Source organism: Tachyglossus aculeatus, chromosome 8 (assembly GCF_015852505.1).
Source record: "Tachyglossus aculeatus isolate mTacAcu1 chromosome 8, mTacAcu1.pri, whole genome shotgun sequence".
NCBI lineage: Eukaryota > Metazoa > Chordata > Mammalia > Monotremata > Tachyglossidae > Tachyglossus > Tachyglossus aculeatus.
Genome location: NC_052073.1, coordinates 5,521,791 through 5,665,969, shown reverse-complemented (window position 1 = coordinate 5,665,969; position 144,179 = coordinate 5,521,791). Strand labels below are relative to the sequence as shown.

At 45.7% G+C, this 144,179-nt stretch overlaps 2 protein-coding genes across 3 annotated transcripts; both read right to left on the bottom strand.

Moving 5' to 3' along the window:
* Window positions 1-57,991: 57,991 nt before the first annotated feature.
* On the bottom strand, window positions 57,992-77,623 carry RSL24D1 (ribosomal L24 domain containing 1). The gene is made up of 6 exons (XM_038750282.1): window positions 77,480-77,623; window positions 70,263-70,376; window positions 61,729-61,801; window positions 60,217-60,280; window positions 59,789-59,874; window positions 57,992-58,443 (listed from the first exon to the last, which is right to left on the bottom strand). Exons 1-6 carry the CDS (start codon window positions 77,558-77,560, stop codon window positions 58,376-58,378), a joined length of 486 nt encoding a protein of 161 aa, XP_038606210.1. The 5' UTR covers window positions 77,561-77,623; the 3' UTR covers window positions 57,992-58,375.
* Window positions 77,624-84,387: 6,764 nt separating this feature from the next.
* Window positions 84,388-135,104, bottom strand: RAB27A (RAB27A, member RAS oncogene family). Of its 2 annotated transcripts, XM_038750290.1 has the most exons (8): window positions 135,003-135,104; window positions 111,223-111,602; window positions 105,278-105,451; window positions 100,670-100,755; window positions 90,362-90,465; window positions 88,614-88,737; window positions 85,435-85,527; window positions 84,388-84,776 (listed from the first exon to the last, which is right to left on the bottom strand). In XM_038750290.1, the coding sequence occupies exons 3-8, from the start codon at window positions 105,428-105,430 to the stop codon at window positions 84,719-84,721; spliced, it is 618 nt and encodes a 205-aa protein (XP_038606218.1). In that variant the 5' UTR covers window positions 105,431-105,451; window positions 111,223-111,602; window positions 135,003-135,104; the 3' UTR covers window positions 84,388-84,718. The 2 variants fall into 2 exon arrangements, with proteins under 2 accessions (XP_038606218.1, XP_038606217.1); XM_038750289.1 differs by having other exon boundaries at window positions 84,388-85,527.
* Between the last annotated feature and the right edge of the window lie 9,075 nt (window positions 135,105-144,179).

The following is a 144,179-nucleotide window of genomic DNA, read 5'->3' as shown; positions in this document are numbered from 1 at the left end:
AAATATGTATAGAATAAATATGGACAAGTAAAATAGAGTAATAAATATGTACAAGTAAAATAGAGTAATAAATAACACACACGCACGTATATACATATATACATACATACATATACATATACATACATATATACATATATATATACAGATATATATTCATTCATTCAATCATTTATTGAGCGCTCCCTGTGTGCAGAGCACTGTACTAAATGAACAAAGTGGAGGCTAAATCTCTTAAACTTCCTTCTGCTCCAGATGTTTTGCAGACAGTATAAGCGCTGCGACAATTCAGCTGATGCTCACCAGCACAGAACTGAGCCAGCCGACCGACCGCTCCGATTCTCCCCAGTGGAGGCCACCTAACAAAGCGTCGCTGGTTATTTTCTGTGTGACTCCGTTGAAGGAAATCATAACTGGAAGGGGGAAAAAAAAAGCCACAATTCGCTAGGCTAAAGAAAATGCAACTAGTTGCAAATAGCAATAATGATGACGATCAATAAATACGATTGGATGAAGGAACGGATGACCAGATGATGCAGGGCCAGATGCCGTCGTGGCTGGAGGGGCCGAGCAAGGTGACCACGGATTGGGACTCTGCCATCTGCCAGATCCAAAGTGGATCAGGCTGGGAAGGCCCTAGATTCGCATGGTGCCAGAGGGTTGGTGGTAAAGTGAGAGTGATTCATTTGTTCAATCGTATTTATTCAGTCATATTTATTGAGCACCTACTGCGTTCAGAACACTATACTAAGCTCTTGGGAGAGTACAGCACAACAATTCATTCATTCATTCAATCATATTTATACACTTGGACATACAGCACAACAATTCATTCATTCAATCGTATTTATTTATACGCTTGGACGTACAGCACAACAATTCATTCATTCATTCAATCGTATTTATTTATACGCTTGGACTAGAAGGGACTATTAGGGACTGAAAATCGGAGTAATACTGCTATTTATTGAGCACCTACTGGGTGTAATACACTGTATGAAGCACTTGGGAGAGCGCTTCTAGACTGTGAGCCCACTGTTGGGTAGGGACTGTCTCTATATGTTGCCCAATTTGTACTTCCCAAGCGCTTAGTACAGTGCTCTGCACATAGTAAGCGCTCAATAAATACGATTGATGATGATGATGATGATGTGTTGCCGACTTGTACTTTCCAAGCGCTTAGTCCAGTGCTCTGCACACAGTAAGCACTCAATAAATACGATTGATTGATTGCAGAGCACTGTACTAAACGCCTGGAAAGTCCAATTCGGCAACAGATAGAGACAATCGCTACCCAGCAACGGGCTCACAGGCTAGAAGCGGGAGACAGGCAACAAAACAAACATAACACATCCTAAACACACTTTCACACCAACACAGGGGGAAAGCCAATTCCCCCGTATCAAACAAGCTGTTGATTTCCGCCCACCTTCAGGACAAATGTCTAAATCAATCAATTGTATTTATTGAATTTTAGAGAAGCAGCGTGGCTCACTGGGAAAGAGCACGGGCTTTGGAGTCAGAGGTCATGGGTTCAAATCCCGGCTCCGCCAGTTAGCTGTGTGACTTTGGGCAAGTCACTTAACTTCTCTGGGCCTCAGTTCCCTCATCTGTAAAATGGGGATGAAGACTGTGAGCCCCCCCGTGGGACAACCTGATCATCTTGTAACCTCTCCAGCGCTTAGAACAGTGCTCTGCACATAGTAAGCGCTTAATAAATGCCATTATTATTATTATTGAGCACTTACTGTGTGCAGAGCACTGTACTAAGCGCTTAAATCTTCATTCCCCCTCCACCCACATCCATACACAGACTCTTTCTGCAGGCATCACCTCAAATCTCAACTATTTGGCGTTCCCAAAGTGTCCTCCATTCAGTGCACGCAAAACACAAGGGGGACACGTTGATGCAAGCACTTCACAAACACTCTGCAAGTTCACACTCTTACACAAAGATGAGGGTGCGCCCAATCCCACATTCACACAATGTTTTCGGGACTTTAAAACAGAACAGAGATGCTTTCTGGTCATCATCAAGAGCTTCTTCATTAGGGGGCATTAAGAATCAGGTTCCAGCACACACTGATCTCTCATGGAATAATTGTTATGGCATTTGTTAAGCGCTTACTATGTGCAAAGCGCTGTTCTAGGGTTTTGCGCCTGTAACAATAAACAGACACATCCCTTGTCAGCTGTGTGACTTTGGGCAAGTCATTTCACTTCTCTGTGCCTCAGTTACCTCATCTGTATATATGTTTGTACCTATTTGTTACTCTATGTATTTATTTATTTTACTTGTACATATCTATTCTATTTATTTTATTTTGTTAGTATGTTTGGTTTTGTTCTCTGTCTCCCCCTTGTAGACTGTGAGCCCACTGTTGGGTAGGGACTGTCTCTCTATGTTGCCAACTTGGACTTCCCAAGCGCTTAGTACAGTGCTTTGCACACAGTAAGCACTCAATAAATACGATTGATGATGATGATGATCATCTGTAAAATGGGGATGAAGACTGTGAGCCCCACATGGGACAACCTGATTGCCTTGTATCTCCCCCAGCATTTAGAACAGTGCTTGGCACATAGTAAGCGCTTAACAAATACCATAATCATCATTCCCTGACCATGAGTTTACAGCCAAGTGATGGGGAGACAGACATTAATATAAATAAATCCCCCTCCTCCCCATCCCCATCGCCCCCCGCCTTCCCTCCTTCCCCTCCCCACAGCACCTGTATATATGTATATATTTTTGTACATATTTATTACTCTATTTATTTACTTTATTTGTACATATTTATTCTATTTATTTTATTTTGTTAATATGTTTTGTTCTGTTGGCTACCTCCCCTTTCTAGACTGTGAGCCCGCTGTTGGGTAGCGGGCTCTATATGTTCCCAACTTGTACTTCCCAAGCCCTTAGTACAGTGCTCTGCACATTTAAGCTGTCAATAAATATGATTGAATGAATGAACGAATTTATTACCTATTGTATTTGTACATATTTATTCTATTTATTTTATTTGGTTAATATGTTTTGTTCTGTTGTCTATCTTGCCCTTCTAGACTGTGAGCCCGCTGTTGGGTAGGGACCATCTCTATACGTTGCCAACTTGTACTTCCCAAGGCCTTAGTACAGTGCTCTGCACATTTAAGTGCTCAATGAATACGATTGAATGAATGAATGAATTTATGACAGTATTTATTTATTTATTTTATTTGTACATATTTATTCTATTTATTTTATTTTGTTAATATGTTTTGTTCTGTTGTCTGTCTCCCCCTTCTAGACTGTGAGCCCGCTTTTGGGTAGGGACCGTCTCTACATGTTGCCAACTTGGACTTCCCAAGCGCTTAGTACAGTACTCTGCACACAGTAAGTGCTCATTAAATATGATTGAATGAATGAATATAATAATAACAACAATAATGGTATTTGTTAAGTGCTTACTATGTGCCAAGCACTGTTCTAAGCACTGGGGTAGATACAAGGTAATGAGGTTGTCCCACGTGGGGCTCACAGTCTTCAACCCCATTTTACAGATGAGGGAACTGAGGCCCAGAGAAGTGAAGTGACTTGCCCAAAGTCATACAGCCGACAGGTGGCGGAGCCAGAATTAGAACCCATGACCTCTGACTCCCAAGCACTGAGTCATTCATTCATTCATTCAATCGTATTTATTGAGCACTTCCTGTGTGCAGAGCACTGGACTAAGCGCTTGGGAAGTCCAAGTTGGCAACATATAGAGACGGTCCCTACCCAACAGCGGGCTCACAGTTTAGAAGGGGGAGACAGAGGACAAAACAAAACATATTAACAAAATAAAATAAGTAGAATAAATATGTACAAATAAAATAGAGTAATAAATATGTACAAACATATATACATATATACAGGTGCTGTGGGGAAGGAAGGGAAGGAGGTAAGGTGGGGGGGATGGAGAGGGGGAGGAGGGGGAGAGCAGTATATCTGCTTCCCAGATGGATATACATAAGTACTGTGGGGCTGGGAAGAGGGAAGAACAAAGGAAACAAGTCAGGGTGACATGGAAAGAGTGGGAAAAGAGGAGAGGGGGGCTTAGTCAGGGAAGGCCTCTTGGAGGAGATGGGCCTTCAACAAAGCTTTGAAAGAGGGGGAGAGGAATTGTCTGACAGATTTGAGGAGGGAGGGCATTCAGAGAAGCAGCGTGGCTCAGTGGAAAGAGCCTGAGCTTGGGAGTCAGAGGTCATGGGTTCTAATCCCAGCTCTGCCACTTGTCAGCTGGGTGACTTTGGACAAGTCACTTCAATCAATCAATCAATCAATCAATCGTACTTATTGAGCGCTTACTGTGTGCAGAGCACTGGACTAAGCGCTTGGGAAGTACAAGTTGGCAACATATAGAGACAGTCCCTACCCATCAGTGGGCTCACAGTCTAAAAGGGGGAGACAGAGAACAAAACCAAACGTATGAACAAAATAAAATAAATAGAATAGATATGTACAAGTAAAATAAATAAATAGAGTAACAAATATGTACAAACATATATACATATATACAGGTGCTGTGGGGAAGGGAAGGAGGTAAGATGGGGGGATGGAGAGGGGGACGAGGGGGAGAGGAAGGAAGGGGCTCAGTCTGGGAAGGCCTCCTGGAGGAGGTGAGTTCTCAGTAGGGCCTTGACTTCACTTCTTGACTTCACTTCTCTGGGCCTCAGTCTCCTCATCTGGAAAATGGGGATGAAGACTGTGAGCCCCCTGTGGGACAACCTCATCACCTTGTATCCCCCCTTGCACTTAGAACAGTGCCTTGCACATAGTAAGTGCTTAATAAATGCCATTATTATTATTATTATTATTATTCAGGCCAGAGGCAGGACGTGGGCGAGGGGTCAGCGGCGAGATAGATGAGATCGAAGCATAGTGAGAAGGTTAGCATTACAGGAGCCAAGTGTGCAAGTGATGCCCGGGACACCATGTCATTAGTCCAATTATTCTCTCTCTTCCCTAAAGTGACTCTGACAACAGTTCGAGTTGGCTATTTTGCCGTCCAGACAACAGTTTCCTCCCTGGGACTGAATCCGCTGCTTCCCCTTGTAGGAAGTTTTTCTGTATTTTGTTTAGGCAGAAGTATTCCAACAGACACAGTTAACAAAGGCAACAGTTAACAGTGAGTTTGCTTAAAATGTCAAGGTCATATTTCGGACAGTTTCTGCTAGTCAGTCAATTCAGTCGTATTTATTGAGCACTTACTGTGTGCAGAGCACTGTACTAAGCGCTTGGGAAGTACAAGTTGGCAACATATAGAGACGGTCCCTACCCAACAGTGGGCTCACAGTCTAGAAGTCAATTGTATTTATTGAGCGCTTACTATGTGCAGAGCACCGTACTAAGCGCTCGGGAGAGTTCCTCTCCCCCTCCTCCCTCTCTCCATCCCCCCTGCCTTACCTACTTCCCTTCCCCACAGCACCTGGATATATGTATAGATGTTTGTACATATTTATTACTCTATTTATTTTACTTGTACATATCTATTCTATTTATTTTATTTTGTTAGTATGTTTGGTTTTGTTCTCTGTCTCCCCCTTTTAGACTGTGAGCCCACTGTTGGGTAGGGACTGTCTCTATATGTTGCCAATTTGTACTTCCCAAGCGCTTAGTCCAGTGCTCTGCACACAGTAAGCGCTCAATAAATACGATTGATTGATTGATTGATTGATTTTGTTAATATGTTTGGTTTTGTGGTCAATTAATCAATCAATTGATTGATTAATAATGATGGTATTTGTTAAGCACTTACTATGTGCCAAGCACTGTTCTAAGTGCTGGGGTAGATGCAAGGTAATTAGGTTGTCCCACGTGGGGTTCACAGTCTTAATCCCCATTTTACAGATGAGGGAACTGAGGCACAGAGGAGTGAAGTGACTTGTCCAAAGTCACACAGTTGACAAGTGGAAGAGCCGGGGAAGCAGCGTGGCTCAGTGGAAAGAGCCCGGGCTTTGGAGTCAGAGGTCAGGGGTTCAAATCCTGGCTCTGCTACTTGTCATCTGTGTGACTTTGGGCAAGTCACTTAACTTCTCTGTGCCTCAGTTCCCTCATCTGTAAAATGGGGATGAAGACTGTGAGCCCCCGTGGGACAAACTGATCACCTTGTAACCTCCCCAGCGCTTAGAACACTGCTTTGCACATAGTAAGCACTTAATAAATGCCATCATTATTATTATTATTATTATTATTATTATTATTATTATAACCCACCACCTCTGACTCCCTAGCCTGTGCTCTTTCCGCTAAGCCACGCTGCTTCTCACGCTGAAAGCACAGTATAACAATATAACCAACACATTTCCTGCCCACAGAGAGCTTACAGACTGCAATTTCCCCCTCCATTTTATCTCCATCACGCCAGAACAAGTCTTATCTGCAGTTGATGATGATGATGGCATTTGTTAAGTGCTTACTATGCAGTGTGGCTCAGTGGAAGGAGCACGGCCTTGGGAGTCAGAGGTCATGGGTTCAAATCCCGGCTCCTCCGCTTGTCAGCTGTGTGACTTTAGGCAAGTCACTTCACTTCTCTGGGCCTCAGTTACCTCATCTGTAAAATGGGGTTTAAGATTGTAAGCCCCACATGGGACAACCCGATCACCTTACATCCTCCCCAGCGCTTAGAACAGTGATTTGCACATAGTAAGCGCTTAACAAATACCAAAATTATTATTATTATTACTATGTGCAAGCACTGTTCTAAGCGCTGAGCTCTGTTCTAAGCGCTCCTGATCTAGGTTTTAAATGCATTTAAAAGCCTGTCCTGAGAACCTCAGCAGAAAGCACAGTACGGTTACTAATAATAATAATTATGGAAAAATACCTGTTCTCCCTCCCATTTAGACTATGAGCCCCATGTGGAACAGGCACTGTGTCGGACCTGATTAATTTATCTACCCCAGTGCTTAGGACAATGTATGATATACAGTAAGTGCTTAACAAATACCATTATTATTGGTGCTTAGAACAGTGCTTGGCGCATGCCAACTTGTCCTTCCCAAGCACTTAGTACAGTGCTCTGCACACAGTAAGCGCTCAATAAATACGATTGAAGGAATGAATGAATAATCAGCGCTTAACAAATACCATAATTATGATGAATACAGTGTGGCTTAGTGCATAGAGCACTGGGAGTCGGGCGGTTATGGGTTCTAATTCTGGCCCCGCCGCATGTCTGCTGTGTGACCTCGCACAAGTCACTTCACTTCTCTGGGCCTCAGTTGCCTCGTCTGTAAAATGGGGATTAAGACTGTGAGCCCTATGTGGGACAGGGACTGTGTCCAACCTAATTACCTGTTATCTACCCCAGCTTTTAGAACAGTGCTTGGCACATAATACGCGCTTAACAAGTACCATGATTATTGTTATTTACCATATTTAATTAATTTATTAAATGCTTCCTATATGCCAAAAAACTGTATAGATGCAGACGATCTATACATCTCCTTTCTAGACTGTGCAAGCCCGTTGTTGGGTAGGGACCATCTCTATATGTTACCGATTTGTACTTCCCAAGCGCTCAATCATCATCATCATCATCAATCGTATTTATTGAGCGCTTACTGTGTGCAGAGCACTGTACTAAGCGCTTGGGAAGTACAAGTTGGCAACATATAGAGACAGCCCCTACCCAACAGTGGGCTCACGGTCGAAAAGGGGGAGACAGAGAACAAAACCAAACATACTAACAAAATAAAATAAATACGATTGAAAATCCCTCAATAAATACGATTGAATAAATGATCGATCCATCAATCAATGGTATTTATTGAGGGATTACTGTATGCACAGCACTGTACTAAGCGCTTGGGAGGAGTATAATATAATAGAATTGGTAGACATATTCCCTGCTTACAGCAAGCTTACAGTCTAAAGGGATGATCGGCTCTGACACTGTCTCTGGGGTACAGGGGGCTCGACAGCCTGAGAGGAAGGGAAAGCACGCATCTTATTCCCATTTTACAGATGAGGCAACCGAGGCTCTGATCAGTTAGGTGACTCGTTCAAAGTTACACAGCAAAATTCAGCGAAAGAGCTGGGATTAGACACATTCTTCTGACGCCCCAGGCCCATCCATAATTCAATGGCAATTATTGAGCGCTTACTAAGTGCATAGCACTGTACTGAGCATTTGGGAAATCTCAAATCAATAGAACTGGTAGATGTGATTTCAGTCCAGAAGGAGTTTATAGTCTACACATGGGACAACCTGATCACCTTGTATCCTCTCCAGCGCTTAGAACAGTGCTTTGCACATAGTAGGCGCTTAACAAATGCCTCATTATTACAAGACAGTCCCATGTTCTTTTCTACTAAGTCCTCGAGAGAGTACAACAGCACGAAATCATATGTTCGCTTTCCTCAAATTGTTTACAAACTCTTAATAACGATGGCATTTGTTAAGCGCTTACTATGTGCCAGGCACTGTCCTAAGCGCTGGGGTAGATACAAGCTATTCAGGTTGGACACGGTCCATGTCCTACGTGGGGCTCACAGTCTCAATCCCCATGTTACAAATGAGGTAACTGAGGCACAGAGAAGTTCAGTGAGTTGCCCAAAGTCACACAGCAGGCGAGTGGAGGAGCCAGGATTAGAACCCCTGACCTTCCGACTCCCAAGCCCGTGCTAGCCTGGGCAGACAGACAGACACGATTTACAAATAACGGGAGCGGGAGGGGAGACAAGGCCATTAGCAGAAGTCATTCAAATAGAACAAGATGAAATGGCTGAATAAAATCATGAAACCCACCATAATTATACAAATAAAAATATACATATGCACCTAAGTGCCGAGGAAAGGATTAAAATATCTAAGTGATAAAGAGTGGTTGCCAGCAGAGGGGTAATTTCAATATCCTGATGATGCTTTAGAGAAATCAATGGCATTAAATATCTATCTCTCATCTCCCCCTTCTTCAGCTCTTTCTCTCTGAACTACCTTTCACTAACAAGTTCCAATTATCCAACCTGCCCTCTCCATCTCGGAGGAGAAATAAAATGCTTTAGGGAACAAAATCCACTGTATCATGAGGCTGGGAGTTTAATGAGGAAAAAATTACGCCAAAGCAAATTTTCCCAAGTTTAAGTCTCTAAGAAACCACACAGTCATCAGTGTTTCCATGCACAGTGATCAGAAGCAACTTGGAGAGAATAATTTATATTTTCAGTGCTAACTGTGGGCTAGGCACTGTACTGAACGCTGCGTAGATAAAAAGTTAATCGTGCCGCGTCCCACAGTCTTAATCCCCATGTTACAGATGAGGTCGCTGAGGTACAGAGAGGTGAAGTGACTTATCCAAGGTCACACAGCAGACAAGGGGCAGAGCAATCAATCAACCAATCGTATTTATTGAGCGCTTACTGTGTGCAGAGCACTGTATTAAGCGCTTGGGAAGTACAAGTTGGCAACATATAGAGACGGTCCCTACCCAACACTGGGCTCACAGTCTAAAAGCAGGGATTAGATTCCAATCCTGTGCTCTTTCCACCAGGCCACACTTCTTCATTCATTCTACCGTATTTATTGAGCACTTACTGTGTGCAGAGCACTGTACTAAGCGCTTTGGAAGTACAAGTTGGCAACATATAGAGACGGTCCCTACCCAACACTGGGCTCACAGTCTAAAAGCAGGGATTAGATTCCAAGCCTGTGCTCTTTCCAGCAGGCCACACTTCTTCATTCATTCTACCGTATTTATTGAGCACTTACTGTGTGCAGAGCACTGTACTAAGCGCCTGGAAAGTACAATTCAGCAACAGATAGAGACAATCCCTACCCAACAACAGGCTCACAGTCTTCTGTTTCTTCATTCCATTCCCAAGGTTCAAGTTTAAAAATCACTTCTCTAGACCCAGGTGGAAACCACAGGATGACAAGGTCAAGATAAATGTGGCTTTTTTTTTAATGGTATTCGTTAAGCGCTTACTATGTACCAGGCACTGTACTAGGCATTGGGGTAGATTCAACGTCCAATGGGGGGAGACCCACAGGTATCCCAAGAGTTACAGAAACACAGGAAGCGAGAGTAGAAAGGAGTGAAATATTGACCTTGATCGCCTCTCTAATCGCAGACTTATTAAGCAGCGTGGCTCAGTGGAAAGAGCCCGGGCTTTGGAGTCAGAGGTCATGGGTTCGAATCCCGGCTCCGTCACATGTCTGCTGTGTGAACGTGGGCAAGTCACTTAACTTCTCTGAGCCTCAGTTCCCTCATCTGTCAAATGGGGATGAAGACTGTGAGCCCGACGTGGGGCAAACTGCTCACCTTGTATTCCCCCCACCAGCGCTTAGAACAGTGCTTTGCACATAGGAAGAGCTTAGCAAATGCCATTATTATTATTATTATTATTATTATTATTATTATTATTCCTTTGTCTTTCTGATCCTGAGTCTCGTTTACCGATTTCCTGATCCATCAGCTGAGCAGAATGCCTGCAGAAGCTCTCTGGAAATTCAAGTTTCTTTTGCCCACTAATAATAATAATAATAATAATAATGTTATTCATTGAGCTTACAATATGCCAGGCACGGTACTAAGCACTGGGATGGATACAAGCAAATCAGGTCGGACACAGTCCCTGTCCCAGATTCATTCAATCATATTTATTGAGCACTTACCGTGTGCAGAGCACTGTACTAAGCGCTTGCACTGTACTGCACTGTACAAATGGAGCTCAGGGTCTCATTTCCCATTTTCCAGACGAGGTAACTGAGGCCCCGAGAAGCGAAGCGACTTGTCCAAGGTCACACAGCAGACAAGTGGCAGAGCCGGGATTAGAACCCATGACATTAGAACCCATCCCAAGCGCTTAGTACAGTGTTCTGCACAAAGTAAATGCTCAATAAATACAATTGATTGATTGATTGATTGATTGTCCTCAGGCCCATGATCTATCCACTAATCCATGCTGCTTCTTACTTGTTTCCAAGCTTCTCAAATAAATGCATTCCCAGATCACAGTGGGGTAACAGGTAAGAGTAACAGGGGTATTTTTTGAGTGTCTATACTAGGTGCATGCACTGTACTAAGCTCCCGGGAAGGAAAAGCTATAGGCCTTTCGGCCTCAAGGCCTAAAGGGTGGAAGTAAGAAGGGTGAAAAGAGAGGGGGGCTGGTGAGACGGTTCTTTCCCCTCTTTGACCATGATTTTGCCCCACTAGTCCTTGAATAATAATAATAATAATAATCATGGCATTTGTTAAGCGCTTACTACGTGCAAAGCACTGTTCTAAGCGCTGGGGGGGATACAATGTGATCAAGTTGCCCACGTAAGGCTCACAGTCTTAATCCCCATTTTTACAGATGGGGTAACTGAAGCTCAGAGAAGTTAAGTGACTTGCCCAAGGTCACACAGCAGACTTGTGGTGGAGCCGGGGATTCGAACCCACGACCTCTGACTCCAAAGCCCGGGCTTTTTCCACTGAGCCACGCTGCTTCTTCTGGAAGGGGCCTCCAACTTGGCTCTGGATCAATCCACCCATCGACGGTATTTACTGAGCGCTTACCGTGTTCAAACCACCGTACTAAACACTTGGGAGAGTGCAATACAACCGAGCTGGTGTGGTCTAGTGGGTGGAACAGAAAGCTGGGAGTCCGAAGGACCTGGGTTCTAATCCCAGCTCCGCCACATGTCGGCTGCGTGACCTTGGGAAAGTCTCTTGTGTGTTCCTTGGTCACCTCATCTGGAAAACAGGGATTTGTGGGATGTGGATTGTGTCTAATCCAATCATCCTGTCTCTACCCCAATGCTTAGAACAGTGCCTGGCACATAAGTGCTTAACAAATACCATTAAAAAAGGATCTTACGGTCTAGGGGGGAGATGGATATTAATATAAATAAATAATGGATATCATCATCATCAATCGTATTTATTGAGCGCTTACTGTGTGCAGAGCACTGTACTGAGCGCTTGGGAAGTACAAGTTGGCAACATATAGAGACGGTCCCTACCCAACAGTGGGCTCACAGTCTAAAAGTGACTTGGATGTGGAGATAAATGCTGAGGGTTGAAGGGTGGGGAGAATGAGGCCCCAGAGGAAGCTGTTATCTCTGTGGTGATGGGAGCAGATTCCTCTTCCTCATTAACTGGAAGACCATGGTTTGGTTTGTTAACGTCTAGCGAGAGGAAATTGGCAATTTTTTAACTGGAAACTCGATCTCGTTAGCCGATCCCCGCCGCATGCTGGTGGACCCACGGCCTGCCCGAGGACAGGCTCTGTCGCTGACTGACCGGTTGTCAGAAAGGATTTACGGGATTTACGGGAAGCAGCGCGGCTCAGTGGAAAGAGCCCGGGCTTGGGGGTCAGAGGTCATGGGTTCTAATCCCACCTCCGCCACTTGGCTGTGTGACTTTGGGCCAGTCACTTCACTTCTCTGTGCTTCAGTTACCTCATCTGTAAAATGGGGATTAAGATTGGGAGCCCCACGTGGGACAACCTGATCACCTTGTTTCCCCCCCAGTGCTTAGAACAGTGCTTTGCACATAGTAAGCACTTAACAAATACCATCATTATAATTATTATTATTTCCAGGTCACTGGTTCCTTTGTTGTCCTCCATAAAAATTCCATCCCACATATGAAGTTTTCGGGGCACGGCAGGGCTCCTTTCCTCCACTTCCTGTAAAGACCTGTTTATTTGCTTTGATGTGTATATAGCTATTGAATGCGATTGAATGAATAAATAGCTGTAATTCTATTTCCTTATATTGATGTTAATATGTTGTGAATATGTTCTGTTTTGTTCTCTGTCTCCCCCTTCTAGACTGTGAGCCCGCTGTTGGGTAGGGACCGTCTCTATACATTGCCAACTTGGACTTCCCAAGCGCTTAGTCCAGTGCTCCGCACACAGTAAGCACTCAATAAATATGATTGAATGAATGAATGAATGATGCCTGTTTACTTGTTCTGTTGTCTGCCTTCCCCCTTCTAGACTGTAAACCTGGTGTGGGCAGGGATTGTCTCTATTGCTGAATTGTACTTTCCAAGAGCTTAGTGCAATACTCTGCACACAGTAAGAGCTCAATAAACTCGATTGAAGGGATGAATGAATGACCCAGGAGGAAAGTGAAGCACTTGTTAAGCACTTACTATGTGCCAGGCACTGTACTAAGCACTAAGGTAGGTACAGGATCATCAGGGGGGTTAGACACAGTCCCTGTCAATCAATCAATCAATCGTATTTATTGAGCTCTTACTGTGTGCAGAGCACTGTACTAAGCGCTTGGGAAGTACAAGTTGGCAACATTTAGAGATGGTCCCTACCAATCAATCGTATTTATTGAGCGCTTACTGTGTGCAGAGCACTGTACTAAGCGCTTGGGCAGCACAAGTTGGCAACATATAGAGACAGTCCCTACCCAACAGTGGGCTCACAGTCTAGAAGTCACTTCACTTCTCTGTGCCTCTGTTACCTCATCTGTAAAATGGGGATTAAAAGCTGTGAGCCCCCCTTGGAACAACCTGATCACCTTGTAACCTCCCCGGCGCTTAGAACAGTGCTTTGCACATAGTAAGCGCTTAACAAATATCAAGATGATGATTATTATTAGGTGCAATTTTGTCCAACGAAGCCGCCAACTATTAAAGACCAGAGGCAGACATCTTGGATATGGCCCAGCCCAGATGGAGGGGGGGTCCCTTCTCTTAGATTTGGGGAGGGGGTGGAAGGGTAAATAAGGATGAGGGTCAAGGTGACTAGAAATCATCATCATCATCAATCGTATTTATTGAGCGCTTACTGTGTGCAGAGCACTGTACTAAGCGCTTGGGAAGTACAAATTGGCAACATATACAGTCCCTACCCAACAGTGGGCTCACAGTCTAAAAATCTGTGCCAGAGAGGAGCATGGAAGAAATAGAGGCAGAGGAAATAATATTAATAATAGTATCCCCACAGAGCAGTTAAACGACTTGTTCAACGTCAGAAAATCCCAACGAGGAGCATTATATACAGTTAAATACAGCAGCAAACTGCTTTCCCCTGCATAAACATATCCCAGCCCATATTTTCATACACCCAAGAGCCTAAGAGGCCCAGAACTCTATCAATTCCATTTTCCAATTAACCTTCCCCAGCCCTGTCCGTCTGCCGACGTGATCCGAGTTTCCCCTCGTCTCCGGAAACCGAATTACAACTGTCAGTGGCTTCTTCGGACACGATCGCTCATCTAATGGCCGCGGGGGTCCTCCTGACTTGGGACGGCTAATTCCCGCGGCGGGCTCTTGACGGATTCATTTGCCAGGCGGCTCCGTCCATTTAGTCAAATGCCGCCGACGCTACATAATCGCTGAGGAAGACGGAGCTATTTCTGAGTCTGGCACATCTCAAAGTCCGCTGTGTCCCGGCATTAAATCAGGGTGTTTACGTCCAACACTCGCTGTCCTTTCTCTTCCTCACTTTCTGCTCCGAAGAAGACATCTTTGCGGGGCTCTGTGGAGTCAGCTAAGGGAGGAGACATGTTGCATGCACAGGTGAATAATGCACTTTTGCTTTCCCAAAGTGCTTTCATATTCACGACCAGTCATCAATTAATAATAATAATAATAATTATGGCATTTATTAAGTGCTTACTATGTGCCAGGCGCTGTACTGCGCGCTGGAGTGGAAGCAAGCCGATCAGGTCGGACACCGTCCCTGTCCCACGTGGGGCTCACAGTCCTAATTCCCATTTTGCGGGTGACATCACTGAGGCCCAGAGAAGCGAAGTGACTTACCCTAGGTCACACCGCAGCGTGGCTTAGCGGAAGGAGCCCGGGCTTGGGAGGCGGAGGTTGTGGGTTCGAATCCCGACTCCACCGCTTGTGTGCTGTGTGACTTTGGGCTAGTCACTTCACTTCTCTGTGCCTCAATTACCTCATCGGTAAAATGGGGATTAAGTCTGTGAGCCCCACATGGGACAACCCGATTACCTTGTATCTACCCCAGCACTTAGAACAGTGCTTCGCACATAGTAAGTGCTTAACAAATGCCATCATCATCAATCCTCATTTTACAAATGAGGTAACTGAGGCACAGAGAAGTCTGGTGACCTGCCCAAGGTCACACAGCAGACAAGTGGCGGAGTCTGGATTAGAACCTATGACTTTCTGGCTCCCAGGCTCTAGCTGCCCCATAATAGAATTGGTGCAGAGAGGTGGTGGTTGTGGGGAGGGGACACTAAAACGAAAGGGGGAAGGCCTCCTGGAGGAGGTGGACTTCAGGAGGGCTTGGGATTCCAGGAGGAGCGGCAGTCCGGTGGATTTGAAGAGGCGGGGAGTTCCAGACAGGAGGAAGGGTGTCATTCATTCATTCATTCATTCAATCGAATTTATTGAGCGCCTACTGTGTGCAGAGCACTGGACTAAGCACTTGGGAAGTACAAGTTGGCAACGCAAAGAGACGGTCCCTACCCAACAGCGGGCTCACAGTCTAGAAGGGGGAGACAGAGAACAAAACAAAACATATTAACAACATATTAACATCAATATAAGTAAATCAAATTACAGTGTCATGAAGGGTTGGAAGCAGGAGAGGGGAGAATGAGGCATGGATTAGCTGGGAGATAGCCAGGGGCCCAAGTAAATTAGCCCTGTTATTGGGATGAAATTGGAAGTCCGAGCCCTAAAGCTTGGCAGTGATGGTGCAAAATGGTGCAGCAACAACAGAGGGAGGAGACTCTGACAGACTGAAGGAAGGAGAAAACATCCCTGAGCCATTTATCTCCCGGAAGAAACGAGGGCCTTTAGTAGGCTGTTTGCCCGTCAGCCTCCTACGACCTAGGCCCCATCAATCAATCAATCATATTTATTGAGCGCTTACTGTGCGCAGAGCACTGGACTAAGCGCTTGGGAAGTACAAGTTGGCATACCCATATTTCTGGAGTGTGGCAAAAATAACAAAGATGGACCGACAGGTCGCGAAAGGCATTGACCGGTAATTATCAATGCATACCATATTGGCCGTGTCTGCACAGGCTTTGTGTTTACTACCATAACTGCCTAAATTGCTATTTTTGTGCCCCAGTAGAAAGGAGTCGTTAAAAGGGCCAAATCTCGCCAGTTGGGGATTACGCAACTCGAAATCCTTTCCCTGTGATTTGTATGTTACTTCAGCTATTTTCGAGCCGCACGAGGAAAATATATATATATTTTTAAAGTAGGCATCCCTGTGGTTCCGCCAATTCCAGATGAATTGTTCTGAGCTGTGAACTACTTCAGAGATGGCATGGTAGTTGCGGTGGGAAGATCAGCATCCAACCAGCCTCACAGAACTGCGTGATACATGCCAGCGACGCACTTGTGGGCAGGAAAAATGTCTATTTATCTCTGTTGTACTCTCCCAAGCTCTCAGTACAGTGCTTTGCACACAGTAAGCGCTCAGTAAAGTATGATTGATTGAATGAATGAATGAATCCCTTGCTCGAGTGCTTCAGAATCCTTCAGCTTCGCCCCTGATCTTTTAGACTGTGAGCCCACTGTTGGGTAGGGACTGTCTCTATATGTTGCCAACTTGGACTTCCCAAGCGCTTAGTACAGTGCTCTGCACACCGTAAGCGCTCAATAAATACGATTGATGATGATGATATAGAGACGGTCCCTACCAACAGTGGGCTCACAGTCTAGAAGGGGGAGCTGGACGGCCTTGTCTTCCCCTGGCACGTGCCAATCTGTGGACGGATGGTTGGAAATTCTTTCACTTTCCCCAAGATCGATCGGTTGATCGATCGTCTCTGAAATGAAGGTCTCGGAGAATGAATCAGACAAGGGAGTGGGACCAAGGCCAAAGATGAAATCTGTGTGCCCTTGGCATGGGATTGAATTTCCCTTCCTCCCTCCCTCTCTCTCTCCCTCTCTGCCAGCGGAGTTTCTGGCCCGAAGGGTCGATGTATTGGATTTTCCGACACCTTCTGCTTTATTACGAAAGCGTATTTATCGGCCTCCTTCCCAGCTGGGTCTCCGGAGCATGGGTCCCCCGACATCACTCCAGAGGGGAAGGTGCTCCTCTGTTTCTCTCTCCAGGGTCCAGGAGAAATGGGAGAGAAGGGTGCAAACTATTGTTTGGGTGCCTCCCAGATACAGGACATTGAGTGCCTATTGAGCACTTTCTGTGTACAGACCACCGTAGGACAATACAACAATAAAAAGACAAATTCCCTGCCCATAACAGGCTTGGAGTCTAGAGAGGATGAGACACCATGGGAGTTGGAGGAATAGGGAAGCAGCGTGGCTCAGTGGAAAGAGCAAGGGTTTGGGAGCCAGAGGGCGTGGGTTCAAATCCCGCCTCTGCCGCTTGTCAGCTGTGTGACTTTGGGCAAGTCACTTAACTTCTCTGTGCCTCACTTCTAGACCGTGAGCCCGTTGTTGGGTAGGGACCATCTCTATATGTTGCCAACTTGTAATTCCCAAGCGCTTAGTACAGTGCTCTGCACACAGAAAGCGCTCAATAAATACAATTGAATGAATATTGAGGAACATCCTCTCTCCTTAAATTCGACGAACAATGATTCTCCCCTGGGCTTGGGAGTCAGAGGTCATGGGTTCTAATCCCGGCCCTGCCACTTGTCAGCTGTGTGACTTTGGGCAAGTCACTTCACTTCTCTGTTCCTCAGTCCCCTCATCTGCAGTGTGGCTCAGTGGAAAGAGCCCGGGCTTGGGAGTCAGAGGTCATGGGTTCGAATCCCAGCTCCACCAATTGTCAGCTGTGTGACTTTGGGCTAGTCACTTAACTTCTCTGGGCCTCAGTTACCTCATCTGTAAAATAGGGATTAAGATTGTGAGGTCCACGAGGGACAACATGATCACCTTATAGCCTCTCCAGCGCTTAGTACAGTGCTTTGCACATAGTAAGCGCTTGACAAATACTATCATTATTATTATTATCTGTAAAATGGGGATGAAGACTGTGAGCCCCATGTGGGACAACCTGATCACCTTGTATCCCCACCACCACCCCCGGCCCGCACTTAGAACAGTGCTTCGCACATAGAGAAGCAGCGTGGCTCAGAGGAAAGAGCACGGGCTTTGGAGTCAGAGGTCAGGGGTTCGAATCCTGGCTCCACCACAAGTGTGCTGTGTGACCTTGGGCAAGTCACTTAACTTCTCTAAACCTCAGTTCCCTCATCTGTAAAAATGGGGATTAAGACTGTGAGCCCCACATGGGACAACTTGATCACATTGTATCCCTCCCCAGCGCTTAGAACAGTGCTTTGCACATAGTAAGCGCTTAACAAATGCCATTATTATTATTATTATTATTATTATTATTATTGTTATTATTATTATTATAGTAAGCGCTTAACAAATGCCATCATTATTATTCCCTAAATCCTCCTTTCCTCCTCTCCCAATCCCTTCTGCGCCCTTTATTCATCTCCCCTCCCAGCCCCACAGCTGAGCAATTACTGTGTGCAGAGCACTGTGTTACACCTTTGGGAGAGTACGGTATATATCAGACACATTTTCTGCCCACCGTGAGCTTACAATCTATCATCATCATCATCATTCGTATTTATTGAGCGCTTACTGTGTGCAGAGCACTGTACTTAGCGCTTGGGAAGTACAAGTTGGCAACATATAGAGACAGTCCCTACCCAACAGTGGGCTCACGGTCTAAAAGGGGGAGACAGACATTAATATAAATAAATTATGGATATGGACATAAGTAATAATGATGATGGCATTTGTTAAGCGCTTACTATGTGTACTGAGGGGCTGGGGACTGGATGAATAAAGGGAGCAAATCAGGGTGACGGAGAAGGGAGCGAGAGAAGAGGAAAGGAGGGCTTAGTTGGGGAAGGCCTCTTGGAGAAGGTGGGCCTTCAATCAATCAATCAATCAATCAATCGTATTTATTGAGCGCTTACTATGTGCAGAGCACTGTACTAAGCGCTTGGGAAGTACAAATTGGCAACACATAGAGACAGTCCCTACCCAACAGTGGGCTCACAGTCTAAAAGGGGGAGACAGAGAACAGAACCAAACATACCAACAAAATAAAATAAATAGGATAGAACTGTACAAGTAAAATAAATAAATAAATAAATAAATAGAGTAATAAATATGTACAACCATATATACATATATACAGGTGCTGTGGGGAAGGGAAGGAGGTAAGATGGGGGGATGGAGAGGGGGACGAGGGGGAGAGGAGGGAAGGGGTTCAGTCTGGGAAGGCCTCCTGGAGGAGGTGAGCTCTCAGCAGGGCCTTGAAGGGAGGAAGAGAGCGAGCTTGGCGGGTGGGCAGAGGGATTGGGGGCATTCCAGGCCCGGGGGGGGACGTGGGCTGGGGGTCGACGGCGGGACAGGCGAGAGCGAGGTACAGTGAGGAGATTAGCGGCAGAGGAGCGGAGGTTGCAGGCTGGGCAGGAGAAGGAGAGAAGGGAGGTGAGGTAGGAGGGGGCCAGGGGATGGACAGCCTTGAAGCCCAGGGTGAGGAGTTTCTGCCTGATGCGCAGATTGATCGGTAGCCACTGGAGATTTTTGAGGAAAGCCTTCAGTAAGGCTTTGAAGAGGGGGAGAGTAATTGTCGGCCGTATTCATTCAATCGTATTTATTGAGCACTTACTGTGTGCAGAGCACTGTACTAAGCATTTGGGAAGTCCAAGTTGGCAACATATAGAGACGGTCCCTACCCAACAACAGGCTCACAGTCTAAGAGGGGGACAAAACAAAACATGTGGACAGTATATGAAGAGGGAGGGCTTTCCAGGCCAGAGTTAGGATGTAGACAAGAGGCTGGCGGCGAGATAGATGAGATGGAGGTGTGTTTCAAGGCTACTTTAATGATCGGATTCTCCTCTGGGGAACCTGGTCCCCATCTGAAGAGATAATAATAATTGATCTATCTCGGGAGCGGAGGGTTGTCCTCTGCATTGCAGCCCTGCTGCGCTGAACTGTCCGTCCCCAGAAAGCTTGGGCTTAGAGGAGCAGCAGAGCATAGTAGATAGAGCATGAGCCTGGGAATCAGAAGAAGCAGCGTGGCTCAGTGGAAAGAGCGCGGGTTTGGGAGACGGAGGTCATGGGTTCTAATCCCGGCTCCGCCACTCATCAGCTGTGTGACTTTGGGCAAGTCACTTCTCTGAGCCTCAGTTACCTCATCCGGAAAATGGGGATTAAGACCGTGAGCCCCATGAGGGACAACCTGAGCACCTTGTATCTCCCCCAGTGCTTGGCACATAGTAACTGCTTAACAAATACCAAAATTATTATTAAATGTTCTAATCCCGGCTCTGCCCCTTATCTGCTGTGTGACCTTCGGCAAGTCTCTTCGCTTCTCTGGGCCTCAGTTACCTCATCTACAAAATGGGGATCGAGATGTGAGCCCCGCGTGGGACAGGGTCTGTGCCCAACCCGATTTGCCGGTGTCCAAATTAGTAGAGTGCCTGGCACATAGTAAGCGCTTAACAAATACCACAATTACCATTTTTATCGCGGGAGACACAGCGCAGTGCTCTGGCTCTGGCAGAGACGCCAAGTCGTTTGGGGGAACTGTGAACTAGTCGCTCCTCTTGACACCGACACTCACGGCTGGGGATGGACCATCCGTCATTCATTCATTCCTTCAGCCGGATTTATTGAGCATTTACTGTGTGCAGAGCACTGTACTAAGCGCTTGGGGAGTACACATTTCTTGCCCTCAATGAACTTACAGTCTAGCTTATGGGCTACAGTCCAACACCCCCTAACTGTCCCCTCCACCTACCTAACTTTCCTTCTAGTTAGAAAATGCCAGTCAATGATCAGAGCTCTCGAATCAGGGAGAGAATCAGCAACAGCGAACAAATGCACTCTCCTCAATCCACCCATCGTATTTATTATTGCTCCTCCTTTCTATCATCACTCCTTCAAGAGTATTTAAGAGTTTATTTATTTATTTACTATTTTACTTGTACATATCTATTCTATTTATTTTATTTTGTTAGTACGTTTGGTTTTGTTCTCTGTCTCCCCCTTTTAGACTGTGAGCCCACTGTTGGGTCGGGACTGTCTCTAGATGTTGCCAACTTGTGCTTCCCAAGCGCTTAGTACAGTGCTCTGCACACAGTAAGCGCTCAATAAACACGATTGATTGATTGATTGAAACACTTCTGGTATGTCCTAGCTCTGCCCCCTTGCACAGTGGCAATCAATTCAATCCATCAGTGGCATTTATTGAGCGCTTACTGGGTACAGAGTACTGTACTAAGCGCCCGGGAGAGTACAGCAAAGAGTTGGCAGACACATTCCAGTCAGTCAATGGTATTTATTGAGTGCTTTCTGTGTACAGAGCACTGTATTAAGCACTTGAAAGAGTACAATATAACATAATTGGTAGACTCATTCTCTGCCCACAGTGAACAGCTATTTATTGATTGATTTATATTTATTCTCTGCCCACAATGAGCATCTATTTATTAATTGATTTATATTAATGTCTATCTCCCCCTCTATCATCAATCGTATTTATTGAGCGCTTACTGTGTGCAGAGCACTGTACTAAGCGCTTGGGAAGTACAAGTTGGCAACATATAGAGACAGTCCCTACCCAACAGTGGGCTCACAGTCTAAAAGACTGTAGACTGTAAGCTCGTTGTTGGCAGGGAATGTGTCTGTTTATTGTCTTATTGCACTCTTCCAAGCGCTTAGTACAGTACTCTGCACCCAGTGAGCACCCAATAGATATGATTGAAGACTGTGAGCCCACTGTTGGGTAGGGACCGTCTCTGTATGTTGCCAACTTGTACTTCCCAAGCGCTTAGTACAGTGCTCTGCACACAGTAAGCGCTCAATAAATATGACTGACTGACTGAATGAATGAATGAATGAATGAGGGGGATACAGACATCAGTATAAATAAGTAGCAAAGAGCTTTCAGTCTAGAGGAGAAGGCTTCCCCATTTCTACCTCCAATCAATCGATAGTATTTTGACCGAGCATTTTCACTGACTCCAGAGTCTGGAAGAAGCAGAAATATGGGGATTGGGGGCTACAGCTCTTTTCCTTTCCTAGACACATCCATATCCGGTGCTATTTGGGGCAACACATAGTGCTGAAAGTTCGTATTTTAGGTCCGTGACCCAGTTTCTGCTTTCCTCTGCACCTCTGGTGGAAATAAAATGTAGTTTTAAAAGCGCTGCTGACCCTGACTTCTAAATTGGAACTTAGGTAAGAGCGTTGGATCCACAGAGCGATTTAATGATCTGCCAAAAGAGACATGATTTCCTAAGAATAAGACCTTTCTTAGACATGACTAATCCTCCTCCAGGAGGCCTTCCCATACTGAGCCCCCTTTTTCCTCTTCTCCTCCCCATCCCCCCGCCCTACCTCCTTCCCCTCCCCACAGCAACTGCATATATGTTTGTACAGATTTATTACTCTATTTCTTTGACTTGTACATATTTACTATTCCATTTATTTTCTTAATGATGTGCATCTAGCTTTATTTCTATTTATTCTGATGACACCTGTCCACATGTTTTGTTTTGTTGTCTGTCTCCCCCTTCTAGACTGTGAGGCCACTGTTGGGTAGGGACCGTCTCTATATGTTGCCAACTTGTACTTCCCAAGCGCTTAGTACAGTGCTCTGCACACAGTAAGCACTCAAAAAATACGATTAAATGAATGAATGAATAATCCAACCACCCCCTTCCAACCACACCCTCCCTTTAGCTCTGATTTTAAAGCGGGCCTTGGGTGGGAATGTCTGCTCTTTTATAAGAACCTAGTGATCATCACCATTATAACCATTTTTTCATTTTAACCTGATTCTAAAAACCCCATTTCCCCCTTTGGTCCTAAGACCCCTAGTTGTCCCTCCAAATGGAGATGGATTTCAGACGCCCATTTCAGGATGTGTTTCCATCAATCATGGATTGAATCTATTCCTATTCTGCGCAGAGCACCGTCTAAAGTGCTCGGAAAAGCTCAAGAAAGAAGACAGGATTCCTGCCTTCAAAGAGCCTGCAGTCAAATCAATCAATCAATCAATCAATCGTATTTATTGAGCACTTACTGTGTGCAGAGCACTGTACTAAGCGCTTGGGAAGTACAAGTCGGCAACATATAGAGACAGTCAAACAGGGGAGATAGATGGAAAATAATGTATAGCTAGGAGTGGGAAAGGCATGAGACTGTTGTGTGGTGTTGGACGGGCCCCTTAACCTCTCTGTGCCTTGGTTTCCTTATCTGTAAAATGGAGATAATAATTACGGTATCTGTTAAGCACTCACTATGTGGCAGGCACTGTACTAAGCACTGGGGTGGGTACAAAGAAACCGGGTTCATTCATTCAATCGTATTTATTGAGCACTTACTGTGTGCAGAGCTTGGGAAGTACAAGTTGGCAACATATAGAGACGGTCCAGTCCATCCCACATGGGGGGTTAAAGTCTCTATCCCCATTTTACAGATGAGGTAACTGAGGCCCAGAGAAGTGGCTGTAACCCTTCCCCTTCCTATGTCCACCCAGAGAGGGCTACCATGAAGGAGGAGGGGAAACAGGAATGAGGTGATCTCGGGAAGAGTGGATGACGAGGCGATGAGGATGAAGTTCCAGGAGGTGGAAAGCTCAAAACCCGATGAAAAAACAGCTTTTCCGCCTGAAAAATTCCGGAAAAATCATGAGGTCAAAATGCAGCTAGTCTTGTCTCATCATCTGTGATTTCAGAGTCTGCGGAGACTTAAATCCCACCCTAAATGTCACTATTAAGTGGCGAGTCACTCACTAATGATGGATCCTGCCTACCCAGGGACCAGGCAGAGAGACATTACTCTTCCCCAGTGAGGGAATTTCTAACTAGACGAACATTTCCTTAAGACACCAGGGTCTGTTCACTTTGGGTTTGGTGGGGTTTTTTTCCTTTCCATCAATCACACTGTTTTTTTCTTTGTTGCTGTCAAACTGGAAAAAACAAAACCCCAAATTTCCAAGTAATGCAGCAGTGGCAATAACAAGGTTTCGTGTAAAGGACAGAAGCAGCATGAATTAATGGAAAGAGCACAGGGCAGAAAATCAAGAGACCTACTGCATAATCATAATAACAATGGTATAATAATAATGGTATTTAAGTGCATAATCATAATAATTGTATATCATAATGGTATAATAATAATGGTATTTGTTAAGTGCTTACTATGTGTCAAGCACTGTTCTAAGCGCTGGAGTAGATACAAGATAATCAGGTTGATATAGTCCCTCTCCCACATGGGGCTTGCAGTCATAGTCTCTGTGCCTCAGTTACCTCATCCGTAAAATGGGAATTAAGACTGTGAGCCCCCTGTGGGACAACCTGATCACCTTGTAACCTCCCCAGCGCTTAGAACAGTGCTTTGCACATACTAAGCGCTTAATAAATGCCATTATAAAAAAAAATATTCCCCATTTTACAGATGAGAGAACTGAGACACAGAAATAATCATAATAATGATGGTATTTGTTAAGCGCTTACCGTGTGCCAAGCACTGTTCTAAGCACACAGGTAGATACAAGATAGGTTGTCCCACGTGGGGCTCACAGTCTTAATCCCCATTTTACTGATGAGGTAACTGAGGCACAGAGAAGTGAAGTGACTTGCCCAAAGTCACACAGCTGACAATTGGCGGAGCCGGGATTAGAACGCAGGTCCTTCCGATTCCCAGTCCCAGGCTCTGTTCATTAGGCCAAACTGCTTCTCAGCTACTGGATGAGATGGGGCAAGTCACAGCCTCGTCCTATGCCTCAGTTTCCTCGGCTGTAAAATGGAGATAAGTGATCAGGGGACCACTGCCAACAGCACCGAAGCAGCGTGGCTCAGTGGAAAGAGCCCGGGCTTTGGAGTCAGATGTCATGGGTTCAGATCCTGGCTCCGCCACTTGTCAGCTGTGTGACTTTGGGCAAGTCACTTCACTTCTCTGGGCCTCTGTTCCCTCATCTGTAAAATGGGGATTAAGACCGTGAGCCCGGCGTGGGACGTGGACTGTGTCCAACCTGTTTAGCTTGTATCTATCCCAGCGCTTAATACAGTGCCTGGCACATAGTAAGTGCCTGATAAAAGTACCGTCCAGTATAAAACCAGTCAAAGGATCATCCTTCTGGGCCAGAGCTCAGAGTGACTGACAATTTAGATTCGAACTCGGGCTTCTGACAGGCTCCGAACAAAAGGCGGATAGGTTCAAACCAAACGAGCCTGAGTTCGTCGTGGGCAGGGAATGTGCCTGTTTATTGTGGACTTTACTCTCCTAGGCGCCTAGTACAGTGCTCTGCACACAGTAAACACTCAATAAATACGATTGAATGAGTGAATGAATGAAGAAGGGAACAGAATGAAATGGGAAGAGAGATCTGGGCGCCTTCCCACCAAGAAGTGATATACGTCTGGATTCATTAAGTGTGGCTCAGTGGAAAGAGCACAGGCTTTGGAGTCAGAGGTCATGGGTTCAAATCCCAGATCCACCAATTGTCAGCTGTGTGACTTTGGGCAAGTCACTTCACTTCTCTGTGCCTCGGTTACCTCATCTGTAAAATGGGGATTAAGACTGTGAGTCCCCCTGATCACCTTGTAACCTCCCCAGCACTTAGAACAGTGCTTTGCACAGAGTAAGCGCTTAATAATTGCCATTATTATCGTTATTATTCATTCATTCATTTAGTCGTATGGATTGATGGAAGGAGCTCGATGGAAGGAGCTGGGATGGAACTTAAGGGGGATTTAGGGCTGCAAGGCGAGCAAGTAAAATTCAAGATTAGACCAGGCAAGGGGCGAACTTGGATGAGAGCCACTGAGCTAATTGGTCCTTGCAGTCTGAACATGGAAAGTTTAAATTGCCACTTCTTGTAGTTTGTAAAGTAATGAGTAAAGCAGAATGTGTGCCCCGAAATTAGAGGGCAGTGTAGGAAATGAAGAAAATGGCTTTCTAAAAATGAAAACGCGGAGTTTACGGAGTTGGTATTCTGCTTCTGCTTCAGGTAAAGGCCCTTAAGCAGGAAGTAGAGAACCAAACCAGGTCCTTCTCCCCTTCCTTATTCCTATTAATGTCTGTCTCTCCCTCTTGACTGTAAACTGGTTGAGGACAGGGAATATGTCCATTATATTGTTCTACTGTACTTTCCCCAATGCTTAGTACAGTGCTGTGCACACGGGAAGTTCTCAGTAAATACAGCTGACAGACTGATTGACTGACTTCCTAACTCTGCTCACCTCCACCATGAAGCCTTCCCAAACTATCCCCAAGGGAGTCCGATCCAAAAAACATGACAGTAAGTCCTCCTGCTTTGCATTCTTCCCCTGGCTCCAAACCCAGGGCTCTTAAGGCCATATAATAATAATAATAATAATAATAATAATAATAATAATAATAATAATAATGATAATAAATACTGTTGGTGCTTGTTAAGCGCTTACTCTGTGCCAAGCACTGTTCTAAGCGCTGGGGTAATCAATCAATCAATCGTATTTATTGAGAGCTTACTGTGTGCAGAGCACTGTACTAAGTGCTTGGGAAGTACAAGTTGGCAACATATAGAGAGAGTCCCTACCCAACAGTGGGCTGGTCATCAGGTTGTCCCACGCAGGGCTCACAGTCTTAATCCCCATTGTACAGATGAGGTAACTGAGGCCCAGAGAAGCAGAGTGGTTCAGTGGAAAGAGCCCAGGCTTTGGAGTCAGAGGTCATGGATTCAAATCCCAGCTCCGCCAATTGTCAGCTGTGTGACTTTGGGCAAGTCACTTCACTTCTCTGTGCTTCAGTGACCTCATCTGTAAAATGGGGATGAAGACTGTGAGCCCCCCGTGGGGCAACCTGATCACGTTGTATCCCCCTCCAGCGCTTAGAACAGTGCTTTGCACATAGTAAGCGCTTAATAAATGCCATTATTATTATTATTATTATTAAGTGACTTGCCCAAAGTCACACAGCTGAACAAGCGACAGAGCCAGGATTAGAACCCACGACCTTTGACTCCAAGATCCGTGCTCTTTCTATAAGCCACGCTGCTTCTCTACTATTGTTGACTATAAGGAGTCTACCCGCTTTATTGTATTGTACTTTCCCAAGCACTTAGTACAGTGCTCACCACACAGTAAGTGCTCATTGAGTGAAGCACTGCCCAGTGGAAAGAGAGGGGAGATCTGCTGAGTGGTTTGGGGCAAGTCAGCTAACCTCTCTGAGCCTCCGTTTCCTCATCTGTACAATGGGTGATCAGGTATCTGCTCACCTTCCGCCTTATTTTCTGAGCTCCGGCGCGGGACGGGGACTGCGTCCAATCCGATTATCCCGATCCACCCCAGTGCTCGGTAGCGTCTTTGGCACAGAATAAATGCTAAATATTGACATAATCATCATCAATCGTATTTATTGAGCGCTTACTGTGTGCAGAGCACTGTACTAAGTGCTTAATGAACTAACTTGAATCAGCAAGAGCTGGTAGCAAGTCGGTTTCTGTCATTAACGCTTCGGAGCATACGTGTCCAGTCTCCCCAGTTAATAATTGCGGTATTTGTTAAGTACTTACTATGTGCCAAGCTCTGTGCTAAGCGTTAGGGTAGATACAAGATAATCAGGCTCCACATGGGGCTCACAGTCTTAGTAGGAGGGAGAACAGATAGTGAATCCCCACTGTGCAGATGAGGGAACCGAGGCACAGAGAAGTCACACAGCTGACAATTGGAGGAGCTGGGATTTGAACCCATGACCTCTGACTCCAAAGCCTGTGCCCTTTCCACCGAGCCACGCGCTTGACTTCTCTTTGCCTCAATTGTAAAATGGGGATTAACTATCCGCTTGCCCTCCTATTTAGACTGTGAGCCTCGTGCGGGAAAAACCTTATTTATCTGTAACTACCCCAGGCCTTAGAACAGTGTTTGGCACCTAGTAACGCCTACCGTTAAAAAAGAGGTCTCCATTTTAGTGATACTAGGGGTGATCATGATCCTTGAGACTCCTGCTTAAAAGCCGCACTGCGATGGGAAGGAACCTCTATTTTCCTCCCCCCGTTCAATTTATCTGAAATCAAGCCTGCGTTCCCTCGGCTTGGCGTGACTTTCGTCTTCCTTTCCCTCCTTCCCCCGAGATGATGGGTTTCGGCCCCTGACAGGTGGCATGAGATTTATTTGTTTTGGTTCCCCTAACACAGAAGATTTCTCCGGGTCATTAGGCTCTGCTTCGGCTAAAAGCAATCGAGGAGGGACGCACGGCCCATTTAACCCGGGAGATGTGGGTTGTCGGGATGTGGGAAGTTCTCGGTTGTTCACGATAAAAAAAAGACAGGGAAGCCGGGTCACGGAGAGAATCAATCAATCAATCAATCAGTCGTATTTATTGAGCGCTTACTGTGTGCAGAGCACTGGACTAAGCGCTTGGGATGTACAAGCTGGCAACATATAGAGACAGTCCCTACCCAACAGTGGGCTCACAGTCTAGAAGGGGGAGACAGAGAACAAAACCAAACATACTAACAAAATAAAATGAATGGAATAGATAGGTACAAGTAAAATAAATAAATAGAGTAATAAATATGTACAAACATATATACAGGAGAGAAGAGGGAGTCATCCATGTCTGTGGTTGGGGAGGAGCAGGGCCTGCTTAAAGCCAAAACTTCCTCCGTTATCGTCTTATCATCTGCGGGAATTGGCTCTGGAATGTCCTCTTCTTTTCCCACCTCTCGCCAGACTCGATTAATAATAGCTGTGCTATTTGTTAAGTGCTTATTATGTTCCAGGCACTCTACTAAGCGCCGGGATGGATATCGGCGGAAAGAGCCCGGGCTTTGGAGTCAGAGGTCATCGGTTCAAATCCGGGCTCCGCCACTTGTCAGCTGCGTGACTTTGGGCAAGTCACTTCACTTCTCTGGGCCTCAGTTCCCTCATCTGGAAAATGGGGATTGACTGTGAGTCCCCCTGATCACCTTGTAACCTCCCCAGCGCTTAGAACAGTGCTTTGCACATAGTAAGCGCTTAATAAATGCCATCATTATTATTATTATTATTATATAAACAAATCAGGTTGGACACAGTCCCTGCCCCACGTGGGGCTCACAATCTCAATCCCCATTTTATTGATGAGGGAACTGAGGCACAGAGAAGTTACTTGCCCACAGTCTCACAGCAGATAAGGGGCAGAGCTGGGACTAGAACCCATGACCTTCTGCCTCAATAATAATAATAGTAATAATAATGATGGCATTTATTAAGCACTCATTATGTGTAAAGCACTGTTCTAAACGCTGGGGAGGTTACAAGGTGATTCATTCATTCATTCAATCGTATTTATTGAGCGCTTACTGTGTGCAGAGCGCTGTACTAAGCGCTTGGGAAGTCCAAGTTGGCAACATATAGAGATGGTCCCTACACAACAGTGGGCTCACAGTCTAGAATGAAGTAGATACGAGAAAATCAGATCAGGAAGATCAGATCAGGCACAGATCTTAGACGCTCACCATCCAAGAGTTAAGGCGAACAAGTATCGTATGCCCATTTTACAGAGGAGAACACTGAGGCACAGACATATTAAATGCCCAAGGTCACTCAGTAAGCTGGAACTGTTATATGTATGAACCATTTAATTATTTATGTAGTTATTTATTTATGTATATTAATGTCTGTCTCCCCCTCTGGACTGTGAGCTCGCTGTGGGCAGAGAATGTGTCTGTTTATTGTTCATTCATTCATTCAATAGTATTTATTGAGCGCTTACTGGGTGCAGAGCACTGTACTAAGCGCTTGATGTTTTGTACTCTCCCAGGGACTTAGTACAGTGCTTTGCACGTAGTAAGCGCTCAATAAATGCGATTGAAAGAATGAATGAACCTCTCTTCTGAGGTTTTATTTTAATTTATCTATTTTAACGTCTGTCTCCCCCTCTAGACTGTAAGTTCCACGTGGGCAGTGACCATGTCTACCAATTCAGTGGTATTGTATCCTCCCAAGTGCTCGTGGCTTAGAGGAAAGAGCACGGGTTTGGGAGTCAGAGGTTATGGGTTCTAATCCCGACTCCGCCACTAGTCAGCTGTAGGAATTTGGGCAAGTCACTTAACTTCCCTGGGCCTCAGTGACCTCATCTGCAAAATGGGGATCAAGACTGTGAGCCCCAAGTGGGACAACCTGATCACCTTGTATCTATCCCTGTATCAGCATGGCTCAGTGGAAAGAGCCCGGGCTTTGGAGTCAGAGGTCATGGGTTCGAATTCTGGCTCCGCCGCATGTCTGCTGTGTGATCTTGGGCAAGTCACTTAACTTCTCTGAGCCTCAGTTACCTCATCTGTAAAATGGGGATTATGACTGTGAGCCCCACGTGGGACAACATGATCACCTCATATCCCCCCCCAGCACTTAGAACAGTGCTTTGCACATAGTAAGCGCTTAACAAATGCTATTATTATTATTATTATTGTTATTATTATTATTGTTATTATTATTATCCCAGTGCTTAGAACAGTGCCTGGTACATAGTAAGCATTTAACAAATACCAACATTATTATTATTATTATTACAATGCTCCGCACACAGTAAGTGCTCAATAAATCCCACTGGTTGACTCCTTGATTGAGTGAATTTTAAGTTCCCAACTTTCCCAAACTGGAATTTCCTATAATTTTTATTGGAGGGGAGGGAGGAAAGGTAAACATTTAAAAGTGAAAACCTCAGGTTGTGAATGTAGAAGGACTTGCATCTGATATAGAAACCCGAGAATCTCCATTAGTGACGGACTCCAACCCCAAGGATCGCGGAGCTGAAAATTTCCATTTTCATAAATAACCCGTACCACCACTGTGTCTCTTTGTAAGTGAATCTGTGCCAGGAAAATGCATTTTTCTATTGTAATTTGAAGAAATTCTCCAACTCTGTAAACATTTTTCTCCAGCACTTCTAAGCACTCCTGCTTTTTTTAATCTAAAATAACCCAGTGCCATCTACAGGTTTCAGTCTCAAAATACTCATCGGCTGCTTGAGTGGGTTTTTATGTTTTGTTTGGCTTTGTTTTGCTTTTATGGGGTATCTGTTAAGCGTTTCTATGTACCAGGCACTGTACTAACCGCTGGGGTAATAATAATAATAATAATAATAATGGTATTTGTTAAGCGCTTACTATGTGCAAAGCACTGTTCTAAGCGCTGGGGAGGTTACAAGGTGATCAGGTTGTCCCACGGGGAGGCTCACAGTCTTCATCCCCATTTTACAGATGAGGGAACTGAGGCCCAGAGAAGTGAAGTGACTTCATCATCATCATCATCAATCGTATTTATTGAGCACTTACTATGTGCAGAGCACTGTACTAAGCGCTTGGGAAGTACAAATTGGCAACATACAGAGACAGTCCCTACCCAACAGTGGGCTCACAGTCTAAAAGGGGGAGACAGAGAACAAAACCAAACATACTAACAAAATAAAATAAATAGAATAGCTATGTACAAGTAAAATAAATAAATAGAGTAATAAATATGTACAAACATATATACATGTGCTGTGGGGAAGGGAAGGAGGTAAGATGGGGGGGATGGAGAGGGGGACTTGCCCAAAGTCACACAGCTGACAATTGGCAGAGCCGGGATTCGAACCCCTGACCTCTGACTCCAAAGCCCAGGCTCTTTCCACGGAGCCACGCTGCTTCTCAAATAGATACAAGTTAATGGTTGGACACAGTCCACGTCCCACATGGGGCTCCCACTTTTTATCTCCATCTTACAGACGAGGTAACGGAGACACAGAATAGTGAAGTGGTTTGTCCAAGGTCACACAGCGGGGGAGCCGGGATTAGAACCCAGGTCCTTCTGACGCCCAGGCTCTATCCACGGGGCCGAGCAGCTTTTCAATTATTCCTGCGGATTATTTCAGTGGGACCACCTTCCCTGTGTCTCATTCAATCAATCGGTCAAGCTTAGTACAGTGCTCTGCACACAGTGCGTGCTCAAGAAATACGACTGAATGAATCAGTGGCATTTATTGAGTGCTTAGTAAGTGCAGAGTACTGTACTAAGCACTGGGGAGAGTTGGTAGACTTAATCCCTGCCCACTAAGTGATTAAAACCTGAAGGGATCTGTAACCAATCTCACCATCATCATCATCATTCCTGAGAAAGCAAGTAGGAGGGAGAACAGGGCTTGAAATCCCATTTTGCAGATGAGGGAATTGTGGCACGGAGAAGTTCAGCGACTGGCCCAAGGTCACACAGCAGACAAATGGCACAGCCGGGATGAGAAGCAGCGTGGCTCAGTGGGAAGAGCAACGGGCTTTGGAGTCAGAGGTCATGGGTTCAAATCCCAGCTCCGCCACTTGTTCGCTGCGTGACTTTGGGCCAGTCACTTCACTTCTCTGGGCCTCAGTTACCTCATCTGTAAAACGGGGATTAAGGCTGTGAGCCCCCTGTGGGACAGCCTGATCACCTTGTAACCTCCCCTAGCGCTTAGAACAGTGCCTTGCACATAGTAAGCGCTTAATAAATGCCATTATTATTATTATTATTATTATTATTATTATTATTATTATTATTATTATTATTATAACCCAGGTCCTCTGACACCTAGGCCCATGTTCTACCTCTAGGCTAGGCAACTTCCCATTTCCTCTCCCCCTCGTCCCCCTCTCCATCCCCCCCATCTTACCTCCTTCCCTTCCCCACAGCACCTGTATATATGTATACATGTTTGTACATAATTATTACTCTATTTATTTATTTATTTATTTATTTTACTGTACATATCTATTCTATTTATTTTATTTTGTTAGTATGTTTGGTTTTGTTCTCTGTCTCCCCCTTTTAGACTGTGAGCCCACTGTTGGGTAGGGACTGTCTCTATACGCTGCCAACTTGTACTTCCCAAGTGCTTAGTACAGTGCTCTGCACACAGTAAGCGCTCAATAAATACGATTGATTGATTGTAACCTCCCCAGCGATAAGAACAGTGCTTTGCACATAGTAAGCGCTTAATAAATGCCATTATTATTATTATAGTAAGTGCTTAATAAATGCCATTATTTATTATTATTATTATTATTATAACCCAGGTCCTCTGACTCCTACGCCCATGTTCTACCTCTAGGCCAGGCAACTTCCCATTTCCTCTCCCCCTCGTCCCCCTCTCCATCCCCCCCATCTTACCTCCTTCCCTTCCCCACAGCACCTGTACATGTGGATATATGTTTGTACATATTTATTACTCTATTTATTTATTTATTGTACTTGTACATATCTATTTTATTTATTTTATTTTGTTATTATGTTCGGTTTTGTTCTCTGTCTCCCCCTTTTAGACTGTGAGCCCACTGTTGGGTAGGGACTGTCTCCATACGCTGCCAACTTGTACTTCCCAAGCGCTTAGTACAGTGCTCTGCACACAGTAAGCCCTCAATAAATACGATTGATTGTAACCTCCCCAGCGCTTAGAACAGTGCTTTGCACATAGTAAGCGCTTAATAAATGCCATTATTATTATTATAGTAAGCGCTTAATAACTGCCGTTATTATTATTATTATTAGTAGTAGTAGTAGTAGTAGTAGAACCCAGGTCCTCTGACTCTTAGGCCCATGTTCTACAGCTAGGCCAAGCAACTTCCCATTTCCTCTCCCCCTCGTCCCCCTCTCCATCCCCCCCATCTTACCTCCTTCCCTTCCCCACAGCACCTGTATATATGGATATATGTTTGTACAGATTTATTACTCTATTTAGTTATTTATTTTACTGTACATATCTATTCTATTTTATTTTGTGAGTATGTTTGGTTTTGTTCTCCGTCTCCCCCTTTTAGACTGTGAGCCCACTGTTGGGTAGGGACCGTCTCTAGATGTTGCCAACTTGTACTTCCCAAGCGCTTAGCACGGTGCTCTGCACACAGTAAGCGCTCAATAAATACGATTGATTGATTGATTCATTCATTCCCAGCGAAATCCAAAGAGAGCAACCCTGTGTCCGTAATGGTTACCACTGTCTCTCCAGTAGAATTTGATTCGAGTTTCCTTCACCAGCTTTGCCATCAACCCGAAGCTCGTCCTCTAGACTGCAAACTTGTCGCGGGCAGGGAATGTTATCTGTTTATTACTGTATTGTGCTCTCCCAAACACTCAGTACAGTGCTCTGCACACATTAAGTGCTCAATAAATACCACTGATTGATTGATACCTGTATATATGCATATATGTTTGTACATATTTGTTACTCTATTTTACTTGTACATATCTATTCTATTTATTTTATTTTGTTAGTATGTTTGGTTTTGTTCTCTGTCTCCCCCTTTTAGACTTTGAGCCCACTGTTGGGTAGGGACTGTCTCTAGATGTTGCCAACTTGTACTTCCCAAGCGCTTAGTACAGTGCTCTGCACACAGTAAGCGCTCAATAAATACGATTGATGATGATGATACAGGACGGCTGGGGTCTTTTCAGCCACAATCACGCTCCTAGGTGAATTTCCCCATCAGAAGCATCTCCTTTGAGTCTGAAGGACAATTATTTATAGATTGTCCTTGCCACCCACGCTGCAGGGATCCGGGCTGCCAAAAAAACCAACAACAGACTCCTGCCAGGCGTTTTCCTCCTCTGGCTTCGGAGACGGGGATAATATTTCCCTCTCCTGACATGAGGCGAAGGAGGGAAAATTTACACGGACTTGCTTGGGGCCCTCCAAGTCCTAGGCGAGGCCGCGGTGCGATGGTTGCTATTGAGATATTAGACGCTGAGGCGCTTTGAGTTCTTAGGAGAGAGAGCGCTTTGTCATTCCAAAGGATTATTATTAATTATTATTATTAATTATTATTATTATTAATTATTATTAATTAATTATTATTAGAGAAGCATAATGGCTCAGTGGGAAGAGCCCGGGCTTTGGAGTTAGAGGTCATGGTTCAAATCCCGGCTCCGCCAACTGTCAGCTGTATGACTTTGGGCAAGTCACTTCACTTCTCTGGGCCTCAGTTACCTCATCTGGAAAATGGGGGTGAAGACTGTGAGCCCCCTGTGGGACAACCTGATCACCTTGTTACCTCCCCAGCGCTTAGAACAGTGCTTTGCACACAGTAAGTGCTTAATAAATGCCATCATCGTTATTAATGAGAAGCAGTGTGGCACAGTGGAAAGAGCCCGGGCTTTGGAGTCAGAGGTCATGGGTTCAAATCCCAGCTCCGCCAATTGTCAGCTGTGTGACTTTGGGTAAGTCACTTCACTTCTTGGTACCTCAGCTACCTCATCTGTAAAATGGGGATGAAGACTGTGAGCCCCCCGTGGGACAACCTGATCACCTTGTAACCTCTCCAGCGTTTAGAACAATGCTTTGCACATAGTAAGCGCTTAATAAATGCCCTAAAAAATCAAATTCCGCCGTGGTCACTAGAGCGCTCATGACACATTTATAAATGGATTAGGAGCTATTAGCACGAGCTTCTGTGGAGAAAAATCTTCTGTGGAGAACAATCTCCTGCGGAGAACAATCAGTCCTCCCAGTTTCTGGAAGTGGACATCAATCAATCAATCATATTTATTGAGAGCTTACTGTGTGCAGAGCGCTGTACTAAGTGCTTGGGAAGTACAAGTCGGCAACAAGATGGACATGAGGCAGATGCCCTGGGCGTGGGGTCCGGGATGGTTCTCTGGTCAGTGCCGGCGCAGGGTGACTTCAAATTCATTCATTCATTCATTCAATTGTATTTATGGAGCGCTTACTGTGTGCAGAGCACTGGACTAAGCGCTTGGGAAGTACAAGTTGGCAACATATAGAGACGGCCCCTACCCACCAGCGGGCTCACAGTCTAGAAGGGGGAGACTGATAACAAAACATATTAACCAAATAAAATCATCATCATCAATTGTATTTATTGAGCGCTTACTATGTGCAGAGCACTGTACTAAGCGCTTGGGAAGTACAAGTTTGCAACATCTAGAGACAGTCCCTACCCAACAGTGGGCTCACAGTCTAAAAGGGGGAGACAGAGAACAAACCCAAACATACTAACAAAATAAAATACTAACAATGTATACTAACATCAATACTAATAGATGTCTCCTCTGCTCATTTGCCTTGTCTTCTCTTTTCTACCGTGTCATTTCAGCATGGCTCAGTGGAAAGAGCCCGGGATTTGGAGTCAGAGGTTATGGGTTCAACTCCCGGCTCCGCCAACTGTCAGCTGTGTGACTTTGGGCAAGTCACCTAACTTCTCTGTGCCTCATAAACAGAATATGTACAAGTAAAACAAATAGAGTAATAAATATGTACAAACATATATACAGGATTGTATATCCATATATACAATCTCATTTATTGAGCGCTTACTGTGTGCAGAGCACTGGACTCACCCCCTCAGTCCCCCACCCCCTTTCATTCATTCATTCATTCATTCAATCGCATTTATTGAGCGCTTACTGTGTGCAGAGCACTGGACTCACCCCCTCAGTCCCCCACCCCCCTTTCATTCATTCATTCATTCATTCATTCAATCGCATTTATTGAGCGCTTACCGTGTGCAGAGCACTGTACTAAGCGCTTGGGAAGTCCAAGTTGGCAACAGATAGAGACGGTCCCTACTCAACAGCGGGCTCACAGTCTAGAAGGGGGAGGCAGACAACAAAGCCAAACATATAAACCAAATAAAAGAAACAGAATATGTACAAGTAAAACAAATCAACAGAGTAATAAATATGTACAAACATATATACAGGATTGTATAGCCATATATACAATCGCATTTATTGAGCGCTTACTGTGTGCAGAGCACTGGACTCACCCCCTCAGTTTCCCACCCCCTTTCATTCATTCATTCATTCAATCGTATTTATTGAGCGCTTACTGTGTGCAGAGCACTGGACTAAGCTTCAGATGGAAGTTAGAGAAGCAGCGTGGCTCGGTGGAAAGAGCCCGGGCTTTGGAGTCAGAGGTCATGGGTTCAAATCCCGGCTCGGCCAATGGCCAGCTGCGTGACTTTGGGCAAGTCACTTCACTTATCTGGGCCTCAGTTCCCTCATCTGTCAAATGGGGATGAAGACTGTGAGCCCCCCAGGTGGGACAACCTGATCACCTTGTAAGCTCCCCAGCGCTTCGAACAGTGCTTTGCACATAGTACGCGCTAAATCAATGCCATTATTATTATTATTATGGAGTTCTAGCAGGGGTTGGGGAATGTGTGTGAGCACCTTCTGTTTCCCCCCACCCTCCAAGAGGCCCTCCCTTACGAAGCCTTTCTTTCCTCTACCCTCTCTCTCCCTTCTGCATCACCCTTTTCATTCATTCAATCGTATTTATTGAGCGCTTACTGTGTGCAGAGCACTGTACTAAGCGCTTGGGAAGTCCAAGTTGGCAACATCTAGAGACAGTCCCTGCCCAACAGCGGGCTCACAGTCTAGAAGGGGGAGACAGAGAACAAAACAAAACATATTAACAAAATAAAATAAATAGAATAAATATGTACAAATAAAATAAATAGAGTAATAAATATGTATAAACATATATACATATATACAGGTGCTGTGGGGAGCCCCACGGTGTTTATGGATAAATCTGTAATTTATTCATTTCTATTAATGTCCAATTCCCCCTGTAGACTGTAAGCTCATTGTAGGCAGGGAATTTGTCTAATAATAATAATGATGGCATTTGTTAAGCGCTTATTATGCGCAGAGCACTGTTCTAAGCGCTGGGGAGGTTACAAGGTGATCAAGTGGTCCCACAGGGGGCTTACAGTCTTAATCCCCACTTTCCAGATGAGGTAACTGAGGCCCAGAGAAGTGAAGTGACTTGCCCAAAGTCACCCAGCTGACAATTGGCGGAGCCGGGATTTGAACCCATGACCTCTGACTCCCAAGCCCCTGATCTTTCCACTGAGCCACGCTGCTTCTGTGGCAACGCTAGCAACCCTTTTCAATCAATCAATCAATCGTATTTATTGAGCGCCTACTGTGTGCAGAGCACTGTACTAAGCGCTTGGGAAGTCATCATCATCATCAATCGTATTTATTGAGCGCTTACTGTGTGCAGAGCACTGCACTAAGCGCTTGGGAAGTACAAGATGGCAACATATAGAGACAGTCCCTACTCACCTTTTGTAGTGTATGTTCCCAATTAATCAAAGGTATTTATTGAGCGATTACTACGGGCGGAGGAATCAGGACGTGGAGCAGGACAGGGTTGAAAATCTTGATTATTTCCCGGAATCAGGGCCGGTTTTTTATTGTAAGCAGCTTTTGAAGGCGGGGATTAAGTCTACCAATGCTATTGCCGTCTCGGAAGTGCTCAGTATAGTGCTCTGCGCAGAGGAAGCACTCGATAAATACGATTAGTTGGTTGAGAGGTGGATAAATGAGTCCTCTAGACTGTAAGCTCCTTGTGGGCAGGGAATATGTCTACCAACTCTGCCATATTGTAATAATAATGACGGTATTTGTTAGGTGCTCACTATGTGCCAAGCACTGTTCTCCAAGAGCCTATAGTAAGCGCATAACAAATACCATCATTATTATTATTATTATTATAGTAAAGTGCTCTGCACACAGTAAGTGCTCAATCAATCGATCAATCGTATTTATTGAGCGCTTACTGTAAATCAAATTGATTAATAGTAGGGCTGAGAGAAGCAGCGTGGCATAGTAGAAAGAACCCGGGCTTGGGAGTCAGAGGTCGTGGGTTCTAATCCCGACTCCGCCACTTGTCAGCTGTGTGACTTTGGGCAAGTCACTTTGCTTCTCTGGGCCTCAGTTTCCTCATCTGTAAAATGGGGATTAAGACTGTGAGCCCCACGTGGGACATCCTGATTACCTTGTATCCCCCCCCCCACCTCAGTAGTTAGAACAGTGCTTGGCACATAGTAAGCACTTAACAAATACCATAATTATTATTATTAGTGGTGTTATTATTCTCTGTGCCTCAGTTACCTCATCTGTAAAATGGGGATTAAGACTGTGAGCCCCACGTGGGACAACCTGATTACCTTGTATCCCCCCACCCAGTACTTAGAACAGTGCTTGGCACATAGTAAGTGCTTAACAAATACCATAATTATTATTATTAGTGGTGTTATTATTCTCTGTGCCTCAGTTACCTCATCTGTAAAATGGGGATTAAGACTGTGAGCCCCACGTGGGACAACCTGATTACCTCGTATCCCCCCACCCAGTACTTAGAACAGTGCTTGGCACATAGTAAGTGCTTAACAAATAACATAATTATTATTATTAGTGGTATTATTATTCTCTGTGCCTCAGTGACCTCATCTGTAAAATGGGGATCAAGACTGTGAGCCCCACGTGGGACAACTTGATTACCTTGTATCCCCCCCCCCCCAGTACTTAGAACAGTGCTTGGCACATAGTAAGCACTTAACAAATAGCGCTTAACAAATACCATAATTATTATTATTAGTGGTGTTATTATTCTCTGTGCCTCAGTTACCTCATCTGTAAAATGGAGATTAAGACTGTGAGCCCCACGTGGGACAACCTGATTACCTTGTATCCCCCCCCCCCCCACCCCAGTACTTAGAACAGTGCTTGGCACATAGTAAGGGCTTAACAAATACCATAATTATTATTATTAGTGGTATTATTATTCTCTGTGCCTCAGTTCCCTCATCTGTAAAATGGGGATTAAGACTGTGGGACAACCTGATTACCTTGTATCCCCCACTCCCCCAGTACGTAGAACAGTGCTTGGCACATAGTAAGTGCTTAACAAATACCATAATTATTATTATTAGTGGTATTATTATTCTCTGTGCCTCAGTGACCTCATCTGTAAAATGGGGATTAAGACTATGAGCCCCACGTAGGACAACCTGATTACCTTGTATCCCCCCCCAAGTACGTAGAACAGTGTTTGGCACATAGTAAACGCTTAACAAATACAGTAATTATTATTATTAGTGGTAATATTATTCTCTGTGCCTCAGTTCCCTCATCTGTAAAATGGGGATTAAGACTGTGAGCCCTCCGTGGGACAACCTGATTACCTTGTATCCCCCCCAGTACGTAGAACAGTGCTTGGCACATAGTAAGTGCTTAACAAATACCGTAATTATTATTATTAGTGGTAATATTATTCTCTGTGCCTCAGTTCCCTCATCTGTAAAATGGGGATTAAGACTGTGAGCCCCCCCGTGGGACAACCTGATTACCTTGTATCCCCCCCCCCCAGTACGTAGAACAGTGCTTGGCACATAGTAAGCGCTTAACAAATACCGTAATTATTATTATTAGTGGTATTATTATTCCCTGTGCCTCAGAACCCGGGCTTGGGAGGCAGAGGTCGTGGGTTCTAATCCCGACTCCGCCACTTGTCAGCTGTGTGACTTTGGGCAAGTCACTTAGCTTCTCTGGGCCTCAGTTTCCTCATCTGTAAAACGGGGATGAAGACTGTGAGCCCCAAGTGGGACAACCTGATCACCTTGTATCTCTCCCAGCGCTTAGAACAGTGCTTGGCACATAGTAAGCACTTAACAAATACCATCCTTATTATTATTACTATTATTGTTATTATTATTATCATCTAGAACCCAGGATCTCCTATCATGCTCCAAAACGCCAATGACACGAGCTCTAACATTACAGCCGGAGAGAGAAGGCACAAATTTTCCTATTATAGATCAACTCCTTCCTCCCCCTCACCGAGTTGGGACTGAGAAAACGGAATTTTCCTCCGGCTAAAAGAACGAAACACTTCCATGAAGCCATAAAATTAATTGGAATCTGATTCATTTGCTTCGTTCTCCGCTTACTGATTTTTTTTTAAGAAAATACGAGCATTTAAAATACTCAGAGTTATACGGTTTCGCGGCAATAAGACTCTATTTCCCCCCGAGAGTTCAATTGATTCAAACCATCCTAATTATCTCAGGGTAATTGAAGCTGCTGTTAAGTGCTCGATATTTATTTTTCAAAGCCGAGAGCTGGGCTGGCTGGTTGCCTAGCTGGCGCTCAATCAGTCAGTCAGTGGTATTTATTGAGCGCTTACTGCGGGCAGAGCAACTGTACTGAACGCTTGGGAAAGAACACACTAGAACAGAGTAAAATACCAGATGGCAGAGGGCTCAAGAGCAGCTGAGGGCGCGGAAACGACTCCATCCTAATAATAATAATAATAATAATGGTGTTTATTAAGCGCTTACTATGTGCCCAGCACTGTTCTAAGTGCTGGGGAGGTTACAAGGTGATCAGGTTGGGCCACCTGAGGCTCATTCATTCATTCAATCGTATTTATTGAGCGCTTACTGCGGGCAGAGCAACTGTACTGAACGCTTGGGAAAGTACACACTAGAACAGAGTTAGTAAAATACCAGCTGGCAGAGGGCTCAAGAGCAGCTGAGGGCGTGGAAACGACTCAATCCTAATAATAATAATGGTGTTTATTAAGCGCTTACTATGTGCCAAGCACTGTTCTAAGCGCTGAGGAGGTTACAAGGTTATCAGGTTGGGCCACATGAGGCTCATTCATTCATTCAATCGTATTTATTGAGCGCTTACTGTGGGCAGAGCAACTGTACTGAACGCTTGGGAAAGTACACGCTAGAACAGAGTTAGTAAAATACCAGCTGGCAGAGGGCTCCAGAGCAGCTGAGGGCGCGGAAACGACTCAATCCTAATAATAATAATGATGATGGTGTTTATTAAGCGCTTACTATGTGCCAAGCACTGTTCTAAGCGCTGGGAGGTTACAAGGTGACCAGGTTGGGCCACATGGTGCTCATTCATTCATTCAATCAATCGCATTTATTGAGCGCTTACTGCGGGCAGAGCAACTGTACTGAACACTTGGGAAAGTACACACTAGAACAGAGTAAGTAAAATACCAGCTGGCAGAGGGCTCAAGAGCAGCTGAGGGCGCGGAAATGACTCAATCCTAATAATAATAATAATAATGATGGTGTTTGTTAAGTGCTTACTATGTGCCAAGCACTGTTCTAAGCGCTGAGGAGGTTACAAGGTGATCAGGTTGTCCCACATGGGGCTCATTCACTCATTCAATCGTATTTATTGAGCGCTTACTGCGGGCAGAGCAACTGTACTGAACGCTTGGGAAAGTACACACTAGAACAGAGTTAGTAAAATACCAGCTGGCAGAGGGCTCAAGAGCAGCTGAGGGCGCGGAAATGACTCAGTCCTAATAATAATAATAATAATGATGGTGTTTGTTAAGCGCTTACTATGTGCCAAGCACTGTTCTAAGCACTGGGGAGGTTACAAGGTGATCAGGTTGGGCCACATGAGGCTCATTCAATCGCTCAATTGTATTTATTGAGCGCTTACTGCGGGCAGAGCCACTGTACTGAACGCTTGGGAAAGTACACACTAGAACAGAGTTAGTAAAATACCAACTGGCAGAGGGCTCAAGAGCAGCTGAAGGTGCAGAAACAACTCAATCCTAATAATAATAATAATAATACTGGTGTTTATTAAGCGCTTACTATGTGCCAAGCACTGTTCTAAGCGCTGGGGAGGTTACAAGGTGATCCGGTTGGGCCACATGAGGCTCATTCATTCATTCAATCGTATCTATTGAGCACTTACTGCGGGCAGAGCAACTGTACTGAACGCTTGGGAAAGTACACACTAGAACAGAGTTAGTAAAATACCAGCTGGCAGAGGGCTCAAGAGCAGCTGAGGGCGCGGAAACAACTCAATCCTAATAATAATAATAATGATGATGGTGTTTATTAAGCGCTTACTATGTGCCAAGCACTGTTCTAAGCGCTGGGGAGGTTACAGGGTGATCAGGTTGGGCCACATGGGGCTCATTCATTCATTCAATCGTATTTATTGAGCGCTTACTGCGGGCAGAGCAACTGTACTGAACGCTTGGGAAAGTACACTAGAACAGACTTAGTAAAATACCAACTGGCAGAGGGCTCAAGAGCAGCTGAGGGCACGGAAAGGACTCAATCCTAGTAATAATAATAATAATAATGGTGTTTATTAAGCGCTTACTATGTGCCAAGCACTGTTCTAAGCGCTAGGGAGGTTACAAGGTGATCAGGTTGGGCCACATGAGGCTCATTCATTCATTCAATCGTATTTATTGAGCGCTTACGGCGGGCAGAGCAACTGTACTGAACGCTTGGGAAAGTACACACTAGAACAGAGTTAGTAAAATACCAGCTGGCAGAGGGCTCAAGAGCAGCTGAGGGCGCGGAAACGACTCAATCCTAATAATAATAATAATAATAATGGTGTTTATTAAGCACTTACTATGTGCCAAGCACTGTTCTAAGCGCTGAGGAGGTTACAAGGTTATCAGGTTGGGCCACATGAGGCTCATTCATTCATTCAATCGTATTTATTGAGCGCTTACTGTGGGCAGAGCAACTGTACTGAACGCTTGGGAAAGTACACGCTAGAACAGAGTTAGTAAAATACCAGCTGGCAGAGGGCTCAAGAGCAGCTGAGGGCGCAGAAACAACTCAATCCTAATAATAATAATAATGATGATGGTGTTTATTAAGCGCTTACTATGTGCCAAGCACTGTTCTAAGCGCTGGGGAGGTTACAAGGTGATCAGGTTGGGCCACATGGGGCTCATTCATTCATTCAATCGTATTTATTGAGCGCTTACTTACTGAACGCTTGGGAAAGTACACACTAGAACAGAGTTAGTAAAATACCAGCTGGCAGAGGGCTCAAGAGCTGCTGAGGGCGCGGAAACGACTCAATCCTAATAATAATAATAATAATAATGGTGCTTATTAAGCGCTTACTATGTGCCAAGCACTGTTCTAAGCGCTGGGAAGGTTACAAGGTTATCAGGTTGGGCCACATGGGGCTCATTCATTCATTCAATCGTATTTATTGAGCGCTTACTGCGGGCAGAGCAACTGTACTGAACGCTTGGGAAAGTACACTAGAACAGACTTAGTAAAATACCAACTGGCAGAGGGCTCAAGAGCAGCTGAGGGCGCGGAAACGACTCAATCCTAATAATAATAATAATAATAATGATGGTGTTTTTAAGCACTTACTATGTGCCAAGCACTGTTCTAAGCGCTGTGGAGGTTACAAGGTGATCAGGTTGGGCCGCATGGGGCTCATTCATTCATTCAATCGTATTTATTGAGCGCTTACTTACTGAACGCTTGGGAAAGTACACACTAGAACAGAGTTAGTAAAATACCAGCTGGCAGACGGCTCAAGAGCAGCTGAGGGCACGGAAACAACTCCATCCTAATAATAATAATAATGGTGTTTATTAAGCGCTTACTATGTGCCAAGCACGGTTCTAAGCGCTGGGGAGGTTACAAGATGATCAGGTTGGGCCACATGGGGCTCATTTCATTCATTCAATCATATTTATTGAGCGCTTACTGCGGGCAGAGCAACTGTACTGAACGCTTGGGAAAGTACACACTAGAACAGAGTTAGTAAAATACCAGCTGGCAGAGGGCTCCAGAGCAGCTGAGGGCGCGGAAACGACTCAATCCTAATAATAATAATAATAATAATAATGGTGTTTATTAAGCACTTACTATGTGCCAAGCACTGTTCTAAGCGCTGAGGAGGTTACAAGGTTATCAGGTTGGGCCACATGAGGCTCATTCATTCATTCAATCGTATCTATTGAGCGCTTACTGCGGGCAGAGCAACTGTACTGAACGCTCGGGAAAGTACACACTAGAACAGAGTTAGTAAAATACCAGCTGGCAGAGGGCTCAAGAGCAGCTGAGGGCACGGAAACGACTCAATCCTAATAATAATAATAATAATAATGATGTTTATTAAGCGCTTACTATGTGCCAAGCACTGTTCTAAGCGCTGGGGAGGTTACAAGGTGATCAGGTTGGGCCACATGGGGCTCATTCATTCATTCAATCGTATTTATTGAGCGCTTACTGCGGGCAGAGCAACTGTACTGAACGCTTGGGAAAGTACACACTAGAACAGAGTTAGTAAAATACCAGCTGGCAGAGGGCTCAAGAGCAGCTGAGGGCGCGGAAACGACTCAATCCTAATAATAATAATGATGATGGTGTTTATTAAGCGCTTACTATGTGCCAAGCACTGTTCTAAGCGCTGGGAGGTTACAAGGTGACCAGGTTGGGCCACATGGGGCTCATTCATTCATTCAATCAATCGCATTTATTGAGCGCTTACTGCGGGCAGAGCAACTGTACTGAACACTTGGGAAAGTACACACTAGAACAGAGTAAGTAAAATACCAGCTGGCAGAGGGCTCAAGAGCAGCTGAGGGCGCGGAAATGACTCAATCCTAATAATAATAATAATAATGATGGTGTTTGTTAAGTGCTTACTATGTGCCAAGCACTGTTCTAAGCGCTGAGAAGGTTACAAGGTGATCAGGTTGTCCCACATGGGGCTCATTCACTCATTCAATCGTATTTATTGAGCGCTTACTGCGGGCAGAGCAACTGTACTGAACGCTTGGGAAAGTACACACTAGAACAGAGTTAGTAAAATACCAGCTGGCAGAGGGCTCAAGAGCAGCTGAGGGTGAGGAAATGACTCAGTCCTAATAATAATAATAATAATGATGGTGTTTGTTAAGCGCTTACTATGTGCCAAGCACTGTTCTAAGCACTGGGGAGGTTACAAGGTGATCAGGTTGGGCCACATGAGGCTCATTCAATCGCTCAATTGTATTTATTGAGCGCTTACTGCGGGCAGAGCCACTGTACTGAACGCTTGGGAAAGTACACACTAGAACAGAGTTAGTAAAATACCAACTGGCAGAGGGCTCAAGAGCAGCTGAAGGTGCAGAAACAACTCAATCCTAATAATAATAATAATAATACTGGTGTTTATTAAGTGCTTACTATGTGCCAAGCACTGTTCTAAGCGCTGGGGAGGTTACAAGGTGATCCGGTTGGGCCACATGAGGCTCATTCATTCATTCAATCGTATCTATTGAGCACTTACTGCGGGCAGAGCAACTGTACTGAACGCTTGGGAAAGTACACACTAGAACAGAGTTAGTAAAATACCAGCTGGCAGAGGGCTCAAGAGCAGCTGAGGGCGCGGAAACAACTCAATCCTAATAATAATAATAATGATGATGGTGTTTATTAAGCGCTTACTATGTGCCCAGCACTGTTCTAAGCGCAAGGGAGGTTACAAGGTGATCAGGTTGGGCCACATGAGGCTCATTCATTCATTCAATCGTATTTATTGAGCACTTACTGCGGGCAGAGCAACTGTACTGAACGCTTGGGAAAGTACACACTAGAACAGAGTTAGTAAAATACCAGCTGGCAGAGGGCTCAAGAGCAGCTGAGGGCGCGGAAACGATTCAATCCTAATAATAATAATAATAATAATGGTGTTTATTAAGCGCTTACTATGTGCCAAGCACTTTTCTTAAGCAATGGGGAGGTTACAAGGTGATACGGTTGGGCCACATGAGGCTCATTCATTCATTCAATCATATCTATTGAGCGCTTACAGCGGGCAGAGCAACTATACTGAACGCTTGGGAAAGTACACTAGAACACAGTTAGTAAAATACCAGCTGGCAGAGGGCTCAAGAGCAGCAGAGGGCGCGGAAACGACTCAATCCTAATAATAATAATAATAATAATGGTGTTTATTAAGTGCTTACTATGTGCCAAGCACTGTTCTAAGCGCTGGTAGGTTACAAGTTGATCAGGTTGGGCCACCTGAGGCTCATTCATTCATTCAATCGTATTTATTGAGCGCTTATGGCGGGCAGAGCAACTGTACTGAACGCTTGGGAAAGTACACACTAGAACAGAGTTAGTAAAATACCAGCTGGCAGAGGGCTCAAGAGCAGCTGAGGGCGTGGAAACGACTCAATCCTAATAATAATAATAATGATAATAATAATAATAATAATAATAATAATAGTGTTTATTAAGCGCTTACTATGTGCCAAGCACGGTTCTAAGCGCAGGGGCGGTTACAAGGTGATCAGGTTGGGCCACATGAGGCTCATTCATTCATTCAATCGTATTTATTGAGCGCTTACTGCGGGCAGAGCAACTGTACTGAACGCTTGGGAAAGTACACACTAGAACAGAGTTAGTAAAATACCAGCTGGCAGAGGGCTCAAGAGCAGCTGAGGGCGCGGAAACAAGTCAATCCTAATAATAATAATAATGATGATGGTGTTTATTAAGCGCTTACTATGTGCCAAGCACTGTTCTAAGCGCTGGGGAGGTTACAAGGTGATCCGGTTGGGCCACATGGGGCTCATTCATTCATTCAATCGTATTTATTGAGCGCTTACTGCGGGCAGAGCAACTGTACTGAACGCTTGGGAAAGTACACACTAGAACAGAGTTAGTAAAATACCAGCTGGCAGAGGGCTCAAGAGCAGCTGAGGGCGCGGAAACGACTCAATCCTAATAATAATAATAATAATAATGGTGTTTATTAAGCGCTTACTATGTGCCAAGCACTGTTCTAAGCGCTGGGGAGGTTACAAGGTGATCAGGTTGGGCCACATGAGGCTCATTCATTCATTCAATCATATTTATTGAGCTCTTACTGCGGGCAGAGCAACTATACTGAACGCTTGGGAAAGTACACTAGAACAGAGTTAGTAAAATACCAGCTGGCAGAGGGCTCCAGAGCAGCTGAGGGTGCAGAAACGACTCAATCCTAATAATAATAATAATAGTGTTTTTAAGCGCTTACTATGTGCCACGCACTGTTCTAAGCGCTGGGGAGGTTACAAGGTTATCAGGTTGGGCCACATGGGGCTCATTCATTCATTCAATCGTATTTATTGAGCGCTTACTGCGGGCAGAGCAACTGTACTGAACGCTTGGGAAAGTACACTAGAACAGAGTAAAATACCAGCTGGCAGAGGGCTCAAGAGCAGCTGAGGGTGCGGAAATGACTCAATCCTAATAATAATAATAATAATAATGGTGTTTATTAAGCGCTTACTATGTGCCAAGCACTGTTCCAAGCGCGGCTCAGTGGAAAGAGCCCGGGCTTTGGAGTCGGAGGTCATGGGTTCGAATGCCGACTCCGCCACATGTCTGCTGTGTGATCTTGGGCAAGTCATTTAACTTCTCTGGGCCTCAGTGACCTCATCTGTAAAATGGGGATTAAGACTGTGAGCCCCACGTGGGACAACCTGATCAGCCTGTATCCTCCCCAGCGCTTAGAACAGTGCTTTGCACATAGTAAGTGCTTAACAAACGCCAATTATTATTATTATTATTCACCATTTTACAGATGAGCGAACTGAGGCCCAGAGAAGCGAAGTGACTTGCCCAAAGTCACCCAGCTGACAATTGGCGGAGCCGGGATTTGAACCCACGACCTCTGACTCCCAAGCCCGGGCTCTTTCCACTGAGCCACGCTGCTTCTCTATTACGGCATTTATTAAGCGCTTACTGTGTGCAAAGCACTGCCAATTTGTACTTCCCAAGCGCTTAGTCCAGTGCTCTGCACACAGTAAGCGCTCAATAAATACGATTGATGATGATGAGGAGGATGATGTTCTAAGCGCCAGGGAGGTTGGGACAACCTGTTGCCAACTTAAATTCCCAAACGCTTAGTACAGTGCTCTGCACGCACTCAATAAATACGACTGAATGAATGAATGCTCCAAGGAAGGTTTCCAACAGGATCAGGGTAGGATGGGACGTCGCCAACAGGGGGAAAAGAAAATTCAATTCCCACAGAGCCAGGGAGATTGGAATTCCGGGGCCTACGGGCAGTTGGGCCTGGAAGTTTTGCGATTCCCATCATCTCCCCCATCTGTGCTCCTGGATCGGAAGAGGCTCATCTAGCTCCCTCGTAATTATGCAAAACCGAGCGCCGCCTGGTTTATAATAATAATGGCATTTATTAAGCGCTTACTATGTGCAAAGCACTGTTCTAAGCGCTGGTTCTGCTTGGGTCCGGTCCCATTTGAACGGTGATTAAATGGGAAAGAGTTTCGCGTCGCGCGAGGGCTGAGGGCGTAATCGTAGACTGGCGCTTTCCAGCTGAATTAAACTCCGCTAACAAACGGGTTGTATTTTGCTCATTCCAGTGAAAGCGGTCTGTGTAACGAGGTGGAGTTATTATTATTATTCAATTGCATTTATTATTATCAATAATAATATTGTTAATAATAATTGATATTATTTAGTATTAATAATAATTGATATTGTTAATTATTATTACTCAATTGTATTCATTATTAATAATGATAATATCGTTAATAATAATTGATAGAATTTAGTACTAATAATAATTGATATTGTTAATTATTAGCACTCAATTGTATTCATTATTAATAATAATATTGTTAATAATAATAATTGATATTATTTAGTATCGCTAATAATTGATATTATTATTGCTCAATTGTATTTATCATTAAGAATAATATTGTTGATAATAATTGATATTATTTACCATTGATAATAATTGATATTATTAATCATTAAAACTATCACCAATTATTATTAATTAATTAATTGTTAATTAATTATTATTAATCATTGCTCAATTGTATTTATTATTAATGATATTGTTAATGATGATAATTGATATTATTTAGCATTGATAATAATTGATATTATTATTATTACTCAATTGCATTTACTATTAATAACATTGCTGATAATTGATATTATTTAGTATTGATAATAATCGATATTATTGATTATCATTAATATTATTAATTAATTAATTGTTAATTAATTATTATTAATTATTGCTCAATTGTATTTATTATTAATGATATTGTTAATGATGATGATTGATATTATTTAGTGTTGATTATAATTGATATTAATTATTATTACTCAATTGTATTGATTATTAATAATAATAATGCCATTTATTATTGCCGTTATTATTATCCCCCTCATCCCCCTCCCCATCCCCCCGTCTTACCTCCTTCCCTTCCCCACAGCACCTGGATATATGTATGCACGTATTTATTACTCTATTTACTTCTACATATCTATTCTATTTATTTTATTTTGTTAGTATGTTTGGTTTTGTTCTCTGTCTCCCCCTTCTAGACTGTGAGCCCACTGTTGGGTAGGGACCGTCTCTAGATGTTGCCAACTTGTACTTCCCAAGCGCTTAGTACAGTGCTCTGCACACAGTAAGTGCTCAATAAATATGATTGATTGATTAAGCGCTTACTGCGTGCAAAGCACTGTTCTAAGCGCTGGGGAGGTTACGAGGTGACCACGTTGTCCCACGAGGGGCTCACAGTCTTAATCCCTATTTTACAGATGAGGGAACTGAGGCCCAGAGAAGTTAAGTGAGTTGCCCAAAGTCACACAGCTGACAATTGGCAGAATGGGGATTTGAACCCATGACCTCTGACTCCAAAGCCGGTGCTCTTTCCACTGAGCCACGCTGCTTTTTTATTGAGCCCTTACTGTGTGCAAAGCAGTGTACTAAGTGGTTGGGAAGTACAAGTTGGTAACATATAATAATAATTAATAATAATCATATATGTTATATATTATTATTATTATTATTTTATTATTGGAGGCCTTCCCAGACTGAGCGCCCTCCTTCCTCACCTCCTCCTCCCCCTTCCCCTCCCCAAAGAGCCCCCCGGGAGGCTCACAGTCTTCATCCCCATTTTACAGATGAGGGAACTGAGGCCCAGAGAAGTGAAGTGACTTGCCCAAAGTCACACAGCTGACAAGCGGCAGAGCCGGGATTTGAACCCTTGACCTCTGACTCCAAAGCCCGGGCTCTTCCCACTGAGCCACGCTGCTTCCCATGAATGAATATTAAACGCTGGAGTAGATACAAGGTTATCAGGTTGGCCAAAGCCCAAGTGGGGCTTAGTCTCAATCCCCATTTTACAGATGAGGTAACTGAGGCACAAAGAGAAGTGACTTGCCCACGGTCCCACACAGCAGACGTGGGACGGAGCCGGGATTATTCATTCATTCAGTTGTGTTTATTGAGCGCTTACTGTGGGCACTAAGCGCTTGGGAAGTCCAAGTCGGCAACATCTAGGGACGGTCCCTACCCAACAGTGGGCTCTCCAATCCAGCAGTGACTCCATATAATTATAATAATAATAATGGCATTTATTAAGCGCTTACTATGTGCAAAGCACTGTTCTAAGCACTGAGGCGGTTACAAGGTGATCAGGTTGTCCCACAGGGGGCTCAGTCTTAATCCCCATTTTACAGATGAGGGAACTGAGGCGCAGAGAAGTCACTTGCCCAAGGTCACACAGCTGACAGTCGGCAGAGCCGGGATTTGAACCCACGGCTGGAGAGAAATTACAGCCACTTCGGGATGGGGACTTCTGAGCGCGAGATCAGGCCTGGTGGGAACCGAAAAATGGAAAGAGATAAAATACGTAGATCATCCTCATCAGTCGTATTTATTGAGCGCTTACTGTGTGCAGAGCACTGTACTAAGCGCTTGGGAAGTCCAAGTTGGCAACATATAGAGACGGTGGGCTCACGTAGATGCCGACAAATGAAGCGCGACGTCCTTGCTGCTGGAGCGGTAAGGTTACATCGGCCTGATTAGACCATTAATCACGTTGTTAGAAAGCGAGGGGGGAAGAGGAGAAATCAGAGCAACGAGCACTGCGCCTAAAGTTGATTTTAAATTTACACCCGGGGAGGGTCATCCCGAGGCAACACGTAGATTTGCTTTGGAAGGTACCGGGCCGTTACGGTGTCAATTAGACGCATCGACAGCGGAGCTCCTCTTCTGCAGACTCTCAGCAGAGCCTGTGATGCCTTAATCATCATCATCATCAATCGTATTTATTGAGCGCTTACTGTGTGCAGAGCACTGCACTAAGCGCTTGGGAAGTCCAAGTTGGCAACATCTAGAGACAGTCCCTACCCAACAGTGGGCTCACAGTCTAGAACGGGGTGACAGAGAACAAAACCAAACATACTAACAAAATAAAATAAATAGAATAGATATGTACAAGTAAAATAAATAGAATAACAAATATGTACAGACATATATACATATATACAGGTGCTGTGGGGAAGGGAAGGAGGTAAGATGGGGGGGATGGAGAGAGGAAGGAAGGGGCTCAGTCTGGGAAGGCCTCCTGGAGGAGGTGAAAGGCTTAATCAATCAATCAATCATATTTATTGAGCGCTTACTATGTGCAGAGCACTGTACTAAGCGCTTGGGAAGTACAAATTGGCAACATATAGAGACAGTCCCTACCCAACACTGGGCTCACAGTCTTAATAAGACTGTGCGGTTATCGCCCAGCCCCAATTACACCGAAAGAGAAACCGCTCGACTCCTTTTTGGCCCAGAGGACCCAATTCCCATCCTGCATCCGTTCCCCTGTTGGGTTCAAGAGGAGTCGGTCTGCAGGGCCACCGATCCTTTCCGCAAGTGGAAAGGAATATTCTTCAGCCTAGCGAATTGTGGCTTTTTTTTTTTCCCCTTCCAGTTATCATCATCATCATCGATCGTATTTATTGAGCGCTTACTATGTGCAGTTATGATTTCCTTCAGTGGAGTCACACAGAAAATAACCAGCGACGCTTTGTTAGGTGGCCTCCACTGGGGAGGATCGGAGCGGTCGGTCGGCTGGCCCAGTTCTGTGCTGGTGAGCATCTGCTGAATTGTCGCAGCGCTTATACTGTCTGCAAAACATCTGGAGCAGAAGGAAGTTGAAGAGATTTAGCCGCCACTTTGTTCATTTAGTACAGTGCTCTGCACACAGGAAGCGTTCAATAAATACGATTGAATGAATGAATATATATATGTGTATATATATATGTATATATATATGTGTGTGTGTTATATGACTATATATACCCGCATATATGTTTGTACATATTTATTACTCTTCTCGTACATATTTATTCTATTAACTTTATTTTGTTAATATGTTTTGTTTTGTTGCCTGTCTCCCCCTTCTAGACTGTGAACCCGCTGCTGGGTAGGGACCGTCTCCCTATGTTGCCAACTTGGACTTCCCAAGCGCTTAGTACAGTGCTCTGCACACAGGAAGCGCTCAATAAATACGATTGAATGAATATATATATGTATATATATATATATATGTGTATGTGTGTTATATATATGACTCTATATATACCTGCATAGATGTTTGTACGTATTTATTACTCTATTTTACTCGTACATATTTATTCTATTTACTTTATTTTGTTAATATGTTTTGATTTGTTGCCTGTCTCCCCCTTCTAGACTGTGAGCCCGCTGTTGGGTAGGGACCATCTCTCTATGTTGCCAACTTGGACTTCCCAAGTGCTTAGTACAGTGTTCTGCACACAGGAAGCGCTCAATAAATACGATTGAATGAATATATATATGTATATATATATATATATATGTATATATATATATATATGTGTGTGTGTGTGTTATATATATGACTCTATATATACCTGCATATATGTTTGTACGTATTTATTACTCTATTTTACTCGTACATATTTATTCTATTTACTTTATTTTGTTAATATGTTTTGTTTTGTTGCCTGTCTCCCCCTTCTAGACTGTGAACCCGCTGTTGGGTAGGGACCGTCTCTCTATGTTGCCAACTTGGACTTCCCAAGTGCTTAGTACAGTGCTCTGCACAAAGGAAGCGCTCAATAAATACGATTGAATGAATATATATATATATATATATATATATATATGTGTGTGTGTGTGTGTGTTATATATATGACTCTATATACGCCTGCATATATGTTTGTACGTATTTATTACTCTATTTTACTCATACATATTTATTCTATACATATTTATTCTATTTACTTTATTTTGTTAATATGTTTTGTTTTGTTGCCTGTCTCCCCCTTCTAGACTGTGAGCCCACTGTTGGGTAGGGACTGTCTCTCTATGTTGCCAACTTAGACTTCCCAAGCGCTTAGTACAGTGCTCTGCACACAGGAAGCGCTCAATAAATACGATTGAATGAATACATATATGTATATATGTGTGTGTTATATATATGACTCTATATATACCTGCATATATGTTTGTACGTATTTATTACTCTATTTTACTTGTGCATATTTATTCTATACATATTTATTCTATTTACTTAATTTTGTTAATATGTTTTGTTTTGTTGCCTGTCTCCCCCTTCTAGACTGTGAACCTGCTGTTGGGTTGGGACCGTCTCTATATGTTGCCAACTTGGACTTCCCAAGCGCTTAGTACAGGGCTCTGCACACAGTAAGTGCTCAATAAATGCAATTGAATGAATGAATGAATGAATGAATATGTTCCATTGCCACCCCGAGGCTTCTTAGTTCCGCTGGGAAGCATTCCTGTGGGTGGGTTTTAAGGGACAGGCTCCCCCAGCTATGCACTCCTGTTTTATTTTTAAGTTATTCGCCGTGTCCGGTTGGATTTGACTTCAACAAAATCATCCCTGCCTCAAGCCTCTCCCTTTTATTCTGTCTCTCCACCTCCAGCTGTATATCTTTAGAGGATTCAATCACAACACATCCCGTTCTTCCAATGTCTACCCACCTCCCCTTGTGCAATACAAAAAAAACTTGGTCATTGGCTTCAAGATTCAATCAATCAATCAATCGTATTTATTCATCATCAATCGTATTTATTTATTAATATTTATTTATACGATTTATAAATCGTATTGATTTTTTAATAAATCGTATTTATTGAGCGTTTACTGTGTGCAGAGCACTGGACTAAGCGCTTGGGAAGTCCAAGTTGGCAACATATAGAGACGGTCCCTACCCAACAGCGGGCTCACAGTCTAGAAGGGGGAGAGAGAGAACAAAACATATTAACAAAATAAAATGAATAGAATAAATATGTACAAATAAAATAGAGTAATAAATGCGTACAAACATATATACATATATCCAGGTGCTGTGGGGAGGGGAAGGAGGTAAGAGGGGGGGATGGGGAGGGGAAGAGGAAGGATTCCTCCCCAACATGCCCACATTAACTCTTAGAACAGTGCTCCAGCGCTTAGAACAGTGCTTGGCACATAGTAAGAGCTTTTCTAGACTGTGAGCCCACTGTTGGGTAGGGACCGTCTCTATATGTTGCCAACTTGGACTTCCCAAGCGCTTAGTACAGTGCTCTGCACACAGTAAGCACTCAATACGATTAACAAATACCATCATTATTATTATTTTCAGTTGCATTCACTAAAGCTTAGCCCGGGACACCTCCTCCTCACCCTCATGGAGAGCGTACGGTCTCGAACGCTCGTGTTGGCTCCTCTAGACTGTAAGCTCATTGTGGGCAAGGAGAGCATGCTATATTGTTCTAGCGTACTCTCCCAAGCGCTTAAGTACAGTGCTCTGCACACAGTAAGCACTCAATACGATTGATTAACAAATACCATCATTATTATTATTTTCAGTTGCATTCACTAAAGCTTAGCCCGGGACACCTCCTCCTCACCCTCATAGAGAGCGTACGGTCTCGAACGCTCGTGTTGGCTCCTCTAGACTGTGAGCTCGTTGTGGGCAAGGAATGCTTGCTATATTGTTCTAGTGTACTCTCGCAAGCGCGTAAGTACAGTGCTGTGCACACAGTAAGCACTCAATACAATTGATTGATTAATTAACAAATATCACTATTATTATTTTAAGTTGCATTCACTAAAGCTTAGCCTGGGACACCTCCTCCTCACCCTCATGGAGAGCGTACGGTCTCGAACGCTCGTGTTGGCTCCTCTAGACTGTAAGCTCGTTGTGGGCAAGGAATGCACGCTATATTGTTCTAGCATACTCTCCCAAGCGCTTAAGTACAGTGCCCTGCACACAGTAAGCACTCAATACGATTGATTAACAAATACCATCATTATTATTATTATTTTAAGTTGCATTCACTGAAGCTTAGCCCGGGACACCTCCTCCTCACCCTCATAGACAGCGTACGGTCTCGAACGCTCATGTTGGCTCCTCTAGACTGTAAGCTCGTTGTGGGCAAGGAATGCATGCTATATTGTTCTGGCGTATTCTCCCGGGCGCTTAGTACAGTGCTCTGCATGCAGTTAGCGCCCAAGAAAGACGACCGCTTGACTGGAATGTTGCAGCAGTCTGCCATTTGGCTTTGTTTTTCTCCCCGTCTTCTTAGAACTATTCAATATCACTTTAATTCTGGGGTATTCGGGAAGGTGCTTATTGGAAAGCTAAATATTAATGACTCCCCGCGTGTCTGTTGACTTCAGTTAATTGGCACAAATACAGTTTGAGCAAGCATTTTTAAAACGAGGGGCAAAAGACACTTCTGACAGAACCTGAGGGGTGATTTAAAGGCAGCCTTGTCCTCCTGTGCCTCCAAATTGGCTGAGCCTTTTTTAAAATGTATTTTATTGAAAAATGTAGCTGAGACATTACACCTGCTCTAGAAGTGTTAATTTGCAACAGCTATCACCCTCTCACTCCCACATAAATTCCCTGGCGATTGGATTTTGCCTTTCCTGCAAAATGGAAACCGTGTCACCACAGACCCGTAATACAGTATTTTAAAAAAGATCTTTCTTCCCTGCTGCATACTAGTCAGCCTAGTTTGAGTGGCAAACTAATTATAGAAGATTTCCTGTTTTAGAAAACACAAAAACATAAAAAGCTTGAATTCATTAGCCAGTCAAGTTCTCTGGAGGAAAACCCACCTGGATACTGTAGGATTTGATTAACCATATACTTTACTTTCAAATATGTAATTTTTGAAGATTACATAAAAAGGCAATATAAGTGAGAGTTAATAATATAAAAAAGTATATATCAGTGAAGCAATAACCCTTCCCTCTGCTCCCGAAGGCTAATACTTGAGTTATGGCCCACATTTTCCTGCAGCAATTTAGCCCCAACTTTCAGTAACAGACTAGCGGCTGAAACAAATATGGATAAATTCCTATTCATATTCCTAAAATTCATTAAATTCCTAAAAGGGTTAGCAATGGTTTACTAATCGAATTAGATTTCTGATTAAATAGAACTCATTCACGCATTAATTCCATCTCCCGAGTACTGGCTATTAGGTTCACAGTAGGAGGGGACCTGCGGATTTAATTACTGTTTTGAAAAGGAAGGAATTTCATCAATAACGTATTTTCCACTTTGCCCCCAACCCAAACACACTTGCTCACCTCCTCCAGGCCTTCCCAGATTGAGCCCCCATTTTTCCTCTCCTCCTCCCCTCCCCACCTCCCCACAACACTTGTGTATAATTGTACAGATTTATTACTCTATTTTATTAATAATGTGTATATAGCTACAATTCCATTTATTCTGTTGGTTGGTACTGACACCTGCTACGTTTTTTTTTTTTAGTCGGTCTCCCCCTTCAAGACTGTAAACCCACTGTTGAGTAGGGACCGTCTATATGTTGCCGATTTGTACTTCCCAAGCGCTTATACAGTGCTCTGCACACAGTAAGCGCTTAATAAATACGATTGAATGAATACAAATGTCCACTTGTGCACCCAAAGGTCAAGTTTCCCCTCAACTCCAGAGGATGCCCAAATCTATTCCTGTTCAGTTCCCGTCTTGGTCTTCTGTCCTCCACTTTATCTCCAGGTTTCCTTCAAACACCTTGGAGGGCTCCTTCTCGCTCCATCAGACTCCGACTGAGGCCCAGAGAACTTAAGCGACTTGCCTAACGTCACACAGCGAGCCACTGATAGAGACGGGATTAGAACCCGTGTCTTCTGACTCTCAGGCCCGGGGTCTTTCCACTAGGCCACACAGGGTCGGCTTTATAGCATCCTTCTCCCCTCTCAATCAATCAATCGTATTTATTGAGCGCTTACTGTGTGCAGAGCACTGTACTAAGCGCTTGGGAAGTACAAGTTGGCAACATAGGATCCCCTACGGATCTCGCCAGAGCCCACCTAAACCGCTGAGGGAAGGGAAAAGGATCTGGAGCCGGTGCGAATGGTAATTACCACACTCACGTGTTGGTTCCGTTTTATTAATCTCCTCTCGACGTGGTGCCGTGAAATAAATATCCCAGGAACATCTGTTCAGCCCAAGGTGCTTCTGTCCCACTTTACGATGGTTAAAATGCTCTTCATCCGACCGTTCCCTTTTAGAGGAGCGAAGCCAAACGGCGAACCCTTAACTAATGCTAAGTCGAGAGGGTCATTTCTCACCAGTAGCCGGATAAATTGTTAGCTCAACAAATGGAAGACTGTGTCCGCCTCCCACCCCAATAAAGGGAGCGTATTATCGCCAGCAGGATGTTTTATTGGTCATAAGGCTTGGGGGAATTGCAGGTTTTACATAAATACGGCCAGGAGCCATTACCCATGTGAAGAGGCCAGATTGTGACCATTACGACATTTCTGTAATTACGATCGAGTCTCTCACGGTTTCCGGAAGAGTGGCCGTTCAGCGGAGGGCTTACCCTCCCTACCTCACTAGCCATCTGGAACAATTTACCTGAAGGTCTGCACACAGGTGTGGAAGGATGGAAGGGAAGCGTTTTCCCATTTGACTAAGAGGGAGAAAAAAACGTCAACACGTCCCCAGTCTCTAAGAGGTTTTCAAACCGTCCGCTGAGGGGGAGGATGGGTGAGCGGAGAGTCGATAAAGTCCACTTCGCGGTTCCTACGAAGCGTCTTCCATATCCACATCCTCTTGCAGTTTCTGTACCATTTTCTCTTCCAGCCGTTTTCCTTGAAATGGAAAACACGCAATTTGATTACTCTCAAGACCCATCCATGAAGCCTCACAGAATCCCCGCGGTACCTACTGAGTGCTTACTGCGTGCGGAGCCCTGTCCTAAGCGCTCGGAAGGGTACGATTACAATAGAGTCGACGGACTTGATCCCTGCCCCCGGTTGTGCTTTAAAATACAACGTGATTTTAGGGAACCTCTACCTAGGCATTCCTGTGTGAAGTTAACGAGCACGCTAGGATTTAATCGCAAGAACCTTCCGGACTCGGTGCCCTCACAGAGAAGTCTGGCCACCCCGATGAGGGACTTTCATACAAAGCAGGTGTCAGCATCACATCTTTCTTACCCCCAAGAGGTCTTATTGACGAAAAATACAAAAAACAGGCATGCCAAGCCATCAATCGGAACGCCTCACAAGCTAGCGTGCTGTAAACTACGGTATACAATAAAACCCTGCTACCATGGGAGTGATGGTACTGCAAAAAAAATCAAGTGCTCAAAGAGTAACAGGAATCAAAACAGTTCATTCCTACAATAAAGAGATGGTGTGGAGAACTAACGTCGTTTGCCATAGTGGCGTGAAGGGAAACTGGTTTTGGGCAAGACTAATGTTTCCACTTCTGTAGTACAGTGAGGCTGGTGGGGAGAAAGCCTGGGGTCGGTGCCACGTTAACCTGTGAGAAGAGGATACAGGAGGCGGCCGCTAAATGCTATTTGTGTGTGACTTCGTCACGGAAAAAGGGAACCCTGCAATGTAGGACTTGGATTTGGGTCATTTCGCATTGCATCTGGAATGGCTGGAGACCTTCCCTTCAACAGAGAGACAACTAGCCTCCCCTGCCTGCGCTGTAGGAAAGGAAGATGGCTTTTCTTTGTTCTCCCCACCTCTACACTGAGCTCCTTGTGGGCAGGGGAATACGTCTGTTGTGCTGTGCTCTCCCAAGCACTTACTGCAGTGCTCTGCACACCGTCAGATCTCATTCAATACCACCGACTGACCGAGTCTGCGCGGCTCACGGGGAAAAGCTGGGTAGCGTGAGCTTCGTAATTTATTACTTTGCAGTGGCATCTCTGCCCATATGGGCCCAGGCCAGGGAGAACATGCGGCCCGCCCTAGCCGCTGCTGTTGCCATACCACTCACCCACCCACCTCCCGGAACATCCACTTGCTAATCCAGTTGAAGGAATTTTTCTCGAACCGCATCTCCTGACCACGTGACCGTTTCGATTTTCGGCTCCCGTGTTTCTGGAGGCCCCGCCGCCCCGCTATCAAAGAATGCCAAGTAGCTTGCTGGAGACTGCTTGGTCCAACAATCCCGGGTTGGTTTGTTGTTGGTTTTTACCTGCCAGAGGAGCCCGAATGAGGTGGATGCTTTGCTTGACTTCTTTGATGTCTTGAACCTTCTGTAATTCCTTGCTCTTCTTCAACCTTGGGTAGAAAAATGGAGAATTGGGATGTGGCGGGGGGTCACTCTATGAAATGACACTCTCTCTTGAGAAGCAATGGTCACGTTACTAGATTCAGCTTCATAAGAACAATGCTCACAGAAAACTATCCTCTCACCCAGGGAAAGGTTGATGTATGCAAGACTTAAAAAAGTTATACACAGTCAACGTCTCCGGTGTTTCTAAAAGAGTGTGCGGCTACTAATACACCCTACCTTTCTTTCCACATTGGATGCGCGATTTGGGACAATGTGTCCAAAGCGTCTATCTGGGAGGTTTATATGAAGTGCTTTCCAAATCGATTCTTTTGTAAGCACGCACTTACCGGTTCATGATGAATTTAGCTTGCCGTTTCTGTTTGATCTCTTCCACTCTCTTCATTGCATCGACTACAAGACAGAAAACAAAACCCTTTTACAACGCCTCCCAAACTCATCCAAGTGACTGGACGCGTAGTTTCCACCTCAGAAAACCCCATCGAATCTTCCCTTTCCTCGGGGTTCCCCTAAATCATTCCCTCTGGAATCGAAACAGTAGCCTTCCCCACATAAAATCCCTGTGGGGAAAACAGGGTCTTTATTCTGATCAACTGCTCACACGACCTTTTTCTTCACACGGAATTGTGCTTTATAGAGAGAGCACGTGTGAACAAATGGAAGAAGCAGCTGTCGAAGTAAATCGTTGCCGGACACCAAGACTGTCCGTAGCCGAACACCGGTGCTCCTTGGGTGCAGAGACCGAGGACCTGAAATGATCCCGTTACTTCCAGGCTCTCTGGCCTCATCTTGACTACCTTCATCCTCTTCCTGGCACCACAGCTCCTTCTCTTTGCCTAAATATTACGGCGGTATTTATGAAAAGAAGTCCAGCCTTCTGTACCGCCTGGAATGGCGGTGGATGAGGCGGCTCTCCGGCCTCATCTTGACTACCTTCATCTTGTTCCTGGCACCACAGCTCCTTCTCTTTGCCTAAATATTACGGCGGTATTTATGAAAAGAAGTCCAGCCTTCTGTACCGCTTGGAATGGCGGTGGGTGAGGCGTGGCTTTTCTAAAAAGGACAGCTGGTTTCAAATGGAAAAAAACGCATAGAATAGATCCCATTACTTCCAGGCTCTCTGGCCTCATCTTGACTATCTTCATCCTCTTCCTGGCACCACAGCTCCTTCTCTTTGCCTAAATATTACGGCGGTATTTATGAAAAGAAGTCCAGCCTTCTGTACCGCTTGGAATGGCGGTGGGTGAGGCGTGGCTTTTCTAAAAAGGACAGCTGGTTTCAAATGGAAAAAAACGCATAGAATAGATCCCATTACTTCCAGGCTCTCTGGCCTCATCTTGACTATCTTCATCCTCTTCCTGGCACCACAGCTCCTTCTCTTTGCCTAAATATTACGGCGGCATTTATGAAAAGAAGTCCAGCCTTCTGTACCGCTTGGAATGGCGGTGGGTGAGGCGTGGCTTTTCTAAAAAGGACAGCTGGTTTCAAATGGAAAAAAACGCATAGAATAGATCCCATTACTTCCAGGCTCTCTGGCCTCATCTTGACTACCTTCATCCTCTTCCTGGCACCACAGCTCCTTCTCTTTGCCTAAATATTACGGCGGCATTTATGAAAAGAAGTCCAGCCTTCTGTACCGCTTGGAATGGCGGTGGGTGAGGCCTGGCTTTTCTAAAAAGGACAGCTGGTTTCAAATGGAAAAAACGCACGGAATAAACTCTGGAACCTGGGGTGATGCTCCCTAGACATGACTTCGGCGTTGAAGATTTTGCAAACGTAAACCACCGTGAGATCCCTCACTGGTTCCTCCCGAGAAATAATGGCCGTGCCGTGAGCCTTACCAGTCTTGTTCCAGAGCTCTCTCTCGTATTTGACCGGTTCGTTTCGCCGCTTTTCAAATTCAAACGAGTTGTCCTGCATTGGGAACGAACGAGACAAAAAAAATTAACAACGAGGACTCCGGACGTCATCTGTTGGAGCTCACCGTGTTGGTTGCAAACTGCACCACGCCGCTAATTTCTCATTACAAAATAGGCAGAGAACAGCGGGCTCTGGTTCCTCTGCTCTCGGCAATACCTTGGTTCGAATATCCTGCCCGCCCATTCTGACCCGGGCGAGGGCTCTTTTTGGACTCCGGCCCCAAGTCGGAAATGGAGCTTGGGTGACCCCTCGATAGCCGACGGCCGCCTCTGGGTTTGAGGGTATAATTTTCAACTCGGCCCACCCCTAGATTTTGGGGCTGCAGAAGGGATCATCATCATCATCAATCGTATTTATTGAGCGCTTACTATGTGCAGAGCACTGTACTAAGCGCTTGGGAAGTACAAATTGGCAACATATAGAGACAGTCCTTACCCAACAGTGGGCTCACAGTCTAAAAGGGGGAGACGGAGAACAAAACCAAACATACTAACAAAATGAAATAAATAGGATAGATATGTACAAGTAAAATAAATAAATAAATAGAGTAATAAATATGTACAAACATATATACATATATACAGGTGCTGTGGGGAAGGGAAGGAGGTAAGATGGGGGGATGGAGAGGGGGACGAGGGGGAGAGGAAGGAAGGGGCTCAGTCTGGGAAGGCCTCCTGGAGGAGGTGAGCTCTCAGCAGGGCCTTGAAGGGAGGAAGAGAGCTAGCTTGGCGGATGTGGGGAGGGAGGGCATTCCAGGCCCGGGGGATGACATGGGCCGGGGGTCGATGGCGGGACAGGCGAGAACGAGCACGGTGAGGAGATTAGCGGCGGAGGAGCGGAGGGTGCGGGCTGGGCTGGAGAAGGAGAGAAGGGAGGTGAGGTAGGAGGGGGCCAGGGGATGGACAGCCTTGAAGCCGAGGGTGAGAAGTTTCTGCCTGATGCGCAGATTGATTGGTAGCCACTGGGATGTCAGGGTGTCCTCTTCTGACCCTGAAGTGGGGTCTAGGGAGTGTCCTGGACTCCCCTCTTCTTGCCCCCCGGGGTGCCCTGGTGCTAGAAACCTGTTCTCCCTCCCCTCTTAGACTGCAAGCCCCATGTGGGACAGGGATAACGCCCAATCTGATTACCATGTATCTACCCCAGTGCACAGAACAGTGCTTGGCACATAGTAATGAACATTCATTCATTCATCCAACCGTATTTACTGAGCACTTACTGTGTGCAGAGCACTGTACTAACTGCTTGAAAAGTACAAGAGCACTTACTGTGTGCAGAGCTGCTTGAAAAGTACAACTCAGCAACAGATAGACAATCCTTACCCAACAACAGGGCAAATATCACAATTACTAGCATAAACAGACCCTACACAGCTCCTCCGGCCCCAGTTGTTTACCCCATAATTCAGCTACAGCAGTGAATCCGTGGTACTTACTGAGCACTCATTATGTGCTCAGCACCGTACAAAGTGCTTGGGAGAGCACAATATAACAGAATTAGCAGCTCCGTTCTCTGCCCATAACGAGCCTGTAGTCCAGAGGGGATCCTGTTAAGGGAGACCATATTTCTCTGAAACCAAAGGTATAACGGGAGTTTGTAATAATAGCAGTTGAAAACTGCCTGGGAGTCAAAGGACCCGAGTTAACTAATTAATGATGGCATTTGTTAGGCGCTTACTATGTGCAAAGCACTGTTCTAAGCGCTGGGGGGGCTACAAGGTGATCGGGTTGTGCCACGTGGGGCTCACAGTCTTAATCCCCGTTTTACAGATGAGGTAGCTGAGGCTCAGAGAAGTGAAGTGACTTGCCCGAGGTCACACAGCAGACATGCGGCGGAGCTGGTATTCGAACCCATGACCTCTGACTCCAAAGCCTGGGGTCTTTCGGCTGAGCCGCGCTGCGGTTCTAACCCACTAACCTGCTGTGTGATGCTGGGCATTCATTCATCCGATTGAATTCATTGAGCGCTTACTTCCATTACTACATTGTACTTCCCAAGCGCTTAGTCCAGTGCTCTGCACACAGTAAGCGCTCAATAAATACGACTGAATGAATGAATCGCCCGCTATCCCCAACGAGGGCAACGGTCTTCAGCTGCCAGCGGCGCTGAAGCGTTCAGTTTAAAAGAGTTCCTGTCACACGCTGAAAGCCACTTGGCCTTCGGCCCGCTCTCAATCAATCAATCGTATTTACTGACCGCTTACTGTGTGCAGAGCACTGGACTAAGCAGCAAGCACTAGTTGGCCATTCTCTCCAGGATGCCCAAACTAAAAAAAAAAAAAAAACACACACAAAAATCCAAAAATCTGTGCAGAGCGCACACTAAGCGCTTGGGAAAGTACAATCAAGTGACAATCCCTGCCCACAACGAGCTCACCGTTTAGAGGGGGGTAATTCTCCTTACCCTGGGGGGTTGAGAAGGCAGGGCCAGGGGAAATAATTCTCCCCCACCCCCTGCCCAGGCGCTGGGGTTTCCAGTGCCCACTTCGGACAACGGTAAGAAAGGACTGGAATGCCCCCAATCCCTCTGCCCATCCGCCAAGCTCGCTCTCTTCCTCCCTTCATGGCCCTACTGAGAGCTCACCTCCTCCAGGAGGCCTTCCCAAACTGAGCCTCTTCCTTCCTCTCCCCCTCGTCCCCCTCTCCATCCCCCCATCTCACCTCCTTCCCTTCGCCACAGCACCTGTATATATGCTTGTACATATTTATTACTCTATTTATTTATTTATTTTGCCTGTACATATCTATTCTATTTATTTTATTTTGTTGTATGTTTGGTTTTGTTCTCTGTCTCCCCCTTTTAGACTGTGAGCCCACTGTTGGGTAGGGACTGTCTGTAGATGTTGCCAACTTGGACTTCCCAAGCGCTTAGAACAGTGCTCTGCACACAGTAAGCGCTCAATAAATACGATTGATTGATTGATTGATTGACTGAGAAGCAGCGCGGCTCAGTGGGAAGAGCCCGGGCTTTGGAGGCAGAGGTCAGGGGTTCAAATCCCAGCTCCGCCAATTGTCAGCTGTGTGACTTTGGGCAAGTCACTTCACTTCTCGGGGCCTCACTTACCTCATCTGTAAAATGGGGATTAAGACTGTGAGCCCCCCGTGGGACAACCTGATCACCCTGTAACCTCCCCAGTGCTTAGAACAGTGCTTTGCACATAGTAAGCGCTTAATAAAGGCCATCATCATCATTATTATTATTACTGAAGGATAGACGGTGCTGCAGCGATGTTCTACCTCTGTCCTGGAATGCCCTCCCTCCTCACATCTGACAATGACTCTCTCCCATTTCAAAGCCTTACTGAAGGCCCATCTCCTCCAAGAGGCCTTCCCTGATTAAGCCCTCTTTTCCTCTTCTCCCGCTCCCTTCTGCGTCGCCCTGACTCCTTCCCTTCATTCATCCCTCCTCCCAGCCCCACGGCACTCATGTCCATATCCGTCATTTATTTGGTTCCCCCTTCTAGACTGTGAGCCCACTGTTGGGTAGGGACCGTCTCTATATGTTGCCAACTTGGACTTCCCAAGCGCTTAGTACAGTGCTCTGCACACCGTAAGCGCTCAATAAATACGATTGAATGAATGAATGAATGGTTACATTAATGTCTGTCTCCTTCTCTAGACTGCAAGCTCATTGTGGGCAGGGAATGTATCTGTTATACTGTCATATTGTACCCTCCCAGGCGCTTACTACAATGGTCTGCACACTGTAAGCGCTCATTAAATACGACTGACTGAAGGCGGAGGCAGCACGGATAGTCGAATCACCGGGAAGGCCCCAACTATAACACCCCAACCTCAGCCGGGACAACACTTTGCCTAACTGTACCTGTTGCCGAATTGTACTTTCCAAGCGCTTAGTCCAGTGCTCTGCACACAGAAAGCGCTCAATAAATACAACTGAATGAATGAATAAAGGGTTGAACCAGGTTCGCTGACTTTCATCTTCTTTATCTCTACAATCGGGGGCAAAACGGGTCGGCTCCCCCCCCCGCCCTACTCTCAATCGACAAGGCTCGGTGACGGCTTGTGAGGTTTTTGATGAAGAAAAGGGCTCTATAAATTTTCAGAATATAACTTGAAATGGGATCTCCCAATGCCTGAATTCGCAGGGAACAGGAAGCAATTTATGACCCATCAAAAGGGCAGTATGAAAGAACATAAATCCGCCGGGTATTTTATCCGACGTGAATCTCGTTCTTACCCATTTAAAGCTTTTAGCTCAGTTTCAAAGGGTAAATCTGAAAGGGCAAATTATCAAAGCAGGACATGAAAAGGGGCCCAGCTAAAGAGCACGCTAATTAAAGATGGCTCGGTGGCCCCATTAAGAGTCACGTTCTCTGGAAAGTTACATAAAGTTGCTGTGGATCACCAGTAACAGAGTCTTTTTTTAAAAAAAATGGTATTTGTTAAGTGCTTACTATGTAGCCGGGCACTGTACTAAGCACTGGGGGATGTACAAGATAAACGGGCTGGACAGAGTCCATTGTCCTCCATGGGGCTCACAGTCTTGATCCCCATTTTACAGATCGGGTAACGGAGGCACAGAGAAGTGACTTGCCCAAGGTCACACAGCAGGTACGAGGTGGACCTGGGGCTAGAACCCAGATCGTGGCTCAGTGGAAAGAGCATGGGCTTCGGAGTCGGAGGTCATGGGTTCGAATCCCAGCTCCGCCACCTGTCTGCTGTGTGGCCCTGGGCTAGTCACTTAACTTCTCTGAGCCTCAGTTACCTCATCTGTAAAATGAGGATTAAGGCTGTGAGCCCCATGTGGGACAACCTGAACACCTTGTATCCCCTCAGCGCTTAGAACAGTGCTTTACACATAGTAAGCGCTTAACAAATGCCATCATTATTATTATTATTATTATTATTATTATTATCCTTCTGACTCCGAGGCCTGGGCTTTACCCACTAGGCTATGCTGCTCAGGACTCCTAATTTAATACTAAAAAAGCAAAACGTCCCTTACCTTAACTGTATGTCATTTAACATGGTCCTTGACTGCCATTGTGGGGAGGAAACATGTCCATCAACTCTGTCATATGACTGATTGATAGGCCCAAATGGCAGATAATTATTCCCAAGCGCTTAGTACAGTGCTCTGCACATAGTAAGCGCTCAATAAATACAATTGATGATTATTGATTCAGTGAGAAGCCACTATTTCTTCAGTTTGCTCCTCTTGGGGGAAGAAGCACTAGTTCACTGCTCTTAGCTCAATAAATACCATCGATTGAAGTAGTTGTCCTCATCAGCGACGGTATTTACTGCGCATTTAACTGGGTGCAGTGCACGGCACTAAGCGCTTGGGAGAATACCTTCCCTTGGAGAACGCGTCTCCCGCCCCCGAAAGAGGGAATATTTTCCACTTCAGCTTCCTTCCCAACGAGGAGAAAAAGACGACTTCCTTAGAAATGACCCACTCCAAATGGTCGAATAAAAAGCCGCCCCCACTTTCGCTGTTGCGTCAAGGGAAATTAGGAGGCTAATCTTCACTTTCAAAGAACAGGTACTTGTGGTTGCGGATGGGGTCAATCAATCGTATTTATTGAGCGCTTACTATGTGCAGAGCACTGTACTAAGCGCTTGGGAAGTACAAATTGGCAACATATAGAGACAGTCCCTACCCAACATTGGGCTCACAGTCTAAAAGCCCCCCAGCCCTACCTCCTTCCCCTCCCCACAGCACCTGTATAGATGTTTGTACAGATTTATTACTCTATTTATTTGACTTGTCCATACTTACTATTCTATTTTGTTAACGATGTGCATCTAGCTTTATTTCTATTTATCCTGATGACTTGACACCTGTCCACACGTTTTGTTTTGTTGTCTATCTCCCCCTTCTACACTGTGAGCCCGTTGGTGGGTAGGGACTGTCTCTAATACGTTGCCAACTTGTACTTCCCAAGCGCTTAGTACAGTGCTCTGCACGCAGTAAGCGCTCAATAAATACGACAATGAACGAATGGATTACGGACCTCCGCAGCCCTTTTATTACAGCTTCTTCCTCATTTCCAGGCAAGAAGCAGGAACAAGAAGGAACTGTAAGTCAGGAGTCTTTGCTGCCGGACCTGGCTCTAATCACGGGTATGAAACACTCGGCTTCTCCTGAGGAAATCAAAAATTTCGGCCTGGATGTTTGCCCCTCCCGAGACACCATCATCATCATCAATAGTATTTATTGAGCGCTTACTATGTGCAGAGCACTGTACTAAGCGCTTGGGAAGTACAAGTTGGCAACACATAGAGACAGTCCCTACCCAACAGTGGGCTCACAGTCTACCGCGTTCTTTTAAATGAGAAAATGGACCGAGATCAGGCTGCTTCCGTGTGAATCTCCAATTATGAAAGGGAGTCCTCTTCGAGGATGTGACTGACTCCTCTGACTGCGGGGCTGAAGTCCACCGCGCTTTATTCCAGAGGTGGACGGGAAAAGGACAACTGAGCTTTCCCAAAACGGTACTGTTCATAGTGAGATGGAACCGGCTCTATTGTGCTGTACGTTTGCCAAGATATCCCCCCCACCATCCAAAACCTCGATACTGAGCCAGCCGAGACACAGTTCTGCTGGGATGGGACCCGGCATTCCGGGATTCAAAAATGGATTTGCTCTTTTCTCGCGGTAGGGAACCTGACTACGGATCCGGTCATTTTCCGTTTTCAAAAAGCCGTCTGGGGAACTGAAGATTGGTACCTACTAAACGCAGTGAAGTATGGACAATGCCACAAAGTACTTGTGGTCCCCGGGGCTTACTCTCGCCAGAGATTGAGAGAACCTAATTCATTCAGTCGTATTTATTGAGCGCTTACTGTGTGCAGAGCACTGGACTAAGCGCTTGGGAAGTACAAGTCGGCAACGTATAGAGACGGTGCCTGCCCAACAACGGGCTCACAGTCTAGAATGGTCTGACCCTCCCGATACTCAGTCTTGAGTTTTTCCTGACGGGACGGACAGCTGTGAAATCTCCCTCGCTATTCCCTCGGAAGCGTTCGGGGCCCTCGACTGTCCGGAAAAAGCGGCTCCGGTTTCCCCGGCAGTCAGACCAGAGTCACCGCCCAAGGCCTTAGCTTGACTGACGCTGCTTTGTATAGGCCACGTTCCTTCTCTACCTCTGCCGCTTGTCTGCTGTGTGACCTTGGCCAAGTCACCTCACTTCCCTGTGCCTCAGTTACCTCATCTGTAAAATGGGGATTGAAAGTGTGAGCCTTTGTGGGAGGGGGACTGTGTGCAACCCGATCTGCTTCTAAGCGCTTGGGAAGTACAAGTTAGCAACAGTTAGCCCTACTGAGAGCTCACCTCCTCCAGGAGGCCTTCCCAGACTGAGCCCCCTCCCCCTCCCCATCCCCTCCACCTTACCTCCTTCCCCTTCCCACAGCACCTGTATATATGTATATATGTTTGCATGGATTTACTGCTCTATTTATTTATTTATTTGTACATATATATTCTATTTATTTTATTTTGTTAATAATAAAATATTATGGATTTATTGCTCTATTTATTTATTTATTTGTACATATATATTCTATTTATTTTATTTTGTTAATATGTTTTGTTTCGTTATCAGTCTCCCCCTTCTAGACTGTGAGCCCACTGTTGGGTAGGGACCATCTCTACATGTTGCCAACTTGTACTTCCCAAGCGCTTAGTACAGCGCTCTGCACACAGTAAGCGCTCAATAAATATGATTGAATGAATGAATGAATGAAAGTACCCAACCCAGCGCTTAGCAGAGCGTCTGGCACCCAGTAAGAGCTTAACAAATACCATAATTATTATTATTACCCTCCTGGGGCTCCAGGCTGCCAGGTTTGATGCAGGACAAACGGCGTTAAGAGCCCACACACCCCAATATTCCAGGGCGTCCAATCAACTGAAGGATGCCCCAGCCCGACACTTGGAAGAGCCGGATTTTCCCAGAGCAAGTTCCCTCTGGCAATAATGAGGCCTTGGCCACGCTGGTCAAGTTTTCCCTTGAACCGTCGGCAGGTCGAGGGAACGAAGCACGTGTCAGGAAGCTTTCTGGGAAAGGAGAGATGGATCACGTATTCCAACTCCTCCCGCTCCCCCAGGGCCTGGCCACAGATTCCAGACTGAGCCCCTTCCTTCCTCTCCCCCTCGTCCCCCTCTCCATCCCCCCCATCTTACCTCCTTCCCTTCCCCACAGCACCTGTATATATGTTTGTACATATTTTTTACTCTATTTATTTATTTATTTTATTTGCACGTAACTATTCTATTTATTTTATTTTGTTAGCATGTTTGGTTTTGTTCTCCGTCTCCCCCTTTTAGACTGTGAGCCCACTGTTGGGTAGGGACTGTCTCTAGATGTTGCCAATTTGTACTTCCCAAGCGCTTAGTCCAGTGCTCTGCACATAGTAAGCGCTCAATAAATACGATTGATGATGATGATGATGATGATTCCAAGCCGAGGTGTCGAGTGAGCCGGACTCACCACGGTGAGCTCCTTCCCAGCCGCCTTCCGGAACGCTTTGGTCCACCGAACCTTCCGGGGGTTGCGCTTCTTCTTGAAGTTCTTGTGGCACTTGGATTTGCAGAATCGGAAGACCTGGAAAAGAAGCACAAACAACCGGTAGAGAGTGGGCGGGCGGTTCCTCTGCTTTAAGAAAACGTCGCGGCCCCGCTAGCTGTAAATATTCAAGTTAGAAAAGCTGCGCTTCCCGGTTTCCAAGCCATGATCCGCGCTGTCCCCCTCTGACGCAACTTGAAAATGGGGGTCTGAGCAGAGTGAAAGAATGAAACCCGCTGTGTCTGTCAGGGGGGAAGGTCAGGATGTCCAAGCCCGACCCCTTTTCAAAAACCCTCCTGTTTTTCAGCTCCCTTCAATAAAAAACCTGTAATATACGGAAGACTGGCCTGGGGGAGTCACATGGGCTCCGTTATGTCCAGACTCTGATCGGAAAACATTCTTGGGTGTTTCAAGATTTCTAATATGATCCCAAAGTGGAAGGGAATTGGCGGGGGCTGAAAGGGGATCAGAGTGAGGCCTTGGATGGCGGGGGGGTGATGGCTCTCCCTAGTCCCCTTCCCTAGTTACCAAAAAAACCGAAAACACCTGACAGGGTCCTATCCCAATTTGGGAGGAATTAAATTCCTTCCTGCAACCCTCCGCTTGATCGCTCCACAGATTTTTCTCCCGAGTTGAGCTGCGTATAACTCTGCTTCCTCACAATTTTGAAGCTTTGCTCTCCCTCCGAATCTTCGTAACGTGCAGGCCTCGTTATGCAAGACTAAAATGACACATTTTGAACACCCGCCGAGATGACAAATCATTTTAAGGGGCTTTGCGGAGAAACCCCATCTAAGTCAGCAGGACGCCACTCCTCGGTGGCAATGTCTCGTGAGAGGGCAAGTGACTTGGAAAAATAAGACATCATTTCACCATCATCATCAATCGCATTTATTGAGCGCTTACTGTGTGCAGAGCACTGTACTAGGCGCTTGGGAAGTACAAATTGGCAACATATAGAGACAGTCCCTACTCAACAGTGGGCTCACAGTCTAAAAGGGGGAGACAAAACCATACTAACAAAATAAAATAAATAGGATATGTACAAGTAAAATAAATAAATAAATAGAGTAATAAACATCATTTCCCTACACCGAGTCGGACTGAGTAGTAAAGACCCCTGCTGGGAGAGCTGCCTGGTCTTTGGAAAGTGTTGAAGATAATCCCATAATCCCAGTCGGATTATCGGGTGGGCAAAAGTTTGGTCAAGACTATTAGCTTTATCTCTAGACCGTAAGCCCGTTGTGGGCGCAGCGAACGTGTTTGGTTTATTGTCCTACTGTACTCTCCCGAGCGCTTAGTACAGTGCTCTGCACACAGCAAGCACTCCATAAATGCCTGACTAGAATAAATGAATTTGAATTCTGCTCCACAGTTCCTTCTGCATCCTTCCAAATATGAGGAAAAGCGAGCCCGACGTTCCTTACTAGAGGTCCCACACTGCAGATGAGAAAACTGAGGCCCAGGATCAGCAGCAGAGAAAAGAACTACCGAATCATACGTCGGTTCTCTCCGAGGATTTTCATAGCAGCCCACTGGTGGGTAGGGACCATCTGTATGTATGTATTTATTACTCTATTTTATTTGTACACATTTATTCTATTTATTTTATTTTGTTAATATGTTTTATTTTGTTGTCTGTCTCCTCCTTCTAGACTGTGAGCCCACTGTTGGGTAGGGACTGTCTCTATATGTTGCCAACTTGTACTTCCCAAGCGCTTAGTACAGTGCTCTGCACACAGTAAGTGCTCAATAAATACAACTGAATGAATGAATGAATAGCACTAGAGGATGATTATTTTCTATCGCTCCTCACAACGACTTGGTGCTTGGCACTACCAACAGCACTGGGTCCTATTATATCAATCAATCAATCAATTGTATTTATTGAGCGCTTACTGTGTGCAGAGCACTGTACTAAGCGCTTGGGAAGTCCAAGTTGGCAACATATAGAGACAGTCCCTACCCAACAGTGGGTTCACAGTCTCCCAGCGCTTACGTAGAACAGCGCTTGATACATAGTAAGCGCTTAACAAATACCATAATTATTATTTAAAGCGCTCTGAACAGTGCCCAGCACTTAGAACGGTGCTTGAGACATAGTAAGCGCTTAACAAATACCATAATTATTATTATAAGCATTTATTTCAGTGCTTCAGTTTCCCGCTGGGCTGGACTGTGCGATCCTTGAGGTCAGGGAATAAATAGGATTTATTGGGTGCTAACTTGGGCCAAGTCCTTGGGAGCACACAAGAGAATTCTGGCCGATCGAAGGATCGGATGAGAAAGGATGCTTTCCCAAGCAACGAGCTCCAGTGCTCTGCGCACAGAAGATCAATCAATCAATCGTATTTATTGAGCGCTTACTTTGTGCAGAGCACTGTACTAAGCGCTTGGGAAGTCCAAGTTGGCAACATCTAGAGACAGTCCCTACCCAACCGTGGGCTCACAGTCTAAAAGGGGGAGACAGAGAACAAAACCAAACATACTAACAAAATAAAATAAATAGAATAGATATGTACAAGTAAGATAAATAGAGTAATAAATATGTACAAACATATATCCATATATCCAGGTGCTGTGAGGAAGGGAAGGAGGTAAGATGGGGGGGATGGAGAGGGGGACGAGGGGGAGAGGAAGGAAGGGGCTCAGTCTGGGAAGGCCTCCTGGAGGAGGGGAGCTCTCAGCAGGGCTCACAGTCTCCATCCCCATCTTCCAGATGAGGTCACTGAGGCCCAGAGAAGTGAAGTGACTTCCTCAAGGTCACGGAGCGGACGAGGGGTAGGATAACTAATAATAATAATGGTGTCTGTTAAGCGCTTATTACGTGCCAAGCACTGTTCTAAGCACTAAGGTAGACACAAGGTAATCGGGTCGTCCCACGCGGGGCTCGGTCTTCATCCCCATTTTACAGGTGAGGGAACTGCAGCCCAGAGGAGTGACTTGCCCAAGATCAAACAGCAGACAAGTGGCAGGATTAAAACTCATGATCTTCCAGGCTCATGCTCTATCCACTATGCCAATGACCGCTCCGAAGCGCTCAGTACAGCGCTCTGCACACAGTAAGCACTCAATAAATACGAATGAATGAGAGTGAGGCCCCCATGGGGGACGGGGACTGTATCCAAGCTTACTAGGTTGTGTCACCCCAGCGTTTAGTTCAGCGTCCAGCACGTAGAAAGCGCTCAACAGAAGCAGGGTGGCGCAGTGGATAGAGCCCGGGCCTGAAAGTTAGAAGGTCATGGGTTCTAATCCCGGCTCCACGGGGAAGCAGCGTGGCTCAGCGGAAAGAGCCGGGCTTTGGAGTCAGAGGTCATGGGTTCAAATCCCGGCTCTGCCACTTGTCAGCTGTGCGACTTTGGGCAAGTCACTTCGCTTCTCTGGGCCTCAGTCCCCTCATCTGTCAAATGGGGATGAAGACTGTGAGTCCCACGTGGGACAACCTGATTACCTCATATCTACCCCAGCGCTTTGCACATAGTAAGCGCTTAACAAATACCAACATTATTATTATTATTATTGTCAGCTGTGTGACATTGGGCGGGTCACTTCACTTCTCTGGGCCTCAGTTCCCTCACCTGTCATCATCGTCATCATCAATCGTATTTATCGAGCGCTTACTATGTGCAGAGCACTGTACTAAGCGCTTGGTAAGTACAAATTGGCAACATAAGACTGTGAGCTCCACGTGGGCCAACCTGACTACGTCTTATCCATCCCAGCGCTTAGAACAGTGCTTGGAACATAATAAGAGCTTAATAAATAATACCAGCATTACTAATATTAAGCAGCATGGCCTGGAAGTTAGAAGGTCACGGGTTCTAATCCCAGCCCCGCCACTTGTCAGCTGTGTGACGTCGGGCAAGTCACTTCACTTCTCTATTCCACAGTTCCCTCATCTGGAAAATGGGGATTAAAAGGGTGAGCCCCACGTAGGACAACCTGACTCCGTCTTATCTATCCCAGCGCTTAGAACAGTGCTTGGAACATAATAAGAGCTTAATAAATAATACCATCATTACTATTATCAAGCAGCATGGCCTGGAAGTTAGAAGGTCACGGGTTCTAATCCCGACTCCATCACTTTTCAGCTGTGTGACCTCGGGCAAGTCACTTCACTCCTCTATTCCACAGTTCCCTCATCTGGAAAATGGGGATTAAAAGGGTGAGCCCCACGTAGGACAACTTGATGACCCTGTGTTTGCCCCAGTGCTTAGAACAGTGCTTGGCACATAGTAGGCCCTTAAACAATACCATCATTACCATTATTATTGTTCTCTGGGCCTCAGTTCCCTCATCTGTCAGAGAAGCAGCGTGGCTCACTGGAAAGAGCCCGGGCTTTGGAGTCGGAGGTCGTGGGTTCAAATCCCGGCTCTGCCAACCGTCAGCTGTGTGACTTTGGGCAAGTCACTTCACTTCTCTGGGCCTCAGTTCCCTCATCTGTAAAATGGGGATTAAGACTGTGAGCCCCCCCGGGACAACCTGATCACCCTGTAATTTCCCCAGTGCTTAGAACAGTGCTTTGCACATAGTAAGCGCTTAATAAATGCCATTATTATTATCATTATTATTATTATTATTATTATTATTCTCTTCTACAGTGCTCTGCACACAGTAAGCGCTCAATAAATACGACTGATTGATTCTCTGGGCCTCAGTTCCCTCATCTGTAAAATGGGGATGACGACTGTGAGCTCCACACAGGACAACCTGATCATCTTGTAACTCCCCCAGTGCTTAGAACAGTGCTTGGCACATAGTGAGCGCTTAACAAACACCATCATCATCACCGTCTGCTGTGTGACCTGGGGCGAGCCGCTTCACTTCTCTGGGCCTCAGTGACCTCATCTGTAAAATGGGGTTGAAGACCGTGAGCCCCATGTGGGACAACCTGATCACCTTGTAACCTCCCCAGTGCTTAGAACGGTGCTTGGCACATAGTAAGCGCTTAACAAATACCATCACTATTATTCTTCTTCTCTGTGCCTCAGTTCCCTCATCTGCAAAATGGGGGTGAAGACTGTGAGCCTCACGTGGGACAACCTGATCACCTGGCATTTATCCCAGTGCCTAGAACAGTGCTTGGCACATAGGAAGCGCTTAACAAATACCATCATTATTATTATTATTATTCTCTGCACCTCAGTTCCCTCATCTGTAAAATGGGGATGAAGACTGTGAGCCCCATGGGGGACAACCTCATTGCCTTGTATCTCCCCCAGTGCTTAGATCAGTGCTTGGCACATAGGAGGCGTTTAACAAATACCATAGTTATTATTATTATTCTTCTCTGGACCTCAGTTACCTCAACTGTAAAATGGGGGTGAAGACTGTGAGCCCCCCACATGGGACAACCTGATCACCTGGCATTTATCCCAGTGCCTAGAACAGTGCTTTGCACATAGTAAGCACTTAATAAATGTCATTATTATTATTAGAACAGTGCTTGGCACATAGGAAGCGCTTAACAAATACCATCATTATTATTATCATTTTACTATTATTCTCTGTGCCTCAGTTCCCTCATCTGTCAAATGGGGATGGAGACTGTGAGCCCCACGTGTGGGCCAACCTGATCACCTTATATCCCTCCCCCGCACTTAGAACAGTGCTTGGCACATAGTAAGCACTTATCATATTATTATTATTATTCTCTGTGCCTCAGTTCCCTCATCTGTCAAATGGGGATGAAGACTGTGAGCCCCCCGTGGGACAACCTGATCAACTTGGATCCCTCCCCAGCGCTTAGAACAGTGCATAGCACATAGTAAGCACTTAACAAATCCCATTATTATTATTATTATTAATTATTATACTCTGGGCCTCATTTCCCTCATCTGTAAAATGCGGATGAAGACTGTGAGCCCCCCGTGGGACAATCTGATCACCTTGTATCCCTCACCAGTGCTTAGAACAGTGCTTGGCACATAGTAAGCGCTCAATAAATCCCATTATTATTATTTTATTATTATTCTCTGTGCCTCAGTTCCCTCATCTGTCAAATGGGGATGAAGACTGTGAGCCCCCCCATGGGACAACCTGATCACCTTGTATCCCTCGCCAGTGCTTAGAACAGTGCTTGGCACATAGTAAGCGCTTAACAAATCCCACTATTATTATTATTATTATTCTCTGGGCCTCAGTTCCCTCATCTGTCAAATGGGGATGAAGACTGTGAGCCCCCCGTGGGACAATCTGATCACCTTGTATCCCTCACCAGTGCTTAGAACAGTGCTTGGCACATAGTAAGTGCTTAATAAATCCCATTATTATTATTTTATTATTATTCTCTGGGCCTCAGTTCCCTCATCTGTCAAATGGGGATGAAGACTGTAAGCCCCCGTGGGACCACCTGATCACCTTGGATCCCTCGAAAGCGCTTAGAACAGTGCTTGGCACATAGTAAGCACTTAACAAATCCCATTATTATTATCTTGTTATTATTCTCTGGGCCTCAGTTCCCTCATCTGTCAAATGGGGGTGAAGACTGTGAGCCCCACGGGGGACAACCTCATCACCTCGTATCCCTTGCCAGCGCTTAGAACAGTGCTTGGCACATAGTAAGTGCTTAATAAATCCCATTATTATTATCTTGTTATTATTCTCTGGGCCTCAGTTCCCTCATCTGTCAAATGGGGGTGAAGACTGTGAGCCCCACGGGGGACAACCTCATCACCTCGTATCCCTCCCCAGCGCTTAGAACAGTGCTTGGCACATACTAAGCGCCCAACAAATCCCGTCAATATGATTATTTTTGCTATTTAAAAAGGAAAAAGCGGCTCCCTCAGGCCTGAGGGAAAGTGGGCGCTTCAGGCCGCGCGCTCCCGCGCATGCGCACTCGGGTCCCCCGCCCTTCGCGCGCACCCCACGAGAGGGCACGCAGAGCCCGCGCGCATGCGCACTCCGCCCCCCGCGCGCACCCCCAAAAGAGCGCACTCAGGGCCTCCGCGCATGCGCACACACATGCGCGCGCACTCGCGGCCCCCGCGCATGCGCACTCGGGTCCCCACGCGCTCGCATTCGGAGCCCCGCGCATGCGCACGCCGCCGCCGCCGCTCGGCCGGGACTCCCCCCACCTCCCAAAACACACACACACACACACACACACCCGGGCCTAGGCCTTGGCACCTCCGCCCCCTCACCTTGCAGTCGTTGCGGACGAACATCATGCCGTGCCCCGGGTAGATGGGCCCGGAGCAAAAGTAACACTTCTCGATCCTCATCCTGCCGCCGAGCTCCGCGGGGGAAAGGAAGCGGAGCGAGGGGATTCCGCCGGAAGTGCGTCTCGCCTGCTCCTGGCGGCGGTGGCTAGAGCGCCGGCCCCGGGCCGGAAGTCGGGGCGCCGCGCGCGCCCTCGGGTGACGTCATCCGGGCCCGGGGCGCGCCGACACCTTGCCCGCAGCGCCCCCTGGAGGCCGATATGAAGCCCTGCGGCCTGCAGGAGAATCCCTAAGGGCCAGTTCATTCATTCATTCATTCATTCATTCATTCATTCACTCACTCACTCACTCAATCGTCTTTATTGAGCGCTTACTGTGTGCATTCATTCATTCAATCGTCTTTATTGAGCGCTTACTGGGTGCAGAGCACTGTACTAAGCGCTTAATAATAATAATAATGACGATGGCATTTGTTAAGCGCTTACTATGTGCAAAGCATTCATTCAATCGTCTTTATTGAGCGCTTGCTGTGTGCAGAGCACCGTACTAAGCGCTTAAATAATAATAGTGATGATCATCATCATCATCAATCGTATTTATTGAGCGCTTACTGTGTGCAGAGCACTGTACTAAGCGCTTGGGAAGTACAAGTTGGCAACATAGAGAGACAGTCCCTACCCAACAGTGGGCTCACAGTCTAAAAGGGGGAGACAAAACCAAACATACTAACAAAATAAAATAGATAGACTAGATATGTCCAAGTAAAATAAATAAATAAATAAATAAATAGAGTAATAAATATGTAAAAACATATATACATATATACAGGTGCTGTGGGGAAGGGAAGGAGGTAAGATGGGGGGGATGGAGAGGGAGACGAGGGGGAGAGGAAGGAAGGGGCTCAGTGTGGGAAGGCCTCCTGGAGGAGGTGAGCTCTCAGAGGGGCCTTGAAGGGAGGAAGAAAGCTAACTTGGCGGATGGGCAGAGGGAGGCCATTCCGGGCCCGGGGCCTGATGATGATGGTATTTGTTAAGCGCTCACTATGTGCAAAGCATTCATTCATTCATTCAATCGTATTTATTGAGCGCTTACTGTGTGCAGAGCACCGTACTAAGTGCTTAAATAATAATAGCTTGCCCATCCGCCAAGCTAGCTCTCTTCCTCCCTTCAAGGCCCTACTGAGAGCTCCCCTCCTCCAGGAGGCCTTCCCACACTGAGCCTCTGCCTTCCTCTCCCCCTCGTCCCCCTCTCCATCCCCCCCATCTTACCTCCTTCCCTTCCCCACAGCACCTGGATATATGTATAGATGTTTGTACATATTTGTTACTCTATTTATTTATTTTACTTGTACATATCTATTCTATTTATTTTATTTTGTTAGTATGTTTGGTTTTGTTCTCTGTCTCCCCCTTCTAGACTGTGAGCCCACTGTTGGGTAGGGACTGTCTGTATATGTTGCCAACTTGTACTTCCCAAGCGCTTAGTACAGTGCTCTGCACACAGTAAGCGCTCAATAAATACGATTGATGATGATGATGATGATAATAATGACGATGGTATTTGTTAAGCGCTTACCATGTGCAAAGCATTCATTCAATCGTCTTTATTGAGCGCTTACTATGTGCAGAGCACCGTACTAAGCGCTTAAATAATAATAATGATGATGATGGTATTTGTTAAGAGCTTACTATGTGCAATGCATTCATTCATTCATTCAATCGTCTTTATTGAGCACTTACTGTGTGCAGAGCACCGTATTAAGTGCTTAAATAATAATAATGATGACGATGGTATTTGTTAAGCGCTTACTATGTGCAAAGCATTCATTCAATCGTCTTTATTGAGCGCTTGCTGTGTGCAGAGCACTGTACTAAGCGCTTAATAATAATAATAATGACGATGGCATTTGTTAAGCGCTTACTATGTGCAAAGCATTCATTCAATCGTCTTTATTGAGCGCTTGCTGTGTGCAGAGCACCGTACTAAGCGCTTAAATAATAATAATGATGATGATGGTATTTGTTAAGCGCTTACTATGTGCAAGGCATTCATTCATTCATTCGTATTTATTGAGCGCTTACTGTGTGCAGAGCACTGGACTAAGCGCTTGGGAAGTCCAAGTTGGCAACATCTAGAGACGGTCCCTACCCAACAGCGGGCTCACAGTCTAGAGGGGGGAGACGGAGAACAAAACCAAAAATATTAACAAAATAAAATAAATAGAATGGTAAATATGTACAAGTAAAATAAACAGAGTAATAAATCTGTCCAAACATATATCTAGGTGCTGTGGGGAGGGGAAGGAGGTAGGGCGGGGGGGGATGGGGAGGGGGAGAGGATAAAGGGGGCTCAGTCTGGGAAGGCCTCCTGGAGGAGGGGAGCTTTCAGTAGGGCACTGTTCTAAGCGCTGGGGAGGTTACAAGGTGATCAGGTTGTCCCTCGGGGGGCTCACAGTCTTCATCCCCATTTGACAGATGAGGGAACTGAGGCCCGGAGAAGTGAAGTGACTTGCCCAAAGTCCCACAGCAGACAAGTGGCAGAGCTGGGATTAGAACCCATGACCTCTGACTCCCAAGCCCGGGCTCTTTCCACTGAGTCACGCTTATTCGTTCGTTCAGGCGTATTTATTGAGCGCTTACTGGGTGCAGAGGGAATCGGAAGGTCATGGGTTTTCATCCCGACTCTGCCACTTGTCTGCAATGTGAACTTGGGCAAGTCACTTCAGTTCTCTGTGCCTCAGGTCCCTCATCTGTAAAATGGGGATGAAGACTGCGAGCTCCCCGTGGGACAACCTGATCACCTTGTATCCCCCCCCCTCAGCGCTTAGAACAGTGCTTGGCACATAGTAAGCGCTTAACAAATGCTATTATTATTATTATTATCATTATTATTATTATTCTCTGGGCCTCAGTTCCCTCATCTGTAAAATGGGGATGAAGACTGTGAGCCCCCCGTGGGACAACCTGATCACCTTGGATCCCTCGACAGCGCTTAGAACAGTGCTTTGCACACAGTAAGTCCTTAACAAATGCTATTATTATTATTATTATTATTATTATTATTATTATTCTCTGGGCCTCAGTTCCCTCATCTGTAAAATGGGGATGAAGACTGTGAGCCCCCCGTGGGACAACCTGATCACCTTGGATCCCCCCAGCGCTTAGAACAGTGCTTTGCACATAGTAAGTCCTTAACAAATGCTATTATTATTATTATCATTATTATTATTATTATTATTATTATTATTCTCTGGGCCTCAGTTCCCTCATCTGTAAAATGGGGATGAAGACTGTGAGCCCCACGGGGGACAACCTGATCACCTTGGATCCCCCCAGCACTTAGTGCTTGGCACATAGTAAGCGTTTAAATGCTATTATTATTATTATTCTCTTGTCCTCAGTTCCCTCATCTGTCAAATGGGGATGAAGACTGTGAGCCCCCCGTGGGACAACCTGATCACCTTGTATCCCCCTCCAGCGCTTAGAACAGTGCTTGGCACATAGTAAGCGCTTAACAAATGCCATTATTATTATTATTCGCCAAGGGCAGAGATCCTGCCTCAAACTCCACAGCAAGCGTGCAGTAGTTGCTCTTAGTGACTCTGTGACAACTGAACGCACACACAACCGGGAATTGTGTCTCGAGTGTGGACTCCAGTTTAGCCGCACCATTTTGTATCCACTGAGAGCTTAATTTAGCGCTTGGCACGGTAATAATAATGATGATGACGGCATTTGTTAATAATAATAATAATGTTGGTATTTGTTAATCAATCAATCAATCAATCGTATTTATTGAGCGCTTACTATGTGCAGAGCACTGTACTAAGCGCTTGGGAAGTACAAATTGGCATCACATAGAGACAGTCCCTACCCAACAGTGGGCTCACAGTCTAAAAGGGGGAGACAGAGAACAGAACCAAACATACCAATAAAATAAAATAAGTAGGATAGAAATGTACAAGTAAAATAAATAAATAAATAAATAAATAAATAGAGTAATAAATATGTTAATATGTTAAATATGTTAAGCGCTTACTATGTGCAAAGCACTGTTCTAAGCCCTGGTGGGGGAGATACAAGGTGGTATTCAATACACACCACAATTATTGTTGTTATAAACAGCAGCGACATTTCGAGTTATTCCCTCTCCCTTTAACTTAAACGCACCTGGAAATAAAATCACTTTCACACGCTGAAGTCTGATGGGTCGTCGTTTTTAATAGACGTTCGGCCTTAGGAAAAGCAGTTTCACGACGGCAGCGCTTACTTTTAGAAAGAATCGGAGATAGAAGGAGGCAGAGGACAGAAATATGGCACTTTCAACATCAAGTAGCAAATTGCGGCGACTTTCCTCAGAGGCAATTTGATGGCGAATTTGGTTGTTGCCTGTAGGTCACGTCTCTCACATCAGAAGAACCGCGTGAGATTCACATGTCAACCCCCTTTTGAGTCTGACCGGGGCAAGATTTCGCGTGAGATTCACATGTCAACCCCCTTTTTAGTCTGACCGGGGCAAGATTTCGCGTGAGATTCACATGTCAACCCCCTTTTAGTCTGACCAGGGCAAGATTTCGCGTGAGATTCACACGTCAACCCCCTTTTTAGTCTGACCAGGGCAAGATTTCTTAATCTCGCTTGCAAACACACACCTATCACCCCCAACCATCTATTATTTAAAAACCCAAGTGTTACCAAAAAAAGTGGAGCCAACCCAAATATTCTTATTTAGTCCACTGAGGACAGAAGTAGCCCTCAAGGCACTGGGGAGCGTGATGTGATCCTTCCCAAATGATCCCAAATCTCTTCCTTGGAGTTCCGTCCGACTTAGGAAACATAACTGGTCCCCTCCCTATCCCCCCTGACTTACCTCCTTCAATCAATCAATCGTATTTATTGAGCGCTTACTGTGTGCAGAGCACTGTACTAAGCGCTTGGGAAGTCCAAATTGGCAACATCTAGAGATGGTCCCTACCCAACGGCGGGCTCACAGTCTAGAAGGGGGAGACAGACAACAAAACATATTAATAAAATAAAATAGATATGTACAAGTAAAATAAATACCCTTCCCACAGCACCTGTATATATGTTTATACAGATTTATTACTCTATTATTTATTTTACTTGTACATATTTACTATTCTATTTATTTTATTTTGTTAAGATGTTTTGTTTTGTCATCTGTCTCCCCTTTCTAGACTGTGAGCCCGCTGCTGGGTAGGGACCATCTCTATACGTTGCCCACTTGTACTTCCCAAGCACTTAGCACATGGAGGGTCTCTCTTTGTTGCAGAATTGTCCTTCCCAAGCGCTTAGTACAGTGCTCTGCACACAGTAAGTGCTCAATAATTACGATAGAACGAATGAATGATGCCTGTTACATGTTTTGCTGTCTGTCTCCCCCCTTCTAGACTGTGAGCCCGCTGTGGGCAGGGAGGGTCTCTGTTGCTGAATTGTCCTTCCCAAGCGCTTAGTACAGTGCTCTGCACACAGTAAGCGCTCAATAATTACGATAGAATGAATGAATGATGCCTGTTACATGTTTTGCCGTCCCCTTCTAGAGCGCGAGCCCACTGTGGGCAGGGAGGGTCTCTCTTTGATGCTGAATCGTCCTTCCCAAGCGCTTAGTACAGTGCTCTGCACACAGTAAGCGCTCAGTAAATACGATTGAATGAATTGTAAGGGAGCGGGGCTTGACCAGAGAGATTCCTTTCAAGGCCCTACTGAGAGCTCACCTCCTCCAGGAGGCCTTCCCAGACTGAGCCCCTTCCTTCCTCTCCCCCTCTCCATCCCCCTCATCTTACCTCCTTCCCTTCCCCACGGCACCTGTATATATGTTTGTACATATTTATTACTCTATTTATTTTACTTGTACATATCTATTCTATTTTATTTTGTTAGTATGTTTGGTTTTGTTCTCTGTCTCCCCCTTTTAGACTGTTAGCCCACTGTTGGGTAGGGACCGTATATGTTGCCAACTTGTACTTCCCAAGCGCTTAGTACAGTGCTCTGCACACAGTAAGCGCTCAATAAATACGATTGACTGACTCTGCACACAGTAAGTGCTCAATAAATACGATTGAATGAATGAATGAATGGCCCCTTATCCTACACTTTTCTTAATTCCCACCTGATCCAACTCCAGGGTAAAATCCCCCATTTCAGGCAGTGAGCAAAATAAGTCTCGGTATGTTTTACTATAATCCTCCCTGTTCCTGCTCATTCATTCATTCAATCGTATTTATTGAATGCTTACTGTGTGCAGAGCACTGTACTAAGCAATTGAATGGTGGTGATTCTATCACATTGCTGCATTTACTAGCGCATCCAAAATTTACCCTAGAGTTTTAAGGCTCTTTCCCTTCCTAATCCTATTTTCCCAATTGATCCAAGCTTCCTGCACCCATCAACCTTCCTTGGAAAGGCCAGCCCCCTGAGAAAACCCCATCTCATGGGGTGGTTCAGGAACCCTGGGGTCACCCCCGGGTCCAGAAATATTTTAATGCCTAAATATTCTCTCTCAAAGGGGGCCAACGCCGTGAACTGCAGGAAACGCGTGTTAGTGATCCATCCCTCCAACTGCTCGGCTTTCAATTTGGGCTGAAGACGCAGATTTGGCAATATTTTCCGCGAGCCCCGTACGGACCGGAGGGGTGTGTGGCGGACACTGCTGACGATCAGGCCGGATTTTATATCGATTTTGGATTCTCGGCTCCGCCACTTGTCTGCCGGGCAACCTTGGCCCAGTCATTTCACTTCTCTGTGCCTCAGTTACCTCAGCTGAGAAATAGGGACTAGGATGGTGAGCGCCCCGTGGAGCAGAGACTGTGCTTGTTTCTACCCAGTGCTTAGGACAGGGTCTGGCTCGTAGTAAACACTTAAATACCACAATCATTACCATGGTTATATTCATCTTCGCAATCGGCTGAGACTTCCCATCTATTGGAGGGCAAATAAAAATCCCCTCGAGGGTAGTGAAAAAGAGTATTCCCACCCACCCCCCAAAAAATCAATTATCATAGTGAAAAAATGCTCTCCCACAGTTCCGCTAAATTGGGACAGGAAATGGACGGGGGGGGAGATGAAATAGGCTCCGGCGACTTGTGTTTGCCACCCAACCGCCAAATCGTGGAGATTTCCAGGTGTCACGTCTCCCCCGCACCGGACCCATATTTTCGATCCAGGTTTGAAGGGAAAGGTGCTTCCCGAGTGTGGTGCGATTTCAGGGCAGAGCGACAGCTCGGCGGAAACAGGGCTGGCGCCTATTCCGCCCCTCGGTCCTGTTAAGACACAACGGCGGGGAGGTGAGCGGGCATCCCCGGAAAAGGACTCAACCGGCTACCGCAGCCGCGCCCGGTTGAGTTTCCTAGACGGGATCGGTTGGGGTTTAGAAAACTCAAGTCGGAGCGGTGCCACGCGAGGCCTAATCCGACGGCGTTTTCCGGGGCCGAAGCCGACGGCGTTTTCCAAGGCCGAAGCCGACGGCGTTTTCCAAGGCCTAAGCCGACGGCGTTTTCCGAGGCCTAAGCCGACGGCGTTTTCCCGGGCTCGGGAAGAGGGGAGAGTTGGGAAAGCGACGCGAAGGGCCCCCGGGATCTCCGCCCGGGCACGTGCGTCTGGCGGGAGACGGCTTCCAGAGACCACCGTCGCGGGCTGAGGTGGCGGAGCGAGGCCCGGGACTAAGGACAGACGGATGGACGGACGCCGACCCAGCCGGGATCAAAGGGGGATTGGCACTGCCCATCCTGCCCGCCGTGGGATTCCCCCTTCGACTGCAACCGCGGCCGATCCCGACCGGGAGTCTCCCCCGGCTCCGCCACGGCCTTCCCGGCCGCTCAACAACCGCACCCGCCCTTCTCCTTGTCCTGGAAGCGGTCGGGGGAGCCGGGGCCGTTGGAGCGGACCACCCCTTCCGGGATCCAGGAGCGGTCCACGCACCGTTCCATGCGCTTCATGATCAGATCCAGGAGCGTCTCGATGGCCTTGCCCACGTTGGCGCCGGTGGCGGCACTCGTCTCGAGGTACGGGATTCTGGAAGGGAAGCAGGCCCGGAATAATGATAATAATAATAATGACATTTATTAAGCGCTTCCTATGTGCAGAGCACTGTTCTAAGCGCTTAACAAATACCATCATCATCATCAAGATTGTGAGCCCCCCGTGGGCCAACCCGATCACCTTGTAAACTCCCCAGCGCTTAGAACAGTGCTTTGCACATAGTAAGCGCTTAATAAATGCCATTATTATTATTATTAGCACAGTACTTTGCGCACAGTAAGTGCTCAATAAATACGATTGAATGAATATTTAAGTGCTTCCTTCCTAAGCACTGGGGTCATCAGGTCCCAAATGGGGCTCACTGTCTAAAAAGGAGCAAGAACACGGATTGAATCCCCATTTTGCAGAGGAGGGAACTGAGGCACAGAGAAGATAAGTGACTTGCCCAAGGTCATGCAGCAGGTAATAATAATAATAATAATAATGGCATTTATGAAGCGCTTACTATGTGCAAAGCACTGTTCTAAGCGCTGAGGAGGTTACAAGGAGATCAGATTGTCCCATAGGGAGTCTTAATCCCCATTTTCCAGATGAGGGAACTGAGGCCCAGAGAAGTTAAGTGACTTGCCCAAAGTCACACAGCTGACAACTGGCAGAGGCTGGATTCGAACCCATGACCCCTGACTCTTTCCACTGAGCCACGCTGCTTCTCTAAGGAGCAGGAGGTGAGCGGAGAAGCCAGGATTAGAACCCAGAGGCTCCGACTCCCAGCCCTGCGCTCTTTCCGCTTGACCACGCTGCTTCTCGTTCCCCTTATCCCCAGTCTCCAGAGGAGGAAACTGAGGCCAACCAGCCAGCCAATGACAGAGCCAGGTCAGCATTAAGCGCTTAGTACAGCGCTCTGCCCACAGTAAGCGCTCAATAAATACGATTGAATGAATGAATGAAGCCCCAAACCTTCCCTCATGAGTGGACTAGGCTCATAATAAGCAGCATAGCGTAATAATAATAATAATAATGATGGTATTTGTTAAGCGCTTACTATGTGCAAAGCGCACTGTTCTAAGCACTGGGGAGGTACCAAGGTGATCAGGTTGTCCCACGGGGGGCTCACAGTCTTCATCCCCATTTGACAGATGAGGTCACTGGGGTCCAGAGAAGTGAAGTGACTTGCCCAAAGTCACCCAGCTGACAATTGGGCTCTTTCCAAAGCCCGGGCTCTTTCCACTAAGCCACGATGCTTAACAGAGCCCCCCGGGGGACAACCTGATCACCTTGTCACCTCCCCAGCGCTTAGAGCAGTGCTTTGCACATAGTAAGCACTTAACAAATACCATCATTATCATTATTATTCTCTGGGCCTCAGTTCCCTCATCTGTCAAATGGGGATGAAGACTGTGAGCCCCCTGTGGGACAACCTGATCACCTCGTAAGCTCCCCAGCGCTTAGAACAGTGCTTTGCACATAGTAAGCGCATAACAAATACCATCATTATTATTATTCTTCTCTGGGCCTCAGTTCCCTCATCTGTCAAATGGGGATGAAGACTGTGAGCCCCCTGTGGGACAACCTGATCACCTTGTAACCTCCCCAGCGCTTAGAACAGTGTGCTTTGCACATAGTAAGCACTTAACAAATACCATCATTATTATTATTAATATAACATTATATTATATATTATATTATATAATATAATATAATATAGCTGTTATATTATTAATGTAATAATAATGGCATTTATTAAGCACTTACTATGTGCAAAGCACTGTTCTATTCTCTGGGCCTCAGTTCCCTCCTCTGTCAAATGGGGATGAAGACTGTGAGTCCCCCATGGGACAACCTGATCACCTTGTAAGCTCCCCAGCGCTTAGAACAGTGCGCTTTGCACACAGTAAGCGCTTAACAAATACCATCATTATTATTATTAATATAGTAATAATAATGATGATAATGGCATTTATTAAGCACTTACTAAGTGCGAAGCACTGTTCTATTCTCTGGGCCTCAGTTCCCTCATCTATCAAATGGGGAGGAAGACTGTGAGCCCCCCGTGGGACAACCTGATCACCTTGTAAGCTCCCCAGCGCTTAGAACAGTGCGCTTTGCACATAGTAAGCGCTTAACAAATACCATCATTATTATTATTAATGTTATATTATATTATATATACTATGATATAATATAACTATTATATTATTAATATAATAATAATGGCATTTATTAAGCGCTTACTATGCGCAAAGCACTGTTCTATTCTCTGGGCCTCAGTTCCCTCATCTGTCAAATGGGGATGAAGACCGTGAGCCCCCCGTGGGACCACCTGATCACCTTGTAAGCTCCCCAGCGCTTAGAACAGCGCGCTTGGCACGTAGTAAGCGCTTAATAAATGCCATCATCGTTATTATGATGATTCTCTCCTTCTACTGCCCAGCCCGCACCCTCCGCTCCTCCACCGCTAATCTCCTCACTGTACCTCGCTCTCGCCTGTCCCGCCATCGACCCCCGGCCCACGTCATCCCCCGGGCCTGGAATGCCCTCCCTCTGCCCATCCGCCAAGCTAGCTCTCTTCCTCCCTTCAAGGCCCTGCTGAGAGCTCACCTCCTCCAGGAGGCCTTCCCAGACTGAGCCCCTTCTTTCCTCTCCCCCTCGTCCCCCTCTCCATCCCCCCCATCTTACCTCCTTCCCTTCCCCACAGCACCTGTATATATGTATATATGGTTGTACATATTTATTACTCTATTTATTTATTTATTTATTTATTTTACTTGTACATTTCTATCCTACTTATTTTATTTTGTTGGTATGTTTGGTTCTGTTCTCTGTCTCCCCCTTTTAGACTGTGAGCCCACTGTTGGGTAGGGACTGTCTCTATGTGATGCCAATTTGTACTTCCCAAGCGCTTAGTACAGTGCTCTGCACATAGTAAGCGCTCAATAAATACGATTGATTGATTGATTGATTATAATTTGCCTTTTCCTAGAGGCTTGGCCCTTCTGGGTAGTGGCTAAGACCCTCACTTGACTTGGCTAGAGACTCCATTTCCTCAGTCCCCTTGTCCCCTCACGACCCCCGCGTTGTCCCCCTCCAACCCGTCGGTTTTCCCCGCCACAGGAACTCACCCATATTTCTCAGCCAAGTCTCTGGCCTCCTCTTCTCTGACTACCCTCTGCTCCTCTAGGTCACTCTTGTTGCCGCACAACACAATGTCGGGGTTCTCACAATACGCGTGCATTTGCAGCTGGCCTAGGAGAGGGAAACACGGGGAGAGTTTGGGGGGCGGACACGCTTTCCCCCACTGCTCAGCCCCATCTTCGAGTGTGGGGAGCAGAAAAACTAAACAAAAAAAGGCTCATGCATTCATTCAATCGATCAATCGCATTTATTGAGCGCTTACTGTGTGCAGAGCACTGGACTAAGCGCTTAGGAAGTCCAAGTCGGCAACATCTCGAGACGGTCCCTACCCAACAAGGGGCTCACAGTCTAGAAGGGGGAGACAGACAACAAAACCTGTGGACGGGTGTCAAAATCGTCAGAACCAAAAGAATTAATTTTTCTTTAGTTTATTATTATTTAGTTAGTTAGTTAGTATTATTTATTATTTAGTTTATTTTAATTTTTTGTTTAGTTTTTCCGCTCCCCACACCTGAAGATGGGGCCGAGCAGTGGGGGAAAGTGTGTCACAGTTTTCATTCTCCATGTTACAGATGAGGGAACTGAGGCCCAGAGAAGTGAAGTGACTTGCCCAAGGTCACACAGCTGACAGTTGGCAGAGCGGGGATTAGAACCCGTGACCCGTGGCTCCCAAGCCTGTGCTCTTTCCACTGAGCCGCGCTGCTTCACTTGCCTGCTGGGCAACCCGCTTCACTTCTCTGGGCCTCAGTTACCTCATCCTCAGAATGGGGACTAAATCTCAATCAATCATATTTATTGCGTGCTTACTGTGTGCAGAGCACTGTACTAAGCGCTTGGGAAGTCCAAGTTGGCAACATATAGAGACGGTCCCTACCCAACAGTGGGCTCACAGTCTAGAAGGGGGAGACAGAGAACAAAACCAAACATACTAACAAAATAAAATAAGTAGAATAGATATGTACAAGTAAAATAAATAGAGTAATAAATATGTACAAACATATATCCAGGTGCTGTGGGGAAGGGAAGGAGGTAAGATGAGGGGGATGGAGAGGGGGATGAGGGGGAGAGGAAGGAAGGGGCTCAGTCTGGGAAGGCCTCCTAATAATAATAATAATAATGGCATTTGTTAAGCGCTTACTCTGTGCAAAACACTGTTCTTAAGCGCTGGGGGGGATACAAAGTGATCAGGTTGTCCCACGTGGGGCTCACAATCTTAATCCCCATTTTACAGATGAGGGAACTGAGGCTCAGAGAAGTTAACTGACTTGCCCAAGTTCACACAACAGACAGGTGGCAGAGCCGGAATTCGAACCCATGACCTCTGACTCCCAAGCCCGGGCTCTTTCCACTTCTCTTCAAGCAGCGTTAGACCAGAGTTCTAATCCCAGCTCTGCCACTCGCCTGCTGCGTGACCTTGGCCGAGTCACTTCCCTGTTCTGTGCCTCAGTTCCCTTCTCTGCAAAATGGAGATTAAGACCGTGAGCCCCACGTCCAACCTGATTAGCTTGTATCTACCTCGGCGCTTAGAACAGTGCCTGGCACATAGTAAGCACTTAAATACCATTTAAAAAAAAAAACCCAAAAACACCTCCACCTCAGCCTAAGCACTTAAATACCATTTAAAAAAAAAAAAAACAAAAACACCTCCTCCTCAGCCCTCCTTCTTCCCTTACCCTTCTTTCCCAAGTCCACTTAACCGGCCCTAAACTAGTCGGGGTTGGGAAAAACGACTTACTGATCCAATTTCGGACGTTGAGGAAACTCTGTTCGTTGGTCAGATCAAAAAGCAGAAGAAAGCCCATGGCATCTCTGAAGAAAGCGGTCGTCAGGCTACGAAACCTAAAAACAGAAGCGTAGACTCGCGGGTTATTATTTCCTTTAACAGGGCCTCTCTTCTAGCACCCCGATCTCGCCGCTGACCCTTTCCCACATCCTTCCTCTGGCCCGGGACTCTCTCTCCCCCTCCATCATCATCAATCGTATTTATTGAGCGCTTACTCTGTGCAGAGCACTGTACTAAGCGCTTGGGAAGTACAAATTGGCAACATCTAGAGACGGTCCCTACCCAACAGTGGGCTCACAGTCTAAAATATACAACATCCATCCAGTCGTATTTATTGAGCGCTTACTGTGGGCAGGGCACTGGACTAAGCGCTTGGGAAGTCCAAGTTGGCAACATCTTTTAGACTGTGAGCCCACTGTTGGGTAGGGACCGTCTCTATATGTTGCCAACGTGGACTTCCCAAGCGCTTAGTACAGTGCTCTGCACACAGTAAGCGCTCAATAAATACGATTGATTGATTGATCTAGAGACGGTCCCTACCCAACAGCGGGCTCACAGTCTAGAAGGGGGAGACAGATGACAAAACCAAACATATTAACAAAATAAAATAAATAGAATAGATATGTACAAATAAAATAGAGTAATAAATGTGTACAAACATATATACAGGTGCTGTGGGGAGGGGAAGGAGGTAATGCGGTGCTCTCCACCTTCAAAGCCTGATTAAGATCACATCTCCAAAGGTCTTCCCCGATTAAGCAGAGAAGCAGCGTGGCTCAGTGGAAAGAGCCCGGGCTTTGGAGTCAGAGGTCATGGGTTCGAATCCCGGCTCCGCCAATTGTCAGCTGTGGGACTTTGGGCAAGCCACTTCACTTCTCTGGGCCTCAGTTCCCTCATCTGTAAAGTGGGGATTAAGACTGTGAGCCCCACGTGGGACCACCTGATCACCTTGTATCCCCCCCAGCGCTTAGAACAGTGCTTTGCACATAGTAAGCGCTTAACAAATACCACCATTATTATTATTAAGCCCTCTTTTCCCTGACTCCTGATAATAATAATAATAATGATGGCATTTGTTAAGCGCTTACTATGTGCAATTGTGTCACCCATGAACTTGGACGGTACCTTTTAAGAACTTGATATTCACCCCACCCTCACGGTATTTAAGGTATATAACCATAGCTTATATTAATTAATGGCTATCTCCCCCTCTAAACTGTAACCTCATTTTAAGCCAGGAACGTGTCCCCCAGCTGTTATCTGGTACTCTCCCAAGCGCTTAATGCAGTGCTCTGCACAGTAATTGCTCAATAATTATGAGCTCTCTGTGGGCAGGAAGTGTGTCTATTGTTATATTGTACTCTTCCAAGCACTTAGTAATAATAATAATAATAATAATAATAATAATGGCATCTATTAAGCACTTACTATGTAATAATAATAATAATAATAATGGCACTTATTAAGCACTTACTATGTGCAAAACACTATTCTAAGCACTGGGGAGGTTACAAGATGATCAGGTTGTCCCACGGGGGACTCACAGTCTTCATCCCCATTTTACAGATGAGGTCACTGAGGCACAGAGAAGTTAAGTGACTTGCCCAAAGTCACAGAGCTGACAATTGGCGGAGCCGGGATTTGAACCCATGACCTCTGACTCTAAAGCCCGGGCTCTTTTCCACCGAGCTACACCACTTCTCTACTGAGCCACGCTGCTACTCTACAGTGTCTCTATATGTTGCCAACTTGTACTTCCCAAGCGCTTAGTACAGGGCTCTGCACACAGTAAGCGCTCAATAAATACGATTGATGATGATGATGCTCTGCACACAGTAAGTGTTCAAAAAAAATCGACAATGAATGAACACCACTAATTGACTGTATTGTATGCTTCCAAGCACTTAGTACAGTGCTCAGCTCACATTAAGTGTCCAATAACATTGGTTGATTGTATTTATTCTCCCAAACAGTAGTGTTCTGCACACATTAAGCATTCAATAGATAACATTGGGTTGATTGCATTTACTCTCCCAAACACTAAGTACCCTGTTCATTCAATCGTATTTATTGAGTGCTTACTATGTGCAGAGCACTGTACTAAGCGCTGGGAAAGTGCAATTCATCAATAAAGAGAGATAATCCCTGCCCACACCAGGTTTACAGTCTAGAAGGGGGGAGGCACATAGCCTGCACACAGTAAGCACTCAATAAATAAGATTGATTGTATTTACTCTCCCAAGCACTTAGGACAGTGCTGTGCACAAAGTAAGCACTCATTAGATACCATTAATTGATTGACTTTAAGTCAAAGATCGTTTCGCTAACTCTATGCTATTCTCCCACGTGCTTAGCATGGTGCTCTGAACCCAGGAGGTGCTCAATAAGTACTAATAATAATGGTATTTGTTAAGCACTTACTATGTGCAAAGCACTGTTCTAAGCGCTGGGGGGGATACAAGGTGATCAGGTTGTCCCACGTGGGACTCACAATCTTAATCCCCATTTTACAGACGAGGTAACTGAGGCCCAGAAAAGTGAAGTGACTTGCCCAAAGTCACACAGCTGATAAGTGGCCGAGTCGGGATTCGAACCCATGACCTCTGCCTCCCAAGCCCGGGCTCTTTCCACTGAGCCACGCTGCTTCTCTAACTATAATCTAACCTAATCTAACTGTAGTTTGATTAATCGATTCCAGCTTCAGAGAAGCCCTCAAATCAAGCAATTGTGTTTGAGCGCTTACTGTGTGCACAGCACTGTACTAAGCGCTTGGGAAAGTACAACAGTTAGTAGACACAATCTCTGCCCACAATGAGCTTACAGTCTAGAGGGTCCTTGTTCCTTACCCTTGGTCCCAAGAATAAAGAGAAATTTCATCTGTAGGGAGAAGAAACTGCATACAGGCAATTTAGGAAACTGGAAGGGTTGATAATAATAATAATAATAATAGCATTTATTAAGCGCTTACTATGTACAAAGCACTATTCTAAGCGCTGGGGAGGTTACAAGGTGATCAGGTTGTCCCATGGGGGGCTCACAGTCTTCATCCCCATTTTACAGATGAGGGAACTGAGGCCCAGAGAAGTGAAGTGACTTTCCCCAAGTCCCACAGCTGACAAGTGTCCATCCCCCTCTCCATCGCCCCCGCCTTACCTCCTTCCCTTCCCCACAACACCTGTCTATATGTATATGTTTGTATGGATTTATTACTCTATTTATTGATTTATTTTACTTGTACATATTTATTCTACTTATTTTATTTTGTTAAGATGTTTTGTTTTGTTCTCTGTCTCCCCCTTCTAGACTGTGAGCCCACTGTTGGGTAGGGACCGTCTCTCTATGTTGCCAACTTGGACTTCCCAAGTGCTTAGTACAGTGCTCTGCACACAGTAAGCGCTCAATAAATACGATTGAATGAATGAATGAAGTGGCGGAGCCGGGATTTGAACCCATGACCTCTGACCCCAAAGCCCGGGCTCTTTCCACTGAGCCACGCTGCTTCGCAAAGTAACCTTTGCTACTCAAAGGTTGATGTGAGCGGAGTTTAGGGTTACAGTAAGCGCTCAATAAATACAATTGATTGATTGATTGATTGGAAGGTGTCGGGGAGTGTCTGCGGCAGAGCCCGGGCCTGAGCTTCAGAAGGTCATGGGTTCTAATCCCTGCTCCACCACTTCATTCATTCAATCGTATTTATTGAGCGTATTCATTCATTCAATCGTATTACAGTCTTCTAGACTGTGAGCCCACTGTTGGGTAGGGACTGTCTCTATATGTTGCCAACTTGGACTTCCCAAGCGCTTAGTACAGTGCTCTGCACACAGTAAGTGCTCAATAAATACGATTGATTGATTGATTGATTGCTCCACCACTTGCCTGCTGTGTGACCTTGGACAAGTCACTTCACTGCTCAGTGCCTCAGTCCCCTCATCTGTAAAATGGGGACTGAGATTGAGAGCCCCATGTGGGACAGGGACTGTGTCCAACCCGATTTGCTTGCATTTACCCCAGTGCTTAGTACAGTGCCTGGCACATAGTAAGTGCTTACAAAAATACCATAATAAGCAGCGTGGCTCAGTGGAAAGAGCCCGGGCTTGGGAGTCAGAGGTCATGGGTTCAAATCCCAGCTCCGCTGCTTGTCAGCTGTGTGACTTTGGGCAAGTCACTTCACTTCTCTGTGCCTCAGTTCCCTCACCTGTAAAATGGGGATGAAGACTGCGAGCTCCACATGGAACAACCTGATCACCTTGTAACCTCCCCAGCGCTTAGAACAGTGCTTTGCACGTAGTAAGCGCTTAATACCAAATTAATAATAATAATAATGGGTTCTAATCCCGTCTCCACTGCTTGTCAGCTGTGTGACTTTGGGCAAGTCACAGTACACGCTTAGTACAGTGCTCAGCACACAGTAAGCGCTCAATAAATACGATTGATTGATTGGTTGAAGTCGCTTAAGTTCTCTGGGCCTCAGTTCCCTCATCTGTAAAATGGGGATTAAGACTGTGAGCCCCTCGTGGGACAACCTGATCACCTTGTATCCCCCCCAGCACTTAGAGCAGTGCTTTGCACATAGTAAGCGCTTAAATACCATCATTATTATTATTATCAATCATATTTGTGGCCTAGTGGGTAGAGCATGGGTCTGGGGAGTCAGAAGGACGTGGATTCTAATTCCGGCTCTGCCACCTGTCTGCTGTGTGACCTTGGGCAAGTCACTTCACGGCTCTGAGCCTCAGTGACTTCATCTGGAAAATGGGGATTGAGAAAGTGAGCCCCATGTGGGCCAGAGACTGTGTCCAACCAGATTAGTTTATATCTACCCCAGCCTGGCACATAGTAAGCGCTTACCTCCCCCCCCCCCCAAAAAAATAAAAATCATAGACGTCCGACTTCCAGCCAGAAACGTGTTGATCGTTCTAAGAGGGACAATCATGTCTATTCTCGGCTCTGTTCTAAAAAGCAAATCTACAAAGCTTTCATTCATTCATTCATTTGTATTTATTAAGCGCTTACTGTGTGCAGAGCACTGTACTAAGCACTTGGGAAGTACAAGTTGGCAACATCTAGAGACGGTCCCTACCCACCAGTGGGTTCACAGTCTAGAAGGGGGAGACAGACAACAAAACCAAACATTCACTCATTCAATCATATTTATTGAGCGCTTACTGTGTGCAGAGCACTGGACTAAGCGCTTGGGAAGTCCAAGTCGGCAACATATAGAGACGGTCCCTACCCAACAGTGGGCTCACAGTCTAGAAGGGGGAGACAGAGAACAAAACCAAACATTCATTCATTCATTTAATCGTATTTATTGAGCGCTTACTGTGTGCAGAGCACTGGACCCTTCTGTTCTCAATCTACACTCACTCCCTTGGTGACCTCATTCGCTCCCACGGCTTCAACTATCATCTCTACGCTGATGACACCCAGATCTACATCTCTGCCCCTGCTCTCTCCCCCTCCCTCCAGGCTCGCATCTCCTCCTGCCTTCAGGACATCTCCATCTGGATGTCCGCCCGCCACCTAAAGCTCAACATGTCGAAGACTGAGCTCCTTGTCTTCCCTCCCAAACCTTGTCCTCTCCCTGACTTTCCCATCTCTGTTGACGGCACTACCATCCTTCCCGTCTCACAAGCCCGCAACCTTGGTGTCATCCTCGACTCCGCTCTCTCATTCACCCCTCACATCCAAGCCGTCACCAAAACCTGCCGGTCTCAGCTCCGCAACATTGCCAAGATCCGCACTTTCCTCTCCATCCAAACCGCTACCCTGCTCATTCAAGCTCTCATCCTATCCCGTCTGGACTACTGCACTAGCCTTCTCTCTGATCTCCCATCCTCGTGTCTCTCTCCACTTCAATCCATACTTCATGCTGCTGCCCGGATTATCTTTGTCCAGAAACGCTCTGGACATATTACTCCCCTCCTCAAAAACCTCCAATGGCTACCGATCAATCTGCGCATCAAGCAGAAACTCCTCACCCTGGGCTTCAAGGCTGTCCATCCCCTCACACCCTCCTACCTCACCTCCCTTCTCTCCTTCTACTGCCCAGCCCGCACCCTCCGCTCCTCCACCACTAATCTCCTCACTGTACCTCGCTCTCGCCTGTCCCGCCATCGACCCCCGGCCCACGTCATCCCCCGGGCCTGGAATGCCCTCCCTCTGCCCATCCGCCAAGCTAGCTCTCTTCCTCCCTTCAAGGCCCTGCTGAGAGCTCACCTCCTCCAGGAGGCCTTCCCAGACTGAGCCCCTTCTTTCCTCTCCCCTCGTCCCCCTCTCCATCCCCCCGTCTTACCTCCTTCCCTTCCCCACAGCATCTGTATATATGTATATATGGTTGTACATATTTATTACTCTATTTATTTATTTATTTATTTATTTTACTTGTACATTTCTATCCTACTTATTTTATTTTGTTGGTATGTTTGGTTCAGTTCTCTGTCTCCCCCTTTTAGACTGTGAGCCCACTGTTGGGTAGGGACTGTCTCTATGTGATGCCAATTTGTACTTCCCAAGCGCTTAGTACAGTGCTCTGCACATAGTAAGCGCTCAATAAATACAATTGATTGATTGATTGGACTAAGCGCTTGGGAAGTCCAAGTTTGCAACATCTAGAGACGGTCCCTACCCAACCAGGGGCTCACAGTCTAGAAGTGGGAGGCAGAGAACAAAACCAAACATACTAACAAAATAAAATAAATAGAATAAATATGTACAAATAAAATAAATAATAAATAAATAATAAAAAATTAAAAATAAAATAAAAATAATGAAAATAATCAATAAAATAAATCATCATCAATCGTATTTATTGAGCACTTACTGTGTGCGGAGCACTGTACTAAGCGCTTGGGAAGTACAAGTTGGCAACATATAGAGACAGTCCCTATCCAACAGTGGGCTCACAATCTAAAAGATAAATGGAGTAATAAATCTGTACAAACATATATACATATACACAGGTGCTGTGGGGAGGGGAAGGAGGTAAGGCGGGGGGGGATGGGGAGGGGCCACTTATCAGCTGTGTGACTTTGGGCAAGTCACTCCACTTCTCTGTGCCTCAGTGACCCCCATCTGGCGCTTAGTACAGTGCTCGGCACACAGTAAGCGCTCAATAAACACAATTGAATGAATGAATGAGAGTGAGCCCCACTTGGGAAAGCCTGATCACCCGGCACTCTCCCAGCGCTCAGAACAGTGCTTGGCACAACAGGAAGCGCTTAACAAATCCCATCGCTTTGATATGGCGAGATACAGAGGGGCCACTTATCAGCTGTGTGACTTTGGGCAAGTCACTCCACTTCTCTGTGCCTCAGTGACCCCATCTGGAGCTTAGTACGGTGCTCGGCACACAGTAAGCGCTCAATAAACACGGTTGAATGAATGAATTCATTCCTCACCGTCCCTCGTTCTCGCCTGTCCCGCCATCGACCCCCGGCCCACGTCATCCCCCGGGCCTGGAATGCCCCCAATCCCTCTGCCCATCTGCCAAGCTAGCTCTCTTCCTCCCTTCAAGGCCCTGCTGAGAGCTCACCTCCTCCAGGAGGCCTTCCCAGACTGAGCCCCCTCCTTCCTCTCCCCCTCGTCCCCTTCTCCATCCCCCCATCTTACCTCCTTCCCTTCCCCACAGCACCTGTATATGTGTATATATGTTTGTACATATTTATCACTCTATTTATTTTACTTGTACATATCTATTCTATTCATTTTATTTTGTTAGTATGTTTGGTTTTGTTCTCTGTCTCCCCCTTTTAGACTGTGAGCCCACTGTTGGGCAGGGACTATCTCTATGTGTTGCCAATTTGTACTTCCCAAGCGCTTAGTACAGTGCTCTGCACACAGTAAGCGCTCAATAAATACGATTGATGATGATGATGATGAATGAGTGAGCCCCACTTGGGACAGCCTGATCACCCGGCACTCTCCCGGCGCTCAGAACAGTGCTTGGCACACAGGAAGCGCTTAACAAATCCCATCGCTTTGATACGGCGAGATACAGAAAGGGGAAAAATGCTTTTTATTCCTGTAACCTTCCAGTCCGGAATGATGACGTTTCACCATCGGTGTTGGTTTTCCACCATCCAAAGAAAACACACCCGGTTTTTAGATCCAGCAAAACTCTCTGGCTCGGGGAGATAAGAAAGGCGGCAGAGACTGAGCCAAGGTGACGTGTCTCGTTTCTGCTGGGCCCCAGCCTGCGGCTTCCCAGATAATTATCTGGCCAGGCCGCCCACAGATGAGTTTCCTCAACAACAAAAAGAACAAGCGAGCCAAGGCCACCAGGGCAGGGGAATTTAAAAAAGTTAAACACAATGCTAGGATAAGGCCATCAAAACATCCCAACCTCAAAACGGGGACGCAGCGTGGCTCACTGGAACGAGTTTGGAGTCAGAGGTCGTGGGTTCAAATCTCAGCACTGTCAGCTGTGTGACTTTGGGCGAGTCACGTCACCTCTCTGGGCCTCGGTTACCTCATCTGTAAAATGGGGATTGAGACTGTGAGCCCACTGTTGGGTAGGGACTGTCTCTATATGTTGCCAACTTGTACTTCCCAAGCGCTTAGTACAGAGCTCTGCACACAGTAAGTGCTCAATAAATACGATTGATGATGATGAAGACTGTGAGCCCTCCGTGGGACAACCTGATCACCTTGTAACCTCCCAACCTCTTTGCTGCCAGCGGGATAACAATAATAATGATGACGGCATTTATTAAGTGCTTACTATGTGCAAAGCACTGTTCTAAGTGCTGGGAAGGTTACAAGGTAATCAGGTTGTCCCACGGGGGGGCTCACAGTGTTCATCCCCATTTTACAGATGAGGGAACTGAGGCCCAGAGAAGTTAAGTGACTTGCCCAAAGTCATTCATTCATTCAGTCGTATTTATTAATAATAATAATAATGTTGGAATTTGTTAAGCGCTTACTATGTGCAAGGCACTGTTCTAAGCGCTGGGGGGATACAGGGTAATCAGGTTGTCCCACATGGGGCTCACAGTCTTAATCCCCATTTTCCAGATGAGGGAACTGAGGCCCAGAGAAGTTAAGTGACTTGGCCAAAGTCACACAGCGGACAATTGGGGGAGCTGGGATTTGAACCCACGACCTCTGACTCCAAAGCCCGGGCTCTTTCCACTGAGCCACGCTGCTTCTCTATTTATTGAGCGCTTACTGTGTGCAGAGCACTGGACTAAGCCCTTGGGAAGTCCAAGTTGGCAACATCTAGAGAACGGTCCCTACCCAACAGCGGGCTCACAGTCTAGAATCAATCGTATTTATTGAGCGCTTACTGTGTGCAGAGCACTGTACTAAACGCTTGGGAAGTACAAGTTGGCAACATCTAGAGACAGTCCCTACCCAACAGTGGGTTCACAGTCTAAAAGGGGGAGACAGAGAACAAAACCAAACCTACTAACAAAATAAAATAAATAGAATAGATATGTACAAGTAAAATAAATCAATAGAGTAATAAATATGTACAAACATATATCCATATATACAGGTGCTGTGGGGAAGGGAAGGAGATAATATGGGGGGATGGACAGGGGGACGAGGGGGAGAGGAAGGAAGGGGGAGACAAACAAAACAAAACATATTAACAAAATAAATAGAATAAATATGTACAAATAGAGTAAAATACGTACAAACATATATACAGGTGCTGTGGGGAGGGGAAGGAGGTAAGGTGAGGGGGATGGAGAGGGGGACGAGGGGGAGAGGAAGGAAGGGGGAGACAGAAAAAACATAAACAAAATTAACAGAATAAATATGTACAAATAGAGTAATAAATACGTACAAACATATATAGAGGTGCTGTGGGGAGGGGAAGGAGGTAAGGCGAGGGGGAGGAGTCACCCAGCTGACAAGTGGCGGAGGCAGGATTTGAACCCATGACCTCTGACTCCAAAGCCCGGGCTCTTTCCACTGAGCCACGCTGCTTCTCTCTCTCTCTCTCTCTCTCTCTCTCTCTCTCTCTCTCTCTCTCTCTCTCTCTCTCTCTCTCTCTCTCTCTCTCTCTCTCTCTCTCTCTCTCTCTCTCTCTCTCTCTCTCTCTCTCTCTCTCTCTCTCTCTCTCTCTCTCTCTCTCTCTCTCTCTCTCTCTCTCTCTCTCTCTCTCTCTCTCTCTCTCTCTCTCTCTCTCTCTCTCTCTCTCTCTCTCTCTCTCTCTCTCTCTCTCTCTCTCTCTCTCTCTCTCTCTCTCTCTCTCTCTCTCTCTCTCTCTCTCTCTCTCTCTCTCTCTCTCTTTACCCCGCTGATGGTTACCTCTCCTGGCCTGCCGTGTCCCAGAGCTGCAGGTGGATTCTCTGTCCTCTGCCGACGCTTCCATCGGGTCCGTTGGCTCTGTACACCTGGGTCACGGCAAAGCAAAAAAGCAAAAAAGGAAAAAAAGAAGACAGGCCTCTTAGCCTACGGAAAACAACATTCAATTGATAGGTCTCCCGTCCTAAAATGCCTTCCCTCCTCAGCCTGGCACATAGTAAGCACTTAACAAATACCGTAATTACTATCCAATCATAATTATTATTATTTATTATTCATATTGTGACTGTGAGCCCACTGTTGGGTAGGGACCGTCTCTATATGTTGCCAACTTGGACTTCCCAAGCACTTAGTCCAGTGCTCTGCACACAGTAAGCGCTCAATAAATACGATTGATTGATTGACTGTGAGCCCACTGTTGGGTAGGGACCATCTCTATATGTTGCCAACTTGTACTTCCCAATGCTTAGTACAGTGCTCTGCACACAGTAAGCACTCGATAAATACGATGGATTGATTGATTGACCGTGAGCCCACTGTTGGGTAGGGACCGTCTCTATATGTTGCCAATTTGGACTTCCCAAGCGCTTAGTACAGTGCTCTGCACACAGTAAGCACTCAATAAATACAATTGATTGATTGATTGACCGTGAGCCCACTGTTGGGTAGGGACCATCTCTATATGTTGCCAACTCGTACTTCCCAAGCGCTTAGTACAGTGCTCTGCACACAGTAAGCGCTCAATAAATACGATTGATTGATTGACTGTGAGCCCACTGTTCGGTAGGGACCGTCTCTATACGTTGGCAACTTGTACTTCCCAAGTGCTTAGTACAGTGCTCTGCACACAGTAAGCACTCAATAAATATGATTGATTGATATTGTTCATATTTCATATTGTTCATATTATTCGTGATTATTATTCATAATAGTATTCATAGTATTATTCATAATTCTACCCTTCCTTTCCTTCCCCATCCCCCCACCTCACCTCATTCCCCTCCCCACAGCACCTGTATCAATCAATCAATCGTATTTATTGAGCGCTTACTGTGTGCAGAGCACTGTACTAAGCGCTTGGGAAGTACAAGTTGGCAACATATAGAGACGGTCCCTACCCAACAGCAGGCTCACAGTCTAGAAGGACTGTATATAGGTTTGTACAAATTACTCTGTGCATATTCTATTGATTTTATTTTGTTAATATGTTTTGTTTTGTTCTGTCTCCCCTTTCTAGACAGTGCCTTGCACATAGTAAGCGCTTAATAAATGCTATCATTATTATTATTATTAGTAGTAGTAGTAGTAGTAGTAGTAGTAGTAGTAGTAGCAGTGATTAAGCTCAAAGTCTTAATCCTCATTTTACAGGTGAGGGAACTAAAGGCACAGAGAAGTTACGAGATTTGCCCAAGGCCACACAGCAGACAAGTGGCGGAGCCAGGATAATGAACCTATGACTTTGGGCAAGTCGCTAAACTTCTCTGTGCCTCAGTTACCTCATCTGTAAAATGGAGATTAAGACTGTGAGCCTCACGTGGGACAACCTGATCACACTGTAACCTCCCCAGCGCTTAGAACAGTGCTTTGCACATAGCGCTTAATAAATGCCATTATTATTATTATTATTATTATTATTATTATTATTATTATTACCTTCTAACTCCCAAGCCCGTGCTCTGTCCCCTAAACTAAAAATCAGGAGACCTGGGCTCTTGTCCCGGTTTTGCCTGCGGGCAATTTGTCGTCGGTGGCGGAGATTTCTGAAGGCGGAGGTGAACCAGCCCAGCAAGAATTGGAAGATGGCCAGCAAAAAGATGGCAATCAATCAATCAATCGTATTTATTGAGCGCTTACTGTGTGCAGAGCACTGTACTAAGCGCTTGGGAAGTCCAAGTTGGCAACACATAGAGACGGTCCCTACCCAACAGTGGGCTCCCAGTCTAGAAGGGGGAGAAAGAGAACAAATCAAAACTATGTGCCGGACCACAGCAGCTTCCAAAGCAACTGCCTGGCAGATCATCGACCAATCAATCGATGATATTTGAGCGCTTACTACGTGCAGGGTACCGGCTGAGCGAATACAATTCGACAGAGCCGACAGAATCCCGAATCTGTGGCTCAATAATGACACCGTACTCGGTCATTTTCAAGAAGCAGCGCTGCCTAATATTTATTTACTACTCTATTTTATTTGTACATATTTATTCTATTTATTTTATTTTGTTAATACGTTTTGTTTTGTTGTCTGTCCCCCCCTTCTAGACTGTGAGCCCGCTGTTGGGTAGGGACCGTCTCTATATGTTTCCAACTTGGACTTCCCCAAGCGCTTAGTACAGTGCTCTGCACACAGTAAGCGTTCAATAAATACGATTGAATGAATGAATAATAGAGCCCGGGCCAGGGAGTGGGAAGGACCTGGGTTCTAATCCCGGCTCTGCCACTGGCCTGCTGTGTGACCTTGGGCAAGTCCTTTAACTTCTCTGTGCCTCAATTACCTTATCTGGAAAACGGGGGATTAAATCCAATTTAGCCCCATATGGGATGGTATTGTGGCCACTGTGCTTAGCTTCTATCTAATGTATCTAATATCAATCATATTTATTGAGCATCTAATACTGCATCTAATGCATCTAATATTAGCTTGTATCTAATCTTTGTCTCCCCCTTCTAGACTGTGAGCCCGTTGTTGGGTAGGGATTGTCTCTCTCTATTGCCGAATTGTACTTTCCAAGCGCATAGTACAGAAGCAGCGTGGCTCAGTGGAAAGAGCCCGGGCTTTGGAGTCAGAGGTCATGGGTTCAAATCCCGGCTCCGCCAATTGTCAGCTGTGTGACTTTAGGCAAGTCACTTCACTTACATATCTATTCTATTTATTTTATTTTGTTAGTATGTTTGGTTTTGTTCTCTGTCTCCCCCTTCTAGACTGTGAGCCCACTGTTGGGTAGGGACCGTCTCTAGATGTTGCCAGCTTGTACATCCCAAGCGCTTAGTACAGTGCTCTGCACACAGTAAGCGCTCAATAAATACAATTGATTGATTGATTGATTCTCTGGGCCTCAGTTACCTCCTCTGTAAAATGGGGGATTAAGACTGTGAGCCCCCTGTGGGACCACTTGATCACCTTGTAACCTCCCCCGCCCTTAGAACAGTGCTTTGCACATAGTAAGCGCTTAATGAATGCCATCATTATTATTATTACTCTGCACACAATAAGCTCTCAATAAATACGATTGAATGAATGAATGAATCTACCCCAGCGCTGAGTACCGTGCTTGGCACCTAGTAAGTAGTTAAGTATCATATCAAAAAAAACAAAAACAAAAACCCAACTCTGTGCCTCAGTTTCTTCATCTATAAAATGGGGATGAAATAGCGCTTCTCCCTCCTACTTAGACTGTGAATCCCATATCAGGACAGACGTCCAATCTGATTATCTACCCTGGTGCTTTGTACGGTGTTTGTATCTACAACTTAAACCCCACAATTATTAGTAGCAGTATTTTTTTGTTATTCTCTTCATCCCAAACAATCTCTCCGTGGACCTCTCTAGCCCACGCATTTATCCCAACCCCCTGCGATATTTTCGGACAGCGCACGGCTTCCCGTGGAGGTGAATTCCCTCTGCTTCTCACTCCCTGAGTCGAGAGGTTTTCTTTTCTCGGTTTTTAGAAGGAGAAGGTTGATTCGAGAACCCCAGACGGCCTGGGTAGAAAGAGGGTGAGAGGGCGAGAGCGTAGTTGGCCATCCCCACGTGAGAGGCACCTCAAAGGGAAGTTGTTTTAGTCTAAAACCTCTGGTGTGCGTGAGAGGGGAATCTCTTCCTGTCAATAAAGCTGAGGTCTCGCGGTGGGATGATTTTCAAAGCCAGAAAAACCTAAAAAGAGTTAGGAAATGCAGTTGTGTGGGAAGCGTCCCTCCTGGCCAACTGTCTTTTGGAAACGAAGAGGGAGGGTGTTCCAGGGCCGAGGCAGGACGTGAGGGAAGGTCGGTGGTGAGACGGACACGATCGAGGTACAGTGAGTAGGCCAAATCACTGAAGGACAATCACACCAGTTTCACCCACACTGCCTGACATTTTCTTTCCCCCACTGCCAGAGGATGGGGTAAAAGATTTGATCAAAAACAGAAGAAACTGGTGACAACAAGCCGATTTCTTCCAAATACTTAGGCCAGGTCAATTCACAATTCTTCCCCTTTACCTCTGCCCAGAGCAGAGTGGGTGGGAAATTTCAAGGATCCAGTAGGCTCTTGGGCAAATTTAAATCGAGTCAAGAATTTAAGTCAAGAAGTGGGACGTGAAAAGCAAGCAGCCGTTTTTAACATCAGTCCAAGTTGTTTGTCTTCATCCCCTCTGGGGAGAGAGAAATCTTGAGAACTCCTGTATCCTGGGATTTGATATTAACTCCGCTAGTGGGGAAAGTTTTATCCCAGGCACATTCTTTTGTCGCCAACCTTTCCTTGACCCTCAAGGACAACAACAACAATTAAAAAAAAAAAAAAAAACAACCAAGCCAGGCTCCCCAACTGTAGCCTGCCCCCATAAATTCAATTTCCAAAACGGGAAGTTGTGGGGAGGAAAGGAAAAAGAGGGTAGAATGGTCTGGAACTCACCACTCTCTTTTCCCTGAAGTCAATGCCCACCGTGGTAATGAACTTGGAGTTGAATTTGCCGTCCGTGTACTGATAAAGCACGCTTGTCTTCCCTACCCCAGAGTCTCCCAGGGCTAAAAACTTGATAAGGTAATCGTAGTCCCCATCAGACATAATGAGGACTCAGTGGTTCACCTAAAAGATTAAAAAATAATAATAATAATAATAACATGTTAGCTGCCACAAGAAAAATGCTTCCTGCTTTCAATCTCTAATTACAACAATAAATGTACTGATAATCACTACGATATTTATTAGGATCTAGTGGTAGAGCCTGGGAATCAGGAGGACCTGGGTTTGAACCCTCAATCTGCCACATGTCTGCTGTGTGACCTTGGACAAGTCACTTTACTTCTCGGTTCCTCAGGTACCTCATCTATAAAATGGGGACGAAGACTCTGAGCCTAATGTGGGACAGGGACTCTGTCCAACCCTATTTGTTTATATCCACTCCAGCGCTTAGTACAGTGCCTGGCACATAGTAAGCACTTAAATACCATAATTATTATTATTAGATGCCAGGTTCCAGGAGAAGCAGCGTGGCTCAGTGGAAAGAGCCGGGGCTTTGGAGTCAGAGGTCAGGGGTTCAAATCCCGGCTCTGCCAATTGTCAGCTGTGTGACTTTGGGCAAGTCACTTCACTTCTCTGCGCCTCAGTTATCTCATCTAAAATGGGGATGAAGACTGTGAGCCCCCGTGGGACAACCTGATCACCTTGTAACCTCCCCAGTGCTTAGAACAGTGCTTTGCACATAGTAAGCACTTAATACTATTATTATTATTATTATTATGAGCTGCGCTTTTCAATTTTAAGGTCTCTGAAAGGGGTGCTTTTTTCCACCCACTCCCGGCTCCGCCACTTGTCTGCCATTCGACCTCAGGCAAGTCGCTTCACTTCTCTGGGCCTCAGTTCCCTCATCTGGAAAACGGGGATTGAGAGTGTGAGCTCCATGTGGGACAGGGGCTGTGCCCAACCTGATTTGCTTGTATCCACCCCAGCGCTTAGAACAGTGTCCGGCACATAGTTAAGTGCTTAAATACCATAATTGTTATTATCTTTAATCTTTTTGAACACTGGCTGTTCACCTGGTAGCCCCCAGCCCTCACTCTTGACTCCTCCCATGTTCCCCTTCTAACAGTCTCTCAATATTGATCATGTTGGCTCCTCCAACCCCAGGTTTGCTCTTGACTATCGCTCGCTCCGACCGCCTCTCCTTACCTGGAACTTCAAATACTCCAGCTTCCAGCCTTCCCCGTCCCTAATGCCCTCCTGAAATAATAATAATAATGATGATAGTATTTGTTAAGCGCTTACTATGTGCAAAGCACTGTTCTAAGCGCTGGGGGGGGATACAAGGTGATCAGGTTGTCCCACGTGGAGCTCACAGTCTTCATCCCCATTTTCCAGATGAGGGAACTGAGGCCCAGAGAAGTGAAGTGACTTGCCCAAAGTCACACAGCTGACAATGGGAGGAGCTGGGATTTGAACCCATGACCTCTGACTCCAAAGCCCGGGCTCTTTCCACTGAGCCATGCTGCTTCTCTCCTCTAGGAAGCCTTCCCAGAATAATTCCCAACACTCCCCCAGTTATGTCAACCCAATGGCGATTAGCACTTAGGTATATTCAATCGTATTTTTATTCACTTGCTCATCCTAATACACTTATGCTACTACGTATCGTAACCATGTTCTTTGACAAATAATTTCAATCTGCCTGCCTCCTCCGTTAGCTCGTAAGCTCCTAGAGGACAGGGAGTTTGGTGCTCTGCAGTCGGTGTAGTCTGCCGGGCCTGGGAGTGGGCAGGCCGTGGGTTCCAATCCCGGCTCCGCCACTTGTCTGCTGTGTGACCTTGGCCAGGTCACTTCACTTCTCTGGGCCTCGGCTACCTCATAATAATAATGAATAATGATGGCATTTATTAAGCACTTACTATGGGCAATGCACTGTTCTAAGCGCTGGGGAGGTTACAAGGTGATCAGGTTGTCCCACGGGGGGCTCACAGTCTTAATCCCCATTTTACAGATGAGGGAACTGAGGAACAGAGAAGCAAAGGGACTTGCCCAAAGTCACACAGCTGACAAGTGGAGGAACTGGGATTTGAACCCATGACCTCTGACTCCAAAGCCCGGGCTCTTTTCCACTGAGCCACGCTGCTTCTCAGCATGAGGTACCTCATCTGTAAAATGGGGATTGAGACTGTGAGCCCCATGTGGGACTCATGTTGGACTGTGTCCAGCTGGATTTTATATCCATCCCAGAACTTAGTACAGTGCCTGGCACAGAGTGAGCGCTTAACAAATCAATCGTATTTATTAACAAATGCCACACAAATGCCACAATTATTATGACTGATCAACAAACTCCAAACAGACAGCATGAGGCAGTTTGGTGTCCATTTCTCTGCAGAATAAAGGACCAGAGAGACATCTTTCCTTATGTACCCTGGACACAAATACCCTAAAACCAGGATGGGGCTAACACACCTCACTAAACTGCCTTCTTTCCCCCCACATCGAAAACATGCCCCTGAAATTAGTGTCCACAAGAGAGGCAAGAAATGGGAGTGCTTTGAAGGTGAGAATCAAATGGACTTTCCTCCCCTTACTCTCACCCTCTCAACTGCAAGAAGCAGATAGAACCCTCTCTCCTACTGCAAAGCACTTATAGCCATATCTTTAATGTATTTATATTAAAGATGTCTGTCTTCTAGACTGTGAGCCCACTGTTGGGTAGGGACTGTCTCTATATGTTGCCAACTTGTACTTCCCAAGCTCTTCGTACAGTGCTCTGCACACAGTAAGTGCTCAATAAATACGATTGAATGAATGGATGTCTCCCTCTCTAGATTGTAAGCTCTTTGTGGGAAGGGAACGTATCTGTTACATTGTTATACTGTACTCTCCCAAGTGCTTAGTACAGTGGTCTGCACACAGAGCCCGGGCGTCAGAAGGACCTGGGTTCTAATCCCAACTCCACCACTTGTCTGTGTGACCTTGGGCAAGTCACTTCACTGGGTCTCAGTTACCCCATCTGTAAAATGGAGATTGAGACTGTGAGCCCCACATGGGACAGGGTCTGTGTCCAGCCCGACTTGCTTATATCCACCCCAACGCTTAGCACAGTGCCTGGCACATAGTAAGGACTTAATAATTAGTATTATTAATACTAGTAAGCGCTAATATGGAGACTGTGAGCCCGCTTTTGGGTAGGGACCATCTCTCTATGTTGCCAACTTGTACTTCCCAAGCGCTTAGTCCAGTGCTCTGCACACAGTAAGCACTCAATAAATACAATTGAGTGAATGGGTGACTGGCTGTAGCCAGTCCAAACCACCAGTTCATTCATTCATTTGTATTTATTGAGCACTTAACTGTAAGCACAGCACCGTACTAAACGCTTGGGAGAGTACAATACAATAAACAGACACCTTCCCTGCCCACAATGAGCTTGGGTCTGGGTGGCTGAGAAAGCATTGATTCTGATCTTTAGAAGCTGGGTTAAAGGACGAGGGTTGGCTATCCATCTTGGGCGGATACCAGCCCAGTTACATTTGATTATCCGAGTTTTTCAGTTATTTATTTCCTCCAAGCTAGTCCAGGTGGGGTGACTTGCCAAGTTGGGATAACAGCGTCCAGTTAATTGGCCCTCCAAGGGAGTGTCTTTTACTTTTCAGGGACCCCTCCCCTCGGGGAGCACCATATCTTCCTGACAGATCAATCCTCCTCCTTACGCAAACATTTTCAAATATCGCTCCCCTTCCTCGCAAACATTTTCAAATATCGCTCCCCTTCCTCGCAAACATTTGCAAATATCGCTCCCCTTCCTCACCCCCAACGAGCACCCTGCTCTGTGGACACTTCTCCATTCCGTGTTTACTCTCCCTTCTGATCCCTGCGACAATCCAATGATGCCATCACCCTGGATTTCCCAAGCTCCTCTTTCCGGAGATGCCCGTCTTCTTTCAACACTCAGCGTGTGGGACGGAAGTACCAACATCCTAAGCGATCGATTCAGTTCGTGCTTTTAAAATTAGAAGCTTCTAGTGGTTGAAAAGCAGTGCTGTCTAATGGGTAGAGCACAGGCCCGGGAGTCCCTTGGTTTCCAATCCCAGCTCTGCCACTTATCTGCTGTGTGACCTTGGGCAAGTCACTTAACTGCTCTGGGCCTCGGTTACCTCATCTGTAAAATAGGGATTAAGGCTGAGCCCCGTATGGGTCATGGACTGTCCAATCTGATTAGCCTGTATTCATTCATTCAATCACATTTATTGAGCGCTTATTGTGTGCAGAGCACTGTACCAAGCACTTGGGAAGTACAAGTTGATCTAACCCAGCATACTTAGTATACTTACTGGCTCATAGTAAGCACTTAAATACCGTAAAAATCAAATGAAGTGGGTAGGGAATGTGTCTGCCAATTCAATTCTATTGTGCTCTCCTAATAATAATAATGACAGCATTTGTTAAGCGCTTACTATGTGCAAAGCACTGTTGTAAGCGCTGGGGGGGGATACAAGGTGATCAGGTTGTCCCACATGGGGCTGGGATTCGAACCCCTGACCCCTGACTCCCAAGCCCGGGCTCTTTCCACTGAGCCATGCTTATTCCTAAGCACTTAGTACAGTGTTCTGCACACAGTGAGCACTCAATAATTGATTGACTGATAATGGAGCAATCACAGTAAGGAGAAGAAGGAAATCTACAAGCCCTCCCAGCCCAGATAAGACACCTTGGGGAATTTTTCCCTGAGAGCCAAACCCGGGATCCTAAATCAGGCAAACACTTCTCCGCGTTATATTGTCCAGCCCCTCCTTGTTGTCAGGCAGAACCATTTGTTCCCCACCCCTGGCAGGCACAGCCTATGTTGAAAAGTCCTGGAAGGAAGAGTTCACGCCCACCCCATCCATCCCCCTCCAGGTACTGCAAAGGGACCGGCTCCCAGCCCCCCACCTCCATCAAATTTTTTAAAAAATGAAATTATGGCACCTGTTGAGCACTGTTACCAGGTCCTGTTTTAAGCACGGGGGTAGATACAAGTTAATCAGGTTGGGATCACACTTTTAATCCCCATTTTCCAGAAGAGGGACTTGAGGCCCAGAGGGGTGAAGTGACTTGCCAAGGTCACACGAGCAGACATTAGAACCCAGGTCCTTCTGACTCACGTGCCCGGGCTCTCCTCTGCATCTCCAGTGCCAGTCCACGCTCACGTACTTGCTTTTCTTCCCCAGTCGGCCTGATTTGCAAGCGCTTAGTACAGTGCTAAGTGCTTAGTACAGTGCTCTGCACACAGTAAGCGCTCAATAAACACGATTGAATGAATGAATTTGCTTGAATCCACCCCAGCATTTAATGCAGTGCTTGGCACATAGTAGGCACTTAACCACCACAATATTACAATGATTATTCTTCTTCTTTGCTAGTCCTACCTTCTGTCCTTTTCCCAGGGTGGGAATGGTGGGGAGGGAAGGGGAGGGAAGGGATGATCCCCTCCCTCCAGTTCTTGGATTGCGGGGGGTCGGAGGTCCAGCTGGAGCCCAAAAAGGGCGACAGACGGACGGAGCCGTCCCTCGCCCTGGGCACCCGTCCAGTGGCCAGGCCCCAGAGCCCCTGCTTAGTCCGGATCACTGTCGCCAAGTCTGGCAACAGGTCACATTTCTGTCACTGCACACAATGAGACTCTTTTCCCTTGTCCCCAACCGCTTCCCTTCGCTCAGCTTTAACATCTAGTATTTTTTCCATCCTCCGCTGGCCCAGGCTCCAGGAATCCACCGGCCCAAGCCCCGTGGCAGGGACGCCTGCCCCGCGGCAGGATGTGGAAAACTGGGCCTCTGGAGAGAGACCCAGCGGATCGAATTTCCCTCTAACCCTCCAAGAGGGCCTGTACCGGCTGACCCCTCCGGGCACACCTCAATCTCCGTGGCGATCCGTCAACGGGAAATTCAAGCCAACGCGGGGCGAGCGTCCAGAGATCCTCCTCCGCTTTTCCAGGCTCGGCCCTCTCTCCGGCCGTGGCTCCGCTCAGGAGAGGCTCACGACCACCTGGGAGAAGGGGACATCCGGATCCGGGCCTCCTTGGGATCGCCGGTGGGAAGACTTTTTCCTTGCTCCACCCGTCGGGGCCAGCTGTCAGCCTACGTGTCACCTGTTTGCCTTTCCACGGCTGGCTGTTTACAGACGGAAGGTGTGCCCGCCGTCTGGGCACGGGGCGGGTGTGCGCCGGGCCTGTACCAGCTTGGTTCTCTCCAGCTTCATTTGACGATAATCCTCGCTCTCGTCAAGGACGTTTCTGTGGGGAGAGGGGGGACAGAACAGTAAAGGATGTGGCAAGGCTGGCGAAAGAAAAAGCAGGCCGGGGAGGGACCCAAGGCCTCAGGCTGGGATGTTGAAACTCTCTGAGCGTACATAGTAAGCGCTTCCCAATCACCACAATATTATTATGATTATTATCCCTGTGGGCTAGTCCTACCTTCCATCCTTTTCCCAGGGTCACTGGGTGGGAACTGGGGCAGGGAAAGGGAGGGAAGGGAAGACTCCCTCCCTCCAGTTCTTGGGTGGCGAGGGTCAGAGGAGCAGCTGGAACCCCAAAAGGGATGTTGAAACTCTCCGAGGACGGAGCAGATCTGTGGCAAGGTCGGCTCTTGGGCAATGCCCGCTCAGGAGTGGCCACTTGCACAATAAACAGGATGCTCTCTGGTGCCCGAGTGGGCCCTCGGAGCTGAACGGACCTCGGAGCCTCGGGCCACAGAATAATATGAAAGGAGGTGGGGGCAGAGGCTGGGGGGCTCTCTCCTTTGGAACTGAATCTCAACCTGAAATTAAACGGTGAGATTTTTTTTTTTTTTATCAGTGGATGTGAAATTATGGCGGGGCAGAGTTGGACACGAATTCATTCATGCACTCATTCAATCGTATTTTGGACGGGCAGAGTTGGACACACATTCATTCATGCGCTCATTCAATCGTATTTTGGACACGCATTCATTCAATCGTATTTATTGAGCGCTTACTGTGTGCAGAGCATTGTACTAGGCACTTGGGAAGTCCAAGTTGGCAACATATAGAGACGGTCCCTACCCAACAAGGGGCTCACAGTCTAGAAGGAGGAGACAGACAACTAAACAAAACGTGAACAGGTGTCAAGTCATCAGAATAAATAGAAGTAAAGCTAGATAATAATAATAATAATGGTATTTGTTAAGCGCTTACTATGTGCAAAGCACTGTTCTAAGAGCTGGGGGATACAAGGTGATCAGGTTGTCCCATGGGGGGCTCTCAGTCTTAATCCCCATTTTACAGCTGAGGGAACTGAGGCCCAGAGAAGTGAAGTGACTTGCCCAAAGTCACACAGCTGACAATTGGTGGAGCTGGGATTTGAACCCATGACCTCTGACTCCAAAGGCCGGGCTCTTTCCACTGAGCCACGCTGCTTCATAACAAAAGCATAGATGCGCATCATTAACAAAATAAAATAGAATAGTAAATATGTACATTCAGTCGTATTTATTGAGCGCTTACTGTGTGCAGAGCACTGGACTAAAGTGCTTGGAAAGTACAATTCAGCAACAGAGACAATCCCTACCCAACGGCGGGCTCACAGTCTAGAAGGGGGGAGGCAGACAACAAAACAAGTAGACAGGCATCAATATAAATAGAATTATAGACATATGCATCATTAATAGAGTAGTAAAATAACAAATATGTACATATATACACAAAGGTGCTACGGGGCGGAGAAACTGATAGCCCTTTCTTAGTGTCAGCGGGTAGTTTCAGAGGGTAGTCTTAGCGTATAAAGTTGAAAGAGTCATTATATTGGACTCTCCCAACTGCTTAGTACAGTGCTCTAGAGTTGAAAGCGAGCTATTTCCTGCCTGAGGAAGGGTTCTTATTGCGTTACCAGCAGCACTCTGTTCCTAAGTGGAAACCACTGGAATTTAGAAGATTAATGATACTTAATGAGCGCTTACTGTGTACAGGAAGCAACGTGGCTCAGTGGAAAGAGCCCGGCCTTTGGAGTCAGAGGTCACGGGTTCAAATCCCAGCTCTGCCAATTGGCTGTGTGACTTTGGGCAAGTCACTTCACTTCTCTGGGCCTCAGTTCCCTCAGCTGTAAAATGGGGATATAGACTGTGAGCCCCCCATGGGACAACCTGATCACCTTGTATCCCCCCAGCACTTAGAACAGGGCTTTGCATATAGTAAGTGCTTAACAAATACCACCACTACTATTAAGTATTTCAGAGATGGAAGAGATTGAAACCAAGTAACGCTTTGCTCTGAAATTCCATTCTGAAGCATCCTGAACCAGTAATAGTAATAATAATAATGATGATATTTGTTAAGCGCTTACTATGTGCAAAGCACTGTTCTAATAGTACCTGGTTTTGTTTTGTTGTCTGTCTCCCCCTTCTAGACTGTGAGCCCGTTGTTGGGTAGGGACCGTCTCTGTTGCCAACTTGTACTTCCCAAACGCTTAGTACAGTGCTCTGCACACAGTAAGCGCTCAATAATGTGATTGAATGAATGAATGAATGGTTCCTCCCTCGCCCTTACCCTCTCCGGGGAAGAGAAGCTGGAAAATGCCTTTGGGCAGTGGCAGAGTCAATCATATTTATTGAGTGTTTCCCGGAGGCCACTGTACTAAGCGCTTGAGAGAGTAATAATAATAACTATGGTATTTGTTAAGTACTATGTGCCAGGCACTGTACTAAACACTGAGGTAGATACAAGGAAAGCAGGTTGGACACAGTCCCTGCCCCACATGGGGCTCACAGTCTCAATCCCCATTGTACAGATGAGGGAACTGAGGCCCAGAGAAGTTCATTGACTTGCCCAAGGTCACACAGAAGACAAGTGGAGGAGCCAGGATTAGAACCTAGGACCTTCTGACTCCCAGCCCGTGGTCTATCCACTACGTGTAACAGGGTGGGTGGTCACATTCCTGGCCCACAAACGTACAGCCTAGGGGGGAGACACAAACTAATGTGATAATAATAATAATAATAGCATTTATTAAGCACTTACTATGTGCAAAGCACTGTTCTAAGCACGGGGGAGGTTACAAGGTGATCAGGTTGTCCCACGGGGGGCTCACAGTCTTCATCCCCATTTTACAGATGAGGGAACTGAGGCCCAGAGAAGTGAAGTGACTTGCCCAAAGTCACACAGCTGACAATTGGCGGAGCCAGGATTTGAACCCATGACCTCTGACTCCAAGGCCCGGGCTCTTTCCACTGAGCCACGCTGCTTCTCCAATATAAATAAGCAAATATTTATTTACATTCATTCATTCATTCAATCGTATTTATTGAGTGCTTACTGTGTGCAGAGCACTGTACTAGGTGCTTGGGAAGTACAAGTTGGCAACAGATACATAAGTGCTGTGGGGCCGGATAAAGGGAGCAAATTAGGGTGAGGCAGGAGGGAGTGGGAGAAGAAAAATGAAGGATTAGTCAGGGAAGGCCTCTTGACAAGAGATTTAAGGCTTTAAACGGGGGTAAAGTTACTGTCTATCGGATGTGAAGAGGGAGGAAGCAGGAAGTGGGCCAGAGGTTGGGGGTGAGATAGACGAGATGGAGGTACAGTGAGGAGGTTGACAGCGGGGTGAAGCGTGTGGGCTAAGTTGTAGAAGGAGAGCGGTGAGGGAGGAGAGGGTGAGGGGATTGAGTGTTTTAAATCAATCAATCAATCCATCGTATTTATCGAGCGCTTACTGTGTGCAGAGCACTGGACTAAGAGCTTGGGAAGTCCAAGTTGGCAACATATAGAGATGGTCCCTACCCAACAGTGGGCTCACAGTCTAAAAGGGAGAGACAGAGAACAAAACCAAACATACTCACAAAATAAAAATAGAATAGATATGTACAAGTAAGATAAATAAATATGTACAAACATATATCCATATATACAGGTGCTGTGGGGAGGAGAAGGAGGTAAGATGTGGGGGGGATGGAGAGGGGGAGAGGAAGGAGGGGGCTCAGTGTGGGAAGGCCTCCTGGAGGAGGTGAGCCCTCAGTAGGGCCTTGAAGGGAGGGAGAGAGCTAGTTTGGCGGATGGGCAGAGGGACTGTGAGCCCACTGTTGGGTAGGGACTGTCTCTATACGTTGCCAACTTGTACTTCCCAAGCACTTAGTCCAGTGCTCTGCACACAGTAAGCGCTCAATAAATACGATTGATTGATTGATTGAGGGCATTCCAGGCCCGGGGGATGACGTGGGCCGGGGGTCGACGGCGGGACGGGCGAGAACGAGGTACGGGGAGGAGATTAGCGGTGGCAGAGGAGCAGAGGGTGCGGGCTGGGCTGGAGAAGGACAGAAGGGAGGTGAGGGAGGAGGGGGCCAGGGGATGGACAGCCTTGAAGCCCGGGGTGAGGAGTTTCTGTTTGAAGCCAAAGTGGATTGGCAACCACTGGAGGTTCTTGAGGACTGGGGCGACGTGGCCAGCACGTTTTTGTAGAATAATGATCCGGGCGGACGGTTTGAAGGGGACTGGTTCAGAAGGCCTTGTCCCCCCTTTTCCATTCATTCATTCAATCGTATTTATTGAGCGCTTACTGTGTGCAGAGCACTGGACTTGGGAAGTACAAGTAGAGAAGCAGCGTGACTCAGTGGAAAGATCCTGGGCTTGGGAGTCAGAGGTCATGGGTTCTAATCCCAACTCCGCCGCTTGTCCACTGTGTGACCTTGGGTAAGTCACTTAACTTCTCTGGGCCTGAGTTACCTCATCTGTAAAATGGGGATGAAGACTGTGAGCCCCCTCGTCTCCCTCTCCATCCCCCCAATCTTACCTCCTCCCCTTCCCCACAGCACCTGTATATATGTATATGTCTGTACATATTTATTACTCTATTTTACTTGTACATATCTATTCTATTTATTTTGTTAGTATGTTTGGTTTTGTTGTCTGTCTCCCCCTTTTAGACTGTGAGCCCACTGTTGGGTAGGGACTGTCTCTATATGTTGCCAACTTGTACTTCCCAAGCGCTTAGTACAGTGCTCTGCACACAGTAAGTGCTCAATAAATACGATTGATTGATTGATTGACAACCTGATGACCTTGTATTTACCACAGTGCTTAGAACAGTGTTTGGCACATAGTAAGCACTTAAATACCAACATTATTATTATTATTATTATTATTATTATTACTACAAGTTGGCAACATATAGGGATGGTCCCTACCCACCAACGGGCTCACAGTCTAGAAGGGGGAGACAAACAACAAAACATGTGGACAGGTGTCAAGTCATCAGAATAAATAGAAATAAAGCTAGATGCACATCATTAACATCATTTCCTCTCCATCGCCCAACCCACCCCTTTCCCCTCCCCACAGCACTTGTGTATATTTGTTCATATTTATTACTCTATTTTATAAATGATGTATATATAGCTATAATTCTATTTATTCTGATGGTATTGACACCTGTGTACTTGTTTTGCTGCCTGCCTCCCCTCTTCTAGACTATGAGAAGCAGCGTGGCTCAGTGGAAAGAGCCCGGGCTTGGGAGTTAGAGGTCATAGGTTCGAATCCGGCTCCACCACTTATCAGCTGTGTGCCTTTGGGCAAGTCGCTTCACTTCTCTGGGCCCCAGTTACCTAATCTGGAAAATGGGAATTAAGACTGTGAGCCCCATGTGGGACAACCTGATTACCTTGTATCTTCGCTAGCGCTTAGAACAGTGCTCGGCACATAGTAAGCGCTTAACAAATACCAAAATTATTATTATTATTATTATGAGCCCGTTGTTGGGTAGGGACCATCTCTATATGGTGCTGATTTGTGCTTCCCAAGCACTTAGTACAGTGCTGTGCACACAGTAAGCGCTCAATAAATACAATTGAATGAATGAATGAAGGCCGAGAACAGTTGCCTGATCTGTCCAACTGGCAGGGGCAGAAATGGGTCACACTGGTCAGCGGGGGCGTCTTCTAAATATAGTTTTTCGCGGACAGGCATGAGGCAACTTTACCACAAGAAAGAGTGTTTATAACGGCACCGTCACAAGCACAGGACGTGAAACGCAGGCGGGGGCTGGCAAGGATGCCTGTTTTATGCCCACACTCCGTTCACACGGGGCTTATTGCCCGCCAGCAGGGAAGCCAAATTGCCTCCCCCTTCCCACTTCTAAAAAACACTGCCAGCTCGACGTTAAATGTTAAATTTCACTCTCCCAAGCGCTCAGTACAGTGCTCTGCACACAATAAACGCTCAATGAATACGATTGACTGCGACTCCTTGTCTTTGGAACCGCTAGAAAGGTCCGTGGACGCCTTACCCCAGCAGACAACCTCTCTCAATTCCTAATAATAATAATAATAATGGCATTTATTAAGCGCTTACTATGTGCAGAGCACTGTTCTAAGTGAGGGGAATTTACAAGGTGATCAGGTTTCCCACGTGGGGCTCACAGTCTTCATCCCCATTTTACAGATGAGGGAACTGAGGCCCAGAGAAGTTAAGTGACTTGCCCAAAGTCACACAGCTAACAAGTGGTGGAGCCGGGATTTGAACCCATGACCTCTGACGCCAAAGCCCGGGCTTTTTCCACTGAGCTACGCTGCTTCTAATAAAGCTGCTATTCATTAAGTGCTTCTGATGTGCCAAGTGCTGTACAGGTACGGGACAAAGAGAAAAAAGACACAGGCCTCACCTTCTAAGAAGAAGGGAGAGCAAACATCCCGTCCTTATTTTCAAGATAAGGGAACTAAGGCCCAGAGAGATTAGGTGACTTGCCCAAGGACAAACAGCAGGCCCGGTCCCTGCTGCCTCCCTAATCTTTTGAGAGTCTTTTTTTAAAATTTCCTTTCCTTTTTTTATTTCTTTCTTTCTTTTTCTTGCCATTCTCCCCTTCATTTCTTTATGGTATTTGTTGCTCCAAGCTTGCTCCATTTTCAGCCAATCAATAGTATTTATTGAGTGCTCACTATGTTCTGAGTGCTAATAATATATATATGTAATATAATATATATATATATACATATATATATTATTAGAGAAGCAGCATGGCTCAGTGGAAAGAGCCTGGACTTTGGATTCAGAGGTCATGGGTTCGAATCCCAGCTCCGCCAATTGTCAGCTGTGTGACTTTGGGCAAGTCACTTAACTTCTCTGTGCCTCTGTTACCTCATCTGTAAAATGGGGATTAAGACTGTGAGCCCCTGTGGGACAACCTGATCACCTTGTAACTTCCCCAGTGCTTAGAACAGTGCTTTGCACATAGTAAGCACTTAATGCCATTATTATTATATATATGTATATGTTTTTACATATTTATTACTCTATTCATTTTACTTGTACATATTAATTCTATTTATTTTATTTTGTTACTATGTTTTGTTTTGATGTCTGTCTCCCCCTTCTAGACTGTGAGCCCGCTGTTGGGTAGGGACCGTCTCTAGATGTTGCCGACTTGTACTTCCCAAGCGCTTATGCAGAGCACTGTACTAAGCGCTCAATAAATACGATTGAATGAAATGAATGAATGGATGTACAGAACACTGTTTCTCACGTCCTTTACGGCACGTGTCTGTGACCCAAAAATCTGACCCTTACCCCTCTTCCCCTGCCCCCGGGGAGTGGAAACGGAGCGATTTCTCTTCACTTTATCCTTCCCCAACCTCCACGCTCACTTTGAACTAAAAGTAGAACTCGTAGTGACATTTCCTGAGCACCCACGGGGTGCAATGAGCTATAAAATAAGCGCTTGGGAAAGCGTAACCAAAGCACAAGACACTTTCCAGCATCCCTGGACCTGCCTTTGTCCAGTGCTCTGCACACAGTAAGCGCTCAATAAATACGATTGAATGAATGCCAGACTCCTCTCCTGCCCTTACTGATGGCCTAGTGGATAGAGCACGGTCCTGGGAGTCGGGAGGACCTGGGTTCTAATCCCAGTTCCTCCCCTTGTCTGCTGTGTGACCTCAGGCAAGTCGCTTCACTTCTCTGGGCCTCAGTGACCTCATCTGTCAGCTGAGGATTGAGACTGTGAGCCCCACGTGGGACAGGGACTCTGTCCAACCTAAATTGGCTTGTATCCACCTCGGCACTTAATACAGTGCCTGACACATAGCAAGCACTTAACAAGTCCCTTTTAGACTGTGAGCCCAATGTTGGGTAGGGACTGTCTCTATATGTTGCCAATTTGTACTTCCCAAGCGCTTAGTACAGTGCTCTGCACATAGTAAGCGCTCAATAAATACGATTGATGATGATGAAGTCCCATAATAAAGAACAATAATAATCTGTCATTCTCCCCTTCATTTCTTTATGGTATTTGTTGCTCCACGCTTGCTCCATTATCAGCCAATCAACAGTATTTACTGAGGGCTCACTATGTACAGAACACTGTACTAAGCGCTTAGGAGAGCACAACAGAATTGGTAGACACATTCTCTACCCACTTTATTGTTTTTCTATAGTATTTGCTGAGCATTTTTGCCAGACACTGTACTAAGCCCCATGGCAGAAACAAACTAAATCAGGTTAGAAAGTCCACATCCTACATGGGACTCCGTTTTAATCCCCATTTTTCCAGATGAGGTCACTGAAGCCCAGAGAAGTGAAGTGACTTGCCCAAGGTCACACAGCAGACAAATGGCAGAGTTGGGATTAGAACCCAGGTCCTCCCGACTTCCAGGACCGTGCTCTATCCACTAAGCCATGCTGCTTCTCTTCTTGGGGAAGAGGGGGTCTGAAACCTATTGTTTCAGTTAATTTTTCATTCATTCAATCGTATTTATTGAGCGCTTACTGTGTGCACAGCACTGTACTAAGCGCTTGGGAAGTACAGGTTGGCAACATATAGAGACGGTCCCTACCCAACAGTGGGCTCACAGTCTAGAAGGGGGAACAAATTAACAAAATAAAATAAATAGAATATGTACAAGTAAAATAAATACATACAAACATATACATATCTATTCCATTTATTACATATCTATTCTATTTATTACATATCTATTCTATTTATTTTATTTTGTTAGTATGTTTGGTTTTGTTCTCTGTCTCCCCCCTTTTAGACTGTGAGCCCACTGTTGGGTAGGGACTGTCTCTATATGTTGCCAATTTGTACTTCCCAAGCGCTTAGTACAGTGCTCTGCACACAGTAAGCGCTCAATAAATACGATTGATGATGATGATATACATATGTACAGGTGCTGTTTGACCCTTACACAAATTCCCCCCCCCCCCCCCCCACACTTGCTTTACCCTCATCCGGCTTCCACTACCAGCCCACTGGTTTGTAACTGGCCATTCATTCGTATTTATTGAGCACTTACTGTGTGCAGGGCACTGTACTAAACGCTGGGGAAGTCCAAGTTGGCAACATCTAGAGACGGTCCCTACCCACCAACGGGCTCACAGTCTAGAAGCGGGAGACGGACAACAAACATGTGGACAGGTTACAAGTCACCAGAATAAATACAAATAAAGCTAGATACACATCTTCATCAAAATAAATAGCGTAGTAAATATGTACAAGTAAAATAGAGTAATAAATCTGTACAAACATGTGGCCGGACAGGCTGAGGAGATGGGTCCACTGAGGTGTCACAATCAATCGAATTTATTGAGCGCTTACTGTGTGCAGAGCACTGTACTAAGCGCTTGGGAAGTACAAGTTGGCAACATATAGAGACAGTCCCTACCCAACAGTGGGCTCACAGTCCATTAATTCATTCAATCGTATTTATTGAGTGCCTACTGTGTGCAGATCACTGTACTAAGCCCTTATTTAATCAATTGCATGCACTGAGTGTGGGAAGAGCACTGTACTGAGCACTTGGGAGAGTAACATAGCGTAGTAATAATAATAATAATGTTGGTATTTAAGCGCTTACTATGTGCCAAACACCGTTCTAAGCGCTGTGGTAAATACAAGGTGATCAGGTTGTCAATCAATCGTATATATTGAGCGCTTACTGTGTGCAGAGCACTGTACTAAGCGCTTGGGAAGTCCAAGTTGGCAACATATAGAGACAGTCCCTACCCAACAGTGGGCTCACAGTCTAAAAAGGGGAGACGGAGAACAAAACCAAACGTACTAACAAAATAAAATAAATAAATACAGCTGGGCTCCCCGGGACATTTAAAAGTTCCTAACGGCCTCCCAGGCCCTTCACCCTCAAACCGAAAGTCCAAAGCCAAGGAGGACCGGGAAATGGGATGCAATCGATCCTATTTATAGAGCGCATACTATGTGCAGAACACTGGACTAAGCGCTTGAAAGGCTCCCCGAGCTGGCACGTGCTGCAAAGAAACCAGGCCGCGAGGAAAGTCTGTGGGAAAGAACCTGGACAGCTGGGAAAGAATGGAAGAATGGCATCGCCCCCTGCATAATATAATTAATAATAATAATGGCATTTAATAAGCGCTTACTACATGCAAAGCACTGTTCTAAGCGCCGGGGAGGTTACAAGGTGATCAGGTTGTCCCACGGTGGGCCCACAGTCTTCATCCCCATTTTCCAGATGAGGGAACTGAGGCACAGAGAAGTCACAGCTGACAATTGGAGGAGCCAGCATTTGAACCCGTGAACTCTGACTCCAATCAATCGTATTCATTGAGCGCTTACTGTGTGCAGAGCACTGTACTAAGCGCTTGGGAAGTACAAGTTGGCAACATATAGAGACGGTCCCTACCCGACAGTCTAGAAATGCCCGTTCTCTTTCCACTGAGCCACACTGCTTCTCTAATTTGGCTAAAATAGCCAAATTGCCCATATAATAAGCAAAAATCACCATTAGGTAATTCCTTGCAAGAACCTTTAAGGCATAAATCCTTAAAAGAAGCGTGGCTCAGTGGAAAGAGCCCGGGCTTTGGAGTCAGAGGTCATGGGTTCAAATCCCAGCTCCGCCAAGTGTCAGCTGTGTGGCTTTGGGCAAGTCACTTCACTTCTCTGTGTCTCAGTGACCTCATCTGTAAAATGGGGATTAAGACTGTGAGCCCCCCATGGGACAACCTGATCAGCTTGTAACCTCCCCAGCACTTAGAACAGTGCTTTGCACATAGTAAGCGCTTAATAAATGCCATTATTATTATTATTATTATCCCAGCTCTGCCAAGTGTCAGCTGTGTGACTTTGGGCAAGCCACTCCACTTCTCTGAGCCTCAGTTCCCTCATCTGTAAAATGGGGATTAAAACTGTGAGCCCCCCCACCCCCCATGGGACAACCTGATCACCCTCAGCGCTTAGAACAGTGCTTTGCACATAGCAAGCGCTTAACAAATGCCATCATTATGATCATTATTATTAAAAAAATACAAAATTGAGCCAGCACTTCCTGATCCTAAGCAGCAGCGTGGCTCAGTGTAAAGAGCCCGGGCTTGGGAGTCAGAGGTCATGGGTTCAAATCCCAGCTCTGCCACTTGTCAGCTGTTTGACCTTGGGCAACTCACTTAAATTATCTGTGCCTCAGTTACCCCCATCTGTAAAATGGGGATTAAGACTGTGAGCCCCAAATGGGACAACCTGATCACCTTGTATCCCCCCAGTGCTTAGAACAGTGCTTTGCACATAGTAAGCGCTTAACAAATACCAACATTATTATTATTATTATCCTCTCTGAACCTTTTCCCTCCCCTTTCCTTAAAATCATGCCAAAGACCACCTCCTCCAGGAAGGCTTCCCTGACCAGATGCATCCATTTTCCAGGCCCTTCCCCTCCCCCAGTTCCATCCATCATCTCTTCTTCCCCTTTCAACTCAATTCCATTAGGACACAAATTTTGGAAGCTTATGGGTTTGTCCTGTCTACTTAATACGGGGCCTTTCTGAAACGACACCTCCTCCAGGAGGTCTTCCCTGATTAAGCTCTCATCTCCCCACCCGATTTCTCCTCTTCCTGCTACTTCAACACTTCCCCATCACTTAAGTAGGCACTTGGGGATGCCCCTCCGCCCCCGCATCTTTAGTCTGCATGGCGTAGTTGACAGAGCACGGCCTGTCAGTCATGGGTTCTAATCCTGACTCCTCTGCTAGTCTGCTGTGGGATATTGGGCAAGTAACCTCTCTTCTCTGGGCCTCGGTTACCTCATCTGTGAACCCTTGTTGGGTAAGGACCGTTTCTATATGTCGCCAATTTGTGCTTCCCAAGCGCTTAGTACAGTGCTCTGCACACAGTAAGCGCTCACCAAATACGATTTAATGAATGAATTAATTAATCTGTAAAATGGGGATTGAGACTGTGAACCTCACATGGGATAGGGACTGTGTCCACCCTAATTTGCATCTACCTTAGCGCTTAGCACAGTGCCTGGCCCACAGTAAGTCCTTAACAAATACTAAAATTACTATTTTTACTATAATGACTATTATTATTACTATTAAAATTACTACTATTGGTCTCTACTGCTTCCTCCCAGCTGCACTATATTTTAGTGTCTCCTAACTTCTTTGTGAGCTGCTTGAGGGCAGAGATTATGTCAACTAACTCTTAAAAACGCTTAGTACACTGATTGCTTGAGAAGCAGCATGGCTCAGTGGAAAGAGCCCGGGCTTTGGAGTCAGAGGTCATGGGTTCAAATCCCAGCCCCGCCAATTGTCAGCTGTGTGACTGTGGGCAAGTCACTTCACTTCTCTGGGCCTCAGTTCCCTCATCTGTAAAAATGGGGATTAAGACTGTGAGCCCCCCGTGGGACAACCTGATCACCTTGTAACCTCCCCAGCGCTTAGAACGGTGCTTTGCACATAGTAAGCGCTCAATAAATGCCATGATTATTATTATTATTATCATCTAACTCTTCCAAATGCTTAGTGCATGGATTGCTTGAGAAGCAGCACGGCTCAATGAAAAGAGCCCGGGCTTTGGAGTCAGAAGTCATGGATTCAAATCCCACTCCGCCAATTGCCAGCTGTGTGACTGTGGGCAAGTCACTTAACTTCTCTGTGCCTCAGTTCCCTCATCTGTAAAAATGGGGATGAAGACTGGGAGCCCCCCGTGGGGCAACGTGATCACCTTGTAACCTCCCCAGCGCTTAGAATAGTGCTTTGCACATAGGAAGTGCTCAATAAATGCCATTATCATTATTATTAACTAACTCTTAACTAATCATTATTATTATTAACTAACTCTTCCAAATGCTTAGTACACTGATTGTGTGAGAAGCAGCATGGCTCAGTGGAAAGAGCCCGGGCTTTGGAGTCAGAGGTCATGGGTTCAAATCCAAGCTCCGCCAATGGCCAGCTGTGTGACTTTGGACAAGTCACTTAACTTCTCTGTGCCTCAGTTCCCTCATCTGTAAAAATGGGGATGAAGACTGGGAGCCCCCCGTGGGACAACGTGATCGCCTTGTGACCTCCCCAGCGCTTAGAACAGTGCTTTGCACATAGTAAGCGCTCAATAAATGCCATTATTATTATTATTATTATTATCATCTAACTCTTCCAAATGCTTAGTGCATGGATTGCTTGAGAAGCAGCACGGCTCAATGAAAAGAGCCAGGGCTTTGGAGTCAGAAGTCATGGATTCAAATCCCACTCCGCCAATTGCCAGCTGTGTGACTGTGGGCAAGTCACTTAACTTCTCTGTGCCTCAGTTCCCTCATCTGTAAAAATGGGGATGAAGACTGGGAGCCCCCCGTGGGACAACCTGATCGCCTTGTAACCTCCCCACCGCTTAGAATAGTGCTTTGCACATAGTAAGTGCTCAATAAATGCCGTTATCATTATTATTAACTAACTCTTAACTAATCATTATTATTATTAACTAACTCTTCCAAATGCTTAGTACACTGATTGTGTGAGAAGCAGCGTGGCTCAGTGGAAACAGCCCGGCCTTTGGAGTCAGAGGTCATGGGTTCAAATCCAAGCTCTGCCAATTGCCAGCTGTGTGACTTTGGACAAGTCACTTAACTTCTCTGTGCCTCAGTTCCCTCATCTGTAAAAATGGGGATGAAGACTGGGAGCCCCCCGTGGGACAACCTGATCGCCTTGTGACCTCCCCAGCGCTTAGAACAGTGCTTTGCTTATAGTAAGTGCTTAATAAATAATAATAATAATAATAATGGCATTTGTAATAAATGCTATCATTCTTATTGATGACAGGAACCTCATCTGTTTTCCTCACTGGGTTTCCGGGGTGCTTTGTGCCAGCTTGTCACTCCCTGCCCCAACTAAATACTAACCTCCCTGAATGATCAACCACCTTATTTCCTTCTCTGTGAGAACACAGCCATCAAGAAAGCACCTCCTCCCTTGTTAGCAGAAAGGACTCCTCCCTTGTTACAGTAGAAATGTCACCCACTACAGCTGTCCAGCCAGCAAAATGCCCCCACCCCACTAATAAACTGACAGGGCAATAATAATAATAATAATGGTTCCTGTTTAGCACTTATGTGCCAAGCACTGTTCTAACCACTGGGGTAATAATAATAATAATAATAATAATGGCATTTATTAAGCTCTTACTATGTGTAAAGCACTGTACTAAGCGCTGGGGAGGTTACAAGGTGATCAGGCTGTCCCATGGGGGGGCTCGCAGTCTTCATCCCCATTTTACAGATCATCATCATCATCATCAATCGTATTTATTGAGCGCTTACTATGTGCAGAGCACTGTACTAAGCGCTTGGGAAGTACAAATTGGTAACAAATAGAGACAGTCCCTACCCGACAGTGGGCTCACAGTCTAAAGGGGGGAGAGATGAGATGAGATACAGATGAGATAACTGAGGCCCAGAAAAGTGAAGTCACACAGCTGACAATTGGTGGAGCCGGGATTTGAACCCATGACCTCTGACTCCAAAGCCCGAGCTCTTTCCACTAGGCCACGCTGCTTCTCTAGATACTTCTAGATTAATTAATAATTAAATTGGACACAGTCCCTGTCCCATATGGGGCTCACACCCTTTTTTTTTTTATGGTACTTGTTAAGCCCTTACTATGTGCAAAGCACCCTTGAAACCCATTTTCCAGATGCGATAACAGGCCCAGAGAAGCAGCGTGGCTCGGTGGAAAGAGCACGGGCTTGGGAGTCCGAGGTTATGGGTTCTAATCCCCGCTCCGTCACCTGTCTGCTGTGTGACCTTGGGCAAGTCACTTCACTTCTCTGAGCCTCCGTTACCTCATCTGTACAATGGGGATGAAGACTGTGAGTCCCACGTGGGACAAGCTGATCACCTGGTATCCCCCCTAGTGCTTAGAACAGTGCTTGGCACATAGTAAGCGCTTAACAAATGCCATTATTATTATTTGCCCAAGGCCACACGGCAGAGATGTGGTAGAAGCAGGATTAGAACCCAGGTTCTTCCAACTCCTAGGCCCGTGCTCTATTCACTAAGCCACGCTGTTTTTTGAAGGCACACACGCGCTTAGAACAGTGCTCAGTGCTTAGAACAGTGCTCTGCACATAGTAAGCACTTAAATGTCACTTAACTTAGTGCCTCAGTTACCTCATCTGTAAAATGGGGATTAAGACTGTAAACCCCACAAGGGACAACCTGATCAGCGCTTAGAACAGTGCTTTGTACATAGTAAATGCTTAATAAATGCCATTATTATTATTATTATCATCATCACCTTGTAAACTCCCCAGCGCTTAGAACAGTGCTTTGCACATAGTAAGCGCTTAATAAATGCCATTAAAAAAGTCAATAATAATAATAATGATGATGGCATTGTGAGCCCCACGTGGACAACATTTCCACGTGGAAATGCACATAGTAGCATTTATTAAGTGCTTACTATGTGCAAAGCACTGTTCGAAGCACTGGGGAGTTTACAAGGTGATCAGTTTGTCCCATGGGGGGCTCACAGTCTTAATCCCCATTTTACAGATGAGGGAACTGAGGCCCAGAGAAGTTAAGTGACTTGCCCAAAGTCACACAGCTGGCTAGTGGCAGAGCCGGGATTTGAACCCACAACCTCTGACTCCAAAGCCCGGGCTCTTTCCACTGAGCCACGCTGCTTCTCTGTAATCCCCCAGCGCTTAGAACAGTGCTACATAGTAAGCGCTTAACAAATGCCATCATTATTATTATTGTTTATGAAGCGCTTACTATGTGCAAAGCACTGTTCTAAGCACTGGGGTGGTTACAAGGAGATCAGGTTGTCCCACGGGGGGCTCACAGTCTTAATCCCCATTTTCCAGATGAGGTAACTGAGGCCCAGAGAAGTGAAGTGACTTGCCCAAAGTCACACAGCTGACAAGTGGCGGGGTCAGGATTTGAACCCATGTCCTCTGGCTCCAAAACCCGGGCTCTTTCCACTGAGCCACGCTGCTTCTCTAAGGTTACAGTCAAAAAACCACAGTAATTCCCCTTCTACATTCTAAGGATTTGCTTGGCACGTAGTAAGCGCTTAACTCTCCCCCTTCTAGACTATGAGTCCACTGTTGGGTAGGGACTGTCTCTATATGTTGCCAATTTGTACTTCCCAAGCGCTTAGTACAGTGCTCTGCACACAGTAAGCGCTCAATAAGTACGATTGAATGAATGAACAAAAATCATCATTTATTTTAAACTCTTTCCCCCAGACTCTACCCTTGCTCTTCTCCAGGGACTTTTGTGTGATAAGCTGCAAGGTTCCTGAGGAATTCTTTCTGGCTGTGGTGTTCCCAAGCGCTTAGTACAGTGCTCTGCCCACAGTAAGTGCTCAATAAAAACGATTGAATGAACAAAAATCATCATTTATTTAAACTCTTTCCCACAAACTCTACCCTTGCCCTTCTCCAGGGACTTTTGTGTGATAAGCTGCCAGGTTCCTGAGGAATTCTTTCTGGCTGTGGTGTTACCAAGTGCTTAGTACAATGCTCTGCACACAGTAAGCGCTCAATAAAAACGATTGAATGAATGAACAAAAATCATCATTTATTTATTTTAAACTCTTTCCCACAAACTCTACCCTTGCCCTTCTCCAGGGACTTGTGTGATAAGCTGCAAGGTTCATGAGGAATTCTTTCTAGCTGTGTTGTTCCCAAGTGCTTAGTACAGTGCTCTGCACACAGTAAGCGCTCAATAAAAACGACTGAATGAACAAAAATCATCATTTATTTTAAACTCTTTCCCACAAACTCTACCCTTACCATTCTCCGGGGACTTGTGTGATAAGCTGCAAGGTTCCTGAGGAATTCTTTCTGGCTGTGGTGTTCCCAAGTGCTTAGTACAGTGCTCTGCACTTAGTAAGCGCTCAATAAAAACGATTGAATGAACAAAAATCATCATTTATTTAAACTCTTTCCCACAAACTCTACCCTTGCCCTTCTCCAGGGACTTTTGTGTGATAAGCTGCCAGGTTCCTGAGGAATTCTTTCTGGCTGTGGTGTTACCAAGTGCTTAGTACAATGCTCTGCACACAGTAAGCGCTCAATAAAAACGATTGAATGAATGAACAAAAATCATCATTTATTTATTTTAAACTCTTTCCCACAAACTCTACCCTTGCCCTTCTCCAGGGACTTGGTGTGATAAGCTGCCAGGTTCTTGAGGAATTCTTTCTGGCTGTGTTGTTCCCAAGCACTTAGTACAGTGCTCTGCACACAGTAAGTGCTCAATAAAAATGATTGAATGAATGAGTGAATGAACAAAAATCATCATTTATTTATTTTAAACTCTTTCCCACAAACTCTACCCTTGCCCTTCTCCAAGGACTTGTGTGATAAGCTGCAAGGTTCCCGAGGAATTATTTCTGGCTGTGGTGTTCCCAAGCGCTTAGTACAGTGCTCTGCACACAGTAAGCGCTCAATAAAAACAATTGAATGAACAAAAATCATTTATTTTAAACTCTTTCTCACAAACTCTACCCTTGCCCTTCTCCAGGGACTTGTGTGATAAGCTGCAAGGTTCCTGAAGAATTCTTTCTGGCTGTGTTATTCCAAAGCGCTTAGTACAGTGCTCTGCATACAGTAAGTGCTCAATAAAAACAATTGAATGAATGAACAAAAATCATCATTTATTTTAAACTCTTTCCCACAGACTCTACCCTTGGCCTTCTCCAGGGACTTGTGTGATAAGCTGCAAGGTTCATGAGGAATTCTTTCTGGCTGTGGTGTTCCCAAGTGCTTAGTACAGTGCTCTGCACACAGTAAGCGCTCAATAAAAACAATTGAATGAATGAGTGAATGAACAAAAATCATTTATTTTAAACTCTTTCCCACAAACTCTACCCTTGCCCTTCTCCAGGGACTTGGTGTGATAAGCTGCCAGGTTCTTGAGGAATTCTTTCTGGCTGTGTTGTTCCCAAGCGCTTAGTACAGTGCTCTGCACACAGTAAGTGCTCAATAAAAAATGATTGAATGAATGAGTGAATGAACAAAAATCATTTATTTATTTTAAACTCTTTCCCACAAACTCTACCCTTGCCCTTCTCCAGGGACTTGTGTGTGATAAGCTGCCAGGTTCCTGAGGAATTCTTTCTGGCTGTGGTGTTCCCAAGCGCTTAGTACAGTGCTCTGCACACAGTAAGCGCTCAATAAATACGATTGAATGAATGAACAAAAAATCATCATTTATTTTAAACTCTTTCCCACAAACTCTACCCTTGCCCTTCTCCAGGGACTTGTGTGTGATAGCTGCCAGGTTCCTGAGGAATTCTTTCTGGCTGTGGTGTTCCCAAGCGCTTAGTACAGTGCCCTGCACACAGTAAGCGCTCAATAAAAACAATTGAATGAATGAACAAAAAATCATCATTTATTTTAAACTCTTTCCCACAAACTCTACCCTTGCCCTTCTCCAGGGACTTGGTGTGATAAGCTGCCAGGTTCTTGAGGAATTCTTTCTGGCTGTGGTGTTCCCAAGCGCTTAGTACAGTGCCCTGCACACAGTAAGCGCTCAATAAAAACAATTGAATGAATGAGTGAATGAACAAAAATCATTTATTTTAAACTCTTTCCCACAGACTCTACCCTTGCCCTTCTCCAGGGACTTGTGTGATAAGCTGCCAGGTTCATGAGGAATTCTTCCTGGCTGTGGTGTTCCCAAGCGCTTAGTACAGTGCTCTGCACACAGTAAGCGCTCAATAAATACGATTGAATGAATGAACAAAAAATCATCATTTATTTTAAACTCTTTCCCACAAACTCTACCCTTGCCCTTCTCCAGGGACTTGGTGTGATAAGCTGCCAGGTTCTTGAGGAATTCTTTCTGGCTGTGTTGTTCCCAAGCGCTTAGTACAGTGCTCTGCACACAGTAAGTGCTCAATAAAAAATGATTGAATGAATGAGTGAATGAACAAAAATCATTTATTTATTTTTAACTCTTTCCCACAAACTCTACCCTTGGCCTTCTCCAGGGACTTTTGTGTGATAAGCAGTCAGGTTCCTGAGGAATTCTTTCTGGCTGTGGTGTTCCCAAGCGCTTAGTCCAGTGCTCTGCACACAGTAAGCGCTCAATAAAAACGATTGAATGAACAAAAATCATTTATTTTAAACTCTTTCTCACAAACTCTACCCTTGCCCTTCTCCAGGGACTTGTGTGATAAGCTGCCAGGTTCCTGAGGAATTATTTCTGGCTGTGGTGTTCAAGCGCTTAGTACAGTGCTCTGCACACAGTAAGCACTCAATAAAAACGATTGAATGAATTAACAAAAATCATCATTTATTTATTTTAAATTCTTTCCCACAGACTCTACCCTTGCCCTTCTCCAGGCACTTGTGTGTGATAAGCTGCCAGGTTCCTGAGGAATTATTTCTGGCTGTGGTGTTCAAGCGCTTAGTACAGTGCTCTGCACACAGTAAGCGCTCAATAAAAACGATTGAATGAATGAATGAACAAAAATCATCATTTATTTTAAACTCTTTCCCACAAACTCTACCCTTGCCCTTCTCCAGGGACTTGTGTGATTAACTGCAAGGTTCCTGAGGAATTCTTTCTGGCTGTGGTGTTCCCAAGTGCTTAGTACAGTGCTCTGCACACAGAAAGTGCTCAATAAATACGATTGAATGAATGAACAAAAAATCATCATTTATTTTAAACTCTTTCCCACACACTCTACCCTTGCCCTTCTCCAGGGACTTGTGTGATTAACTGCAAGGTTCCTGAGGAATTCTTTCTGGCTGTGGTGTTACAAAGGAATAATTCATCCTTTTCTACCACTGAAGTCACGCTAGTGGAGACCAGATCAGGTGATCGGAGATCTCAATTGATGAGATCAACCAAAGCAGCTGATCCAAACTTAATCAGTAATTTGATTCCTAAAATATGCACACTCTCTGGACCCACGGCCACCCCAGTACAATTCAGAAGTTTACTCCAGAACAGCACATGTTAATTTATTCAGTATCATCATCAATTGTATTTATTGAGCGCTTACTATGTGCAGAGCACTGTACTAGGCGCTTGGGAAGTACAAATTGGCAACATCTAGAGACGGTCCCCACCCAACAGTGGGCTCACAGTCTAAAAGGCAATGGTAGTTCTTGAGCACTGACTTCGCGCAGAGCACTGAACTAAGCACTTAATAATAATAATGGCATTTATTAAGCACTCACTATGTGCAAGGCACTGTTCTAAGCTCTGGGGAGGTAATAATAATAATAATAGCATTTGTTAAGTGCTTACTATGTGCAAAGCACTGTTCAAAGCGCTGGGGAGGTTACAATAATGAAAATAATCATCATCAACAATCGTATTTATTGAGCGCTTACTGTGTGCAGAGCACTGTACTAAGCGCTTGGGAAGTACAAGTTGGTAACATATAGAGACAGTCGCTACCCAGCAGTGGGCTCACAGTCTAAAAGTTATTATTAATAATAGTTATTATTAAAAATAATAATAATAGCATTTATTAAGTGCTTATATGTGCAAAGCACTGTTCTAAGCACTGGGGAGGATACATCTATAAAATGGGGATTAAGACTGTGAGCCCCCCGTGGGACAACATGGTCACCTTGTAACCACCCCAGCGCTTAGAACAGGGCTTTGCACATAGTAATAATAATAGTAATAATAATAGCATTTGTTAAGCGCTTACTATGTGCAAAGCACTGTTCTAAACACTGGGGAGGATACAAGGTGATCAGGTTGTCCCACGTGGGGCTCACAGTCTTAATCCCCATTTTACAGATGAGGCTAACTGAGGCACAGAGAAGTGAAGTGACTGGCCCAAAGTCACACAGCTGACAATTGGCGGAGGTGGGATTTGAACCCATGACCTCTGACTCCAAAATCCGGGTTCTTTCCATTGAGCCGCGCTGCTTCTTGCACAGCACTGTACTAAGCACTTGGGAGAGTTCACTACGACAAAGTCGGTAGACATGTTCCCTGACCACAGAGAGTTTGCAGTAGAGAAGGGGATAAATTATCCAGTGGGGCTCAGTGGAAAAAGCCCGGGCTTGGGAATCAGAGGTTATGGGTTCAAATCCTGACTCCGCCAATTGTCAGCTGGGTGACTTCGGGCAAGTCACTTCACTTCTCTGGGCCTCAGTTCCCTCATCTGTAAAATGGGGATTAAGACTGTGAGCCCCCCGTGGGACAACCTGCTCTCCTTGTAACCACCCCAGTGCTTAGAACAGTGCTTTGCACATAGTAAGTGCTTAATAAACAATAATAATAATGATGGCATTTGTTATGCCACATGGCTTTGGGCAAGACACTCAACTTCTTTGTGCCTCAGTGACCTCATCTATAAAATGGGGATTAAGACTGTGAGCCCCCCATGGGACAACCTGATCTCCTTGTAACCACCCCAGTGCTTAGAACAGTGCTTTGCACATAGTAAGCGCTTAATAAACAATAATAATAATCAATCAATCGTATTTATTGAGCGCTTACTATGTGCAGAGCACTGTACTAAGCGCTTAGTCGGCTAAGACTAATGACTTATGACTAATGACTAATGATGACTATTAATGACTAAGACTAAGCCGACTATTAATGTGTAATAATGGTATCTGTTATGCCACACGGCTTTGGGCAAGTCACTCAACTTCTTTGTGCCTCAGTTCCCTCATCTATAAAATGGGGATTAAGACTGTGAGCCCCCCGTGGGACAACATGGTCACCTTGTAACCACCCCAGCGCTTAGAACAGGGCTTTGCACATAGTAAGCGCTTAATAAATGCCATTATTATATTATACAGAGTCATCAGAGATACGGAGTAAAAAGTGCTTAACAAGTACCCACCCCAACAGCTCCTCCCCATCCCCCATGCCCTACCTCCTTCCCCTCCCCACAGCACTTGTATATTTGTACAGATTTTACTCTTTTTACTTGTACATATTTACTATTCTATCCATTTTGTTAATGATGTGCATATAGCTATAATTCTATTTGTTTTGACCATTTTGACATCTGTCTACATGTTTTGTTGTCTGTCTCCCCCTTCTAGACTGTGAGCCCGTTGTTGGGTAGGGACCATCTCTTTATGTTGCCGACTTGGACTTCCCAAGCGCTTAGTACAGTGCTCTGCACACAGTAAGTGCTCAATAAATACAATTGAATGAATTAATCCATAAGTGCTGTGGGGCTGAGGGTGAATACCATCCTTCCTCTCCCCCTCTCCATCCCCCTGCCTTACCTCCTTCCCCTCCCCACAGCACCTGTATATATGTTTGTATGTATTTATTACTCTATTTTATTTGTACATATTTATTCTATTTATTTTATTTTGTTAATATGTTTTGTTTTGTTGTCTGTCTCCCCCTTCTAGACTGTGAGCCCACTGTTGGGTAGGGACCGTCTCTATATGTTGCCAACTTGTACTTCCCAAGCACTTAGTACAGTGCTCTGCACACAGTAAGCACTCAATAAATACGATTGAATGAATCTAGACTGTAAACTCGTTGTGGGCAGGGAACGTGTCTGTTTATTGTTAGACTGTACTCTCCCAGGTGCTTAGTACAATGTTTTGCACAAAGCAAGCGCTCAATAAATACAGTTGAAGGAATAAATACAATTGACCAACTGATCCAAGTGTGTAGAATGTGCAGACAGGAGAGGGAGTCAGGAAAAGGCCGCTTGGAAAACTGAAATCCGTTCAGCACAGTATGGCCCATCAACAATAGTATTTATTGAGCACCTACCATGGACGTGACAGCACTGTACTAAGCACCTGGGAGAGTACAACAGAGTTAGAAGACAAGATCATTCTACAATTTCAAAACCAACCCTAAAGATCTTACGGAGGGCTCATGCTACAGCTAAGCTCACCGGATGAAGGTGTGTTATAATTTTATTTATTCTGATGGCATTGACACCTGTCTACTTGTTTTGTTGTCTTTCTCTCCCTTCTAGACTGTAAGCCCGTTGTTGGGTAGGGACCGTCTCTATATGTTGCCAATTTGTAATAATAATAATAATAATGGCATTTATTAGCACTTACCATGTGCAAAGCACTGTTCTAAGTGCTGGGGAGGTAACAAGGTGACCAGGTTGTCCCACAGGGGGCTCACAGTCTTCACCCCCATTTTCCAGATGAGGTAACTGAGGCCCAGAGAAGTGAAGTGATTTGCCCAAAGTCACACAGCTGGCAGAGCCGGGATTTGAACCCATGACCTCTAACTCCAAAGCCCAGGCTCTTTCCACTGAGCCATGCTGTTTCTCCATTTGTACTTCCCAAGCGCTTGGTACAGTGCTCTGCACACAGGAAGCACTCCATAAATGTGATTGACTGAATGAATAAATGCTCGACTAAACAAATCTAGCACTAGGTTCGCTTTCAATCCCAAACGCCTTAAACAGCAGGAAGTTCCAAGTGGAATGGCCAAAAGCGACCCCCTCAAGGAAGGGAAGGATGGAAACAGAGACATACCTCTGGTGCCTAGGTGAAAAACAGCGGGTGCTCCTAGATGGCAACTTAGACCCCTTCCAATGCCAGGTCCATTAAGGAAAGGCCGCTTTGCCGTCCACCACACGTGAAAAATAGAAATGAAGTCAGTGCCGCTTGTGGAGATGTTTTCTGTGAAAAGGCCCTTTATGAAAGGGGTTTTATTGGCTGAACCGCAAGCCAGGCGAGCCCCTCAAGCCCCCCTAATCACCCTCAGCTGTTCATCATGTGGTCATGATGACCAGTCAAGTGATCTCCCCTCCTCCCTCCTTTCTGGACGTTTGCTGATCTTTCCTTCCAAATGCGATATTGGCTTTATAGCCCAGAGAGCCACCTGTCCCCATGGACTATCAAAACCCCAAGACCTGGCTTCCCACCTCCAGAGAACACTGGCCGTGACCCGATGAGGGAGTATCTGACCCGATGAAGGAGTATCCACGAGCAGAAAATACAATAATAATAATAATAATGGCATTTATTAAGCACCTACTATCAATCAATCAATCCATCCCCCCATCTTACCTCCTTCCCTTCCCCACAGCACCTGTAAATATGTACATATCATCATCATCATCAATTGTATTTATTGAGCGCTTACTGTGTGCAGAGCACTGGACTGAGCGCTTGGGAAGTACAAGTTGGCGACATATTAGAGACAGTCCCTACCCAACAGCGGGCTCACAGTCTAGAAGAGGGAGACAGAGAACAAAACAAAACATATTAACAAAATAAAATAGACTAGATATGAACAAGTAAAATAAATAAGTAGTGTTGGGTAGGGACTGTCTCTATACGTTGCCAACTTGTACTTCCCAAGCGCTTAGTCCAGTGCTCTGCACACAGTAAGCGCTCAATAAATACGATTGATGATGATGATGATATATACATATTTACAGGTGCTGTGGAGAAGGGAAGGAGGTAAGATGGGGGGATGGAGAGGGGGACGAGGGGGAATTAATCAATCAATCTTATTTATTGAGCACTTACTGTGTGCAGAGCACTGTACTATGCGCTTGGGAAGTACAAGTTGGCGACATATAGAGGCAGTCCCTACCCAACAGCGGGCTCACAGTCTAGAAGGGGGAGACAGAGAACAAAACCAAACATATTAACAAAATAAAATAAATAGAATAGATATGTACAAGTAAAATAGAGCAATAAATATGTACAAACATATATACATATTTACAGGTGCTGTGGGGAAGGGAAGGAGGTAATACGGGGGGATGGAGAGGGGGACGAGGGGGAATAATAATATAATAATAATAATAATAATGGCATTTATTAAGCGCCTACCATGTGCAAAGCAGTGCTCTAAGCGCTGGGGAGGTTACAAGGTGATCAGGTTGTCCCACATGGGGCTCACAGTCTTCATCCCCATTTTACAGATGAGGGAACTGAGGCCCAGAGAAGTCAAGTGACTTGCCCAAAGTCACCCAGCTGACAGTTGGCGGAGCCGGGATTCGAACCCCTGACCTCTGACTCCAAAGCCTGGGCTCTTTCCACTGAGCCACGCCGCTTCTCCAATATGTCTCCATGTCTCTATATGTTGCCAACTTGTACTTCCCAAGCGCTTAGTACAGTGCTCTGCACACAGTAAGCACTCAATAAATACGATTGAATGAATGAATGAATGAATGTAGAATATGTCTACTAACTCTGTTATTAACAATAACAATAACGGTATTTGTTCATTCGATCGTATTTATTTAGCACTTACTGTGTGCAGAGCACTGTACTAAGAGCTTGGGAAAGTACAATACAGCAACAAAGAGTGACAATCCCTGCTCACAACGAACTCAGAGTCTAGAGCAGCGTGGCTCAGCGGAAAGAGCATGGCCTTTGGAGTCAGAGGTCAGGGGTTCAAATCCCGGCTCTGTCAATTGTCAGCTGTGTGACTTCGGGCAAGTCACTTAACTTCCCTGTGCCTCAGTTCCCTCATCTGTCAAATGGGGATGAAGACTGTGAGCCCCCCTGTGGGACAACCTGATCACCTTGTAACCTCCCCAGCGCTTAGAACAGTGCTTTGCACATAGTAAGCGCTTAATAAATGCCATCATCATTATTATTATTATTAGAGCGGGGGAGCAGACATCAATACAAATAAACAGACATTAATCAATCAATCGTATTTATTGAGCGCTTACTTTGTGCAGAGCACTGTACTAAGCGCTTGGGAAGCACAAGCTGGCAACATATAGAGACGGTCCCTACCCAACGGTGGGCTCACAGTCTAAAAGGGGGAGACATCATCATCATCATCAATCGTATTCATTGAGCGCTTACTGTGTGCAGAGCACTGGACTAAGCGCTTGGGAAGCCCAAGGTGGCAACATATAGAGACGGTCCCTACCCAACAGTGGGCTCACAGTCTAAAAGGGGGAGACAGAGAACAAAACCAAACATACTAACAAAATAAAATAAATAGAATAGATATGTACAAGTAAAATAAATAAATAGAGTAATAAATATGTACAAACATATATACATATATACAGGATATAAAAGGATATATATGTATATATATGTATATGCATGTATATGTATATATATGTATATATGGATATATATGGATATATATGGATATATGGATATATATGGATATATATGTATATATGGATATATATGGATATATTGGATATATATATGGATATATATGTATATATGGATATATATGGATATATTGGATATATACATATATACATACATATATGTATGTACATATATACATATATACATTATACAGTATATATTAATATAAATAAAATTACAGATATGCAAGAGGGGGCTAGAAAGGGCTGGGACTGGTCATCCCACCCCCAGTGGGCTTGGAGAGGGGCTATTTTGAGATGCTCCAAACAGGGAGCAAACAGTTTTATTTATTTAAGGCTTCAGGTGTGGCTGAACTGACAGATATGGGACTATGAGGCCTTGAAAACAGAGAGGCCTGTGGCTACCGGAAAGGCCCGTGGCTACCAGCACTGGCTGTTAGCGGGGAGGCAGCATGGCCCAGTGGAAAGCGCACTGATCTGAGACTTACGGGATTTTAAATCTAATCCCGGTTCTGCCGCCGGTCTGCTGTGGGATCTCGGGCAAGTAACCTAATCCCACTGGACCCGTTTCCTCATCTGGAAAAATGGGATAATAATCTTTGCCTTTCCCCACCTGGCAGGAATTTTCTGAGGACCAAAATGTGATAAGGAACGTGAGAGGTCTTTCGGAAAACCACGATTTCTATGATCGAGGCCTTATTGATAGCTCGAATGGCTACGAACTCCAAGTAGAACAGTGCTTCGCACACAGTAAGCACTATGTGCTTAGAGAAGCAGCGTGGCTCAGTGGAAAGAGCCCGGGCTTTGGAGTCAAAGGTCATGGGTTCAAATCCCGGCTCCACCAATTGTCAGCTGTGTGACTTTGGGCGAGTCGCTTCACTTCTCTGGGCCTCAGTGACCTCGCCAGTAAAATGGGGAATAAGACTGTGAGCCCCACTTGGGACAACCTGATCACTCTGTAACCTCCCCAGTGCTTAGAACAGTGCTTTGCACATAGTAAGTGCTTAATAAATGCCATTAACACTGGCCGGGTCCCACACGGGGCTCAGTCTAAGCAGGAACGAAAATGGGTATCGAATCTGTATATATGTGTATATATATATATGTTTGTATGTATTTATTGCTCTATTTTACTTGTACATATTCTATTTATTTTATTTTGTTAATATGTTTTGTTGTCTGTCTCCCCTTTCTAGACTGTGAGCCCACTGTGGGGTAGGGACTGTCTCTATGTGTTGCTAACTTGGACTTCCCAAGTGCTTAGTACAGTGCTCTGCACATAGTAAGCGCTCAATAAATACGATTGAATGAATGAATGAATATATATATATATATATATATGTTTGTACGTATTTACTACTCTATTTTACTTGTACATATTCTATTTATTTTATTTTGTTAATATGTTTTGTTTGGTTGTCTGTCTCCCCCTTCTAGACTGTGAGCACACTGTTGGGTAGGGACCGTCTCTATATGTTGCCAACTTGGACTTTCCAAGCGCTTAGTACAGTGCTCTGCACACAGTAAGCGCTCAATAAATATGATTGAATGAATGAATGAATGAATGAATGAATGAATGTAAACTCCTCAACTGGATTGTAAACGCCTTGTTTGTAGGGATCACATGTATTGCTTCTCTTATAATAATAATAATAATGATAGCATTTATTAAGCACTTACTGTGTGCAAAGCACTGTTCTAAGCGCTGGGGAGGTTACAAGGTGATCAGGTTGTCCCACGGGGGGCTCACAGTCTTCATCCCCATTTTACAGATGAGGGAACTGAGGCCCAGAGAAGTGAAGTGACTTGCCCAGTCACACAGCTGGCAATTGGCAGAGCCGGGATTATACTATTACACTTATACTAGTCAAGGGTTTAGAACAGTGCTTTGCGCAGTTGGCAGTCAACAAATAATAATAATGATTATTTGTTAGGCGCTTACTATGTGTCAAGCACTGTTCTAAGCGCTGGGGCCAACCTGATCATCTTGTAGGGAAAGAGCTCAGACCTGGGATTCTTAGCTGGAACATCGAAACAGCGAGGGAGGCACAGGGCGATGAGGAAATGAGGAACAAAGAGAGCTAAAACTCCCAACGCCCTCAAAGGACGCTTCCATTTTCAATTTGAACAAAAGCAACGGCCTTCCCTCGAGGAAAAAGCACCGTGGCCTGCTGGATAGAGCGTGGATCCGGGAATCAGGAGGACCTGGGTTCTAATCCCAGGGGAGCCACTTGTCTGCTGTGTGATCTTGGGCAAGTCACTTCACTTCTCTGGGCTTCAGTTCCCTCATCTGTAAAATGGGGGTTAAGACTATGAGTTTCCCCCCAATGTGGGACAGGAACCGTGTCCAACCTGATTAACTTGTCCCTACCCCAGCGCTTAGTACGGTGCTTGGCACATAGCGAGTGATTAACAAATATCGTTGAAAAAAGCCGTTACAAATCAACTCATTTGGAAACAAATCCAGCCACCCTTCCTCACCCAGGCGGCGGCTTGGGTCGACCAGACGTTGTGTGTGTTTCTGCCACCCGGGGAGGAGGCAATTTAACAGGAAACTGTGGTCGGAATAACGAGTGCACAGCCATTTCCTTCAAAAGAAGGATTTTTCTCACGTAGCCCGGTGTAAAAAACGTGAAACTGGAATCCGTGCCCAGGGTGGAAATTTTCGTTCTCCTAATTCGGGATCTCAGCTTAGCAGCTGGGATGGATGCCCGGCTGGGATGGGATGGATGGAGTGGATACCCCCTCCCCCAGGCAGCCCCCTTGGACTTCGGAAGAGAAATTTAAACCGAAAATAGAGTCGCCCTGCCGGTGGTCTGTTCTTGGGTTTTACGGTCCAGGCAGTGTGGCCTAATGGACCTAATCAGAAGGACCTGGGTTCCCATCCCAGCTCTGCCCCTTGTCTGCTGCGTGACCTTGGGCAGGTCACTTTTTTTCCCTGGGCCTCAGTTTTCTCATCTGCAAAATGGGGATAGAACTGGGAGCCCCCTGTGGGATAGGGACCGTGTCCAACCTGATTAGCTTGTATCGACCTCAGCTCTTAGAACAGCCCTGGCACATAATAAGCATTTCAAGCAGCGTGGCTCAGTGGAAAGAGCCCGGGCTTTGGAGTCAGTGATTGTGGGTTCAAATCCCGGCTCCGCCAATTGCCAGCTGTGTGACCTTGGGCAAGTCACTTCACTTCTCTGGGCCTCAGTTACCTCATCTGGAAAATGGGGGTTGGCTGTGAGCCCCCCGTGGGACAACCTGATCACGTTGTATCCCCCCAGTGCTTAGAACAGTACTTTACACATAGTAAGCACTTAATAAATGCCATTATTATTATTATTAGACAAACACCATTTTTTAAAAAAAGGCATTTGCCTGCCTGGCCTCACTGATGAGACCCTGAAAAATTAAATTCCTCGTTGCCACATTGGCCCCAACGCTGGCTACTGGGCTGAGAGTCAGCTAGCCAGGGGCTCTTTTAGATGTCACTGGGAGTCTTTCTGCATCACTGGTGGTCCTATGGAAATCAATCAATCAATCAATCGCATTTATTGAGCGCTTACTGTGTGCAGAGCACTGTACTAAGCGCTTGGGAAGTACAAGTCGGCAACATATAGAGACAGTCCCTACCCAACAGTGGGCTCAAAGCACAGCTCCGGGAGCCAAGAGACCCAGGGTCTAGCCTCAGTGCTGCCTGTTTGAGGCTACACTGAGAAGCAGCGTGGCTCAGTGGAAAGAGCCCGGGCTTTGGAGTCAGAGGTTGTGAGTTCAAATCCCATCTCCGGCAATTGTCAGCTGGGTGACTTTGGGCATGTCACTTCACTTCTCCGTGCCTTAGTTCCCTCATCTGTAAAATGGGGATTAAGACTGTGAGCCCCCCGTGGGACACCCTGATCACCTTGTAACCTCCCCAGCGCTCAGAACAGTGCTTTGCACATAGTATTTATTTTACATGTACACATTTATTCTATTCATTTTATTTTGTTAATATGTTTTGTTTCGTTGTCTGTCTCCCCCTTCTAGACTGTGAGCCCGCTGTTGGATAGGGACTGTATCTATATGTTGCCAACTTGGACTTCCCAAGTGCTTAGTACAGTGCTCTGCACACAGTAAGCGCTCAATAAATACGATTGAATGAATGAATGAATGAAGAAATACCATAATTATTATTACTATGTAAGCAGCCAGAGGTGAAGATTTCTGACCAAAAAACTACCCCCAAGAGTCAATCAATCAACGATATTTATTGAGCACTTACTGTGGCTCAATAGAAAGAGCCCGGGCTTTGGAGTCAGAGGTCATGGGTTCAAATCCCGGCTCTGCCAATTGTCAGCTGTGTGACTTTGGGCAAGTCACTTCGCTTCTCTGTGCCTCAGTTACCTCATCTGTAAAAGGGGGATGAAGACTGTGAGCCCCTTGTGGGACAACCTGATCACCTTGTAACCTCCCCAGCGCTTAGAACAGTGCTTTGCACATAGTAAGCACTTAACAAATACCATTATTATTATTATTATTACAGAGCACTGTACTAAGCGGTTGGGAGAATACAATATAACAGTCGGTAGACTCGGTTAGGGGGAAGCAGAGGGAAGGGGGCCCTGGCCCGACCCCCAAAAGCTCCCAGAAGGGATGGGTGGGTACAACCCCTAAAAGATGGAGACCTGGTATTAATTTCAGTTCCAGGCAGTTGGAGGGAGGTGTGTGTGTGTGTGTGTTTGAGGAGGGAATGAGAGAGAGAGTCAGACCTGGAATAATTGGACGGATCAGATGCTCCCGCTTTGCCGGAAAGCTTTCTTTCCCATCTCTCCCAGCCTCCTAGCAACCGTTCTAAATCGGAACACTTTGACCGGCCACCTGGTATGGACACATAATAATAATAATAATAATAATAATAATGGTATTTGCCAAGCGCTTACTATGTGCAAAGCACTGTTCTAAACGCTGGGGAGGTTACAAGGTGATCAGGTTGTCCCACGGGGGGCTCACAGTTTTAATCCCCATTTTACAGATGAGGGAACTGAGGCACAGAGAAGTGAAGTGACTTGCCCAAAGTCACACAGCTGACAAGGGGTGGAGCCAGGATTTGAACCCATGACCTCTGACTGCAAAGCCCGGGCTCTTTCCACTGAGCCAAGCTGCTTCTCCCATTCTTTAAGCAGGTTAGGAAACACAAGATAACCAGCTCAGAAATGAGGTCGCCCAGCTGATAGGGGGAGGGCCCTCCACTGGCTTTCCTGGCTGTCTTTCTGCATCAGGGAGGTGGAGACAGTTGAATCATCATCATCAGTAGTATTTATTGAGCTCTTACTATATGTAGGACACTGTACTAAGCACCTGAGAGAGGACAAATGAGAGTTAGTAGACGGGTTCCCTGCCCACAACCAGCTTACGGTACAGAGGGGGAGATAGACATCAATATAAATAATTTATAATAGATAAGTCTGGAGAAGCAGCGTGGCTCAGTGGAAAGAGCACGGGCTTTGGAGTCAGAGGTTATGGGTTCGAATCCCGCTCCGCCACATGTCTGCCGTGTGACCTTGGGCAAGTCACTTAACTTCTCTGAGCCTCAGTCACCTCATCTGTAAAATGGAGATTAAGACTGTGAGCCCCATGTGGAACAACCTGATCACTTTGTATCCCCCCCAGCGCTTAGAACAGTGCTTTGCACATAGTAAGTGCTTAACAAATGCAAAAAAAAAAAAAGTCACCTCCTCGACCTCCAACGGGAGAATGAATATTTGCCAGGATTTTCCACCCTCCTCCCAGCTGGGAATCCAGTCAGTGCAAGACTGTTAGCTCCTTGAGGGCAGAGATCTTGTCTACTAAGCGCTATGTTACTCTCCCAAGTGCTCAGTACAGTGCTCTTCCCACACTCAGTGCATGCAATTGATTAATTAAGCGCTTAGTACAGTGATCTGCACACAGTAAGCACTCAATAAATACGATTGAATGAATTAATGGACTGTGAGCCCACTATTGGGTAGGGACTGTCTCTATATGTTGCCAACTTGTACTTCCCAAGCGCTTAGTACAGTGCTCTGCACACAGTAAGTGCTCAATAAATACGAATGATTGATTGATTAATGGAGGCTCTCCAGAGGGATCTGAAGCAGGAAGACCTGGCCCTTCCCAGGTGGAACAGCAGAACCTGGAGTCCCCGAGTCCCCAGGGAGTAGTAATAGTATTTATTAAGTCCTCACTGTGTGCAGAGCACTGTACTAAGCACTGGGAGAGAAGACACAAATGGAAATTTGACAGGGCCCCTGTCCCTCTGGGGGGGCTCAAAATTCATTCGATTGTATTTATTGAGCCCTGGGAGAGTCCAATACAACAATAAACAGTCGCATTCCCTGCCCACAACGAGCTTACAGTCTAGAGTCAATCCAGATAGAATTAAGATAATGTTTGACGGCCTTAGTCAAAATGCTGCCCACGTCCTTGGTCCTAACAGGTCAGATCTGAGAAGGGCACTATCAATCAATCGTATTTATTGAGCGCTTACTGTGTGCAGAGCACTGTACTAAGCGCTTGTACTAAGCACTATCCCCCTGCCCACCTTTCCTCCCACCCAACTTCACTTTTTAGCAAAAGCACGCTTCATCCTCAGAATGAACTAGTGCCA

Bases quoted from the DNA above. Each gene is read 5' to 3' on its own strand.
- RSL24D1 (XM_038750282.1), bottom strand. From the start codon at position 77,560: ATGAGGATCGAGAAGTGTTACTTTTGCTCCGGGCCCATCTACCCGGGG. The intron at 70,377-77,479 runs GTGAGGGGGCGG...CTTCTTTTCCAG, and splicing joins TCGTCCGCAACGACTGCAAG to GTCTTCCGATTCTGCAAATC. The intron at 58,444-59,788 runs GTAAAAACCAAC...TTCCATTTCAAG, and splicing joins CATTCGGGCTCCTCTGGCAG to GAAAACGGCTGGAAGAGAAA.
- RAB27A (XM_038750289.1), bottom strand. From the start codon at position 105,430: ATGTCTGATGGGGACTACGATTACCTTATCAAGTTTTTAGCCCTGGGA. The intron at 100,756-105,277 runs GTGAGTTCCAGA...GCCGTGACCCAG, and splicing joins ACTTCAGGGAAAAGAGAGTG to GTGTACAGAGCCAACGGACC. The intron at 90,466-100,669 runs GTAACCATCAGC...TTCTGTTTTTAG, and splicing joins GACACGGCAGGCCAGGAGAG to GTTTCGTAGCCTGACGACCG.